The 144,179-nt window shown below is 44.5% G+C and overlaps 3 protein-coding genes across 8 annotated transcripts; 1 reads left to right on the forward strand and 2 right to left on the reverse strand.

Moving 5' to 3' along the window:
• Positions 1-7,804: 7,804 nt before the first annotated feature.
• On the reverse strand, positions 7,805-49,610 carry LOC141192380 (uncharacterized; the record flags this gene model as incomplete). The annotated part of the gene is made up of 9 exons (XM_073661899.1): positions 7,805-12,438; positions 25,444-25,466; positions 31,741-33,113; positions 36,165-36,255; positions 36,453-36,550; positions 36,633-36,756; positions 36,839-37,018; positions 37,148-37,294; positions 49,548-49,610. Coding segments are annotated over 9 exons (3,048 nt in total), but the record flags the coding sequence as incomplete, so codon positions are not given.
• Positions 49,611-63,669: 14,059 nt separating this feature from the next.
• LOC141192326 (uncharacterized) lies at positions 63,670-100,163 on the reverse strand. 6 transcript variants are annotated; one of them, XM_073661820.1, is made up of 8 exons: positions 100,034-100,163; positions 77,203-77,400; positions 75,622-75,767; positions 75,313-75,492; positions 75,106-75,229; positions 74,924-75,021; positions 74,635-74,725; positions 63,670-68,150 (listed from the first exon to the last, which is right to left on the reverse strand). In XM_073661820.1, the coding sequence occupies exons 3-8, from the start codon at positions 75,697-75,699 to the stop codon at positions 66,790-66,792; spliced, it is 1,932 nt and encodes a 643-aa protein (XP_073517921.1). In that variant the 5' UTR covers positions 75,700-75,767; positions 77,203-77,400; positions 100,034-100,163; the 3' UTR covers positions 63,670-66,789. The 6 variants fall into 6 exon arrangements, with proteins under 6 accessions (XP_073517921.1, XP_073517925.1, XP_073517919.1 ...); XM_073661824.1 differs by lacking the exon at positions 100,034-100,163 and adding an exon at positions 97,922-98,001 and having other exon boundaries at positions 63,670-68,147; XM_073661818.1 differs by lacking the exon at positions 100,034-100,163 and adding an exon at positions 97,922-98,001.
• A 38,527-nt stretch (positions 100,164-138,690) lies between these two features.
• Positions 138,691-140,526, forward strand: LOC141192381 (general transcription factor II-I repeat domain-containing protein 2-like). The gene has a single exon (XM_073661900.1). It carries the CDS (start codon positions 138,691-138,693, stop codon positions 140,524-140,526), a length of 1,836 nt encoding a protein of 611 aa, XP_073518001.1.
• The last annotated feature ends 3,653 nt before the right edge of the window (positions 140,527-144,179 follow it).

Here is a 144,179-nt window from a genome sequence, read left to right on the forward strand (position 1 = left end):
CAGACCGTGTGCTCTGCGAGTGCCGACCCCCCAGACAGTGAACCCCAACTGTGCCAGGTACTGGTTAATGGGTACCCAACAGAGGCCCTCTTAGACTCGGGTAGCCTAGTGACTTTGATACATGAGTCACTGGTGGCAGGAGACAACCCCAGTGGACGGACATTCGGGGTTGAGTGTATCCATGGGGACCTCCGAGAATACCCAACCACGGAGGCAGTGTTGTCCACGCCATGTGGTGACAGGAAACATGTGGTGGGGGTGGAAAAAATTCTTCCCTATGGGATTGGGTTGGGAAGAGACTTGCCCCTGTTCTGGACTCTGTGGGAAAACAAAAATCACTCTTCCCCGCTAAAATTTATTACGGGCGCTGTACCCAAAGAACCTGAGTCAGGGGTACCTGCCGTAGGGGTGTTCAACCTAGGGACAGAGTGTAACCCCGATAGGTTTCCCCTAGAGGTGCTGGCAGGAGAGGTCGAGGAGACCCCATTGATCCCCGAGCTGGAGGTGTCCCAGGGCACACTTGGGACAGCTCAGCTACAGGATCCCACCCTGACTCGGGCGCGGAAAAGGGTTTTAGAGGTAAATGGTGTAGCTCAACAACCCGGTGCAGATACTGTGGTTCCACACATGGTGATCAACGGTGAGTTGCTCTATTGGGTAGACAAAATCAGGGACGAGGTCATGGAACAGTTAGTGGTACCTCAGTCGTACCTCCGGGTGGTTCTGGAGATGGCACACACACAGCTGCTGGGTGGACACTTAGGGGTTAAAAAGACGCAAGAGCGTATCTTGCAGAGGTTCTTTTGGCCAGGGATTTACGCGGAGGTTCAATAGTACTGAGAATCCTGCCCCGAGTGTCAGCTGGCCACACCCACCGCAAGCTTCCATAGCCCATTGGTACCTCCGCCAGTGATAGAGGTACCTTTTGAACGGATTGCAATAGACTTGGTAGGGCCCATTGTAAAATCTGCTCTTGGCCACCAACATATACTTGTGGTCATCGACTGTGCCACCCGGTACCCGGAGGCTATACCACTACGCCACACCTCGGCGAAACTGATTGCATGTAAGCTGTTTGCCATGTTCTGTCGCCTTGGGCTACCTAAGGAGATCCTGATGAATCAAGGGACCCCTTTTATGTCACAGGTGACGAGAGAACTGTGCAAACTGCTAAAAATAAAACAATTGCGCACCTCAGCGTACCACCCTCAAATCGACGGGACAGTAGAACAGTTCAATAAAACCCTCAAGTCCATGTTAAAAAAGGTGGTTTCTAAGGACGGAAGGGATTGGGACATGTTACTAGCCTATTTGATGTTCGCCGTCCGTGAGGAACCCCAGGCTTCCACAGGGTTCTCTCCCTTTGAGTTATTGTACGGCAGACACCCTAGGAGTCTGTTGGACGTAGCCAAAGAGACGTGGGGACAAGAGCTGACTCCACACTGGAGTATAATTGAACACGTGGCTAGTATGCAGGACCGGATCGCGGCGGTCATGCCCATCGTGAAAGAACATCTGTTAGATGCCCAGACAGCACGGAGGCGCACATATAATAAAAGAGCCACGGTCAGGTCTTTTAACAAGGGCGATTGGGTGGTAGTATGTGCACCCTCAGCCAGGGGTGCGTCCGGGGGAGAGGTCAGGATAAGTGATGCTCTCACTAAACAGCAGCGACGGGAGGCTCGCTCGCTGGTACAGTGGAATACCGACGTGTTCTCAAAGCTACCGGTAGGACTGTGGTTCTCCAGCATGACATTGTCACCGAACCTAGGGTAAGGGTACGAATAAGACCGTACCGGGTACCCGAAGCCCGTTGGCAAGCCGGCACGGCTGAGGTAAAACAAATGCTCCAGTTAGGAGTCATCGAGGAATGTGCGAGTCACCAGGCGGTTTCTGTCACTGCAAAATTTCAGTCTCTCTGTAGAAGTCGCAGGCAAACACAGATGCCCTGTCCCGGGCACCCTGTATGGTGACAAATGTTCAACCCCACAAGTTTGAACATAGGGAGGGGATATCTGAGGCAGTGACTGGGATTGTATAAGAGGGACGTTCTATATCCCCAGAATGTGTACAGAGTCTTATTAAATCCATTGGAGTGCATTGCAGTCACAGACACACCTACGGCTGCAATGCAGGAATGAAGGTGAGCATTGACCTGGTCAGGCTATCTGGCTAAGGCAGATTAGAAAAACCCGGAAGGGCCTTCATTTCTTGGAGGAGGCTACAGGAAGGCAGTGGGGCAGCCTCCTCCCTCCAACCCGGGTTTTCCAGTGGCTCTTGCCACAGGTCCTTTAAAAACCCTGCATTAAGGATTAATGTTGTTCAGTATTGGGTCCTGCAAGGAGCATAGCAGGAAAGCTCTGCGGACCTGAGAGTAGCTGAAGCCACGCCCGGGAAGGCTCTGCACCCATCAGGCTCTGAGCGGCCCGGTGTGGCCATTGCCCACGGCAACCGCTGTTTATGGACTCATGTTAACCCGGCTGCAAACCGGAGGAATTTCTGTTTACCCTTGAGTTGCTGAATAAAAGCTGTTTATGTTGGACTTGCTTGGATCACTGCCTCAGTTACTGCATGGTGTGAACACTGCAACCTTACAACTGGTACAGAGGGAAGAGGACCCTGCCCTTGCGGGCTTACATTCTACAGGAATGGGGAAGGAGACAGTAGGTTGGGGGGTTGCGGTAGCTCCGGTGTTATTGAGGTGGCAGCAGGCAAGGTCATGACAGGCTGTAAGCTTGTTTGAAGAGATGGGTTTTCAGGTTCCATCTGAAGGATCCAAATGTGCAAGCTAATCGGACGTGTTGAGGCACAGAATTCCATAGGATGGGGGATATTCGGGAGAAATCTTGGAGGCGATTGGGCAAGGAACGAATAAGTGTGGAGGAGAGAAGGAGGTCTTGGGAGGATCGGAGATTACGTAAGGGAATGTATCGGGAGGATTAGTTCAGAGGTGAACAGAGGAGAGAGGTTATGAATGGCTTTGTAGGTCAGTGTTAGTAGTTTGAACTGGATACGCTGGGAAATTGAGAGCCAGTGAAGGGATTTGCAAAGGGGGATAACAGAGGAGTAGCGAGGTGAGAGATGAACTAGTCACGCAGCAGAGTTAAGGATGGACTGTAGGGGTGCAAGAGTGTTAGCAGGACGGCCACAGAGGAAGATGTTGCAGTAGTTGAGGCGGGAGATGATGAGGGAATGCACAAGCAGTTTAGTAGATTGAGGGTTGAGGAAAGCACGGATTCTGGAAATATTTTTGAGCTGGAGGCGACAGGAGGTGGCGAGAGCTTGGATGGGGGGTTTGAAGGACAGGGCAGAGTCAAGGGTTACGCCGAGGCAGCGGATTGCTGGTACAGGGGAAAGTGTGATGCCATTTATTGTGATAGAAAGGTCAGGTGGGGAAGACATGCGAGATGGGGAAAGATGATGAGTTCAGTTTTGTCCACATTGACCTTGAGGAAGTGGGAGGAGAAGAAGGAGAATATGGCTGCTAGACATGCTGAGATTTTGGCCAGCAGAGAGGTGACATCTGGGCCAGAGAGGTAGATCTGGGTGTCATCAGCGTACAGATAGTACTGGAAGCCATGGGATTTTATGAGCTGTGCCAGGCCAAGGGTATAGATTGAGAAGAGTAGGGGTCCTAGGACAGAGCCTTGAGGGACTCCAACAGAGAGGGGGCGAGGTGAGGAGGTAGTGTAGGAGTGGGAGACGCTAAATGTGCAGTTAGAAAGGTATGAGGAGATTCAGGATAGGGCAACGTTTTTGACACCAAAAGAAGAGAGGATCTCTAGTAGGAGGCAGTGGTTAACTGTGTCGAAAGCAGAGGACAGGTCAAGAAGGAGTACAGAGAATTGTCTGTTAGCTTTGGCTGTAAGTAAGTCATTGGTGATTTTGGTAAGGGCAGTTTCAGTGGAATGGTGGGGACACAAGCCGGATTGTCGGTTGTCAAAGAGAGAGTTAGACGAGAAGTGAGAGGAAAGTTCAGCGTGAACGTGTTGCTCAAGGAGTTTGAAGGCAAATGGGAGCAGCAATATGGGGCAATAGCTCGATAAGGCGGCTGGGTAAAGGGATGGCTTTTTGAGGATGGGCGTGATTGTGGCATGTGTGAAGGCAGCAGGGAAGGTACCAGAAGTTAGTGATAGGTTGAAGAGATGGGTTAGGGATGGGATGAGTGTGGGGTGAGGTTGGGGAGGAGGTGGGATGTGATGTGGTCGAGTGCACAAGTGGTGAGGTGTGATTTGGAGAGGAGACGAGTGAGGTCTTCTGTGATGTTGGGAAGGGAGGTTATGTGGGAAGGGCAATGGTCTGGAAAACAAAGGGGTTGTGGTGGTTGGGCAGTAAAAACTTGCCTTGTTTGGTCAATCTTGTTTTTGAAGTGTGTGGCAAACTCCTCAGCAGAGATGACGGAGGTCGAAGGGGGCAGTGGAGGGCGGAGGATAGATTTAAAAGTGTTAAATAGCTGTTTGGGGTTGTAGGATAAGGAAGATATGAAGGTTGTGAAGTAGGTCTGTTTAGCAGAGGTGAGGGCTGATTTGAATGCGAGTGTTGCTTGTTTGAATGTAGTGAAGTCCTCTTGAGAATGTGTTTTCTTCCAACGACGCTCCGCAACCCTGGACGCTTGTTGAAGCTGTTAATGAGGTTGTTGTGCCAGGGTTGCCTATTGACTCGTCGCGCTCTGCCAAGCATAAGAGGGGCGACCGAGTCAATAGATGCAAGAGTGGCATTGTAGAAAGCAGTGGCGCTGTCTGTGTCGTGGAGTGAAGATATGGATGTCAGTGGTAGAATAGAGTCAGAGAGTGTGCGAGTGTCTATATTTGCAAGGTTTCTGCGGGAGTGTGCTAGTTGCTAGACATGGGTGACAGGTGAGGAGGACAGGGATGAGAACGTGAGTAGATGATGGTCAGATAGGGGTAGGGGGGAGTTTGTAAGGTTAGATTGGGAGCAGAGTTTGGTTAAGATGAGGTCTAGTGTGTGTCCGTCTGTGTGGGTGGCTGAGGAGGACCACTAAGTAAGTCCAAAGGATGAAGTAAGCGACAGAAGTTTGGATGCTGCTGGCTGGCGAGTGTCAGTGGGGATGTTGAAATCGCCCATGAAGATTGTGGGAATGTCAGGTGAGAGAAAGTAAAGAAGCCAGGTTCTGAATTGGTCAATAAAGGCAGTGACCGGACCTGGAGGTCGGTATATGACAGCCACTTGGAGGTTGGGGGGAAAGTAGATGCGGACAGAGTGGACCTTTTGTGGCTTCCCCTCCATATGGAGTGTGTCAATGACTGCCTTCTGGACATCTGTCAAGTCAGCAGTCTTCCCCATGATTGAGGAGCCTACTGAAACACACTAAGGAACCTTTTTAAATGCTTAGTGTTATGCACACGCCCGGGCAGACTGGCATGAGCGTGATTAGTGATCCCACTGTACCATGAACCGAGGAGTGCCTGGAGGGGCGTAACTAAGTATCAACCCAATCCGACCAAGGTCGCACGGCGGCTCAGTCGACTCCGTGAACAAGGGTGAAACCGAGCAGAGGGACCAGGTGCTACTCCAGGTCAGACCCCGGTCACAGCTGTTGACCCACACCGGGGAATGCAGGAACAGTCAGGTTAGACTGGCATATTGGCAGGTGGATACTGGCAGGCACGGCTGGTATGCAGACAGGTGGATATTGACAGGCACAGCTGGTATGCAGACAGGTGGGCACTGGCAGGCACGGCTGGCATGCAGACAGGTGGGCACAGGCAGGCACGGCTGACATGCAGACAGGCGGCTACTGGCAGGTAGAAACGTAGGCAGGATAGGGACCAGTACAGACTGGGATACAGGAACAGAGACGCAGGTGCGGTAGACAAGCAGAGCGGGGCAAAACCCGCAGATGCGGTGAACAAGCAAAGCAGAGCAAAACCGTAGATGCGGTGAACAAGCAAAGCAGAGCAAAACCCGCAGATGGGGTGAACAAGCAAAGCAGAGCAAAACCCGCAGATGCGGTGAACAAGCAAAGCAGAGCAAAACCCGCAGATGCGGTGAACAAGCAAAGCAGAGCAAAACCGCAGATGCAATGAACAAGCAAAGCAGAGCAAAACCTGCAGATGCGGTGAACAAGCAAAGCAGAGCAAAACCGCAGATGCGGTAAACAAGCAAAGCAGAGCAAAACCGCAGATGCGGTGAACAAGCAAAGCAGAGCAAAAACCGCAGATGCGGTGAACAAGCAAAGCAGAGCAAAACCCGCAGATGCGGTGAACAAGCAAAGCAGAGCAAAACCCGCAAATGCGGTGAACAAGCAAAGCAGAGCAAAACCGCAGATGCAATGAACAAGCAAAGCAGAGCAAAACCAGCAGATGCGGTGAACAAGCAAAGCAGAGCAAAACCGCAGATGTGGTAAACAAGCAAAGCAGAGCAAAACCGGAGATGCGGTGAACAAGTAAAGCAGAGCAAAACCCGCAGATGCGGTGAACAAGCAAAGCAGAGCAAAACCCGCAGATGTGGTGAACAAGCAAAGCAGAGCAAAACCGGAGATGTGAACAAGCAAAGCAGAGCAAAACCCGCAAATGCGGTGAACAAGCAAAGCAGAACAAAACAGCAGATGCGGTAAACAAGCAAAGCAGAGCAAAACCCGCAGATGCGGTGAACAAGCAAAGCAGAGCAAAACCACAGGTGCGGTGAACAAGCAGAGCAAAGCAAAACCCGCAGATGCGGTAGACAGGACAGGGCTCTGTTCACATGGAACAGACTAGAAAACACAAGAAGATAGCTGGAACACAGGAGTTAGATACAGAGGCAGGCAAACAGAATAAGCAGAACCAGATACACACAAGCTACTTGCAATGAAGTAGCGAGTGGACACAAAACTCACAAACAGAAGTACAGAGACAACGAGTTGGAGTTAGGTGCAGGTTCAGATACTGCTGGAAAAAGGGAAGATATAGACATAGAGAAAAACAAGTAACGGACTAGGACACTGTTCAGACAGGGTCTGAACCAGGAACAAGATACAGGAACGAGCCTGGGAACTCAGCCCCCAGGGTGGCAGAAACAGACTAGAAGTCAGAGATACCCTGGGTACTCAGCCCCCAAGGTGGCAGAACAGACTAGATACAGGACAGGACCTGGCAACTCAGTTGCAAAAGACAAACTGAGTGAAAGTGTTGCTCAGGCACCTCCTACTGGGTGGAGGGGGTTTAAGTATCCAGTGACTCACAGCAATAGGCTGGGGACGCATTAGGACTGTGCACACAGTAGCTATAAGAAACAAACAGAAAGCCACGCCGACGCTCTAAGCAATCAGACAAGAGACATGGACACAGCAGGTACTGGAGCAAAGAGTGCAGAATGGACTGACAGATAAGATTGCGGTCTTGCATGGTGGGAGGTGGTGCACCATGCAAGCACGCCGCCAGGGATGTTACACTTAGGAAGCCTTTGCATGTGTTTTTTGTAAATTATTCTAATTTAGTGAGATAATGACTTTTGTGTTTTCGTTGGCAGTAAGCCATAATCATCAACATTAACAGAAATAAACACTTGAAATAGATCACTCTGCTTGTAATGACTCTATATCATATGAGTTTCACTCTTTATATTGAAGAACTGAAATAAATTAACTTTTTGATGATATTCTAATTTAGTGAGAAGCACTTGAACTGTCTGTAAATCTTGCAAGATAGGGTCATCAAGCAATACAGTTTGATAATATGCTGATTACGTATTACACCAGCCCAGGGAGTTGCTGATTTGCTGAGAAATGGAGGACAAACTATGGAAGTTGATTAAATGCTCAAACAATGAGTCATGAGCTCCTTCCACCTTGATCTCTGACCTTTGAATGGTGGCTGAAAGGACAACTGTGATCTATAAAAAGGGGTCTCTGCCTCTATTCAGTGTCACTCTACAGCTGGCCAGCTTAGGGGACTTTGGCCCCAGCTGGAGGAATACAGATCTGCTCCATTGACCATTGCTGAACCCTCAGAGACATCTTGAAGAATCCAGGTCACCTGGCCCCTGACTTCACTGCTCTCGGATAGTTTTCTAAGCTTTTCGTTACCTTCTCTCGTTGGGGGCCTTACAAAAGTGGTGTGCCAGTGGTGGGTGTAGTCGACCCTGGAAGCCCCGAAATCACAGCTTCTCTATTCCCGGCAGGCCAGCGAAATGGTGAGGACTTTGTCATTTGCACCATATAGGGTACTTGCTGGGACTATTCTATCTGTTTATTGTCCGCTTTGTGGTTCAATAAAGTATTACCACACTGTTTTACCCTCACCCTGTGTTGTCTGAGTAGTGTTACACCCACGGAAGACCTAGGGTCTTCACAATAGTGTCTGCCATTACTACATCTCGTGGTAGGCGTTCCACAGTCTGACTGCTCTAACTGTAAAGAACTCTTGCCTGTTTGCTTGATTGGCCATTCTTCCACCTGTAATAAGTGCCCTCTATTCCTCAGTATGGTCTTTGGACGGAATAAGTCAGCTGGAGATAGTCGACATCATGCTCTCCAGAGACCCCCCCTAGCCTTCCCTAGGAAGAAGAGCAAATCATCGGCATACAAGCCACCTTCTCTATCTTGGTCCCATAATTAAAGATTAATTTCTTACATCACCTTCGTCCACCAAACTGCGGAGCAGTGAGCGACAAGCAAGCTGAGAGACTTCACCAAGATATTGCAGCTATGGAAAAAAGACATCAAAGAAAATGGAATCCATCAATGCTTGCAGATTATTGAAGGACAATTGTAAGAGAAGAGCTGATGGAATACAAGAGACAAGCAAAAAAGAGTTGTCACTGAATGAGTACCGAATTTTGTAATGCAATTTCTTTAACTGTTGATGATTCACAATAGTGTTTAGACAGATTTTAGGTTTTTGAATTCTTGCCAAGTTTCCTCTAAGTAAATATCAGAAAATTGGAATAACAAAATATTCTGAATCTTTATATTTTCAAAAATAATAATGTTTCAAAGTGTTGAAACTTTTATGCATTAATTATATGTAGCAGTAAAAGGAAAACTCTTTGATATCATAGAAATAAGAGACAACTAAAAATTTTCATTGTCATATTTGAATGCAGAAGGTCAAAATCATAAGAAATGGCTCATTTCATAACTAAACCTGAGAAAGTTTGAAAATATGTAAAACAGTGTTACATGATCTGAAACATCTATGAGCTAATTGGGTGGAAGGTTCTTAAGCTGCTCACTCAGGACGTACAGCCTCTGAGCAGGTCCCGGTACCGTCCCCTTATGCTCTAAAACCAATCAATTAGATAAGTATGGGCTGGAGGAGAGAGAGCAGCTATCTCAGTGATCAGGAAGGAAACTGTCTCATTGTTCTCCTCTGTCACAGGAAGCAGCCTCCAGTCTATAAGACACACTCACTTATTAGCAATATTTTTTTATTGTTAAAAAGTGTCTTATAGGTCAAAAAATATGGTAAGTTCTAAAGTAATTTCCCTTTCTCATTTAATTATACAACTGTGTGTTATATGTTTTTGTATAATTTGTCAATAACATATATAGTTTCTCCCCATAGGAGTCTTTTTGATGGTCAACAAAATACAACTTTCCAGTAATTCATTTTTTTTATGTATAAAAAAGTTGTCCACTACTTGGACAAGCCTTTTTCATTCCTCATGTTTGGTCCTGTTAAAATAAAACAAAAAATACAAACTTTCCATGCCGGCGCCATTCCAGCGGTGTCAGCACTTGCACTTCCGGGACTCATGTGAGATTGGTATGTCACGTGAGCCCTGTGCCCAATCAGTACTGATGTCAATGTCCCCACTGTAGTGCGGCGGTGTTCACACTATGCGGTAATGAGGCAGTGACCCAAGGAAAGTTCAACTTAAATGTCTTTATTTGCCAAAACTCCCAACTCAAATGCAAAAGCTGTCCTCCAGATCGCAGCTGTGATATCCAAACAGTCCGTGTAAATTTGATGCCGTGGGGGACGGCCGCGCCATTCCAGTCTGGGGTGCACCTTCTGGGCTTCCTTCACAAGCCTGTGTTATGCCTTCACTCAGGCTTGCAGTGCACAGAGCTTCCTGCTCTGCAACTTGCAAATAAAACATTGACACAACCAAACCTTTGCTAAAGGTTTAAATGGAATAGGAGTGACCCGTCCCACTGCCACCTGTAGATCACTTCAAAAATAAAATCCCATGCCGGGTTTTATTAAATCCGACTTGGTCAAATAGTTTGACCAAGTCCAAACTTTACTTTTATTTTGCACTGCAACCACAGGTGTTTTTGTGACTGCAGTGAACTTCAGCGGGTTCAATATGCCTCTATGTGCATCCTAGCGAATATATACCGTCCCTCGAATATGATCCCACTCACTGCCTCACACCACTTTCAGACATCATGAGGAAGTCAGAGAGCAACCGCAGCCCTGGCTTCCTGTTGATATTCAATACATTCAAAGTCAGGGACAGTGAAGCCGGCACTGATTGGGTGCAGGGCTTGTGAGATGTAACAACCTCACATGAACACCGAAAAGGCGAGCCCAGAAACGCCTGGAATGGCGCCAGCACAGGAGCTGAGAATGAGTGTTTTTACTTTAACGAGGCCAAACATGAGGAATGACAAGGGGTTGTCCTAGTATTGCACAACCCCTTAAAGATTATACAATTTTCGGTTAAGACATTTCCAACATTCTGAACATGAAAAAGGCTTCTTTCCTGTGTGACTTCTCAGATACTTATTAATCAGAACCTGTCACAACCAAAAACATTATTAATCTGCAGATATGGGCTTAATCTGCAGGTTAGTAACGTTACTATCGTGCCCGGCACCTGCACATAGCCAAACGCTGCTGGGAGAAAATTAACTTTATTCTCCTCAGCAGCATTCGGTTTCAGTCACAGGGGCGGTGCTGTCGCTGGTTCAGTCACCGCTCTGAGTATAAGGAGCGGTGACTGTAACAGCACCGCAGCACTGACTGACAGCCAGCCCCCATGCAGAGTCAGTGGTAGTCAGAGTTGGGGGTTTGTTTACAACAGCCGTTCTGTATTCTCCGAGCGGTAACAAAATCCGCACAGGCACTGCCCTCGTGACTGAAATTGAATGCTGCCGAGGAGAATAAAGTTAATTTTCTCCCAGCAGTGTTTGGCTATGTGCAGGTGCCGGGCAAGTTAGTAACGCTATTAACCTGCAGATTAAGCCCATTTTTGCAGGTTAATAGCGTTTTTTCTGGTGGCAGGTTCCCTTTAAAAGATGATTTCAGTGTAAAACATATCCCACATTAAAAACATGAAAAAGGCTTCTCCCCTGTGTGACTGCTCTGGTGACTAAGAAGATGTGATTTCTTCACAAAACATTCCCCACATTCTGAACATGAAAAAGGCTTCTAGCCTGTGTGGGTTCTCTGGTGTTTATCAAGATGCGCTTTCCGGTTAAAACATTTCCCACATTCTGAACATGAAAAAGGATTCACCCATGTGTGGGGTCTCTGGTGGCTATCAAGAAGCACTTTCCGTTTAAAACATTTCCTACATTCTTAAAATGAAATAGGCTTCTACCCTGTGTGGGTTCTTTGGTGTCTATCAAGATGTGCTTTCCGGTTAAAACATTTCCCACATTCTGAACACGAAAAAGGCTTCTCCCCTGTGTGGGTTCTCTGGTGGCTATCAAGATGCGCTTTCCGATTAAAACATTTCCCACATTCTGAACATGAAAAAGTCTTCTCCCCTGTGTGGGTTTTATGGTGGCCATCAAGATACGCTTTCCGATTAAAACATTTTCCACATTCTGAACATGAAAATGGCTTCTCCCCTTTGTGGGTTTTCTGGTGGCTATCAAGAAGCGATTTCCAGCTAAAACATTTCCCACATTCTGAACATGAAAAAGGCTTCTCCCCTTTGTGGGTTTTCTGGTGGCTATCAAGAAGCACTTTCCGTTTAAAACATTTCCTACATTCTAAACATGAAAAAGGCTTCTCCCCTGTGTGGGTTCTTTGATGTATAATAACATCTGATTTCCAGTTAAAACATTTCCCACATTCTGAACATGAAAAAGGTTTCTCCCCTCTGTGGATCCTCTGGTGGCTATTAAGATTAGCTTTCCGGTTAAAACATTTTCCACATTCTGAACATGAAAAAGGCTTCTCTCCTGTGTGAGTTAGTTGGTGTATAACAAGATTACATTTCTGTCTAAAATATTTCCCACATTCTAAACAGGAAAAGGGCTTCTCCCCTGTGTGACAGTGCTGGTGACTAAGAAGAGATGATTTCTTCACAAAACATTTTCCACATTCTGAACATGAAAATGGTTTCTCCCCAGTGTGAGTTCTCTGGTGACTAACAAGAGTTGATTTATCTACAAAACATTTCCCACATTCTGAACATGAAAAAGGCTTTTCCCCTGTGTGATATCTTTGATGTCTGATAAGACTTGATTTCTTTGTAAAACATTTCTCACATTCGGAACATGAAAATGGCTTCTCCCCTGTGTGACGTCTCTGGTGACTAACAAGCTGTGATTTGTAGTTAAAACATTTCCCACACTTGGAACAAGAAAATCTGCTCTCTGCTGTGTGATTTTTTTGATGTTTCAGAAAACACTTTTTGAGAGGAAACCTATTTCCAGATTCTGAACATGAAAATGACTTATTTGCTTTAGGAGCAGTTAGTTTTTTAATGCGACTTGGATTTTCCATAGTAGTCGGTAATGGATCAGAAGACAGGACGTGTTTCAAAGGATCAGATGACAGATCTTTGCTGTGAAGGGATGATGGTATATCTGGAGTAATGGCATTCACTTCAATTGTATCCTGTGGGATCTCAAGATCATCTGATTTAAAAATTGAAGATGTCAGTTGTCCCTCTGATTTCCTGGTACAGTCATCTGGCAACAAAAAGAAACCATTATTATTTTTGAATAATATATGCTTGATTTTTATATTTTTGAACATTTGTACTTAAATTGTCTATAAAAAGTTATGTTAAAAAATTGAATTATTCACAAATTAATGACAGTTCACAGTCTAATGCAAATCCTCATAGGATGAACCAGTGGAGCGTGGCGTTCAACTATTTGTTCATTCTGCCTCACAAATATGGAATAAAAAGCCACCAAACAATGTTCTGCAGTCAAAAATAATACCAATAAAAACTTCTACTCATCAAGCAAAAAACATGCCCACACTCAGGTCCATCATCTGTCAATGGATAGACAGGTTTCCATATTATTAGTGACTCAAATGCTTTTGAAAAGCAACATGGCTTCCATAAACTAATCCAGCAATATTCGCTCTCTTAAAGTCAAATCTCCCCCTCGCTCCTGAGCCTCGCAGTGCGCCCAAACCACATTTAGCATCCATGTATTTGATATTACTATAGTGAGAAGAACCCACTTAATTTACGGTGTATGTCTCCTGGAGCACAATCTGGGAACCAGTAAAATGGCAAATGTGCAATTTTTACTCTCCAACATCCACTGTGTGCTAATTTCTGGAAAGTGCCTGTGGAGTCAAAATAGTCACTACTCCTATAGATTAATTCACCGAGGGTTATAATTTCCAAAATGGAGTCACTTTATGAGGATTTCTACTGCTCTGGTTTTCTGCCATTTTGTCAAATTAGGGCTTCTGTAAATGGTGTGTCCCATCTCCTCTGGGATCTGCTCCTGCGAAGTCTGCTTCTGTCATTAGGCACGGTGTCAAAGATACATAGCCAGAGGGGTCACGCAGATCCACCCACTGTTAGCGAAGGGAAGCACTTTGATTTGGAATTGGACAGAACCTCCACAGCGAACTACTGTATGTCTTCCTAGGTGCTGACAATGATCCAGACCCAGGATTTGCTTTTTATTAGCTCCTAAGTTACGCCCACACACTTCCCCTTTATGAACTCATGTGTGGCTGTTTGTGAGATGTTCTCAGCCTTTAAGGATTTTAGGAGAGCAACAACTTAAGATATCTTCACCTCTGAAGATCACAGGCACTAGATATTGATGTCATATTTTTTTATCATGATTTTACCTGTACATAAAGATCAAATATGACCTTGTTCGCACCATCTATCAGACCGTTATTCAATTGGAGTGATTCTAGTGCACCCCCCCGCTGATGTGAGTTAATGCGTCACATCCGCCCTTCGTTATAATGCTGAAAATCTATATCTCATACATATCGGATCGATACCAACCCCAATATTCCGGTCTGAACCCCGGAGCCGGGTTGACTACAATCTGTGCTGCATGAATAAAAGTTCTGTGCCTGGGAAAGCACACTTCTCCTGCAGTAAACCCCTCTCCTTTTGGCATGTTTTCTCCTAAAATAACTTTCTTGTTTAATTACCTGTACACTACAGGGTTCCTATGCTTCAAAAGAAGTTAAACCATTATCTCTCACTTCCCCATATGTTCTATTGCAAGGTCTTCCGAAAGGAGTTTAATTGTCAGCTCTTCCTAGATCTTAAACCGTACCTGTCAGCGGGATTGTGCTCAGTAAACTACATACACTGTCTGGTGGGCACCATTACACTGATTAATATGATACCTTGGTTGATGAAATCCGTCCTGTGGTTGCTGTGTTATCTTTACTTTCAGTTTGGAGATAATGATATACATTTGCTCCGGGGCGGCCTGTGGGGGGTGCGCTATCTGGTGCTCTGCTTACATATTCATCTGTATGCTCTTATGACAGCTCACTGATCGCTCACTGACCTGCCTCCTATTTTACCTAACCCTGCACTACTAAATGCATTATGTAAAATAAGAGGCAAGTCAGTGAAGGCTTAGAGATTGTCACAGTTCCACCCCTCAGTGTGACTGGGATGCAGTTGCTGCCAACTCAACCGTTAAATCTGGTAAAGGGGCGTGCTGAAGCTGTCAGTACTTTGATTGACAGCTCAGCCGTCCAATCTGAGACTGGGAGGCGCTGGCTATCTCGAAGTGTTCATTATCCCAGGTGATTGCCAGTATACTTAACTGGGCTGTTTCTCCTAGACCTCTGCCAGACGTACATTCAGCTTGGGTGAGGTTTGTCTCTGCCCCTTGTGTTCTGTGAATTTATCTTCTGTTGCCTGACCTTGGACCTAGTTGTGCTCTGATCCGCTATACTCCTGGCATTCTGACCAGCGGAACGTTACCTGACCACGCCATTGTCTCTTCCTTCTGTTTAGGATGCATCCTCCTGGCTTCTGACTTCAGACTCCCTCACTATCCTGCTTCACGACTTGGCCATGAAAGGTGACACAGCGTCACATTATGTCTGGCCAAGGTCTAAGAATGTGAAAGCTGACACATTATCTTGTAGTCTCGATTCAGTTTCTCCTCCAGAACCTGCATCCTCCATTATTCCTCACGGTATTGTGGATTCTATGGTAACCTTGAAATTGGAGGAGTAGATCCATAAAGTCCAGTCGTTGGCTCCTTCCGCTACTCCAGGATCTAAATTATTTGTGCCTGTGTACCTAAGATTGTGTGTGTTACAAGAATTTCAGGATTCCATCTTGAGTGGTCATCCTGGGGTTATTGCTGCACAGAAAGCAATTGCTAGATTTTTTGGTGGCCGTGCATGCATAATAATATCAAAGATTTTTGTATCTGTTTGTGAAATTTGCGCCCATGATAAAGTCAGTCATAGCCGGCCGGCTGGGGAATTGAATCCATTGACAATTCCAGAAAGCCAGTGGACTCATCTGTCTATGGATTTCATCACGGATTTTCCTCTGTCTCGTGGGAAAACTGCTATCAGAGCGGTAGTTGACCAATTCAGCAAGCAAGCTAATTTTGTTCCTTTGTCAGGATTACCTAATGCAGAGACACTCTCCAGGTTGTTTTTCTCATATTGTAAGGTTACATGGGATCACTCTTAACATTGTGTCTGATAGGGGAGTACAATTTGTCTCTAAATTCTGGAGAGCTTTTTGTAGTAAACTCAGGATTGACTTATCATTTTCATCTGTTTACCACCCTCAAACCAATGGTCAGACTGACAGGACAAATCAATCTTTGGAATAAGTTTTAAGATGCTTTGTGGCGGCTCAGCAGGAGGTCTTCGTTTTTACACTTGCCGAGTTTCCATTTAACAGCTGAGTGAATCAGTTTACTGGAACCTCACCATTGTTCTGTAATTACGGTTTTCATCCCTATTTTGGTGAATTTCCTAGGATTATTTCTGAATGGCTTGGGGTGGAGGTCACAATACTAAGATTTGGGAATGTCTGAAAGGATGTTCAAAAGAATATTGGGACTGCTCAGATTCGCCAAAAAACAGAAGGCCAATAGAAGACGTTCAGTGAGTCCTGTTTTTAAGATCGGGGATAAGGTTTGGTTGTCATAGGAACATTAAACTTAAAGTGCTGTCGACAAAGTTGGGTCCAAATTTTATTGGTCAATATGAGATCCTAGAGGTGGTCAATCCAGTGGCATTCAGATTAAAGCTTCCTCCATCTCTTCGCATCACTAAAGTCTTTCATAAATCCCTATTAAAGGAGTTTGTCCCTTCGGCATTGTCTCCCTCTTCCCCGCCTCCTCTGGTTTCAGTCGACGGTGGCTTGGAGTATGAGTTTCAGTGGGTTATGGATTCTCATAGGGTCCGAAATTCCCTCCAATACCTCATCCATTGGAAGGAATATGGACCAGAGGAGAGAACGTGGGTCATAGCTTGAGATGTGAAGGCAGATTGGTTAGTCAGGACCTTCCATCTAAAATTTCTTGGGAAGCTTGGGGGTCCGGTGGCCTCCATTAGAAGAGCGGGTACTGTCACGGTTCTACCACTCAGTGTGTCTGGGATGCAGTTACTGACAACTCGGTCATCCAGTCTGGTGCAGGGTTGTGCTGAGCTGTCAGTGTGTTGATTGACAGCTCAGCCGTACAATCTGAGACTAAAAGGAACTGGCTATCTCGAAGTGTTCATTATCCTAGGTGATTGCCAGGCTACTTAACTGGGCTGTTTCTGCCAGATGTACATTCAGCTTGTGTGAGGTTTGTCTCTGTGCCTTATGTTCTGTGAATTGATCTTCTGTTGCCTGACCTTGTTCTGACCATCCGTATGTTTAACCCCTTATGCTCTGATTCGCTATCCTCCTGGTATTCTGACGAACGGAATGTTACCTGTCTACTTCTTTCTTTCTTTTGTTTATGATGTACCCTCCTGGCTTTTGACTTCGGACTTGTTAGGCTCACGCCCGGACTGACTGGCGTGAGCGTGATTAGTGATCCCACTGGATCATGAACCGAGGAGTGCCTGGAGGGGCGTGACTAAGTATCAACCCGGTTCGACCAAGGTCGCACGGCGGCTCAATCGACTCTGTAAACCAGGGAGGAACCGAGCAGAGGGACCAGTTGCTACTCCAGGTCAAACCCCGGTCACAGCTGTTGACCCACACCGGGGAATGCAGGAACAGGCAGGTTAGGCTGGCATACAGACAGGTGGGTACTGGCAGGCACAGCTGATATGCAGACAGGTGGGTACTGGCAGGCACAGCTGATATGCAGACAGGTGGGTACTGGCAGGTAGGAATGCAGGCAAAATAGGAACCAGTACAGACTATGATACAGGAACAGAGCCGCAGATGCGATAGACAAGCAGAGCAGAGCAAAACCCGCAGGTGCGGTAGACAAGCAGAGCAGAGCAAAATCCGCAGATGCGGTAGACAAGCAGAGCAGAGCAAAACCCGCAGGTGCGGTAGACAAGCAGAGCAAAGCAAAACCGCAGGTGCGGTGGACAAGCAGAGCAGAGCAAAGCCGCAGGTGCAGTGGACAAGCAGAGCAGAGCAAAACCGCAGGTGCGGTGGACAAGCAGAGCAGAGCAAAACTACAGGTGCGATGGACAAGCAGAGCAGAGCAAAACCCAAAGATGCGGTAGACAAGCAGAGCAGAACAAAACCCGCAGATGCGGTAGACAGGACAGGGCTCTGTTCACATGGAACAGACTGGAAAACACAAGAAGATAGCTGGAACACAGGAGTAGATAAGGAGACAGGGAAACAGAACGAGCAGAACCAGATACACACAAGGTACTTACAATGAAGTAGCGAGTGGACACAAAACTCACAAACAGAAGTACAGAGACAACGAGTTGGAGTTAGGTGCAGGTTCAGACACTGCAGGAAAAGGGAAGGTACAGACATAGAGACAAATAGGTAAAGGGCTAGGACACTGTTCAGACAGGATCTGAACCAGGAACAAGATACAGGAACGAGCCTGGGAACTCAGCCCCCAGGATGGCGGAAACTGACTAGAAGTCACAGGTAACAGGCCTGGGTATACAGCCCCCAGGGTGGCAGAAACAGGCAAGATACAGGACAAGACCTGGCAACTCAGTTGCACAGAACACACTGAATGAAAGAGTTGCTCAGGCACCTCCTACTGGGTGGAGGGGGTGTAAGTATCCAGTGACTCACAGCAATAGGTTGGGGACGCATTAGGAGTGCACACACTGCAACTATAAGAATCAGAAAGCAACAGCGCCGCCGCCCTAAGCAATCAGACAAGAGACATGCAAACAGAAGGCACTGGAGCAAAGTGTGCAGCCTGGACTGATAGGTAAGATTGCGGTCTTGCATGGTGGGAGGTGGTAAACCATGTAAGCATGCCGCCAGGGATGTTACAGGACTCCTTGACTATCCTGTCTCACGGCTTGGCCATGAAAAGTGACTCAGCATCACAGAGATATATCATGGCACAGGGGTAATGCTTTTTTATGTAGTTTATCATAATCCTCCTTGAAGTTAGTCAGTTTTAAAAGAAATTGAAAAGTCAGGATAAAGGGAAACTCTGTTGTTATTGTACAGAAATTCACACTTGGTCCTCACTGCACATTTAATGTTGTCGATCATAAAAATGAAACTTTTCCAGAAACACTGGACCTGGTCTTGTAGGGACCATATGAGCACATTCAGCAGCACAGAAGGGAGGGAAGGTAGATTCATCCAATAAGATATCAGGGTTCTAGGAAGCCAACAGCATCATTACCCTCCGCTTTCTCTTACAGGCCCGTCATAATATTATTATTCATGTGATTTTCTAACTTGTCAGCAAATTCTATGTACGCTGTCATTTGGCTTTGTAGTTTAAAGATCTGGGCAGGTAAGAGTCAGCATCTCCTAATCTCAAAGGGTAGGTGGATCCTTCCGGTTGGAAGTTCTATAGATTAGGGCTTTCAATGCCCAAAGTCATTTAAACAGTTTTGGATGGAGGAGAATGTTGTGGTCTAGAAGTAAAATGGTGATCACATGATTGTGGTACGGCCGGACTACACCACCGATAAAGCAGCCACAGCCGGTGACTGAGATGAATTGGTAACTTCTCTACATTTAGTGGTTACTACTCACCTGGGTAGTCATATGTAGGAATCTCCTCTTTACACCGCTCATCACCGCTCACATATGTCTCTGTAGTATTAACATGGGTCAGATATTCACCCTGAAACAAATATTGTAAAAGTCACAGACTGATGGAGAAGTCACATCTATGATCAGCTCTAATCCTGTCATCTCCACTGTTCTCATTACACAAGTATAAAACATATAATACTGGTGGATAAAACAAGATGGAACACAAGACCTTCACAGCCGTCTACACATCATAGGGGAGATCTCATGACACCTTATCTCCATCTACCTGATGATCCTGAGGAATATTGAGATCTTCTTGTTTACAGTCATGTGGAAGAAGAGGACGGGGAGATCTCTCTGGTGTTGTCCTCTTACTGGATAGATCTGGAGGAAACACATACAGGGACTGAATTCATTCTTTACATACAGATAATTATAGGCCGTGTGTATTTAGTCCTGTCTATTACCTGGTGATGTGAGGGGCTGGGGAACCTCCATCATGACGTCCTTGTACAGATCTTTGTGTTCTTCTAAATACTCCCACTCCTCCATGGAGAAATAGACAGCGACATCCTGACATCTTATAGGAACCTGACACATACAATGATGCAGTCATCCCCCCGATCCTTTCATAGCATTACTGTATAAAGTCCCAGCATTCCCAGCAGTGTCACCTCTCCAGTCAGCAGCTCAATCATCTTGTAGGTGAGTTCTAGGATCTTCTGGTCATTGATGTCCTCATATATCAGAGGATGAGGTGCAGGCCACGTGATTGGGCTCAGGGGTCTTCCCCATCCCTCAGACACAGGGTCTTCACAGCGCTCTCTAGAGGTCTTCTTCACTACTGTGTAATCCTGGTTATGGAGAGAGACATTAACCCCTTAACCCCCAAGGGTGGTTTGCACGTTAATGACCAGGCCAATTTTTACAATTCTGACCACTGTCACTTTATGAGGTAATTACTCTGGAACGCTTCAACGGATCCCCCTGATTCTGAGATTGTTTTTTCGTGACATATTGTACTTCATGATTGTGGTAAAATTTCTTCGATATCACTTGCGTTTATTTGTGAAAAAAACGGAAATTTGGCAAAAATTTAGAAAATTTTGCAATTTTCAAAATTTTAATTTTTATGCCCTTAAATCAGAGAGATATGTCACACAAAAGAGTTAATAAATAACATTTCCCACATGTCTACTTTACATCAGCACAATTCTGGAACCAAAATTTTTTTGTTAGGCAGCTATAAGGGTTAAAAGTTGACCAGCGATTTCTCATTTTTCCAACAAAATTTACAAAACCATTTTTTTAGGGACCACATCACATTTGAAGTCACTTTGAGAGGTCTTTATGACAGAAAATACCCAAAAGTGACACCATTCTTAAAACTGCACCCCTCAAGGTGCTCAAAAGAACTTTATTAACCCTTCAGGTGCTTCACAGGAATTTTTGGAATGTGGAAGAAAAAAATTAACATTTAACTTTTTTCACAAAAATGTTAATTTAGACCCAATTTTTTTAATTTTCACAGGGGTAACAAGAAAAAATGGACCCCAAGATTTGTTGTGCAATTTCCCCTGGGCACGCAGATACCCCATATGTGGGGAAAAAACACTGTTTGGGCGCACGGCAGGACTCGGAAGGGAAGGATCGCAATTTGACTTTTTGATTGTAAAATTTGCTTGAATAATTAGCGGACGCCATGTTGTCTTTGGAGAGCCCCTGTGTGCCCAAACATTGGAGCTCCCCCACAAGTGACCCCATTTTGGAAACTAGACCCCCCAAGGCACCTATCTAGATGCATAGTGAGCTCTCCAAACGCAACATGGCGTCCGCTATTTGAGCCGATTTTCAATTCAATTTGTTAGCGGACACCATGTCGCGTTTGGAGAGCCCCTGATGTGCCTAAACAGTGGAGCTCCCCCACAAGTGACCCCATTTTGGAAACTAGACCCCTCAAGGATTTTATTAAGGTGTATAGTGAACATTTTGAACCCAGAGGTACGACACAGAATTTGATAACATTAGGTCATCATATTGAATAAGTTGTCATTACTCTTGAGCGCAAGTGCTCGCTACTTGAGTTTGCATCGGGTACTCACGTATGCACCATGTACAGCGTGTGCTCGAGTGACATGCTCGAGTCCCTGCTCCGCATGTTTCACGGTTATTAGACACCCAAAAAAAAACATGCGGGGATCGCTCGTGCATGGCAGGCAATCCCCGCAAAGTTTTTCTGGCCGCGAAGCATATGGGGAGGAGACTCGAGCATGTCACTCAAATACCCACGATACTCAATGCATACCAGAGCACCCGATGCAAACTCAAGTAGCGAGCACTTGCGCTCAACACTAGTCGCCATATCGTCATCTTTTTTTCTTACTTTTGAAAAAAATCCCAACCCCATCACAACCCTAACCCCAAACCCAGCCCTAACCCTAGCCCTAACCCTAGCCCTAACCCTAGCCCTAACCCTAACCCGAGAGTTTATTTTTTACGCCGTTCCTAGTGCGGTATAAGTGATTACACGACTTTATTCTTCGGGTCGGTGTGATTACAGCAATACCAGAATCATATGGGGGTTTTATGACTGACAGCTGTCACACACTAAAAGACGCATTTTTCGTAAAATCTAGTTTTTGCATCGCCATATTTTGAGAGCTATAATTTTTCCAGATTTTGGCAGACAGTCATGTGATGGCTCGTTTTTTGCGGGATGAGTTGACGTTGTTATTGGTGCCATTTTCAGGCACGTGACATTTTTTGATCGCTTTCTATTCCGATTTTTGGGAGGCAGAATAAACAAAAACCAACAATTCAGGAATTGTTTTTTTTGTTTTTTTTAATTCTGTTCCGCGTGTGGTAAAATTGATAAGGCAGCTTTATTCTTCGGGTCAGTACGTTTACAGCGGTACCACATTTATATAGTTTTTCTATGTTTTGCACTTTTACATAATAAAAGCAATTTTATAGAAAAAATTATTTTTTAGCATAGCTTTATTCTGAGAGCTATAACTTTTTTATTTTTCGGCTGATGGAGCAGTATGGCGGCTTGTTTTTTGCGGGACGAGATGACGTTTTCAGTGGTACCATTTTTATTTCTATTTGTCTTTTTTATCGCGTGTTATTACATTTTTTGTTTGGCGGTATGGTGATAAAGCATTGTTTTTTGCTTCGTTTTTTTTTTTTTTTTTTTTTACCATGTTCACTGAAAGGGTTAACTAGTGGGACAGTTTTATAGGTCAGGTTGTTCCGGACACGGCGATAGCAAATATGTGTACTTTTATTGTTTGTTTGTTTTTTGTTTTTTATTATAATATTTATTGATGGGTACATTATATTTTTATTTTTGGTGGATTATTTTTTTTATTTTATTTTTTTATATTTTTGCAATTTTTTTTTCATTTTTTTTTTCACTTTCTGATAGTTTTTATACTTTATTACTTTGTCCCACTATGGGACTTTCACTTTTTTTTTCTCTGATCGCCTGCATGGCACAGGAATGCAGCACCATCCCTGTGCCATGCAGGCTGTCAGCGCTGGACAGGGAGAAGATTGTTTGGAGATGCACTGCGCTGGAAGCCAGAAGAGGAGGTGAGTATCTGCGATCACCTCCCCTTGCCACCGCAATGCTGCGATCGACTTCGATCGCAGCATCGCGGGGGTTAATGTGCTGGAGCGGTGCGTAACCGCTCCCTGCATATAGTACCGGGTGTCAGCTGTGACAATCAGCTGACACCCGGCGGCGATCGCGCCCGCACAGCCTGTGTGCGCGCACGATCGCCATCACGTACTAATACGGGTCTGGCTCTTAAGTCCCAGGGCACAGACGCGCATTAGTACGTCAAATGTTGTTAAGGGGTTAATAAATCTCACTACAGACATTTCCAGAGTCCTCACCTCTCCAGTTCTGTCCATCTGTTATTCCCATAGATAAGAATGATGTAATGTGACGTCATCAGAATCTCTCACCTCTCCAGTAAGCCGGAAGAGGATCTCTAGGGTGAGGTGTAATATCCTCTCCGCCATCTTGTCTCTGTCCATATCCATCCTTGATGGGTAAAATCAAGAAAATTCTCTTATATAGAAGATCTTCACTGACAGGATCCGATATTGTAGAAACCTGAATGAGAAGATGATGAGCCTATGTAACATCATAAAAATCCTGTGTAATAATACAATTACTGGAGATAATAAGGGGAAACATATGAGGAGATTTATTATTTTACAGTGTTTAGTTTTCTTCTATACATCTAGTAATAAAACCTATATATTTTAGGCCACAGACAACAAGCAGTTTCTTCCTTGGAGTCTGCAGCTGAATCCGTTTCTCACAAGATGGTTATCTGATGGTTTTATGAGATGGTTGTTTGTTCTCGGCCCCGACCCTTTCACAACTCCTGTCTCCTAAATTAATCGTTAGAGAAACACATAACGAGAACCTGGCTTACACCTCTGGGGTTTCACAGATGCGGCATTGATAAATGTCCACCATGTAAATATGCCAAACACAAGAAATAGATTTAATCACATTAAATAAAACATTTCATTACACAATGTATCATCTGCAGCAGTGAATTTGTGGTATATTGTATTCAGTGTCTGGGATGTAATGTCAGATATGTCGGCTGCTCCTCCCGTAAATAAGGCAGAGAATTAATGAGCACATAGGAGACCCCACTAATCCCGCGGCCATTAACCCCTCCAACGTTTCCACACATTTCCTAAGAGAACACACTGGTGACTGAAAGAACTTTCGGTTTTGTGGCATTGAAAGGGTAAATCGTTCAGGTGGAGGGAAGATGGCGGAGGGGCATTGCTGAACCGTGAAGCTTCCTGGACACTGAGGCCAAATCCATCGCACCGGAGGGTATAAAGAGAATATGTGGACGGTTATCACTACTATCTACATTACTGTGATAGTACTAGGAGATGAATAATGGCGTTGTGTGAGGACTTCTCTGGGCTTCTGTCCTTCATCCTGCAGTCGTCTGAATGGATCTAATGTGGACGGGAACCAGCTAAACCGCATTCTGTCCACAGCTGTTACCTCACTGTTCACACCACACAGAGACCCCAAGAGTCTCCGTGCTGAAGGGGTTAATGCCCCCTGCGCCCAGTAATGGGGAATCTCCACATACCTCCACCTGCAGATCCGCCACCACATATATGGCTGCTCTGTGCGTACAGGACCTGTGATGAGGTCACAGGAGGGGAGGAGTCAGGGGTCACAGGATCAGGGGCCTCAGTGGATGCACAGTGTGAACTGTGCGGCTCCTGTACAGTGATATCCGGAGTGAAGACGCTACATGGAGATGTCTCCGCAGTCAGTGACATTTCTGGCATTATGTATGTTTTTTGCCTATCCTTCTCTGAAATTTGACTACCCAATTCCTTCTCCCAACCCCAGTAAAGGGTAGAGGGTCATCGCTGGTGTCCATTTGTGTTGCTTTGTGTATGCAAGATAGAAGTTTAGTACAAGGACCTACTTGCGTGATTAAGGGTTCAAACAGAGTGAGTTCATCTTTTATACTAGTAACATGTGAGAATTTATAAATGACCTGAGCTGGAAATAAGCCAGGCAGGATAGACTCCTAATTGGAAAGGAGCCACGAAGTTCTATAAAGGAAAGAAAAGAGCCTGATCCCATGAGAACGTGTCTCAATCTAAGGTCATCAGATCAGTCCCAGAATAGAAATGAGTTCGTACCTGAAGCAGAGGGAAAATCTGGGTTGCCAAACAAGGGCGTTAATGGACCCAACCTACGTGGTATAGATGAAGAGATTAAGACTTGATCCCATGTTTTCAAAAAGTGGTGAATGGGTATTGGTAATTGTTTAGTTTGTACATGTATTTAGTCAATCCAAGGTAGAGATGTGAGTATCCAGGGATAGAGGTCCCCTTCCAGTTTCACCCATTGCTTATGTACCACAGACGTGAACCAGTCGACTGCTCTCATAAGAATCAAAGATTGATGGTAATTTTTTTAGATCAGGCATACTAGTACCCCCCTTTATTTTTGGAACATCACAATATTTTAAAACGTATCCTAGACCTTGACGTTCCCCATACTACCTAATAGCGTTGTCGAGATAGGAGAAAAAGGTCTGAGGAATGCAGACAGGAACGGTCTGGAATATATAAAGAAGTTTTGGCAAAAAGTCCATTTTATCACATAAATACAACCAAACCAGGACAAGGGATTGAAGCTATAATTCATTAAATTTTGAAGAGTTTGTTCAAGGACAGGGATATAATTTAAACTATACAGATCATCCATGTTCCCTGGAATTTGTATACCGAGGTACTTAGATGTGTCTTTCTGTCATTTAAAGGGAAAGTTAAAAATTAGCTGTTGTCTTATGTTATTGCTTCTGATTTAGAGTAGTTGGCTTTAAAATCGCTTACTTGGCCAAATTCTTTGAATTCCTTTAGTATAGAAGGAAATGAGATCATTGGGTTTGAAACAGAGCAACAAGTCATCTGCGTATAGAGCTAGTTTATAGTGATGTGAGTCTATAGTAGCTCCACTAATATCTGGATTTTTTGTAATGCTACCGCGAAATGTTCCATCACCAATGTGTATAGGAGAGGTGATAAGGGACACTCTTGCTTTGTCTCCTTTTTAATAGAAAATGTGTCATATAGAAGGCCGTTTACCCTATCGCTATAGGGTCAGTGTAGAAGGATAGAATTTTAGATAACAAGAAAGAGCCTAACCCAATTTTTCGTAAGGAGCTCTTCAAGAAAGTCCAATGCACTGTGTCAAACACTTTTTCAGCGTCCACAGAAACAAGACACATTGGCATCCATTGTTTTTTTTGCATGTGAAACTAACAACGTTTTATTTGTATTATCACGCACTTCTCTACCCTTAACGAAGCCAACCTGATCGTTGCTAACAATTGAGGGTAGGTAGTGGGAGAGCCATGATGCAATTATTTTAGAGAATATTTTGACATCTACATTAATTATTGAAATTGGATGAACATTAGGGCAGGCATTTAGTTCTTTTCCAAGCTTTGATAAAACTGTTATGTGAGCCTCAAGTGATTGGGGGGCAAAAGGGGGAGTCTTCTGAGATATTATTGAACACTAATGGTAATAACAGAGGTGCAAACATGTTATAAAATCTATTATTGAATCCATCTGGCCCAGGGCTCTTCCCGATAGGGAATGATTTATTGGCCTCTCCTACCTGTTGTTTAGTGAAAGCTTTGTCTAGTACCTCCTGCTCAGGGGTCTGTAAGGAAGGAACGGCAGTGTCCTTAATATATTTGTCAATTTTTGTTTCAAGAAAATTAGGTGGCATGTCGTGGTATTTTCCATGAATATTATGAAGTGAGCTATAACAGCAATGAAATGCGTCAGCTATGTCAGTGGGGTTATGAATTTATATCAGTGGGGCTCCTTTTGTTTTAGATACATACAGCTCTGGCAAAAATTAAGAGACCACTGTAAAATTTTCAGTTTCTCTGATTTTTCTGTTTATAGGTATATTATAGAGTAAAATGTACATTGTTGTTTTAATCTATAAACTACTGACAACATATCTCCGAAATTCAAAGCTAAAAATTTTGAATTTATTTGCAGCAAATGATAAAGTGTCAAAATACTAAAAAAGAAACAGAGAAACAGTGCTTTCAGACCTCAAATTACTCATGTTTTAAATGTGAAATCAATATTTGGTGGACTAACCATGATTTTTAATCACAGCTTTCATTCCTCTTGCCATGCTTTCCACCAGTCTTTCCATGCTTTCCAATAGAAAACTGTTCAGTGGTCTCTTAATTTTTGCCGGAGCCGTATGTCCTTTACACGTCTGGATGTAACTTCCTTGCCAATGAGTGACCACATTTATCTGTGAATTCATACGAGTACCTTCACATGCGATCTTGATATTTTCTATACGTTTGATCTATTAAAGATCTTCGTTCCTTTCTTTTTTTCAATCAGATCATTTTTATTTAACAAAAGAAAACCCAACATTTTGTTTTTGTCATATAAACTTTGTGACAAAAACAATAAAAAGAAAGAAAAACCAGTAAACAAATACAACAACCGGTTTACAATGATATAAATCCCAATATCGCTCTATAGTACAAGGTTTTGGAATAGTAATTTTACATTTGTACATAAATATCTGAATACTTCCTGACGGCTTTTTTTTCCCTATTGGGACATCAATAGAAAAAGAATATATCTAAGAATGGGCAATTGTGTGGACTGAAACAATTATTATTTGCTGACACCTTGGGTATAAGGATATAAATTCCTGGTTTACTGCAGGGATATGTACAAATGGTCCAGTATAGTATTTCTGAAGCAATACCTGTAGTAATTAACCATTGTTCCCATAGGTGTATGGATTTCTTGACAGCGTTCCTTTAATATAAGATCCACTTTCCAAGCATAGAGTGTTATTTATCCTGGATTTTAGTTCTGTTATCGTTGGGGGAGAATTGTCTATCCAATGTAGTGCCAACAACTTTCTGGCTTGGAATAATATTCTTGAGCTAGCTATTGCCATATGGGAGTCTGGATCTACATCTTCTCCCAGAAGTCCTAGGACACATATTTTAGGTTCCAACTGAAGTTGTATCCCAGATACAGATAGTACAAGAGCGATCACCACGTTCCATTAGTCGCCAATATTTACACATTCCCACGTCATATGCATCAAGTGGGCATCATTTTAACCACATCTAGTGCCTGTGTCATCCATTTGTATTTCAATTTTAAATAAAATACTTGGGGATCTATATACCCTATGAATCAGAAGAATTCGGGACAATCTTTGTGACTCCGACAATGAAAGTTTCGGTGTCAAATCCAGTATTTCCCCAAATGCTCCTCAGATAAGGGACCCACATCCTCCTCCCATTTTGTCTTAACTATCAAAGGATATTTATCCAAATGTAGGGCCAGTAACTGCCTATAAATAAGGGATATTAGACCTTTTGTATCCAACGATGTAGTAATGGTATCTATTGGGTGATGTCTATCAATCAGTATGGCGTTTATTCTAGTTGTGTAGTATATGCAATATGTATTTGCAGATATTGATAAAACACCCTATGCGGAAGGTTAAAATCTGCCTTTATTTGTTCAAACATCTTGAATAATCCATCCCTCAAGAGTTGTGACACCAAACATATACCCCTATCCTTCCACTCACTAACATTTTTTAGTTTCTGTAGCTCTGGTAAGTTATAGTTGTGCCATAAAGGAGTATAATTTGTGTACTTTCCAATTCCCAGAATATTTTTACCCCTATCCCACGCCTTATATATTAACTTTAGTGTACGACATTTTAAGTCATTTTCTCGAGGAGGCCCCATATCTAGTACCGAGAATGGAAGCTTCCACTTGGTTCCTTCCATAAGTAGGTGCCCTGAAATTACACAATATTTGCAAGTACCCCATCCATGAAACTACTTTAGCTCCCTTCTAGCGTTAAGCAGGTCTGCGTATACCTGGAGGGAAGCAGATCGTTTATGTTGTTTATCAAGGAGAACAATCTGCTCAAGCAAATGGGAGACTTTAGCTGTTCTCTCCTTTTTTTAACCTTTATCTATGTTTTATTATTATCCCTCTGAGGACACATGTGAGTGCTTCCCATTTAAATGGTAAGGCAGTTTCATCATGCTCATATATTTGAAGGAGTCTATAGTCTCAAGAAGGTCTGAGTGAGTGAGTCCTTCAGCAGATTATCATTTAGGTTCCAACATGTGAAGCCTTGGTGGAGTGCGTCATAGTCAGATTACAATATACAGGAGCATGATCTGACCATACAGCAGTTCCTACCTGAGATGTAGGTTGCCATGTAGGCAAGTGACGGCTAATTAAGAAAAAGACTATATGGCTATGCATATTGTGTAAAGGAGAATAATAGGTATAATCCTTTACGTCTGGATGTAGTATCCTCCATACATCGCCCGGTTGAGACAGGAGCACGTTTAGCAAAGCTTTTGTGTTTTAGATTGGTGACTCCAGCCCAGGGACGCGTCTAAAGAAGGATCCAAGACAAAATTAAAGTCACCTCCAATGATGATAAGGTCCCCCACAAAATATTTTAGTTTAAGTAATGACGGCATGTCTTAATTTGGTCACAATTAGAGAGATAGAAGTTTTCCAAAGTCAAAATGTTGGAGTAGACGGAGATCTTAACCTCCTCTCCGTGTCAGACAGTGTTTCTACAATAGTACGTGGCAGTGATCTCTGGCGGCCTATACTCAGCACCTTAGACTTCAAAATATTAATCATCTTGGCATCCCAGAAAAATGTTATTAGTAAACAGAGGTACAGTATATGATCGCCTCTAAAGTGTGACTCCTGAAGAAAAAGAAAATGTACGTGCTGTTTATGCCTACGATAAAACACTTGAGCTCCTTTCTCTGGAACATTAAGTCCTCTGACACTTAATGAACAAGTTTTGAGTTGTGCCATATTATATGAAAAAAAGGGGGAATGGAAGAGAGAAAGATTAAGAGAAAAGAGGAAGAATAGACGGTAGATAGTGACGTCTACCTCTCAGTGTCTAAGAAGTATAGATTATGAATATATAAAAACAGTAGGAAATTGCGAAACAAGCAGATCCCAATGCAAGTCCCTAACTGGAGGTTGTCTTTACAGGCGTAAGTCAAACTTTCAGTTCTAGGATTCCTATTAGGTGGAACCATGGAATATAAAGCAAGTAATGCAATACAGCCTGATATTACAGTAGTATCATGTGAACTCAACTTATATGTCGGTCTAAGATCTTATATGAACTTAGACATTCTATATAGTGGAAGAGTGGCACCTAATGCTCTATTTAGATATATCTAATTATATGCTTAAAGAAATAAGTATCTGCAAACTGTCTCTCATCAGGGAAGACAAGATTCATTTCAGGAGCTCATATGATTGGCAGGTTCCTTTCCCATCTGGCAGCATCACCATCAAGTTCCTGATCCATTGAACACCTTCTGTGATGTGCTGGAACTCTCTGTGGCAATGGTGGAGCAGGTGGCCAGTCAGATATATGGAATGTCCAGGGCATCACAGAAAGGTCTCATGTTGCTTGGATCTTTGAAAATATACAGCTGGAATGGGTACCCCCAGGAGTACATCAGGCCATTTTCCCGGATGGCATCAAGTAGTGGTTTCAATACCCTTCTTTTAGCAAGTGTCATTCAGGATAGATATGTGAGCAATTATATGCGTTTTCCATTGAAATCACCAGGACTCAACTCCTCTGCTTTCCTCACAATGGCCTCTTTTACATTGAAAAAATGTATGCGACAGATAATGTCCCTAGGACGCTCAGGATCTGGGCCATGATTGCCTATTGTACGGTGCGCCTTTTAAATCTCCACCTCCTTATCAATAGGATCACCAAGGATATTATTGAATAATGATCGCAGTGTTGGCATAATCACTTGTGCATTGATGCTTTCAGGTATACCCCTTATCCAGATATTATTGCGATTTTCTTGATCATCAACCATATTAAACAGGTGGTTTATTTACTGGCTGTGAAGATCCAGTGTCAGTTTCTGAGCATTATGATGGCCTCTAACTTGGACGACATTATCCTCTAATATCTGTACCTTGTCAGTAAGCTGTGACAGGATAGAAGTGAGGGGACGTATTTCAGTATTGTATGTGGTCTCCAGCCTCTGAATATATTGCTCCATATCTTCTTTAGTAGGGATAGACGCAATCTGATATACAAATAAGTTATGTTGTTCCCCATATCAGAATCCCCTGTGGCTGGGGGGTAAATGTCCCTGTGAAGCAAGCACTGCTCAGTATGTGGGCTTTGGTGAGAATACAGGGAGATTTGTGGAGCTGTTTTCTTGTGAGGCCAACATTAATAGAGAAGTTGGTGCAGGACTGACAGGCTGGAGCTGTCTGGCATCATGAGGGTTAAGACTGCTTCTTTTTCCACACTGAGGTGAGGCAGTAATGGCTCCGGACCTTCCATAGGAAACGCTGCATACCAGACATGCTGACGGAGGTGGAGGACCTCAGATTAACCTCTGATCTCTTCTTTCTTTCCCATATCGAAAGTCATGTTTGAGGCTGTAAATTGCTTATAATTCAGCCAAGAACACGGTCTGAAGAGAGTGCTTTCAGTGTGTGCATTCTCTTGGTGCTATGTCCAGGCCATGTCCTTGCTGTTGAATGTACAATACGTCTGAAGGTGGCGTTGATTGGCAGCAGGATTGTGTGATGTAACAATCTTGTGTGATGTAACATCCTTACAGAAACGCGAGTTGTGACACCAATGGAACGGCGCCAGAACAGGAAGTGCGTATGAGTGTTTTTATTTGAACAAAGCCAAAGATGAGGAATGAGAAGGAGTTGTCCTAGTAGTGGACAACCCCTTTATGAAGATACAATTTTCGGTTAAAAACATTTCCCACATTAAGAACATGAAAATGGCTTCTCGTCTGTGTGAGTTCTCTGGTGACTAAAAAGTGATGATTTCTTCACAAAACATTTGCCACATTCTGAACAGGAAAAAGGCTTCTCCCCTGTGTGAGTTCTCTGGTGCTTAACCAAAATTGATTTCCAGCTAAAACATTTTCCACATTCTGAACAGAAAAAAGGCTTCTCCCCTGTGTGAGTCCTCTGGTGTATAACCAAATCTGTTTTCCGGCTAAAACATTTTCCACATTCTGAACAGGAAAAAGGCATCTCCCCTGTGTGAATTGTCTGGTGCTTAACCAAACCTGATTTCCAGCTAAAACATTTTTCACATTCTGAACAGGAAAAAGGCTTCTCCCCTGTGTGAATTCTTTGGTGCTTAACCAAATCTGATTTCCAGCTAAAACATTTTCCACATTCTGAACAGAAAAAAGGCTTCTCCCCTGTGTGAGTCCTCTGGTGTATAACCAAATCTGTTTTCCGGCTAAAACATTTTCCACATTCTGAACAGGAAAAAGGCATCTCCCCTGTGTGAATTGTCTGGTGCTTAACCAAACCTGATTTCCAGCTAAAACATTTTTCACATTCTGAACAGGAAAAAGGCTTCTCCCCTGTGTGAATTCTTTGGTGCTTAACCAAATCTGATTTCCAGCTAAAACATTTTCCACATTCTGAACAGGAAAAAGGCTTCTCCCCTGTGTGAGTTCTCTGGTGATTAACCAAATCTGATTTCTGGTTAAAACATTTCCCACATTCTGAACAGGAAAAAGGCTTCTCCCCTGTGTGATTTCTCTTGTGCCCAACCAAATCTGATTTCCGTCTAAAACATTTTCCACATTCTGAACAGGAAAAAGGCTTCTCCCCTGTGTGAGTTCTCTCATGTCTGATAAAATTTGATTTCGCTGTAAAACATTTACCACATTCTGAGCATGAAAAAGGCTTCTCCACTGTGTGAGTTCTCTGATATTTGATTAAACTTGATTTCTCTGTAAAACATTTTCCACTTTCTGAACAAGAAAATGGCTTCTCCTCTTTGTGACTTCTCTGGTGATTAACAAGATCTGATTTCTGGTTAAAAAATTTCCCACACTTGAAACAAAAAAATCTATTCTCTGATGTGTTAATGCTTTGATGTTTAAGAAAAGACTTTTCGAGGGAAAAACTATTTCCATATTCTGAACAGGAAAATGGCTTCTTTGCTTTAGGAGCAGTTCGTTTTTTAATGCTTATTTCGTGACTTTGATTTTCCTTAGTGTTCGGTAATGAATCAGAAGACAGGACCTGTTTCAAATGATCAGATGACAGATCTTTGCTGTGAAGGGATGATGGTATATCTGGAGTAATGGCATTCACTTCAATTGTATCTTGTTTGATCTCAAGATCATCTGATTTAAAAATTGAAGATGTCAGCTGTCCCTCTGATCTCCTGGTGCAGTCATCTGCAAAGAATAAAACCAATAATTAGTTATGAATAACATATCCTTAAAATTTATATTGTTGAATATTTCTACTTAAACTCTCCGTAAAAATGTACTTTATGTAAAAGTATCATTATCTACCAAGAAAACATCACAGGAAAAAATCAGCCTTACCAACACCAAATCAGATAACAAATGCTTTAGCATTTTAGTGTTGGTTGGGTGTACTGGGTTGTCTGTCCATGTGGGGTGCACTTATATAGTGCTGGGCAGCCCTCCTGATGTAATAGTATGGGCATCATTAGGCTAAGCCAGACACTGTGCATCACACCTACCTGTGTGACTGGCGTCCTATGCAAGCTTCATCTGTGTGCATCTTTAATACTAGGCAACCACCCCCTCCATGAATTGGTAGGTTTGTGAGTGGTAGCTTCATCAGTATTTTGCACCTGCACTGCCCCCACCTTTATCATGGGGGTCTGCGGCATCCTGCTAGTGCATTTGTTATATGATTTGGTGTTGGTAAGGCTGTATCTTTTTCTGTGATTTTTTTTAAATTTTGCCCTATGTTAGCCATCATTATTCACCAAGACAATAACAGTTCACAGTCTAATAGAAAACCTCATAGGATGAACCAGTGGATCGTAGTGTCCAACTGTTTGTTCATTCTGCTTCCCAAATATGGAATAAAAAGCCACCAAACAATGTTATGTAAGTGAAATAATATCAATAAAAACTTCTACTCATCTCACAAAAAACAAGTCCCCACTCAGGTCCATCATCTGTCAATGGAAAACCAGAGGTTTCCACATTATTAGTGGCTTAAAGGCTTTTGAAAAGCAACATGGCTTCCACAAACCAATCCAGCAATATCCACTCTCCCAAAATCAAATCTCCCCCTCACTTCTGAGCCTTGCAGTGCGCCCAAACCACATTCAGCATCCATGTATTTGACATTACTATAGTGAGAAGAACCCACTTAATTGATGGTGTGTGTCTCCTGGAGCACAATCTGGGCACTATGTGTTGGGGAATGAAATTATATATTTGTAATTTTCACTCTCCAACATCCACTGCGTGCTAATATCCGGAAAGTGCTGTGGAGTCAAAATAGTCACTACTCCTATAGATTATTTCACTGAGCGTTATAATTTCCAAAATGGAGTCACTTTATGGGGATTTCTACTGCTCTGGTTTTCTACCATTTTGTAATAACAGGGCTTCTGTAAATGGTGGGTCCCATCTCCCCTGGGATCTGCTCCTGCAACGTCTGCTTCTCTCACCAGGAGCCGCCTTATTCATCCTGCAGGCGGCGCTGGTGATGGAGGAGACGTCAGAACCAGAAGTTCTGGGCGGCGCAGGCCCTGTCCAGCCACTAAGATTAGGGTGCCTGGGACCAGTAGTACTATCCAGTCTGATAGTATGGGGGTGTATGCTGTCCAGCTGGAGTAATCTGCTCCCTGCTTCAGCCAATTGGAAAGCACCGCACCCTACTAAAGCTGGAAGCATATTGCCGGAAGCTGCCAGATACAGCCTTGTTCTCCTCTGGTTCAGTCCTCTGTGCTCAGCTCCCGGCTTGTGGATTTGTTTCCTGTTGTGACCTCGGCCCGTTTACTAACTACTTTTGTGTGATTTTGTATTTTCTCTGACCTCCATGTTCTGACCCGGCTATCTGACTATTGTTCTTGCCATCTCACACCACAGAACATTAGGTAACACTGTGGCCCAAGCTTAGGGGGTCTCTGTCTAAGTCCAAATACATGTAGAGGGGTTAAAGGATGATGAGCAAGGCAAACCCTGGGATCTGGAAAATGGAGTAGATAGCGCCAAGCCTGTTTGTGGTGGCCATCTTTGGAGCTGCCAGGTGACAAAGAACAGTGTCCCCAATACATTGTGTCTGCACACTATCCCAGCAAAATCTGCATTCAAATAGCTAAATGGCGCTCCTTCCCTTCTTAACCTGCCATGTGCCCAGACAGTAGTGTACAATTGCATACAAGGTATTGTCGGATTCAAGAGAAGATGGAATATTATTTGTAAGGTCCATTTGTTTCCTATTATCCTTTGTGAAGAATTCCAAAGTTATCACCATATAAAGTGACACACGTCAGATTTGAAGAATGGGCCCAGATAGGAACACAAAACTGGCTGCAGGAAGAGGTTAAATCAGAGTATTTTGGGCACTAACTACTATAGTAAAAACTGTGGGTATAGACAATAACACATCTACTGAAATGATCAAACTCAGCAGTCTTCATCAGTAAGTAGTGAGTAACTAGTGGTGAAACCTCTCTGGGGTAATTGGAGTATGGGGCTCGGTGGCTCTTGGGAATCTAAACTATCGTAAGGGACAATATTTTCTGTCAGATGAGTTTCAAGAAGAAATATTAGACATTCAAAGAGAACTTTTTATAATAGTGCAGAGCTGAGGCGTCTTAAATTTAGCTTAGAGATGTATCATGGCACAGGTGTAATGTTTTTTTGTTTAGTTTATCTCAATTCTGTTTGAAGTTAGTTGGTTTTAAAAGAAATTGAAAAGTCAGGATAAAGGGAAACTCTGTTGTTATTGGACAGAAATTCACACTTGGCCCTCACTGCACATTTAATGTTGTAGATCATAAAAGTGAAGTTTGGCCAGAAACACTGGACCTGGTCTTGGAGAGACCATATGAGCACATTCAGAAGCACAGAAGGGAGAGAAGGTGGATTCATCCAATAAGATATCGGGGTTCTAGGAAGCCAACACCATCATTACCCTCCGCTTTCTCTTACAGTCTCATCATAATATTTTTCTTCAAGTAATTTTCTGGCTTTGTGGTTTACAGATCTGGGCAGGTAACGTCTCCTAATCACAGGGAGTAGGTGGATCCTCCAGGTTGTAAGTTCTATGGAAAAGGGTTTCAATGCCCAAAATCATTTGAACAGTTTTGGGTGGAGGAGAATGTTGTGGTCTAGAGGCAAAATGGTGATCACACGATTGTGATACGGCCGGACTACACAACCGATAAAGCAGCCACAGACGGTGACTGAGAAGAATCTGTGACTTCTGTGCATTTAGTGGTTACTACTCACCTGGGTAGTCATATGTGGGAATCTCCTCTTTACACCGCTCATCACCCCTTACATATGCCTCTATAGTATTAATATGGGTCAGATCTTCATCCTGAAACAAATATTGTAAAAGTCACAAACAGATGAGAAGTCCCATCTATGATCAGCTCTAATCCTGCCATCTCCACCGTTCTCATTACACAAGAATAAAACATATAATACTGGTGGATAAAACAAGACTGAGCACAAGACCTTCACAGCCGTCTACACATCATAGGGGAGATCTCATGACACCTTCTCTCCATCTACCTGATGATCCTGAGGAATATTGGGGTCTTCTTGTTCACAGTCCTGTGGAAGAAGAGGACGGGGACATCTCTCTGGTGTTGTCCTCTTACTGGATATATCTGGGGGAAATACATAAGGGACTGAATTCATTCTTTACACACAGATAATTATGGGCCGTGTGTATTTAGTCCTGTCTATTACCTGGTGATGTGAGGGGCTGAGGAACCTCCATCATGACGTCTTTGTACAAATCTTTGTGTCCTTCTAAATACTCCCACTCCTCCATGGAGAAATAGACAGCGACATCCTGACACTTTATAGGAACCTGACACATACAATGATACCGTCATCCCCTGATCCCTCCATAGCGTTACTGTATAATATCCCAGCATTCCCAGCAGTGTCACCTCTCCAGTCAGCAGCTCAATCATCTTGTAGGTGAGTTCTAGGATCTTCTGGTCATTGATGTCCTCATGTATCAGGGGGTGAGGTGGAGGTCCTGTGATTGGGGTCAGGGGTCTCCCCCATCCCTCAGACACAGGGTCCTGACAGCGCTCACTAGAAGTCTTCTTCACTACTGTGTAATCCTGGTTATAGAGAGACACATTAATAAATCTCACTACAGACATTTCCAGAGTCCTCACCTCTCCAATTCTGTCCATCTGTTATTCCCATAGATAAGAATGATGTAATGTGACGTCATCAGAATCTCTCACCTCTCCAGTAAGCCGGAAGAGGATCTCTAGGGTGAGGTGGAATATCCTCTCCGCCATCTTGTCTCTGTCCAAATCCATCTTTGATGATTCCATAAAGAAAATTCTCTTTAATAGATCTTCACTGAGAGGATCTGATATTGTAGAGACCTGAATGAGAAGATGATGAGCCGATGTAACATCATAAAAATCCTGTGTAATAATACAATTACTGGAGATAATAAGGGAAACATATGAGGAGATATATTATTTTACAGTATTTAGTTTTCTGCTTTACATCATGTAATAAAACCTATATATTTTAGGCCACAGACAACAAGCAGTTTATTCCTTGGAGTCAGCAGCTGAATACGTTTCTCATAGACTCATCTTCCATAAAGCTAATTCTCGTCTCATTTATCGACACTGCAATCGGCATTAGCAATACTGCAGGAGATATTCATTACACATAACATGAGAAATAAATAGTTCATGATGAGGACGACATCTTCATCTTCTACTACGGCTCTAGAAACATATTTAGCCACAGTGCTTCACTGACTACATCTCCACCTGCCGTCTATATGAATGTTTTCCATCTTCCCTGGACTGTAATCTTCTATCACATTAGATCTCATGTTTGATTCACACACAGAAGTTTGAGGCTTTGACACATGGTAAGGTTTTTAATATTATACAGAGTAGGACTATCCCGAATGGGTTCACCTTGCCATGGTGGGATAGCTTTCATGCTATTTTAGATCAAAAACAGACCGCCGGGGGGAGCCGCCTGAAAAATGTGAGTTTCCCATAGACTTACATTGGGCTCGTTGCTCGGGTCGAGCACCCGAGTATTCCAATGTGCTCAACCCGAGCATCGAGCACCCGAGCATTTTAGTGCTCGCCCATCACTAGTTCTGAGTTTAAATCCCTGGTGCAGAAAAAATAAACTTTAGTTTTTTAAATGATGTTGGCTAGCACACAAACTTCACTGATGCTTGGCTTTGATATCTGACTTTTCTCACACATCAGAATAAGAATCACAATTACTTTTAGACCCCCTGAGTATTATCATGGTTAATCTCATAAGCCAAGAAAAACCTGTAGGGACACTGAACTTTTTATTATTAATTATTATTATTATTATTACTATTACTATTATCCTTTCAAACCAAAACTATGTGACACAGATGCCTTACCATTAAACTGTAGGTTCATTATTTGATTATTTAGGTAGTGATATATAATTATAATAATTACATAGCAAAAGTAAATTGGGAGTTTGCAGCCAGTTCTTGGGTGGATGGAAAGAAAAATTGACAAAAAAGAAATGTTATCATTAGACCCCTATAAGAAATTATGCAAATGAACAGTCACTTGGAAATAGATATGTAGTAAATTAGTACCTCCCAATTTACTTTGGCTATGTAATTTACCATGCAAATACACAGCGTGTCTGAAACTCTTAACACGTCAGGATGACAATCAAAATGTCAGATATTAAAAGTAAAACACCCCTGTAGTTTGTGTGCTAAATAGGGATAGTTAAAAAAAAAAATAATATTTCTATTGGGATTTGAACTGTGACACTTTAGTTTCAGAGGCTGATGCCTTACCATTGAGCTATCCAGGCAAGTGATAGTAACTGGCAGCTTTTCTTGTCTTATGAGATCAACCATGAAAATACTCAGGGTGACTAAAAGTCATTGTGATTCTGATTCTGATGTTTGAAGAAAGTCACACATCAGACTCACACATCAAAATCAAACATCATTTGAATTTGTCTTGCTTGCAGTCTGTGCATAAGTCCCAATGAGTTTCAATCAGATTTGCACTGAAAAGCATATAACCAGATAGAACTCCTAGGTTTCTTCAACTGAGTTAATCGCTCAGTGGTTAGTGCACTGGTGTCTTGATACAGAATTTTAGGTTCAAGTCCCATCAGCGAACAGTGACTTTTTTTTTATTATTATTATTATTACTACAGTTGTAAAAGTCACTTATCAAAATCACTTTTCAGAAACACTTGTCAGACAGGGTATTTAGCCTCAAACTGACATCATTATGATGTTTGATATCTGATCATGTCCTAAAATGGACACTGTACTCCTGTGACTGTGTTAACCCCTCTAGTTGCTGGATGCTTCTGGAGCACAACACTTCCTGTCTCATGTGCTTGTGTTACGGCTAATAGTTGCTGAATGCTTTTAAAGCAACAGCACTACTTCTGCATGTCACACTCTGCAACAGCACTACTTCTGCATGTTCACAACGGTAATTGCAGAAAATGACCTTGGTGGATGACGTTCAGGCCTTACTAACGGTGTTTGAAAGGGTCGCTGAGGGAGAAACTTGCGCCAGAGCAGTGGGCTGAGGTATTGGTGCCATACTTGACGGGAGAGCCCCAGAAGGTGTACTATGATTTAGCTTTGCAGGACGCCAAAGGGTATGGCAAGCTAAAAACTGAGATTCTCGCCCACTTGGGGGTGACAATGACTATCAGGGCGCAGTGGGTTCACCGCTGGGGTAATCACCGGTACAAACCACCTCGCTTCCAAATGTTTGACCTGTTGCACCTGGTCCAGAAGTTGCTGGTACCGGATTCCCATACACCTGCGCAGATGGTAGAGCGGGTGGTGATGGACCGGTTTGTGCACTCCCTGCCAAGATCCATACAGGCTTGGGTTGCCCAGGGTGATCCCTGGAATGCGGATGACCTGGTTGGACTTGTCAAGAGATACCAGGGGGTTGAAGGTTCCTTGGGAAGGCAGCCCACTCCATACTGGGTTTCCCAACAGGGGGCGGAGACTCAAAAGGGGTTGGGCCATCCAAGGTCCAAAGGGGCGGGGGAGGTGGTGCCTAAGGTCCCTACAGGTGATGTTGTTTACTGGAGGTGCCACGGCCCAGGCCATATATCCGCCCATTGTCCGCTGAGCCGATGGACTGCAGCATAGGACGCCAGTGTTCATATTAAGCTTATCCGACCTGCAGTGTGAAATGTCAACCCAGCGAGGGGCCACAAGCATGTTCTGTGAAGGTGAACAGACAGGAGGTAACGGCACTGCTAGAATCCGGGAGTCTGGTGACCCTTATGATGGCCACCCTTCCTCTTCAAATGATCCCGGGGAAAAAAAAGTTGGCATTCGGTGCATTCATGGTAATGCTAAGGACTAGCCCATGGCCAGAGTAGACATTGAAATGGCTCACGGTACTGAGTCCCACGAGGTCGGCGTCGTTCAGGACTTGTTGCACCCTATTACTATAGGCTGGGACTTTTGTTTGTTTTGGGATGTGTGGGGGAAGAGTTCTGGGTTCGCTGGCTCAGATAAGAAACCAGTTAACCCTGAGGAGGTATCACCACACCCAGAGTCAGACAGGTTTCCCTTTTGTGTCCTTATTGGGGATAAGGAGGTAGTACCCCCGAGTCTGCCATTCCGGAGTTAGGGGTGACCAGTGAGAATTTTGGGTTTGCCCAACATAGGGACCTAACTCTGAAGGAAGCCTTTAATAATGTCACTGTTATAAATGGGGTTACACAGGAGCGGGGGTTGACACAAGGTTTCCCCATTTTATGATGAGTGGGGAGTCGTACCGGGTCAAGAAAGTGAGGGAGGAGCGAGTGGAGCAGTTAATAGTGCCGGGCCCCTATAGACAGAAGGTGTTGGACATGGCCCATTGACATGTCTTGGGGAGATATCTGGGAGTGGAAAAAACGCAGGAATAGATTGTGCAGAGGTTCTATTGGCCTGGATGTAAGTATTGCAAGTCTTGCCCTACAAGCCAGTTAACCGCCCCCACCTCTCATTTTCGAAGTCCCCTTGTGCCTTTGCCCATTATTGTAGAGCATTCAAGAGAATTGCTATGGAAATTGGTTGGTCCCCTGATTGAATCTGCTCGTGGGCAACATCAAAATACACTGCTCAAAAAAATAAAGAGAAAACTCAAATAACACATCCTAGATCTGAATGAATGAAATATTCTCATTGAATACTTTGTTCTGTACAAAGTTGAATGTGCTGACAACAAAATCACACAAAAATCATCAATGAAATCAAATTTATTAACCAATGGAGGCCTGGATTTGGAGCCACCCCCAAAATTAAAGTGGAAAAACACACTACAGGCTGATCCAACTTTGATGTAATGTCGTTAAAACAAGTCAAAATGAGGCTCAGTATTGTGTGTGGCCTCCACGTGCCTGTTTGACCTCCCTACAACGTCTGGGCATGCTCCTGATGAGGTTGTGGATGGTCTGCTGTGGGATCTCTTCCCAGACCTGGACTAAAGCATCCGCCAACTCCTGGACAGTCTGTGGTGCAATGTGACGTTGGTGGAAATTTGCTCACTGAGTTCCTTTGGAGCTTGTGAATCCAGTCTGGAAATCCACTTACTTTCCATTTTGAGGATACATCTAATGAGATCACATCCTCTCACATTGGGTTTAACCACCTCAATGATGCAAAAGGAGATGTCTCTGGTTTCACCTCAATGTACACTGTTCATGTGTCTCACTAATGAGGTGTCCCGGCCATGGCGTATTTCACCCAAATGCCCCCCCCCACAATCCTCTTGGTCGTGCATACATAATCTAGGGGGCAGTTGCATGTGGCCACATATACAAGTCCTGAGGTTTTACAGTTGGAATAATCCCTCTGGAAAAAGGCTTCAACCGTAGATGAACTCGAGAAAGATTTATATGGTCTCATCCAATTACATGTACAACTTTCTCCACAACTAAAGAAACCACAGATTCTTCTACCTAGCCAAGTTTTTATAGAAACTATGCACTAAACGGTCCATAATTGACCAACCCTTTATGAAAGTTATTGTGGGAGTAGATCCCACAGCACCCTCAGGTCAGGGTCGACCACAAGTACATACTAGTATTTTCTGAGGATATTAAAGATAAGGTCACTCTGATTGTGACAAGTTCCTACTACTTGTGTTATCCCATATTTTTCTTGGTCTCTTGGTTAGGCATGGAGGAGTGTCCGTCTATGCTGTTTTTCTGCAAACAATTGTGCGTAATCCAAAATGTACTGTGGGTACCTTTTTCCTTGAATCTGGTGTTCATGTCTATTGCCTGTATATTAATATCCGTGACATTAGAGAAGTTTCTACTCAACTGTAAAAATTGGCCCTTGGATATTGCTTGTTTTTTTTTAGTAATTTAATAGTTAATTAGTGCTCATAGGTTAATGGTAGATGAGTGTCCCTAGGGTCCCATCCCGTTCTTTCTTGAGTAAGGCAACTGGTAATAATTAAACTCTGATATAAATCTAAGGCCCACTCTATGGATATTGAGTTCCCTGACAAATTCAAGAAATTGTTCACTCGTCTCTGACTAGATGATAAAAATGTTGTCAATATATCTATATCATACCCCAATATATGGATGCCACCACTTATGATCATCCCTGAATATTGTGGTTTCTTCCTATGAGCCCAGGAATAGGTTAGCATACGAGGGGGCACAGGGGCTCCCCATCGCAGTACCCCTGAACTGGTGGAAGTACTTCCTGTCAAAAAGAAATATGTTATGAGTAAGAGTGAGTTTTAGAAGATCCTCCATGAAGTCATTATGTCTGCTACACTCTATTGATCTCGATTTCAAGAAACGTCTTACTCCTCTGATATCATCCTCATGCGGTATATTACTGTACAAAGCCTCGATATCTAGTAAGGCCTGATCCCCTAAATGCATGTATACATGCTCGAGGGTCTACATGTAGGGGAGCAGGCAAAGGGAAAACCATTTCCCAGAGGGATTATTCCAACTGCAGGACCTCAGGCGGTACTGTGGAAATATTATACTGTGTGTGGGGGGATGGTGGTAGTGTAGGAATATAATATACACCTGTTTAAATGGAATGTGTTCATTCCCTTGTAATCTTGATATATTTCATGTTCATCCCAAGTGCAAGATACACAAGAAATCCATAATATCTCTCCATATGTTTGGACCTGTATGTTTTTATGTTCAATCTTTTTATTTATTCCTGATCTTCATTCTTTTTAGTACGTCCCGGAACATTAAACTGTGTGGGGGGCATCATACATCCTGCATAAGGGGCATAATGGGGGCATTACACTGTGTGGGGGGCATCACACATCCTGCATAAGGGGCATAATGGGGGCATTACACTGTGTGGGGGCATCAAACATCCTGCATAAGCGGCATAATGGGGGAATTACACTGTGTGGGGGCATCATACATACTGCATAAGGGGCATAATGGGGGCATTACACTGTGTGGGGGCATCAAACATCCTGCATAAGGAGCATAATGGGGGCATTACACTGTGTGGGGGCATCAAACATCCTGCATAAGGGGCATAATGGGGGCATTACACTGTGTGGGGGCATCATACATACTGCATAAGGGCCATAATGGGGGCATCATACATACTGCATAAGGGGCATAATGGGGGCATTACACTGTGGGGGCATCATACATACTGCATAAGGGGCATAATGGGGGCATTACACTGTGTGGGGGCATCATACATACTGCATAAGGGGCATAATGGGGCATTACACTGTGGGGGCATCATACATCCTGCATAAGGGGCATAATGGGGGCATTACACTGTGTGGGGGCATCATACATACTGCATAAGGGGCATAATGGGGGCATTAAACTGTGTGGGGGCATAATACATCCTGCATAAGGGGCATAATGGGGGCATTACACTGTGTGGGGGCATCATACATCCTGCATAAGGGGCATAATGGGGGCATTACACTGTGTTGGGGCATCATACATCCTGCATAAGGGTCATTCCACATCAAGTGGACCAGTTTTAAAAATCGTCCCCACTCGACCTTCTCCGATTTTGTTGAAAATTTATAAGGATGTACATGTATGTTTGAAAAGAGGTTCTGTAAATTTTTAGGGCCAGATCTCAAATACATTGGGCACTGTTGACCTTTCACTGGAGGTTCCACCAAGCCTGCGGCTTCAGCTAAGAGGATTTGGCAAACTTTGGCACATAGCCATTAGAGTTCTATACTGGCTATGATGCTGAAATTTGGCATACTAGCTCAACTTTTGCTGCTAAACACGATAAAATTATTACCGGCTATGACAAAACAATATTTCGGCCGCAATTTTGTGTCAAAGTAGCTTGTAAAAAGCGTCGTATAAAATTTATGCCAAACTTTGCCCATATATAACTCAAGACCAAAAACCAATAGTAACTGGTGCTTTGCCCTGTACACCAAACATCTACATGACTTTGCATTGCTGCAATATCACGGTCAAACCATATGTATTTGTGGAAATATTCACACCCACATATGATGAAAAACTTAAAAAAAAAACGAATTTTACCTATTTTTAGGTCAAATTTCTCAAAAAGGGTACCCCTAAAATATATTAATTCTGATATCATTAGAAAGAGCACATTTTTCTCTACAAGGATCATTGTTTTTCTTTTTTTGGAGTCTCTCAGTTTAAGAAAAGAAAAATGCCACGGAACATAGTGTTATTTATGCGCGTAATGCATTGATTTTGTGTTTGATTTTCAGATTCTTATCACGTTACAGAGTTGTATTGTTGCTAGCAATGTCTATTATAATCAAAAACCTATAAACCTTTTTGTTTATGAAGTTATTGACTATTGTTACATTTTAATGCATATATTATTTATTTTTTAGCGATGGAGAATGAAATTGATGAAGAATCGGCCCAGTGCTCTATCGGCCTTGCGAACAATTCGAAGTGCCACCTTAAGACATTCACCCATAGCAAGGATGAGTTGAAATTGTTTACAAGCTTTGGATTGGATGAACAGAAATTGCTGCGTCGACGAGTGGGACTAAATTTTGACGAACATTCACAAATCTGTTTACACCATGAAGCTTCATTCTTGACCAAATATGAGCATTTGCAAAAATCGTGTTGCAATCCTTTTGGGAAGAAAGGTCATAACACCAAAAAGAATTTGCGAGAATATCAATTTGTTAGCAGCTGACCAGTTGAACGAATTTACAAAGAATGATGTGAAGCCTGGCCAGAAGATTTGTGCATCATGTTGAAAAGAATTTGCTAACAGGAAAAAATCAGCTGATCCAGTTTCCTCTGAATCAGATCCAGATGGAATGGAATGTTCTCCTGAAAGTCTAAATTCAAGCTTAACATCCATTGGCATCTCTCCTCTGAAATATCCACGGGTAAGCCAGCGGGATTCACTTGGATATGCAAGGAGAAAGATAAGCCAGGTACAAAATGCATTTTCTAGCAAGATTGCTTCAATTGGAGGGCTTGAGCCGAAAGACATTGAGCAAACAAAAACAGCACAGTGCAAAATGTGTCTGGATTACAATCACCTTTTGGCAGATTTGAAGCAAAAGCTGCAGGTGTCCAGTCAGGCAGAAAAGGTCCAAATCTTGACATTGGCACTTAAAAGTTGGTCCATTAAGGCTATATCAGACGAATTCGGTGTCTCTGAACGAATGGTCAAACAAGCTTGAAAGCTTAAATGTGAACATGGGATCTTAGCCTGTGTGGCAAGTGTGGCAAGAAAGTTTCTGAGGAAGTGAAGAAAAAGGTGCAGGCATTTTTATAAGGATGATGAATTCAGTCGAATGTGCCCTGGTAAAAAATACTATGTATCAGTGCGAATAGCAGGAGAAAAAAAGCAGATGCAAAAGCGACTATTACTGAGCAATATGAGGGAAATGTTTGTTGCCTATCGGGATCGGAATGGCCCTGAAATTGGATTTTCCAAGTTTTGTGAGCTTCGGCCAAAGTGGTGCGTAACCGTTGGATCTGCTGGAACACATTCCGTTTGTGTGTGTACCATTCACCAAAATGTCAAACTAATGCTTGCAGCATGCCCAATCAATGATGACTACAAAGAGCTCATATGCAAAATGGTCTGTGGATTTGAATCCAAGGACTGTATGCTTGGCCGTTGTGATAAATGCCTGGGTCCTGAAGTTTTAAAAGAATTTCTAGTCAATGTGTTTGTCAACAGTGACCCTGAAGATATTATTGAGTTCAAACAATGGATTCACACTGATCGAGACACGCTTGATACCAAATAAACTGACTATAGAAGATTTAATTGAAGAATTGTTTTGAAAATTTCTAAACTTTGTAGCCATCACTACATCGCCAAGCATCAAAGTAGCTATTTGAAATCGTTGAAGGAAAATCTGAGACCTGGAGAGCTTGTGATCCTTATGGACTTTGCTGAAAATTACTCATTTATTGTTCAAGATGCCATTCACGGTTTCCACTGGGAAAATAGTCAAGCTACAGTACACCCATTTGTAATTTACTTCAAGGAGTTAAATGGTGAAGCTGCGCAGAACATCAGCTTGTGCATAATCAGTGATTGCTCACGACATGACACAGTTGCAGTCCACACTTTCTTAACAGTAATTGTGGAGTATCTCAAGACTCTCATCTATGGGATTCGTCATATCCACTACTTCAGCGATGGATCTGCAGCCCAGTACAAAAATTTTCTCAACTTGTGCCACCACAATGCTGATTTCAATATCAGCGCTGAATGGAATTTTTTTGGTACCAGTCATGGAAAGTCGCCCTGTGATGGGATTGGAGGGACAGCAAAGAGGTTGGCAGCTCGTGCCAGTCTTCAATGCCCAACTGAAAACCAAATACTGACCCCGGTGGATTTATTCAACTTTTGCAACGAGCAACTGCATGGAATCAAATTTTTTTTTGTTCCAAAAGAAAAAATTGACGAAATACGGGTAGTTCAAGAGGAAAGGTTCAAAGATGGACATACAATTGCTGGAACAAGAGAAAATCACCAGTTTGTGCCAATTGATGACAAAAAGATTCGCATTTCAAGGGTGTCAAATGACCCATCATCTTTCATTGCCCATGTAGATAGATCTGTCAGATCAGAAATGCCTTTTGTGCCAATTGCAAACCTCCAGCCAGGGCAATACATTGCCTGCATTTACGATAGGAACTGGTGGATTGGAAATATTTCTGAAATTTCAGTCGACGACCATGATGCATTAATACATTTTATGCATCCTCATGGACCAGCTAGCTTCTTTCACTGGCCTGTGAGAAATGATACATGCTGGATTCCCGAGCAGTCAATCATTGCAATAATTCCAGCACCAGCTGCAACAGCAATGGGCCGACAATACAGCTTCTCTGAACCGATTATGTTGCAAATTCAGCAACAATTCCAGACCACTTTGACTGAACATTATGGCTTGGGAACCAACAAAAGATACCCAATATTAGGCTTGGGATCCTAGGCAAAGACACCCACCCTCAGGCTTCGGAACTTGCGATAAAGAGACCGCCCGCGGCTGGCCTTGCACGGCTATCGGCCATGGCTCCTAGGCGATGGGGCTGCCAATTCTCGAAAGACAGCATTATTACAAATCTTAATAGGATTATAATACCAATTCTTAGGGAATTTGTTGTGGTATAACCACCATGGACCAACGCAAGGGTTTGAATAGTGCAGTTACCATTCATTCCTTATTAATAAATAACACCATTTTCAGTGGCATTTTTCTTTTCTTAAACTGAGAGACTCCAAAAAAAAAAGAAACAATGATCCTTGTAGAGAAAAATGTGCTCTTTCTAATGATATCAGAATTAATATATTTTAGGGGTACCCTTTTTGAGAAATTTGACCTAAAAATAGGTAAAATTCGTTTTTTTTAAGTTTTTCACCATATGTGGGTGTGAAGATTTCCACAAATACATATGATTTGACCGTGATATTGCAGCAATGCAAAGTCATGTAGATGTTTGGTGTACAGGGCAAAGCACAAGTTACTATTGGTTTTTGGTCTTGAGTTATATATGGGCAAAGTTTGGCATAAATTTTATGCGATGCGTTTTACAAGCTACTTTGACACAAAATTGCGGCCGAAATTTTGTTTTGTCATAGCCGGTAAAAATTTTATCGTGTTTAGCAGCAAAAGGTGAGCTAGTATGGCAAATTTCAGCATCATAGCCAGTATAGAACTCTAATGGCTATGTGCCAAAGTTTGCAAAATCCTCTTAGCTGAAGAAGCAGGCTTGGTGGAACCTCCAGTGAAAGGTCAACAGTGCCCAATGTATTTGAGAACTGGCCCTAAAAATTTACAGAACCTCTTTTCAAACATACATGTACATCCTTATAAATTTTCAGCAAAATCGGAGAAGGTCGAGTGTGGACCACTGGTCCACTTGACATGGAATGACTCATAAGGGGCATAATGGGGGCATTACACTGTGTGGGGGCATCATACATCCTGCATAAGGGGCATAATGGGGGCATTACACTGTGTGCGGCATCATACATACTGCATAAGGGGCATAATCGGGGCATTACACTGTGTGGGGGCATCATACATCCTGCATAAGGGGCATAATGGGGGCATTACACTGTGTGGGGACATCATACATCCTGCATAAGGGGCATAATGGGGGCATCATACATCCTGCATAAGGGGCATAATGGGGGCATTACACTGTGTGGGGGGCATAATACATACTGCATAAGAGCCATAATGGGGGCATTACACTGTGTGGGGCATCTTACATACTGCATAAGGGGCATTACACTATGTGGGGGCATCATACATCCTGCATAAGGGGCATAATGTGGGCATTACACTGTGTTGGGGCATCATACATCCCGCATAAGGGGCATAATGGGGGCATTACACTGTGTGGGGGGCATAATACATACTGCATAAGAGCCATAATGGGGGCATTACACTGTGTGGGGGCATCTTACATACTGCATAAGGGGCATTACACTATGTGGGGGCATCATACATCCTGCATAAGGGGCATAATGTGGGCATTACACTGTGTTGGGGCATCATACACCCCGCATAAGGGGCATAATGGGGGCATTACACTGTGTGGGGCATCATACATACTGCATAAATTGCATAATGGGGGCATTACACTTTGTGGGGGCATCATACATCCCGCATAAGGGGCATAATGGGGGCATTACACTGTGTGGGGCATCATACATACTGCATAAGGGGCATAATGGGGGCATTACACTGTGTGGGGGCATCATACATCCTGCATAAGGGGCATAATGGGGGCATTACACTGTGTGGGGGCATCATACATCCCGCATAAGGGGCATAATGGGGGCATTACACTGTGTGGGGGGCATCATACATACTGCATAAGGGGCATAATGGGGGCATTACACTGTGGGGGGCATCATACATCCTGCATAAGGGGCATAATGGGGGCATTACACTGTGGGGCCAGTAAAGGGGTCCTGTACTATGAGAACAATACGTTTCCTCCCTTCCTGTCTCCATAGTTGGGTCGTATGTATCTATTACAGGAAACAGAACAAAACCTTATGATTCTTATAAAGGGGCAACGCAAGACCCCAAAAGAGTCTCCGTGCTGAAGGGGTTAATGCCCCCTGCGCCCAGTAATGGGGTCTCCACATACCTCCACCTGCAGAGCCGCCACCACATATATGGCCGCTCTGTGCGCACAGGAGCTGTGATGAGGTCACAGGAGGGGAGGAGTCAGGGGTCACATGATCAGGAGCCTCAGTGGATGCAGGACTCTGCTGTGCTGGTTGTCATGGTGCTGGATGAGCTGAAGTTTATGTGTGGGGTCAGGAGGGGTTTACAGTGTGGATGTAGCAGAGCCGCGTGTGTACGAGGTGTACGGAGCAGAGCCGCGTGTGTACGAGGTGTACGGAGCGGAGCCGCGTGTGTACGAGGTGTACGGAGCAGAGCCGCGTGTGTACGAGGTGTACGGAGCGGAGCCGCGTGTGTACGAGGTGTACGGAGCAGAGCCGTGTGTGTACGAGGTGTACGGAGCAGAGCCGCGTGTGTACGAGGTGTACGGAGCAGAGCCGCGTGTGTACGAGGTGTACGGAGCAGAGCCGCGTGTGTACGAGGTGTACGGAGCAGAGCCGCGTGTGTACGAGGTGTACGGAGCGGAGCCGCGTGTGTATGAGGTGTACGGAGCAGAGCCGAGCGTGTACGAGGTGTTCGGAGCGGAGCCGCGTGTGTACGAGGTGTACGGAGCGGAGCCGCGTGTGTACGAGGTGTACGGAGCAGAGCCGCGTGTGTACGAGGTGTACGGAGCAGAGCCGTGTGTGTACGAGGTGTACGGAGCAGAGCCGCGTGTGTACGAGGTGTACGGAGCAGAGCCGCGTGTGTACGAGGTGTACGGAGCAGAGCCGCGTGTGTACGAGGTGTACGGAGCAGAGCCGCGTGTACGAGGTGTACGGAGCGGAGCCGTGTGTGTACGAGGTGTACGGAGCGGAGCCGCGTGTGTACGAGGTGTACGGAGCGGAGCCGCGTGTGTACGAGGTGTACGGAGCGGAGCCGCGTGTGTACGAGGTGTACGGAGCGGAGCCGCGTGTGTACAAGGCGTACGGAGCGGAGCCGCATGTGTACGAGGCGTACGGAGCGGAGCCGCGTGTGTGCGTGGCGTACGGAGCGGAGCCGCGTGTGTACGAGGCGTACGGAGCGGAGCCGCGTGTGTACGAGGCGTACGGAGCGGAGCCGCGTGTGTGCGTGGCGTACGGAGCGGAGCCGCGTGTGTACGAGGCGTACGGAGCGGAGCCGCGTGTGTACGAGGCGTACGGAGCGGAGCCGCGTGTGTACGAGGCGTACGGAGCGGAGCCGCGTGTGTACGAGGCGTACGGAGCGGAGCCGCGTGTGTACGAGGCGTACGGAGCGGAGCCGCGTGTGTACGAGGCGTACGGAGCGGAGCCGCGCGTGTACGAGGCGTACGGAGCGAAGCCGCGCGTGTACGAGGCGTACGGAGCGGAGCCGCGCGTGTACGAGGCGTACGGAGCGGAGCCGCGCGTGTACGAGGCGTACGGAGCGGAGCCGCTTGTGTACGAGGCGCACGGAGCGGAGCCGCGTGTACGAGGCGTACGGAGCGGAGCCGCGTGTGTACAAGGCGTACGGAGCGGAGCCGCGTGTGTACGAGGCGTACGGAGCGGAGCCGCGTGTGTACGAGGCATACGGAGCGGAGCCGCGTGTGTGCGTGGCGTACGGAGCGGAGCCGCGTGTGTACGAGGCGTACGGAGCGGAGCCGCGTGTGTACGAGGCGTACGGAGCGGAGCCGCGTGTGTACGAGGCGTACGGAGCGGAGCCGCGTGTGTACGAGGCGTACGGAGCGGAGTCGCGTGTGTACGAGGCGTACGGAGCGGAGCCGCGTGTGTGCGTGGCGTACGGAGCGGAGCCGCGTGTGTACGAGGCGTACGGAGCGGAGCCGCGTGTGTACGAGGCGTGCGGAGCGGAGCCACGTGTGTACGAGGCGTGCGGAGCGGAGCCGAGCGTGCACGAGGCGTGCGGAGCCGCGCGTGCACGAGGCGTACGGAGCGGAGCCGCGCGTGTACGAGGTGTACGGAGTAGAGAACTGCGGAGCAGAGACGCACGTGTACGAGTTGTAGGGAGCAGAGCCGCGTGTTTACGAGGTGTACAGAGCGGAGCCGTGTGTACGAGGTGTACGGAGCGGAGCTGTGTGTACGGAGCGGAGTCAGGTGTGTACGAGGTGTACGGAGCGGCCAAAAGCAAAGCCCTCGAGGTGTAAAGAACATACGACCCCCTAAAATGACCCCATTTCGGACACTGTACCCACCAGGGAAGTCCTGTGAGGGTGTAATGGTTCTTATCCCACAGGTGTCTCACTGATTTCTTTACCACTCGTTTGTGTGTAAATAATATTACATTTGCTCAGAGCCGTAGCGAGGGGTTCAGCCAGGGGTGGACACACCACCGATGCACCTGGGCCCAGAGGTGAAGGGGGGCCCATGCAGGAAGGAGCGCAGTGCTCAGGCAGTAGACCACGCAGCTGCTATGGGGCCCTTGACTCAGGGCTGATGCTGCTTAACCCCGTCCACTCCCACCCGTAATGATTTTTGATACTCAGGGCAGAGTGCGGGCATTGAAAAATGGGGCATGTCATGCAGGAGAGAGGCCGCTGGCCAATGGACGATTCCCCATCAGACTGATGAGAGCGCTCATTGACTGCTGTCTGTCCTCCTACAGGGTCTCACAGTGGGTCTTCTGCCTCCTGCGGTTCCTTTCCCAGCAGCATTTCCTCAAAGAGTAGAGGGTGAGGGAGGAGAGTCCACAGCATCGGACAGCACGCAGGGGCAGTAAGCTGAAATCAGTCCTGTCTGCTGTGTCCTCTCCTCCACAGTGCGTTCTGCAGCCCTCTCCAGAAGACCGTGATATCATGAAAGATTAGTATATGAGTGTATGTATATGTGCGGGGCTGCCGCCAGGAATTTCAGGCCCCATACTGGCAAAAAAATTTCGGGCCCCTTGAGACTCCGCCCAGGCTCCACCCCAGCTCCACCTCCACTCCTCAAACCTTCCACAGTCACACCGCCCACTCTTGGAAAAACTCCACTTCTGCACCACATCCTTATCAATCACACATTAAGGGTATGTGCCCACGCTCAGGAGGCGCCTGCAGCACCGAAGCTGCGGGATAGTCGTGCAGCTTCTGCCCTCAATTTATGCTATTGAGTGACACGATTTTTTTTTGCACATGTGGAGTTTTCTCATAGATGTTAGTCTGTGGAGAAAGTCCACATGTGGACCCGCAAGAGAAATTGACATGCTGCAGGTCTGAAAGACGTACTGCATGTCAGTTTCCGTGGGTGATCCATAGGTGCACAGAGTCGCATAGTGGACATGGGATTTCTAGAAATCCTATCCACTATGCTGTAACACCAGACTGCTGCAGGTTTGATGCTGCATAAGCATGCAGTGTCAAACACACAGCGGCTCCTGACCATGTGCACATACCCTAACAGTTCCCATAGAACACCATATCACATACATAGCAGCAGCTTTTGTTTTGGCCAAAAGATTTTGTAAGCCGCCGCCACGACAAGGTAGACTCTTCTGGCAGGGCCCTACTCTACTCTAACCTATTAAACATTTCTTAAAATATCCAGTACTCTATTTAGGTATATTTTTCTTTAAGGGAATATGTCACATACATTTTTTCAAATAATATCACATACAAAGGGACAAAAACCGTCACACCATGGCCGGACTGCATATTACCACCACATAGTGACCAAATAATACCACATACAAAGAATACCGACACACGATGACTAGACCACATATCACCACATAGTGACCAAATAGTACTACATACAAGGAGCAAATACCACCACACCATGGCCGGACCACATTTTACCACCACATAGTGACCGAACAACACCACATGCAAGGAACAAGTACCACCACACCATGACAAGACCACATATTACCGCCAGATAATGACCAAATAATACTACATACAAGGAACATAGAATTAAACCTCATACTCTTGTTCATGCATATTTGTATCCCACCCTGTATATAAACTGTTTATTGCAGGAAATTTGTGTGAAAACCACCGATGTTAGGAAATACACCCGCATCTGATCTGGTGCAAAGCATAATATCCTGGCAAAGGATCATAGAGCCGCAGATATACCAAGCATTATCAATCATATGAACGGGAGGCAAATAGATGCATCATTGTAAAACAGACGAGAACAAGTACAGAACACTGGTGAGATTACTGTGGAATATTGCAATGGTGAAACAGATTAGATGGAGCGTACAAATCCATACTATCCAGGAGTTGGATGTACAGTACAGACCAAAAGTTTGGACACACCTTCTCATTTAAAGATTTTTCTGTATTTTCATGACTATGAAAATTGTACATTCACACTGAAGGCATCAAAACGATGAATTAACACGTGGAATTATATAGTTAACAAAAAAGTGTGAAACAACTGAAAATATGTCTTATATTCTAGGTTCTTCAAAGTAGCCACCTTTTGCTTTGATGACTGCTTTTCACACTCTTGGCATTCTCTTGATGAGCTTCAAGAGGTAGTCACCGGAAATGGTCTTCCAACAATCTTGAAGGAGTTCCCAGAGATGCTTAGCACTTGTTGGCCCTTTTGCCTTCACTCTGCAGTCCAGCTCACCCCAAACCATCTCAATTGGGTTCAGGTCTGGTGACTGTGGAGGCCAGGTCATCTGGCGTAGCACCCCATCACTCTCCTTGGTCAAATAGCCCTTACACAGCCTGGAGGTGTGTTTGGGGTCATTGTCCTGTTGAAAAATAAATGATGGACCAACTAAACGCAAACCGGATGGAATAGCATGCCGCTGCAAGATGCTGTGGTTGCCATGCTGGTTCAGTATGCCTTCAATTTTTAATAAATCCCCAACAGTGTCACCAGCAAAGCACCCCCACACCATCACACCTCCTCCTCCATGCTTCACGGTGGGAACCAGGCATGTAGAGTCCATCCGTTCACCTTTTCTGCGTCGCACAAAGACACGGTGGTTGGAACCAAAGATCTCAAATTTGGACTCATCAGCCCAAAGCACAGATTTCCACTGGTCTAATGTCCATTCCTTGTGTTCTTTAGCCCAAACAAGTCTCTTCTGCTTGTTGCCTGTCCTTAGCAGTGGTTTCCTAGCATCTATTTTACCATAAAGGCCTGCTGCACAATAACAGTTGTTGAAGTGATGTGTCTGCTGCTAGAACTCTGTGTGGCATTGACCTGATCTCTAATCTCAGCTGCTGTTAACCTGCGATTTCTGAGGCTGGTGACTCGGATAAACTTATCCACAGAAGCAGAGGTGACTCTTGGTCTTCCTTTACTGGGGCGGTCCTCATGTGAGCCAGTTTCTTTGTAGAGCTTGATGGTTTTTGGAACTGCACTTGGGGACACTTTCAAAGTTTTCCCAATTTTTCGTACTGACTGACCTTCATTTTTTAAAGTTTATACAGTAGGACTATCAGCTGTGTATCCACCAGACTTCTGCACAACACAACTGATGGTCCCAACCCTATTTATAAGGCAAGAAATCCAACTTATTAAACCTAACAGGGCACACCTGTGAAGTGAAAACCATTTCCGGTGACTACCTCTTGAAGCTCATCAAGAGAATGTCAAGAGTGTGCAAAGCAGTCATCAAAGCAAAAGGTGGCTACTTTGAAGAACCTAGAATATAAGACATATTTTCAGTTGTTTCACACTTTTTTTGTTAATTATATAATTCCACATGTGATAATTCATAGTTTTGATGCCTTCATAGTCATGAATATACAGAAAAATCTTTAAATGAGAAGGTGTGTCCAAACTTTTGGTCTGTACTGTATAACATATCAATTGCAATGGGATACGTCTTCATAGTGTCTGATGCAAAACCTGATCGTGAGGCTATAGGTATAGCAAGCATTTTTATCTGTATCAATGAAAAACAGATTGTAATGGAAATATTGAAAATCTTTTCTTCTCCCGTGTCATAGATATTAAGAAGTCTCTCTCAGACTCCTCTTCCCTCCTCCCCTACAGTAATTGTCCATGGAAGAAGAGCTGACACTTTGGCCAGTGGCCTCTATGCAAATCAACACACATATGAGAAGGGCCTTGCAAGCAAATGCTAGCCCAAAAGCTGCTTCCAAACCCAATTAACACAGGCTTGTGATAGATTTGCAGCTAACTGAGAAGGTTTTATTCCCAGTGCTTCAAAAGGAATGTAACAAAGACCTGCAGACGGCCCGAAGCCAATATGGAATATGGAATAACTAAAGTTCCATATGTCCGATAATAATGGGGCCTATATTTTGGGTGGCTGGGTCAGCTAAGGAACAATATGGATATTTAACAGTCACTGTAAGCCCCTCTGGGGAGCTGTGGCGCAAAAGTAACAAAATAGCAGACGGCAGCTATACCGTGTGTGGTCTTTGGAGAAAGGTAAAATCATAACGGAAAATATGGTATCACTTTTGGGGCTCTACGATCAACCCACGATAAGTTATTGCAAAAAACAGATATCTAATAAAAATATGAAGGCTGGAGACTAGCCCCCGTGAAGTCATCACAGGAGGTATGTGGGCAGGTCTCCCCTTAGGCATAAAAGAATCCACGGAGGATGGATCAGCACTTATGTTGGAAGTTACATATTTTGTGTAGCACGGGTTACATTCGCTGAACGGCATCGGAGTGCTTCTCTCCAACTATACTGAGTGGTCCCTGCGAACAGTATAGAGTAAGTTGAGAATTGGAAGACAACAGTAATGTGTTGCCTGACAATGGTTTTCTATAGAGTGTGGTGTCCACTTTATAAGATGTTACTATCCCTGTCAGGAAAATATCCAGAAATGGAGTGGAAAAATCAAAGGTTCACTGACAGTTAATTTGTATTTGAATTCCTATTCCTTAAATTTCAAAACAAATTGTGACACTAACTGGGGGTCACCTCTCTATACTAAAAGTACATCATCAACATATCTACCAAGCCAAAAAATGTGCTCATAAATGGATTATCATCAGAAAATATGTAAATTTCTTCCCACCACGACATGTACAGCATAGCCAAAGATGATGAGAATTTGGAGCACATGGGGGCTCCAAGTACTTGTAAATAATATTTAGAATCAAACATAAAATTGTTGTGGGACAACAAATATTTTATGTTCTAATGAACCTTTTTAAATTCACAGAATATCCACTATATTTATTTAAATGGTGTTGAACGGCAATGATGGCCAATGCATGAGAGATGAAGGAATACAGGTTGACAACATTGCTGGTGACAAACCTATATTCTTCTTGCCACACGAACCTGTCAAAAACCCTCAGGACAGACGTAGTATCTTTCACATGGCCTGGTGTTTGAATAACCAGAGGATACAAATGTTCACCAGCCATTGTCTTAAATTCTCATTCAATGAACCCATACCCGAGATAATAGGGCGAAGGGTGGGGGGGAGATACCCTTTTGTGTTTTGGGGAGCCCATGAAAAATGGGATAATCAGGTAACAGCCTGCGCTGAATTTTGTTATTAAACACCGACAAATAAATGCCTTCCTCCAGAATAGTGGACAACATTGTTTTATACAAATTGGTAGGATTCATAGAGAGCACCGGAGCAGATTTCATATATCAACAGTTCTAATAGCACATACTCCGGGGGAACAAAACATTGTGTCCATACAGAATAATGATCTCACACATTTTTCTTTCTTTGGTCTTGTAAAAGTTAATTATCCTGTAATGGGTGGAAACAGACAGAAACACCTTAATATGCGTGAAGCCTTCTGGATCTGACGTGTAAATACTAAATAACCTTCGGGTAATGAATTTCCGCAATGACCTGTTTTACATCTATTGATGAAATTCATACTGGTTTATTCCCAGCAGACATCTATATGGTGACATTCCAGGTTTTCTGAATTTATTTTGTGTTTTTCTGGTTATTATTTGCCGGCGTACTTATTTGCCTTTCTGTATATTGCGCTATCATTGCTGATTCATCTTAGCAGAACGCACATAAATGATGCAAATATCTTAAAGATTTTTCAGCAATGACTGAGTATTTCCATTGCAATGTTCTGCAGCTTATTTATCTTCCATTTCTCATATATTTATTTTTGTCCGTTTTTTCGCAATATAATTCAATGATTTGTTTTTCGTTGATACAGATAGAAATTCCCGCTACATCCACAGCTTCACGATTAAGTTCTGCATCAGATATTTGTTTTTGTCAGTTTTATTATAATGTAATTACCTGTTTTTCGTTGATACAGATAGAAATGCTTGCTACATCTATAGCCTCACGATCAGGTTCTCCATCAGACTCTATGCAGACGTCTCCCATTGCCATTGATCTGTTATACATCCAGCTCTTGGATATCATGGATTTGTACGCTCCATCTAATCTGATTCGCCATTACAATGCTCCATCTAATCTGATTCGCCATTACAATGCTCCACAGTAATCTGATTCGCCATTACAATGCTCCACAGTAATCTGATTCGCCATTACAATGCTCCACAGTAATCTGATTCGCCATTACAATGCTCCACAGTAATCTAATTCGCCATTACAATGCTCCACAGTAATCTCACCAGTGTTCTGTACTTGTTCTCGTCTGTTTTACAATGATGCATCTATTTGCCTCCCGTTAATATGACAGATAATGCTCGGTATATCTGCTTCTCTATGATCCTTTGCCAGGATATTATACTTTGCACCAGATCAGATGCGGGTGGATTTCCTTGTAAATTTTCTACTATCTATTCAATTTTGATTTGCATATTTTTTTCCCCCTTTATATGTTCATTGTTATAGGTTTATAGTTTCTCCATATTGGTTATTGTGCATATTATTTTATATTATATTTTTACGTGTGTCAGATCGATAAGAACAATATTTCTATTCACAATTTAGACATTGATATGCGTTTTATCTGTTTATTGGACATTGTTATTGCGATGCTCTATACTGAATCTATCCTCCATCTCATGCATACATGTTCCTGTCCCTCTATAATCAGTATATCCTCCCACCTTCCGTTGCTATAGTTGATAGCATTTGTGATGTTCGGACCCTGTGATCTCACACCTGTACACTTAATCCCGGTGTTGTGTTCCTATATGGGATAATCCCCTGGCAACTAACAATGGTGGTCTTCACACAAATGTCCTGCAATAAACAGTTTATATACAGAGGGGGATACGGATATACATGAATAAGAGTATGAGGTCTAATTCTGTCTTATTTTTCACCATCATGGTGTTTTGCATTTCTGGCTTGTTGTGTGACGCTTGTAATGATCATCTTGTCTGTATTTGATCTCGTTGCCTTCAATGTGAACTGTGGCCGGGATTTTCTTCACACCTTTTGCATGTCTAATTGATTTCTCATTTCGTGTCATGTGTCTCCATTGTGCCTGTATATATATATATATGACTTCATTGTCCTTTTCTCATCTGCTATAACTATGGGCGCAACCCTAGCGCCAGAAACGCATAAGAATTTTACATTTTTTTTTTTTTTTTAAATGATCCAATACATTTTTTTCATATTTTACCTGTTGGAGTGCTGATTTTCTCCTTTTCGTTTTCTTCATATGTCTGTGCTCATCAGCCGGACCGGCACCCTTCAGTGGACTATCTTCACCCTGTTTGGATTCTGCGTTGCAGCTCCCTAACCTTCCCTCCTGTTTCTTCACAATATTGTAACACGTATCCTAGGCCTCGATGTTCCCCACACAAACTTGCTGTTAGAATTGTTGAGACGGGAGAAAAAGGTCTGAGGAACGCAGACTGTAACGGTCTGAAATATATAAAGAAGATCTGGTAAAATGTCCATTTTGATCACACTAATACGACCAAACCAGAACAAGGGTTTCAAGTTATAATTAATTCAATTTTTAACCATTTGTTCAAGGATGGGGGATATAATTTAAAAGATACAGATCATCCAAGCTCCCCAGAATTTGTAGACCCAGGTACTTAATTGTGTCTTTCTGCCACTTAAAGTGGAAGTTAGAAATTAGTTATTGTGGCAGTTCAGGGTTAAAAGTTATGTTCATGGCTTCTGTTTTAGAGTAGTTGACTTTAAAATTGCTTACATGGCCGAGTTATTCGAATTCCTTTATTATAGAGAGAAATAAGATCATTGGGTTTGAAGCATAGAGCAACAAGTCGTCTGCATGTAGAGCTAGTTTATAGTGATGTGAGTTTATAGTAACTAATATCTGGATTTGTATTTAATGCTACCGCTAAATGTTCCTTCACCAATGTGTATAGGAGAGGTGATAAGGGACACCCTTGTCTCGTCCCCTTTTTAATAGAAAATGTGTCATATAGAAGGCCGTTTACCCTATCGCTTTAGGGTCAGTGTATAATGATAGAATTTTAGATAACAAGAAAGTCCAACCTAATTTGTGGTAGGGTGCTCTTCAAGAAAGTCCAATGCACTGTGTCAAACGCTTTTTTAGCGTAGACAGAAACAAGGCACATTGGGAGCCCCTGTTTTTTGCATGTGAAATTAACAACGTTTTATTTTTATTATCACGAGCTTCTCTGCCCTTAATGAAGCCAACCTGAGCATTGCTAACAATTGGGAGTAGATAGTGGGAGAGCCGTGATGTAATTACTTTAGAGAATATTTTGACGTCTACATTATTTAATGATATTGGATGAATATTAGGGCAGGTATTTGATTATTTTCCAGGCTTTGATGAAACCATTATATGAGCCTTAAGTGATTGGGGGGCAAAAGGGGGAGTCTTCTGAGATATTATTGAACACTTTGGCTAAAAATGGTAATAACAGAGGTGCAAACATGTTATAAAATCTACTATTGAATCCATCTGGCCCAGGGCTCTTCCCGATAGGGAATTATTTATTGGCCTCTCCTATCTCTTGTTAAGTGAAAGTTTTGTCTAGTATCTCCTGCTCAGGGGTCTGTAAGGAAGGAACGGCAGTGTCCATAATATATTTATAAATTTTTGTTTCAAGAATATTAGGCGGCATGTCGTGGTATTGTTCATGAATATTATATAGCGAGCTACAATGGCAACAAAATGCTTCAGCTATGTCAGTGGGGCTATGAATTTATAGTCTTGGTGCTCCTTTTATTTTGGATACATACAGTACAGACCAAAAGTTTGGACACACCTTCTCATTTAAAGATTTTTCTGTATTTTCATGACTATGAAAATTGTACATTCACACTGAAGGCGTCAAAACTATGAATTAACACATGTGGAATTATATACTTAACAAAAAAGTGTGAAACAACTGAAAATAGGTCTTATATTGTAGGTTCTTCTAAGTAGCCACCTTTTGCTTTCATGACTGCTTTGCACACTCTTGGCATTCTCTTGATGAGTTTCAAGAAGTAGTCACCGGAAATGGTCTTCCAACAATCTTGAAGGAGTTCCCAGAGATGCTTAGCACTTGTTGGCCCTTTTGCCTTCACTCTGCGGTCCAGCTCACCCCAAACCATCTCGATTGGGTTCAGGTCTGGTGACTGTGGAGGCCAGGTCATCTGGCGTAGCACCCCATCACTCTCCTTCTTGGTCAAATAGCCCTTACACAGCCTGTTGTCCTGTTGAAAAATAAATGATGGTCCAACTAAACGCAAACCGGATGGAATAGCATGCCGCTGCAAGATGCTGTGGTAGCCATGCTGGTTCAGTATGCCTTCAATTTTGAATAAATCCCCAACAGTGTCACCAGCAAAGCACCCCCACACCATCCAACCTCCTCTTCCATGCTTCACGTTGGGAACCAGGCATGTAGAGTCCATCCGTTCACCTTTTCTGGTTCGCACAAAGACACGGTGGTTGGAACCAAAGATCTCAAATTTGGACTCATCAGACCAAAGCACAGATTTCCACTGGTCTAATGTCCATTCCTTGTGTTCTTTAGCCCAAACAAGTCTCTTCTGCTTGTTGCCTGTCCTTAGCAGTGGTTTCCTAGCAGCTATTTTACCATGAAGGCCTGCTGCACAAAGTCTCCTCTTAACAGTTGTTGAAGAGATGTGTCTGCTGCTAGAACTCTGTGTGGCATTGACCTGGTCTCTAATCTCAGCTGCTGTTAACCTGTAATTCCTGAGGCTGGTGACTCGGATAAACTTATCCTCAGACGCAGAGGTGACTCTTGGTCTTCCTTTCCTGTGGCGGTCCTCATGTGAGCCAGTTTCTTTGTAGCGCTTGATGGTTTTTGCAACTGCACTTGGGGACATTTTCAAAGTTTGCCCAATTTTTCAGACTGACTGACCTTCATTTGTTAAAGTAATGATTGCCACTCGTTTTTCTTTACTTAGAATTTGTATTATGGCAAGAAAAAAGCAGCTAACAGTCTATTCAGTAGGACTATCAGCTGTGTATCCACCAGACTTCTGCACAACACAACTGATGGTCCCAACCCCATTTATAAGGCAAGAAATACCACTTATTAAACCTGACAGGGCACACCTGTGAAGTGAAAACCATTTCCAGTGACTACCTCTTGAAGCTCATCAAGAGAATGCCAAGAGTGTGCAAAGCAGTCATCAAAGCAAAAGGTGGCTACTTTGAAGAACCTAGAATATGACATATTTTTAGTTGTTTCACACTTTTTTGTAAAGTATATAATTCCACATGTGTTAATTCATAGTTTTGATGCCTTCAGTGTGAATGTACAATTTTCATAGTCATGAAAATATAGAAAAATCTTTAAATTAGAAGGTGTGTCCAAACTTTTCATCTATACTGTATGTCCTTTGCATCTGAGGATGTAACCTTCTTGCCAATGAGAGACCACATTTATTTGCGAATTCGTACAAGTACCTTCACATGTGATCTTGATATTTTGTATATGTGTTAGAACCCTCCTGTTAGTTTTTGCTATCTTGTGTTTTGCGGTCACGTGACCAGCTGCCTATATATTCCAGCTCCGCCCTTCTGGCTTTGCTGGACTTCAGTGTTGTTTAGACTGTCTCTCTAGCCAGGTGCTTCGGTGCCTATCTCTGTCAGTTCTTGGTCCTCTGAGACCTTTAGTACTTTTTGTCAGTTTGTCCTTTTTGCTCTGCAACAACTTCTGTTTAGGAGGTGTCCCATTTTTGTCCCAGTCCTTAGTTCATTTAGGGACCCCTCCCTTGTTTCTATAGGTCTCCATTCAGACTAGCCGAGGACGAAGGCGGGTCTGTTCACAAGGAACAGGCAGCCCGCTACATCATAGGGATTCAGCTTAGTCTTACTGTAGGGACAGCTTTCCCCTATCTTTCCTTAGTTTATGTTGCAGATCATAACAATATGTTTGATCTAGTAAAGACCTTCGCTCCTTTCTTTTTTTCAATCAGATCATTTTTATTTAACAAAACAAAGAAAGACCAACATTTTGTTTTTTTTTTAAATAAACTTTATGACAAAAAAAAATAAAAAGAAAGAAAAACCAGTAAACAATACAAGAACCGGTTTACAATGATATAAATTCCAATATCGCTCTATAGTACAATGTTTTGGAACAGTAATTTTACATTTGCACATAAATATCTGAATACTTCCTGACTGTTTATTTTTTTCCCTATTGCGACATCAAAAGAAAAAGAATATATCTAAGAAGAGGCAATTGTGTGGACTGAGACAATTATTATTTGCTGACACCTTGGATATAAATTCCTGGTTTACTATAAGGAAATAGACAAACGGTCTAGTATAGTATTTCTGAGCTTTTCTGAAGCAATACCTGGGGTAATTAACCATTGTTCCTATATGTGTATGGATTTCTTGAGAGCGTTCCTTTAATATAAGATCCCCTTTCCAACCATAGAGTGTTATTTATCCTGGATTTTACTTCTGTTATTGTTGGGGGAGAATTGTCTATCCAATGTAGTGCCAACAAGTTTCTGGCTTGGAATAATACTCCTGAGCTAGCTATTGCCATATGGAGTCTGGGTCTACGTCCTCTCCCAGGAGTCCTAGGATACAGATTTTAGGTTCCAACTGAAGTTGTATCCCAAATACAGATAGTACAAGAGCGATCACACCCTTCCAGTAGTCGCCAATATTTACACATTCCCACGTCATATGCATCAGGTGGGCGTCATTTTGATCACATCTAAGACATGCGTCATCCGTTTGTATTTCAATTTTAAATAAAATACTTGGGGATCTATATACCCTATGAATAAGAAGAATTCAGGACAATCTTTGTGACTCTGACAATGAAAGTTTCGGTGTCAAATCCAGTATTTCCCCCATTGCTCCTCAGATAAGGGGCCCACATCCTCCTCCCATTTTGTCTTAACTATCAAAGGATATTTATCCAAATATAGGGCCAGTAACTGCCTATAAATATGGGATATTAGACCTTTTGTATCCACAGCTGTAGCAATGGTACAGTTCTGCTCAAAAGTTTACATACCCCAGCAGAATTAACATCCTCACCTGTGACCTGTTTGCTGGTAATCAGTGTGTGTGCACGGACGTTTCTGGATTGTGTGTCATAGGGAAAGCAAAAGAATTTTCAACGGATCTATGGAAAAAGGTAGTTGAACTGTATAGCACAGCAAAGGTAGACGAACAAAGATTTCAGCCACAACGGCCAGGAATATTGTTCGGGATGCAAAGAAAAACCCACAAATAACATCATCTGAAATTCAGGACTCTCTGAAAACTAGCGGTGTGGCTGTTTCAAGATGCACAATCAGGAGGCACTTGAGGAAAAATGGGCTGCATGGTCGAGTCGCCAGAAGAAAGCCATTACTGCGCAAATGCCACAAAGTATCTCACCTACAATACGCCAAACAGCACAGAGACAAGCCTCAAAACTTCTGGAACAAGGTAATTTGGAGTGATGAGACCAAAATTTAACTTTTTGGCCACAACCATAAACGTTACATTTGGAGAGAGGTCAACAAGGCCTATGATGAAAGGAACACCTTTCCTACTGTAAAGCACAGAGGTGGATCGCTGATGTTTTGGGGATGTGTGAACTACAAAGGCACAGGAAACTCGGTAAAAGTTGAAGGAAAGATGAATGCAGCATGTTATCAGCAAATACTGAAGATAAATTTTCACTCATCAGCCCGGAAGATGCACATGGGATGTACTTGGACGTTTCAACATGACAACCATCCAAAATACAAGGCCAAGTCGACCTGTCATTGGCTACAGCAGAACAAAGTGAAGGTTCTGGAGTGGCCATCTCAGTCTCCTGACCTCAATATCATTGAGTCACTCTGGGGAGATCTCAAGCGCACAATTCATTTTAGACAGCCCAAGAATTTACAGGAACTGCAGGCTTTTTGCCAAGAAGAATGGGCAGCTTTACCATCAGAGAAAATAAAAAACCTCATCCACAACTACCACAAAAGACTTCAAGCTGTCATTGATGTTAAAGGGGGCAATACACGGTATTAAGAACTGGGGTATGTGAACTTTTGATCAGGGTCATTTGGATGTTTTTGGTTGTCATTAAGATTTAAAAAAGAGAAAACACATTAATGGCTTCACCCAACCAATAACCATGAGTGGAGAAAAAGTTTTTTTGTTATCATTCATATTCTCTGAAACAAGGCCAAGAAAGCAAAAATTCTGCCAGGGTATGTAAACTTTTGTGCACAACTGTATCTAATTATATGCTTAAAGAAATAAGTAATCATCTGAAAACTGTCTCTCTCATCAAGGAAGACTAGATTCATTTCAGGAGCTCATATGATTGGCAGGTTCCTTTCCCATCTGGTTGCATCACCATCAAGTTCCTGATCCATTGAACGCCTTCTGTGATGTGCTGGAACTCTCTGTGGCAATGGTGGAGCAGGTGGCCAGTCAGATATATGGAATGTCCAGGGCATCACAAACAGGTCTCATGTTGCTTGGATCTTTGAAAATTTACAGCTAGAATGGGTACCCCCAGGAGTACATCAGGCCATTTTCCCAGAGGGCATCAAGTAGTGGTTTCAATACCCTTCTTTTAGCAAGTGTCATTCAGGATAGATATGTGAGCAATTATATGCGTTTTCCATTGAAATCACCAGGACTCAACTCCTCTGCTTTCCTCACAATGGCCTCTTTTACATTGAAAAAATGTATGCGACAGGTAATGTCCCTTGGACGCTCAGGATCTGGGCCATGATTGCCTATTGTACGGTGTGCCTTTAAAATCTCCAGCTCCTTATCAATAGGATCACCAAGAATATTATTGAATAATGATCGCAGTGTTGGCATAATCACTTGTGCATTGATGCTTTCAGGTATACCCCTTATCCAGATATTATTGTGATTTTCTTGATCATCAACCATATTAAACAGATGGTTTATTTACTGGCTGTGAAGATCCAGTGTTAGTTTCTGAACATTATGATGGCCTCTAACTTGGACGACATTATCCTCTAATCTCTGTACCTCGTCAGTAAGCTGTGACAGGATAGAAGTGAGGGGACGTATTTCAGTATTGGATGTGGTCTCCAGCCTCTGAATATATTGCTCCATATCTTCTTTAGTAGGGATAGATACAATCTGATATACAAATAAGTTATGTTGTTCCCCACATCAGAATAACCTGTGGCTGGGGGGGTAAATGTCCCTGTGAAGCAAGCACTGCACAGTATGGGGGCTTTGGTGAGCATACAGGGATATTTGTGGAGCTGTTTTCTTGTGAGGCCTACATTAAGAGAGAAATTGCTGCAGGACTTACAGGCTGGAGCTGTCTGGCATCATGAGGGTTTAGACTGCTTTTTTCCATGCTGAGGTGAGGCAGTAATAGCTCTGGAGCAGGAAGATAAGACCTTCCATAAGAAACGCTGCACACCAGGCATGCTGACAGAGGTGGAGGACCTCAGACTAACCTCTGATCTCTTCTTTCTTTCCCATATCGAAAGTCATGTTGGAGGCTGTAAATTGCTTATAATTCCCCCAGGAACACGGTCTGACGAGAGTGCTTTCAGTGTGTGCATTCTCTTGGTGCTATGTCCCTCCTGTTGATGTTCAATACATCCAAAGGCGAGGACAGTGAAGGCGGCGTTGATTGGGCACAGAGCTTGTGTGATGTAACAACTTTATGTGAGCCCCGGGAAAGCAAGTTGTGACACCAATGGAACAGTGCCAGAACGGGAGGTGCGTATGAGTGTTTTTATTTTAACAAGGCCAAACATGAGGAATGAGAAGGAGTTGTCCTAGTAGTGAACAACCCCTTTATGAAGATACAATTTTCGGTTAAAACATTTCCAACATTCTGAACATGAAAAAGATTTCTCCCCAGTATGAGTTTTCTGGTGACCAAGAAGAGATTATTTATTCACAAAACATTTCCCACATTTTGAACATGGAAAAGGCTTCTCAGCTATGTGGGTTCTCTGGTGTTTAACCAAATCGGATTTCTGGTCAAACATTTTCCACATTCTAAGCTGGAAAAAGGGGCTTCTTCTCTGTGTGAGTTCCCTGATGTTTGATAAGACTTGATTTCTCTGTAAAACATTTCCCACATTCTGAACAGGAAAAGGGCTTCTTCCCTGTGTGGGTTCTTAGGTGTATAACAACATTTGATTTCTGGTTGAAACATTTCCCACATTCTGAGCAGGAAAAAGGCTTCTTCCCTGTGTGAGTTCTCTGGTGGATAACAAGATGAGCTTTCTGTTTAAAATATTTCCCACATTCTGAACATGAAAAAGGCTTCTCCCCTGTGTGTATTCTCTGGTGCTTAACAAAATCTGATTTCTGATTAAAACATTTCCCACATTCTGAACAGGAAAAAGGCTTCTCCCCTGTGTGAATTCTCTGGTGGTTAATAAGATGTGCTTTCCGGTTAAAACATTTCCCACATTCTAAACATGAAAAAGGCTTCTCCCCTGTGTGAATTCTCAGGTGAGTAACAAGATCTGATTTCTGATTAAAACACTTCCCACAGTCTGAACAGGAAAATGGCTTCTCCCCTGTGTGAGTATTCTGATGTTTCATAAGACTTGATTTCTCTGTAAAACATTTCCCACATTCTGAACATGAAAAAGGCTTCTCCCCTGTGTGAATTCTCTGGTGGTTATTAAGATGCGCTTTCCGGTTAAAACATTTCCCACATTCTGAACATGAAAAAGGCTTCTCCCCTGTGTGAGTTCTCTGGTGAGTAACAAAATCTAATTTCTGATTAAAACATTTCCCACAATCTGAACAGGAAAATGGCTTCTCCCCTGTGTGAGTATTCTGATGTTTCATAAAATTTGATTTCTGGTTAAAACATTTCCCACATTCTGAACAGGAAAAAGGTTTCTCCCCTGTGTGAGTTCTCTGGTGGCAATCAAGATGCGCTTTCCGGTTAAAACATTTCCCACATTCTAAACATGAAAAAGGCTTCTCACCTGTGTGAATTTTCTGGTGAGAAACAAGATCTGATATCTGGTTAAAACATTTCCCACACTTGGAACAAGAAAATCTATTCTCCGCTGTGTGAATTTTTTGATGTTTAAGGAAAGATTTTTCGAGGGGAAAACTTTTGCTAGGTTCTGAAAGTGAAAATGGCTTCTTTGCTTTAGAAGCAGTTTGTTTTTTAATGCTTATTTTGTGACTTTGATTTTCCTTAGTAGTCGGTAATGAATCAGAAGACAGGACCTGTTTCAAAGGATCAGATGATAGATCTTTGTTGTGAAGGGATGATGTTATATCTGGAGTAATGGCATTCACTTCAGTTGTATCCTGTGGGATCTCGAGATCATCCGATTTAAAAATTGAAGTTGTCAGCTGTCCCTCTGATCTCCTGGTATAATCATCTGCTAAGAAAAAACACAATTATTAATTTTAAATAAAATATCTTTCAAATTTATATTTTTGAACATTTCTACAAACACTCCTTAAAATGCATGTTCTTTAAAAAATTACATTATTCACCAAGACAATGACAGTTCATAGTCTAATAAAGGCTCTTGAAAAGCAACATGGCTTCCATAAACCCATCCAGCAATATCCACTCTCCCAAAGTCAAATCTCCCCCTCGCTTCTGAGCCTTGCAGTGTGACCAAACCATACTTAGCATCCATGTATTTGGAATTACTATTGTGAGAAGAACCCACTTAATTTACGGTGTGTGTCTCCTGGAGCACAATCTGGGCACTATGTGTTGGGTAATAAAATGACACATTTGCAATTTTCACTCTCCAACATGCACTTCTTGATAATTTCCAGAAAGTGGCTGTGGAATCAAAATAGTCACTTTTGCTATAGACTGAAAAGCTCTGGAGAGGGACAGAAGCGCATACAAAATAGGGCAATTCCGCCTGGTTAGGGATAGGTTATAATCGATGATAGCACTAACCTAAGGCTCTTGTGTGTAGGCACAACACCTATAAGAACATAAAAAGCCGCTGCAGCTGCCCCGTGGCTGGAGGAAAGGTTCTTCCAGAGGTATAATGGTAAAAATGGAAGCTGACACGTTTAGGCGGGCTGGGCTCCAGAAATGAAAAGCCTTGGGATTCCAATACGGTTTGTATTAATACCAACACATTTTCTGTCATAAAAACCAAGCCTCTTGGTTTTATACAGGTGCATCTCACTAAATTAGAATATCATCAAAAAGTTAATTTATTTCAGTTCTTCAATACAAAAAGTGAAACTCATATTATATAGAGTCATTACAGAGAGAGAGATCTATTTCAAGTGTTTATTTCTGTCAATGTTGAGGACTATGGCTTACAGCCAATGAAAACACAAAAGTCATTATCTCAGTAAATTAGAATACTTTATAACAACAGCTTGAAAAATGATTTTAAAATCCGAAATGTTGACCTAATGAAATGTATGTTCAGTAAATGCACTCAATACTTTGTTGGGGCTCCTTTTGCATCAATTACTGTATCAATGTGGCGTGGCATGGCGGCAATCAGCCTGTGGCACTGCTGAGGTGTTATGGAAGGCCAGGTGGCTTTGATAACAGCCTTCAGCTCGTCTGCATTGTTGGGTCTGGTGTCTCTCGTCTTCCTCTTGACAATACCCCATTGATTCTTTATGGGGTTAAGGTCAGGCGAGTTTGCTGGCCAATCAAGCACCGTTCTACTGTTGTTTTTAAACCAGGTATTGGTACTTTTGGCAGTGTGGACAGGTGCCAAGTCCTGCTGGAGAATGAAATTTCCATCTCCAAAAAGCTTGTCGGCAGAGGGAAGCATGAAGTGCTCTGAAATTTCCTGGTAGACGGCTGCGCTGACTTTGGTCTTGATAAAACACATTGGACCTACACCAGCAGAAGAGATGGCTCCCCAACCATCACTGACTTCACACTAGACCTCAAGCAGCTTGGATAGTGGCCTGTCCACTCTTCCTCCAGACTCTAGGATCTTGATTTCCAATAGAAATGCAAAATTGAGGACTTCTGGTTCCAGCGCTGGTCATGTAGGGAGGATGACTCCTGAGCTCCCGTCACCTCCACAGACCTTACTAAAATACCGGCTACAAATAGCGGCGATAGGCTCCGTAACCAGGCAAGTCAGGAAGACTGAACGGTGGGGCACGCGTCCCACCTACATGGAAAAATATCTACTGCGCAGCAATGCCAAAAACAAGACAGCCCGCGCTTTCAGGGAGGTGTCATGGTGCTGGTACATGCAGACGCTCGCGCCACTGCAGAGGAAAGCAGGCTGGAGACGCACATGAACACTGGCACTGATGGTAACAGAGACACCCAGGTACTGGGATTGGACTATAAGAGACTGGCCTCGGAGGTGGCCGATAAACTATTACCTGAGATATTACATACCTTGAAAGAATCAGTGACACAGGCACTGCAGGCAATGCAGGAACAGCTACATGAGGCCACTGAGTAAATAAACAGAATAGAAACAAGGATATCTGCAATAGTGGACGATGCGCACACTGATCAAGAGAGTCTGGCTAGACTTACAAGAGAAAATGTTGTATTGAGAGACTGAATAGACAACCTGAAGAACAGATCCAGAAGGAGTAATCTCGGAATAGTGGGACTGCCAGAGACATTCCCCTATGAAGAGCTGAAAAAACTCTGTGAAATAGACATACCCAAAGCACCGGACATCACAACAGGACGCAAATCTGAAAGGGTGCACCGCATTGGTCCACCAGGAAATATGGAGAAAGGGGACAATAAAAGACCAAGACAAGTAATAGTAAAGTATCTTGATTTTTCTGATAAAAATGACATTATACAGAAATATCGCCGCCTCAGACAGCCCCTGTTGGTCCGAGGGGTAAAACTTCCACTATTTGAAGACTTTTCAGCTGAAGTAACCAGACAACGCAGATCCTTTGCTTTAATCTTCTCAGTCTTATTTAGCAAAAATATACGTTTTCAATTAAGATATCCAGCAATTCTTCATATAAGACTGTGGGATGGATACTCCAGACCCTTCACAGATCCGAAAGCAGCGGAAGCGTTCATGGATAACATCTTGAATCTACAACAACAGTACAGCCCCTATGCACGAAGAACAGATCCTAGAGAGTCTCAAGGAACACCTGAAGAAGACATCGGGTGATCACCCCCCTCCTCATCAAATTCACCGAGAAAGCAAAGGCAAGACAGGAGATCAAAAACCCCATGAAAAGAAAGAACTGTTGGGACAATGAGTAAAAGCACTCTTGGGGAAAGATATGGGAGTCTACTCAGGACGTTGATTATATAAGACTCTGTGATATTCCTCACATATACCCTCCAAGTGTCTCACCACTTTGCCTCATCCAGATCTTGGTCACTCCCCAGTAATATCCGTTAAGGGCTAACTGGTAGGAGGGTACTGAATGTTTTGTATTTTCATGTAATATGTTGGACGAGTCTGGGGGAGGGGGGGGGGGGGACAATAATAAGGGTATAATTTGAAAAGAGGGGCTATAGGAACAATCGGAAAGGAAAATGTGGCAAAAAAAACGGGGTGATAGATAAATAAATAAAATGATACAGGAGGTGCCGTGGTGAGGGAGATTTGACCAGGAAGAAGTGAAGTCAAAGAAGCTTAAAATACTGTATATAAGCTTAGGGTCATTTATTAACATGGTCATCAAGTTTGGTTCATGTTTACAGTTTAAAAAAGCCAAGTTTTGTTTGTAGGGATCTATAATAAAATACAATCCTGGAGCGGTTCATCTACACACGTTATCTCACTTGAACAGTTGCAGCTGAAAGCAGGGAAAGGGGGAGAAAAGGGAAAAAATGGGGGAGAAAAACCAGACAGTTGGGGGAAAAGGTAACCCAAAAAAATGTTGGAAAAAATTATGAGAATAATTTCATGGAATGTTAAAAGGATACGTTCTCCGCAAGAGCATATGATGATTCTTTGTCACCTGAAACGCCTGAAGCCAGATGTAGCTCTACTCCAAGAAACCCATTTTGAAAAAAAAGATTTCCGGAGAATGAAAAAAATGTGGGTGGGTAAAGTTTTCGGGGCATCATCAGTTGATAAGAAAGCAGGGGTGCTCACATTAATGAATAAAAATATAAATGGGCAGATGAGTGAAACTTATGTGGGAGAAGACGGTAGACTTCATATTCTGTCATTACCTGTAGGGGAGAAACGTATAGCTTATACAATGTCTATGCACCAAATAAAAATAATAAAATCTTCTTTCATCAACTGGAGAAAAAGGTAATAGCAGACCTGGGCACAAATAGGATAGTGGGAGGTGCTCTAAGTTAGGTGGTCAATGTTGAGGAGGACAGGAAGAACTATCAAAAGGCGACCAAAACCGCCAAAAGACAGGATAGAGTTTTACCCATTTTGTTTGTCTATGGGGTTAGGTGATGCATGGAGACTACTACACCCTCAGAATAGGGAGTCCACTCTCTATTCGCATGCGTGTGGCTCGCTATCCAGAACAGATTATTTTCTCATATCGGCAAACATACTAAGAAGGGTAGAGGATACCCAGATGCAAAACATAGTAATATCTGATCATGCATGGATACTGTTAGATATAGCTGATACACGCCAAAAGGTTCAGATTTGTTATGGAGATACTCCTCCTTATTGAAAGATGATGAAGGCTTCACCCTAAGAGTAAAGGATTAGTGGTCAGATTTTCTAATAGATAACGAAGAGAATAGGGAAAATAATAAATGACTATGGGAAATGGTAAAAGCGGTAACAAGAGGCAGAATAATGTCATATGTCTGTGGCAAAAAAAGAAACACTCAAAAAAAATTCGAGGAGGCCTCTGAGAAACTTAGAGATGCCTACACCAAATTTCAAACCAGTATGAATAAACATAACAGGGAAAAGTGGTTGAAGGAACAAAGATCGTGTGGGTGGAAAAAAGGGAACAATTATACCAGCGGGATCTCGAAATTAACTTATCCAAATATGGAAATAAATCAGAGAAAATGATGGCGAATCTGGTGAGAAATAAGTTAACAGTACAAGGCCCCCAATGTTTGAAGGACTCGAAGGGTAACATCCCAGGGAAATAACAGAAAGACTAGGATCCTTTTACAGAGATCTGTATAGCAACACCTCTACTGAAAAGTTTGGAAATAGCACTTTACTAGAAAGGGTTAAACTACCAAAACTGACAGATGAGTTTAAACAACACCTAAACGCCAAAATCACACTAGAAGAGAAAATAACCACCATCAAAAAACTCCACAACCACAAAGCACCAGGCTCAGATGAATACACAAGTGAATTCTACAAAACGATAATAGAAGACATAGTCCCTCTTTTAACAGATCTATTTAATGACATACTGGAGGGAAAAGGAATGATTAATTCAAGCGTCATGGCCTATATCAAATTATTACATAAACCAGGAAAAGACCCAATGGCCCTGGGCTTATACAGACCGATTTCTCTCAGAAATGTTGACAAAATACTCTCCAAGATAATGGCAGATAGATTGGCCACCATCATGCCAAAGCTAATATCACGCGCACAGTCAGGTTTCATCAAGGGTAGACCGGCCACGAGAAACATTAGAAAAGTACTATTGACACTTAAGATAAATCTTAACCCAAGGACAAGAGAAACACCAGCTTTACCTGCAATAGATGCTGAAAAAGCTTTTGACAATGTAAGATGGGATTGGATGTATATAGTGTTGAGAGGAATGTCTTTTGTAGGCCCCTTCTATGAATATATACGCACCATATACTCATCTCCGAAGGCACGGGTATACAGTACAGACCAAAAGTTTGGACACACCTTCTCTAAATTTAAACATTTTTCTGTATTTTTATGACTATGAAAATTGCACATTCACACTGAAGGCATCAAAACTATGAATTAACACATGTGGAATTATATACTTAACAAAAAAGTGTGAAACAACTGAAAATATGTCTTATATTCTAGGTTCTTAAAAGTAGCCACCTTTTGCTTTGATGACTGCTTTGCACACTCTTGGCATTCTCTTGATGAGCTTCAAGAGGTAGTCACCGGAAATGGTTTTCACTTCACAGGTGTGCTCTGTCAGGTTTAATAAGTGAAATTTCTTGCCTTATAAATGTGCTTGGGACCATCAGATGTGTTGTGCAGAAGTCTGGTAGATACACAGCTGATAGTCCTACTGAATTGACTGTTAGAATTTGTATTATGGCAAGAAAAAAGCAGCTAAGTAAAGAAAAATGAGTGGCCATCATTACTTTAAAAAACAAAGGTCAGTCAGTCTGAAAAATTTGGAAAACTTTGAAAGTGTCCCCAAGTGCAGTTGCAAAAACCATCAAGCGCTACAAAGAGACTGGCTCACATGAGGACCGCCCCAGGAAAGGACGACCAAGAGTCACCTCTGCTTCTGAGGATAAGTTTATCCAAGTCACCAGCCTTGGAAATCGCAGGTTAACCCAGCAGCTCAGATTAGAGACCAGGTCAATGCCACACAGAGTTCTAGCAGCCGACACATCTCTTCAACAACTGTTAAGAGGAGACTTTGTGCAGCAGGCCTTCATGGTAAAATAGCTGCTAGGAAACCACTGCTAAGGACAGGCAACAAGCAGAAGAGACTTGTTTGGGCTAAAGAACACAAGGAATGGACATTAGACCAGTGGAAATCTGTGCTTTGGTCTAATGAGTCCAAATTTGAGATCCCAGGGGGAGGTGGATCTTCCTGGTTGCAAGTTCTATAGAAAAGGGTTTTCAATACCCAAAGTCATTTCAACAGTTTTGGGTGGAGGAGAATGTTGTGATCTAGAGGCAAAATGGAGATCACACGATTGTGATAAGGTCGGACTACACTACTGATAAAGCAACCACAACCGGTGACTGAGAAGAATCAATGACTTCTCTGTATTTAGTGGTCACTACTCACCTGGCCAGCCATATGTAGGAATCTCCTCTTTACACCACTCAACACCCCTCACATATGTCTCTGTAGTATTAATATGGGTCAGATCTTCACCCTGAAACAAATATCGTAAAAGTCACAGACAGATGGAGAAGTCCCATCTATGATCAGCTCTAATCCTGCCATCTCCACCGTTCTCATTACACAAGTATAAAACATATAATACTGGTGGATAAAACAAGACTGAGCACAAGACCTTCACAGCCGTCTACACATCATAGGGGAAATCTCATGACACCTTCTCTCCATCTACCTGATGATCCTGAGGAACATTGGGATCTTCTTGTTTACAGTCCTGTCGAAGAAGAGGACGGGGACATCTCTCTGGTGTTGTCCTCTTACTGGATAGAACTGGAGGAAAGAAAATTCATGGACTGAATTTGTTCTTTACATACAGATAATTATAGGCCGTGTGTATTTAGTCCTGTCTATTACCTGGTGATGTGAGGGGCTGGGGAACCTCCATCATGACGTCCTTGTACAGATCTTTGTGTCCTTCTAAATACTCCCACTCCTCCATGGAGAAATAGACAGCGACATCCTGACACCTTATAAGAACCTGACACATACAATGATACCATCATCCCCCCGATCCCTTCATAGCGTTACTGTATAATGTCCCAGCATTCCCAGCAGTGTCACCTCTCCAGTCAGCAGCTCAATCATCTTGTAGGCGAGTTCTAGGATCTTCTGGTCACTGATGTCCTCATGTATCAGGGGGTGAGGTGGAGGCCCTGTGATTGGGCTCAGGGGTGTTCCCCATCCCTCAGACACAGGGGCCTGACAGCGCTCACTAGAGGTCTTCTTCACTACTGTGTAATCCTGGTTATGGAGAGACACATTAATACATCTCACTCTAGACATTTCCAGAGTCCTCACCTCTCCAGTTCTGTCCATCTGTTATTCCCATAGATAAGAATGATGTCATGTAACGTCATCAGAATCTCTCACCTCTCCAGTAAGCCGGAAGAGGATCTCTAGGGTGAGGTGTAACATCCTCTCCACCATCTTGTCTCTGTCCATATCCATCCTTGATGGATAAAATCAGGAAAATTCTCTTATATAGAAGATCTTCACTGATCTGATATTGTAGAGACCTGAATGAGAAGAAGATGAGCCGATGTAACATCATAAAAATCCTGTGTAATTGTAACATCCCTGGTGGCGTGCTTGCATAGTGCACCACCTCCCACTATGCAAGACCGCAATCTTACCCATCAGTCCAGCCTGCAAACCTTGCTCCAGTTCATGCTGTGTGCTTGTCCCTTGTCTGACTGCTTAGGGCGGCGGCCCGGTTGCTTCCTGATTCTTATAGCTGCTGTGGGCGCGCTCCTAATGCATCCCCAGCCTATTGCTGTGAGTCACTGGATATTTAAACCCCCTCCACCCTGAAGGTGGTGCCTGAGCAACACTAACAATCAGTGTGCTCCTTCGCCTCTGAGTTGCCAGGTCCTGTTCTCATCTTGTCTGTTTCCGCCATCCTGGGGGCTGTATTCCCAGGCCTGTTACCTGTGACTTCGTTCCAGTGTCAGTTCCTGTCTGAACTATCTCCTAGCCTGTTGTCTGTTTATTTCTATATCCGTACCTTCCCTTTTTCTGCAGTGTCTGAACCTGCACCTAGCTCCAACTCGTTGTCTCTCTACTTCTGTTTGTGACTTTAGAGTTCACTCGCTACTTCGTTGTAAGTACCTTGTGTGTATCTGGTTCTGCTTGTCTCTTTTCCCTTCCTCCATATCTACCTCCTGTGTTCTAACCGTCTTCCTGTATTTTCCTGTCTGTTCCATGTGAACAGAGCCCAGTCCTCTCTGCCTGCACCTTCAGCCCTGTCCTGCTCTGCTTGTCCACCGCTCCTGCGGTTTCGCTCTGCTCCCCCTTGTCCACCGCTCCGGTGGTTCTTCTCTGCTCTGCTTGTCCACCGCTCCGGCGGTTTCGCTCTGCTCTACCTTGTCCAGCGCACCTGCGGTTTCGCTCTGTCTGCTTGCTCACCGCACCAGCAGTTTCTCTCTGCTCTGCCTTGTACACCGCTCCGGCGGTTTTGCTCTGCTCTACCTTGTCCACCGCACCTGCGGTTTCGCTCTGTCAGCTTGCTCACCGCACTAGTGGTTTCTTTCAGCTCTGCCTGGTCCACCACTCCGGCGGTTTCGCTCTGCTCTGCTTGCTCACCGAACCAGCGGTTCCTCTCTGCTCTGCTTTGTCCACCGCTCCGGCGGTTTCGCTCTGCTCTGCCTTGTCCTCCGCTCCGGCGGTTTCGCTTTACTCTGCTTGTCTACCGCATCTGCGGCTCTGTTCCTGTATCCCAGTCTGTACTGGACCCTATCCAGCCTGCGCTCCAACCTGCTAGTGCCTCCCTATCTGCACGCCAGCCGTGCCTGCCAGTACCTCCCTGTCGGCATACCAGCCGTGCTTACCAGTACCCACCTGTCTGCATACCAACTGTGCCTGCCAATACCCACCTGTCTGTATGCCAGCCTAACCTGCCTGTTCCTGCATTCCCCAGTTCCTGCATTCCAACAGCGATGTCCGGGGTCTGACCTGGAGTAGCACCTGGTCCTTCTGCTCGGTTCCTCCCTGGTGCACGGAGTCGACTGAGCTGCCATGCGACCTTGGTCGGATCGGGTTGATACTTAGTTACGCCCCTCCAGGCACTCCTCGGTTCATGGTACAGTGGGATCACTAATCAAGCACACCCCAGTCAGTCCGGGCGTGTGCATAACAGTAATAATACAATTACTGGAGATAATAAGGGGAAACATATGAGGAGATTTATTATTTTACAGTATTTAGTTTTCTTCTTTACATCTAGTAATAAAACCTATATACACTGCTCAAAAAAATAAAGGAACACTCAAATAACACATCCTAGATCTGAATGAATGAAATATTCTCATTGAATACTTTGTTCTGTACAAAGTTGAATGTGCTGACAACAAAATCACACATAAATCATTAATGGAAATCAAATGTATTAACCAATGGAGGCCTGGATTTTGAGTCACCCCCAAAATTAAAGTGGAAAAACACACTACAGGCTGATCCAAGGTTGATGTAATGTCCTTAAAACAAGTCAAAATGAGGCTCAGTATTGTGTGTGGCCTCCACGTGCCTGTATGACCTCCCTACAATGCCTGGGCATGCTCCTGATGAGGTTGCGGATGGTCTCCTGTGGGATCTCCTCCCAGACCTGGACTAAAGCATCCGCCAACTCCTGGACAGTCTGTGCTGCAACGTGACGTTGGTGGATGGAGCGAGACATGATGTCCCAGATGTGCTCAATCGGATTCAGGTCTAGGGAAAGGGCGGGCCAGTCCATAGCTTCAATGCCTTCATCTTGCAGGAACTGCTGACACACTCCAGCCACATGAGATCTGCCATTGTCCTGCATTAGGAGGAACTCAGGGCCAAGCGCACCAGCATATGGTCTCACAAGGGGTGTGAGGATCTCATCTCTGTACCTAATGGCAGTCAGGCTACCTCTGGCGAGCACATGGAGGGCTGTGCGGCCCTCCAAAGAAATGCCACCCCACACCATTACTGACCCACTGCCAAACCGTTCATGCTGAAGGATGTTGCAGGCTGCAGATCGCTCTCAACGGCGTCTCCAGACTCTGTCACATGTGCTCAGTGTGAACCTGCTTTCATGTGTGAAAAGCACAGGGCGCCAGTTGCCAATCCTGGTGATCTGTGGCAAATGCCAAGCGTCCTGCATTGTGTTGGGCTGTGAGCACAACCCCCATATATGGACGACGGGCCCTCATACCACCCTCATGGAGTTGGTTTCTAACCGTTTGTGCAGACACATGCACATTTGTGGCCTGCTGGAGGTCATTTTGCAGGGCTCTGGCAGTGCTCCTCCTGTTCCTCCTTGCACAAAGGAGGAGGTAACAGTTCTGCTGCTGGGTTGTTGCCCTCCTATGGCTCCCTCCACGTCTCCTGGTGTACTGGCCTGTCTCCTGGTAGCGCCTCCAGCCTCTGGACACTACGTTAACAGACACAGCAAACCTTCTATATAATTCTATGTAAATATATATTTATTTTTTATTTTAAATTCTTTTTTTTACAGGTACCATGGTACCTGGGTCTGGAGGTGAGAGTCTCCTCTTCTCCAGCCCCGGGTACCATCCACACATTGAACCGCATTAACATCCGCATGTATACATGTATACAGTCATGGCCAAAAGTTTTGAGAATGACACCAAAATTATATTTTCACATGATCTGCTGGCCTCTGGTTTTTATTAGTGTTTGTCTGATGTTTATATCACATACAGAAATATAATTGTAATCATATTATGAGTACCAATAGGTTATATTGACAGTTAGAATGAGTTAATGCAGCAAGTCAATATTTGCAGTGTTGCCCCTTCTTCTTCAAGACCTTTGTAATTCTCCCTGACATGCTCTCAATCAACTTTTGGACCAAATCCTGACTGATAGCTGTCCATTCTTGCATAATCAATGCTTGCATTTTGCCAGAATTTGTTGGTTTTTGTTTGTCCACCCGTCTCTTGATGATTGACCACAAGTTCTCAATGGGATTAAGATCTGGGGAGTTTCCAGGCCATGGACCCAAAATCTCTATGTTTTGTTCCATGAGCCATTTAGTTATCACCTTAGCTTTATGGCAAGGTGCTCAATCATGCTGGAAAAGGCATTGTTGGGCGCCAAACTGCTCTTGGACAGTTGGGAGAAGTTGCTCTTGGAGGACATTCTGGTACCATTCTTTATTCATGGCTGTGTTTTTAGGCAAGACTGTGAGTGAGCCGATTCCCTTGGCTGAGAAGCAACCCCACACATGAATGGTTTCAGGATGCTTTACTGTTGGCATGAGACAAGACTGGTGGTAGCGCTCACCTCTTCTTCTCCGAATAAGCTGTTTTCCAGATGTCCCAAACAATCGAAAAGGGGATTCATCAGAGAAAATGACTTTGCCCCAGTCCTCAGCAGTCCACTCCCTGTACCTTTTGCAGAATATCAGTCGGTCCCTGATGTTTTTTCTGGAGAGAAGTGGCTTCTTTGCTGCCCTCCTTGAAACCAGCCCTTGCTCAAAGAGTCTCCGCCTCATAGTGCGTGCAGAAGCACTCACACCAGCCTGCTGCCATTCCTGAGCAAGCTCGGCACTGCTGGTAGTCCGATCCCGCAGCTGAAACAGTTTTAAGATACGGTCCTGGCGCTTGCTGGTCTTTTTGGGCGCCCTGGAGCCTTTTTGACAACAATGGAAGCTCTCTCCTTGAAGTTCTTGATGATGCGATAGATTGTTGACTGAGGTGCAATCTTTGTAGCTGCGATACTCTTCCCTGTTAGGCCATTTTTGTGCAGTGCAATGATGGCTGCACGTGTTTCTTTAGAGATAACCATGGTTAACTGAAGAGAAACAATGATACCAAGAACCAGCCTCCTTTTAAAGTGTCCAGTGATGTCATTCTTACTTAATCATGACTGATTGATCGCCAGCCCTGTCCTCATCAACACCCACACCTGTGTTAATGGATCAATCACTAAAACGATGCTAGCTGCTCCTTTTAAGGCAGGACTGCAATGATGTTGAAATGTGTTTTGGGGGTTAAAGTTCATTTTCTGGGCAAATATTGACTTTGGAAGTACAGTAATTGCTGTTAAGCTGATCACTCTTTGACATTCAGGAGTATATGCAAATTGCCATTACAAAAAATGATGCAGTAAACTTTGGAAAAATTACTATTTGTCTCATTCTCAATACTTTTGGCCATGACTGTACATACGGATGTTATGCATTTCAATGCAAGTCAATGGCGGCAATTACGCTGCGTGTCCGCAAAATTAATGGACATGCTGCGTATTTTTCCGCAATGATACCCGCATCGGAAATTTCCGCAGCATGTGCACAGCACATGCGGATTCTCATTGGGGACCATGGGGCACGTATTATCAAGCGTTTTCGCTGCGGAAATTCCGCGGCAAAAACGCTTGAAAAACGCATAGTGGGCACGCAGCCTTACAGCTGCTGGCAATGATTGAAGGAGGTTCCCCCTGCCAGCCTAACAGTGAGTAAATACAAATGGGGGGGCCTTTAGTCAGGGATGATAGAGGGGAAGGGGTTAAGTTACTTAAGGATGAATGGGGGCCATATTCCCTCATCGCCCCTTTCACAACTGACTGACTGCACGGTGCACCCCATTCCCTTATCCCCTCTGACTGAGGCTTTTCCCTCCATATCACCCCTGGCTGCACCCCCTCCCTGTATCACACCTGACTGCACCCCCTAACTGATCCTCATCCCCCGTATTACCCCTGACCTGAGCCCCCTCTCCCCTTATCACCCCTGACCTGAGCCCCCTCTCCTCGTATCACCCTGACTGCACCTTCTCTCCCTGTATCACCCCTGACCTGAGCCCCCTCTCCCTGTATCACCCCTGACTGCACCTCCTCTCCCTGTATCATCCCTGACCTGAGCCCCCTCTCCCTGTATCACCTCTGACTGCGACCCCTTTCCTGTATCAACCCATGTGACCTCTCTCCCTTTATCACCTCAGACAGACTTAGCCCCCTCTCCCTGTATCACCCCTGACTGACTTAGCCCCTTCTCCCTGTATCACCCATGACTGACTTAGTCCCCTCTCCCTGTATCACCCCTGACTTACTAAAAGTCTTACTAAAAGTTACTAGCAAAGTGAGGCCCTTGATAAGAAGTTATGGCCTTAAATGTGGCAGAGAGATTTAAGTAAGGGAAAGCTCTTTTTTTATATCACTAATAACGCCATACATAAGTGATTTAGGGCCCCCACCACTATTAGTGGATACATTCACATTATGCATTTGCTGCAGAATTTCTACAATGGAAAACCCATAGCAAATTAACAGCGGTAATATCCACACAGATATAGTGCAGATATTGTTGTCTTTACTGCTGGTTCACCTTTACCACTGAGGCTATGTTCCCACGTTCAGGATTCTCTGCGGTTTTGAAACTGTGTGTTTATGCAGTGTCAAAACTGCAGTGGCCAGATGTTAAAGCATAGTGGATGGGATTTCTAGAAATCCCATGTCCACTATGTGTGCATCTCAGGCTGCGGATCACCCGCGGATTCTGACAAGTGGCACGTCTTTCAGATCCGCAGCATGTCAATTTCTCTTGTGGGTCCACATGTGGACTTTCCCAATAGACTAACATCTATTAGGAAAGTCCACAGGAGAAAAAAAAAATGGCGCTGCTCATTAGCATAATGAGGGCGGAAGTGCTGCGACTCTACTGCAGTGTCGGGGCCGCAGCGGCTTCACTCTGTGGGAATGTAGCCTGACTTGATCCTTTTGTATTGCAAAGGATGAAGTCGGTGGTGAATATCCGCAGCATCGGTTAATTCACGCTCTGGATTTTCTCAGCGTATGGATGAGATGTCATAAAATCCCATCCACTACGCTGGTGCTATAAAACATTGGTTTAGCTGTTATTACACATCAGGGGACATTTATCATTGAGTTTGCACCAAAATGTGGGCGCCATCTCTTTCTATAACAATAAGAAGTGTACTATCTTATATTATACCCTGATATTAGCGTGTTACCACACAATTGGAGGTCTTATATTTATTTCTATGTAGCTACGTAGTGGGCCCCAAGAATGATTTTCTCTGGTGGGCCCAATGTACTCCAGTCCGACGCTGTGTGAGCCTATAGTAACTCCACTAATATCAGGAATTTTATGTAATTCTACAGCTAAATGTTCCATCATCAATGTGTATAGCAGAGGTGATAAGGGACACGCTTGTCTCGTCCCCTTTTTAATAGAAAATGTGTCAGATAGAAGGCCGGTTACCCTATCACTTTAGGGTCAGTGAAGGATAGAATTTTAGATAACAAGAAAGAGCTCAACTCAATCTGTGGCAATGTGCTCTTCAAGAAAGTCCAGTGCATTCTGTTGAACGCCTTTTCAGTGTTGACAAAAACAAGGCACATTGGGATCCCCTGGTTTTTTTTTGTATGTGAAATTAACAATGTTTTATCCGTATTATCACGAGCCTCTCTACCTTTAATGCAGCCAACCTGATCGCTGCTAACAATTGAGGGTAGGTAGTGGGAGAGCCATGGTGCAATTATTTTAGAGAATATTTTGACATCTACATTAATGAATGATATTGGATGAATATTAGGGCAGGCATTTGGTTCTTTTCCAGGCTTTGAGAAAAACCATTATATGACTCTTAACTGATTGGGGGCAAAGGAGGGGAGTCTTCTGAGATATTATTGAGCTCTTCGGCTAAAATGGTAATAACATGGGTACAAATATCTTATAAAATCTATTATTGAATCCATCTGGCCCAGGGCTCTTCCCGATAGGGAATGATTTATTGGCCTCTCCTATCTCTTGTTCAGTGAAAGCTTTGTCTAGTAAATCCTGCTCAGGGGTCTGTCTGGAAGGAAAAGCAGTGTCCATATTTTGTTTCAAGAATATTAGGTGGCATGTCGTGGTATTGTCCATGAATATTATACAGCGAGCTGTAACAGCAACAAAATGCTTCAGCTATGTCAATGGGGTTATGAATTTCTGGCACAGGTGTCCTTTTATTTTGTATACATATGTCCTTTACATGCATGGATGTAACCTCCTTCCCAGTCGGAGACCACATTTATTTATGAATTTGTCCATACGTGTTGCTTGTGCTCTGAGAGCAGACAAGAATTATACACTCAGACACTGGCTGTGTGTTATTTCTCCAATGCATCGTATTTATTTCATTTGAACAAAAATGGCAGATTTAGAGATAATATATCTTAATCCAAATTAGCTCTTCTTGAAAGGGCTACCACGGCAACACACACACCAACATACATACAGAGTGGAAATTAAGTATTTGATACTCTGCGGATTTTGCAAGCTTTCCCACCTACAAAGAATGGAGAGGTCTGTAATTTTTATCGCAGGTAGACTTCAACTGTGAGAGGCAGAATCTTGAAAAAAAATCCAGAAAATCACATTGTATGGTTATTACATAATTAATTTGCATTTTATTGCATGAAATAAGAATTTGATAGAAAAGAAAAACCGAAATTAATATTTGGTACAGAAACCTTTGTTGGCAATTAGAGTGGTTAGACGTTTCCTGTAGTTCTTGGCCAGCTTTGCACACACTGCAGCAGGGATTTTGGCCCACTCCTCCATACAGATCTGCTCCAGATCTTTCTGGTTTCGGGGCTGTCGATGCACAACATTTTCAGTTGCCTCCAAAGATTTTCTATTGGGTTCAGGTCTCGAGACTGGCTAGGCCAGTCCAGGACTTTGAAATGCTTCTTACGGAGCCACTCCTTAGTTGCCCTGTCTGTGTGTTTAAGGTCATTGTCATGCTGGAAGACCCAGCTACGACCCATCTTCAATACTCTTACTGAGGGAATTAGGTTGTTGGGCAAAATCTCGAGATACATGACCCCATCCTCCCTTTAATAAGGTGCAGTCTTCCTATCCTCTTTGCAGAAAAGCACCCGCAAAGTATGATGTTTCCCCCCACCATGCTTCACAGTTGCGACGGTATTCTTGGGGTTGTACTCATCCTTCTTCTTCCAAACACGGCGAGGGGAGTTGATTCCAAAAAGTTCTATTTTGGTCTCATCTGATACACATGACCTTCTCCCATGCCTCCTCTGGATCATCCAGATGGTCACTGCCGAACTTCAAACAGGCCTGGACATGTGCTGGTGTGAGCAGGGGAACCTTGGGTGCCCTGCAGGATTTTAATCCATGACATCATGGTGTGTTACTAACGGTAATGTTTGTTACTGTGTTCCCAGCTCTCTTCAGATGATTGACCAGGTCCTACCATGTAGTTCTGGACGAATTCCAGACCTTTCTCAGAATCATCCTTACCGCACGAGGCGAAATGTAGCATGGAGCCTCAGGCTGAGGAAGATTGACAGTCATCTTGTATTTGTTCCATTTTCTGATAATAAATAATCTACATGCTAAAAAAATATGTTTGTTTCGCCGTGGCTGCATGTCTCATGGCTGTTAGACACCTACAACACATACAGGGATTGCCTAACAAACAGGCAATCCCTGCATATGTTTTGGATGTCTAACAGCCACGAGACATGAAGTCATGGTAATGCGAACATGTTTTTAGAGTACGCCAAAGATACTCAGTTAGCACCAAAGCATGCTTGGATAACCCCTTATCCGAGCACGTTCGCGCATCACTAATAATTGTGCCAACAATTGTTGCCCTCTCACCAAGCTGCTCGCAAATTGTCCTGTAGCCCATCTCAGCCTTGTGTAGGTCTACAATTTTGTCCCTGGTGTCCTTACACAGCTCTTTGGTCTTGGCCATGGGGGAGAGGTTGGAGTCTGATTGATTGAGTGTGTGGACAGGTGTCTTTTATACATGTAACAAAGGAGCAATTAATATAGGTAAGAAGAGAAGAGTAGGAGGGCTTCTTAAGGAAAAATTAACAGGTCTGTGAGAGCCAGAATTCTTGCAGGTTGGTAGATGATCAATTACTTATTTCATGCAATAAAATGTAATTTAATTATTTAAAAATCATACAATGTGATATTCTGTTTTTTATTTTTAGATTCTTCCACAGTTGATGTGTACCTACAATAAATATTAGAGACCTCTCCATTCTTTGTAGGTGGGAAAACTGGCAAAATAGTCAGTATGTCAAATACTTATTTTCCACACTGTATATACAGTATATGTACACTTTGGGTCACTTCCATCTACAATAGCCCATAGTATATTCCTAAATGGTCAAATTTGACCACTAATACATAATTAGAGACACAAAAGGATCACCACACTTGTTAATTACTAAATAGTATATGTGGGAAATAACTGATAACACAATTCTGATATAGAAGCTCAGATTAGTGATGAGCGAGCATACTCGCAAGTACTCGCCCGAGCATCTCAGTACTCGAGATGCTTGGAGCTCGCTGAGTACTTGCGAGATGCTCGGGCGGATGCTCGGGTCCCCTCCCTGCATGTTTGGCTCTCTTTACAGAGCCAATGAACATGCAGGGATAGCTTATCACTCACTGTAATGCCGCAGCCATGTTGGTTGTGGCATTACAGTGATTGGCTGGCCGCACAGCGTCATCAGGTCTATATCAGACCTGGCGCCGCTGTACTCGTCAGTCTACTCCGCAATCAGGCAGAGTAGGGAGAGGTACTGCTGAGCTAGGGAGAGATTCGCTTGTTTATTAGGTAGTGTAGGTAGAACAGATCCAAACATATGCATCTCAACAAACAGTCGTGAGGACTAATCCATCTTCAGAGATATCAGGCAGGCAGTGTACATAGGCAGGCAGGCAGTGTATATAGCAGACTGCAGTGCATATAGCACAAGAGGCTCCATTCCAATTCTGCCTTCTGCTGCTGTTAGATATTTCTATACAAAGGCCCAGGTCTCAGGGGCCAGGAATACTTTTTTTTTGGATCTTAATCCTCATTATTTGCTTAAAAAACAATCCAGAGAACACAGTTTTTCTGCGACATTTGCTTGTTGGCACTGCAGAATACAGCCAGGTCCTTTCAATAATACAGTGCTAAAAATCCAGCTATTTAAAACTGTATTTTCTCCGTCACACGGATCATATATACGTTTTCAGAAAATACTACCATTTCTGGCCTCCATTAAAAATTTGTTTCAGTGTGTCAGCGAAGTGTTTGACACCGGTTTGCTGTTTAAAATAGTTACCTACAGGCCAGGTATTTAAAACTGTGGTTTCTCCGTCACATAGATCACATATAACTTCGCTCCAAATTCAGCCATTTGTAGTGAGTGTGGAAGATATTGGCCTCCATTTAAAATGGGCAAGGCCCGTGGCAAGGGACGGGGAACTGGGCGTAATGGTGATGGTGCATGCAGAGGCCGAGGCCGTGGGCAAGCTGAAATTGTGCCACAACAAACACCCATATCTTCTCGCCTGTCCTTCCTGTACCAATGCCTAGGGGACCGCAGCACACCACTATTGAACCCAGAGCAGTGTCAAAAGGTTGTTGGTTGAATAGCAGATAATGCCGAGTGCCTGGAGACAACAGATCCCACACTTGGACACTCCGAAGAGCTGTTCACTTTTCCATTTATAGATTCGGGTCTCTTGCCCAGTCCACTTGAGAGGGGCAAGAGGAGATCACATGTAGCGATGCCCAAATATTTGAGCAGCCACGGTCACACGAAGGCGACAAGTGTCACAAGAGGTGGACGATGAGGAGACACAATTGCCAGAAATTCAAAAGGAGGACCAGGGTGCGGAAGTGGAAGAGCGAGGACAGCAGGACACAGGGGGAGGGAGGCAGAGCATGCCAACAGGCAGGAAGAAGTAGTGTGGTGGCCGCAGACAGAAGGCAGGCAAACGTTCACCGTAACACCAACACGAAGGAAGTTGCCAGTACAACTGTTAGGTCTTCCCGAGTCTGGTTGTTTTTTAAAGACTCTGCCGATAACCACACAAAGGCCATTTGCACCACCTACCAGGCCAGCATCAGCATCAGGGATGGCAAAACTACCAGCCTGACCACCACCACCATGATCAGGCACATGGCAGCAAAGCACCCGACTTTGTGGGCCGAACTCCAGGGTCCAGGAAGAGTGTCTGCGGGTGGCACCACCGCTTCTTCCACTGTTGTGCATGCAAGCCAATCACCTGTCCATGGTGCATGCGAAGATGCCTCCTGCCCTGCACCTGTAATTGCACACTCTCAAGTAGCAGGGTCAGGAAGCATGTCCACATCCTTGTACCAGTGCAGCGTTCAGTTGTGCATACCCCAGTCCTTAAAACGCAAGAGCAAATACGCAGCCAACGCCCCACAGGCCACTCTACTAAATTCCCACATTTCGTGACTGTTTGCGTTCGAAATGTTGCCTTTTAGGCTCATGGAGACAGAAGCATTCAGCAATCTGATGGCGGTGGCCGTCCCTAGGTCCCCAGCCGCCACTATTTCTCCCGGCGTGCTGTCCCCGCATTACACAAGCACGTGTCCCAAAACATTAGCCGTGCCCTCAATAATGCAGTTACCGTGAAAGTCCTCCTAACCAGGGACACATGGACAAGTGCTCGTGGGCAGGGAACGGTACATCTTGCTGACGGCACACTGGGTTAACATAGTGGAAGCCGGGACCCAGTCGGACCTTGGGATGGAACACGTCCTCCCGACGCCTAAGATTGCGGCCTTTAGGTCAATCAGGGTTGCCCCCACAGTCTACAGCTCCTGCATCTCAGCCTCCATTTCCGAAATGACCACATCAGTCACAAGCTGGAAGCACTGCCTCGGCCAAGCGGCAACAGGCTGTGCTGAAGCTAATATGCTTAGGTGACAAACAATGCTGAGTTGTGGACCGCTCTGAAAGAGCAGGCAGATCTTTGGCTCACACCGCTGAACCTACAGCCAGGCATAGTCGTGTGTGACAATGGCCGGAACCTAGTGGCGGCTCTGAGGCAAGGCAAACTCACACACGTACCATGCCTGGCCCATGTGCTTAACCTCGTGGTTCAGCGGTTTCTCAAATCCTACCCGGAGCTTCCGGATCAGCTTTTTAAAATACGCTGCCGGTGTGCCCATTTTAGAAAGTCACCTACAGCTTCCGCAGCCCTTGCCGTGTTTCAGCAGCGTTTGCAGCTTCCGGCTCACAGACTGGTGTGTGATGTCCCCACAGTGCAGATGCTGGGAAGGATTTGTGAGCAGAAGAGGGCAGTTGTTGAGAACCAGCATCAACAAGGCCGTCTATATTTAGTTCAGACTCCACACATAAGACCTCAGGAGTGGACATGGATGTCAGACATATGTACCATCCTCCAAAACTTTGATGACTCCAACAAGATGGTGAGCGGTGATGAAGCCATAATTAGCATCACCATCCTGCTTCTCTGTCTTCTGAAACGCTCTCTGCTCACAATCAAAGAGGATGCATTGCAAGTGGAGAACAATGAGATGGAGCAAGGAACCATACATGGTGATTACACACAGCCCAGCCTCATCTCATCCCAACGTGGATTGGGTGACAATGAGGAAGAGGAGTAGGAGGAGGAAGAACAGGCGCTAGTTTCCTGCGCTATAGACGGTACTACCTGCACAACTGTAATACCATCTGTTCAGCGTGGATGGCCTGAGGACAGAGAGGAGGAGGAGGTGGAGAGCATGGTCAGTCGTCCTCTTGGTGAGGACACGGAAGTCTTGCCTGTTAGCAGTCTGGCACGCATGGCTGAGTTTATTTTACGTTGCCTTTCCCATGACCCTCGCGTTCTCAAAATTTTGTGTGACAGTCATTACTGGTTGGTGACACTTCCAGACCCACGCTACAAGGAGAACTTTATATCTCTTATTCCTGAGGCGGACAGGTCTACAAAAATGTGGCAGTACCAGAAGGCCCTTGTTGCGGAACTATTAAAAAAATTCCCATCTGAAAACGATGACGGCAGAGGTCACAGTTCGTTGGACAACCAAGGACTACAGGTGAGAGAGACACAAGTCCAATCCAGCAGAGGCAGGGGAACACTGTAAAAGTTCTGGGAAAATTTTCTCAGCCCATCCCATCGCACAGGCCCTGAGGCGTGGGGTACTTTCACAAGGGGTGCAAAGTTTGGGAAGATGCTGAGGGAGTACCTTGCCGACCGTACCAACGTCCTCTGTGATTCCTCTGTGCCTTATTATTATTGGGCATCCAAGCTGCTTATGTGAAATGAAACGGCTCTCTTCGTCTTGGAGCTACAGTGGTGGCCAAAAGTATTGGCACCCCTTCAATTCTGTCAGATAATACTCAGTTTCTTCCTGAAAATGATTGCAATCACAAATTCTTTGGTCTTATTATCTTCATTTAATTTGCTTGCAAGGAAAAAACACAAAAGAGAATGAAGCAAAAATCAAATCATTGATCATTTCACACAAAACTCCAAAAATGGGCCAGACAAAAGTATTGGCACCCTCAGCCTAATACTTGGTTGCACAACCTTTAGCCTAAATAACTGCGAACAACCGCTTCCGGTAACCATCAATGAGTTTCTTACAATGCTCTGCTGGAATTGTAGACCATTCTTCTTTGGCAAACTGCTCCAGGTCCCTGATATTTGAAGGGTGCCTTCTCCAAACTGCCATTTTGAGATCTCTCCACAGGTGTTCTATGGGATTCAGGTCTGGACTCATTGCTGGCCACCGTAGAAGTCTCCAGTGCTTTCTCTCAAACCATTTTATAGTGCTTTTGGAAGTGTGTTTTGGGTCATTGTCCTGCTGGAAGACCCATGACCTCTGAGGGAGACCCAGCTTTCTCACACTGGGCCCTACATGCTGCAAAATATGTTGGTAGTCTTCAGAATTCATAATGCCATGCACACGGTCAAGCAGTCCAGTGCCAGAGGCAGCTAAGCAACCACAAAACATCAGGGAACCTCCGCCATTTTTGACTGTTAGGGACCGTGTTCTTTTCTTTGAATGCCTCTTATTTTTTCCTGTACACTCTATGTTGATTCTTTTTGCCAAAAAGCTCTACTTTTGTCTCATCTGACCAGAGAAAATTCTTCCAAAACATTTTAGGCTTTCTCAGGTAAGTTTTGGCAAACTCCAGCCTGGCTTTTTTTATGTCTCGGGGTAAGAAGTGGGGTCTTCCTGGGTATCCTACCATACAGTCCCTTTTCATTCAGATGCCGACGGATAGTACGGGTTGACACTGTTGTACCCTCGGACTGCAGGGCAGCTTGAACTTGTTTGGATGTTAGTCGAGGTTCTTTATCCACCATCCGCACAATCTTGCGTTGAAATTTCTCGTCAATTTTTCTTTTCCGTCCACATCTAGGGAGGTTAGCCACAGTGCCATGGGCTTTAAACTTCTTGATGACACTGCGCACGGAAGACACAGGAACATTCAGGTCTTTGGAGATGGACTTGTAGACTTGAGATTGCTCATGCTTCCTCACAATTTGGTTTCTCAAGTCCTCAGACAGTTCTTTGGTCTTCTTTCTTTTCTCCATGCTCAATGTGGTACACACAAGGACACAGGACAGAGGTTGAGTCAACTTTAATCCATGTTAACTGGCTGCAAGTGTGATTTAGTTATTGCCAACACCTGTTAGGTGCCACAGGTAAGTTACAGGTGCTGTTAATTACATGAATTAGAGAAGCATCACATGATTTTTCAAACAGTGCCAATACTTTTGTCCACCCCTTTTTTAGGTTTGGTGTGGAATTGTATCCAATTTGGCTTTAGGACAATTCTTTTTGTGTTTTTTCATAGAAGACAAATTAAATGAAGATAATAATACCAAAGAATGTGATTGCAATCATTTTCAGGAAGAAGCTGAGTATTATCTGACAGAATTGCAGGGGTGCCAATACTTTTGGCCACCACTGTAGCATTTTATCTGAGAGGGTTTTTAGTGCCTCTGGTGGAATTATAACTGATAAGCGCATCCGCCTGACAACTGAAAATGCTGACAGGCTGACTCTTATAAAAATGAACAAGGGCTGGATTGGGCCAGACTTCTCAACACCACCGAATGATAGCAGCGTAACATAAACTCAAATCCAGTGTCTTTTTTGGGAGATGCATTCCTATGCACCTCTTCACACCCACACATGGGTATACGCTTCCTGATTTGGGCTATTTGCTCTTGTCCTCCTCCTTATCCTCATCCTCCACCAACATATTACCAGGGTGAGCGTGGTCCGTGATGCAACACCCACATAATTTTCTTTGAAGGGTGTTTATGATGCCCGTAAAAAAATTTTTTTATACAGTATGTTCATGTAAACCCCCCAGGGATAAATGTTTGTCAGCCCATACACTTAGTACATGGGCATTACAAGTATAGGAGACCTGCTCCTTTCTAATGGTAACATTTTTTTATGAGGCCCTCCTCCACATCTCTTCCAAAGGGCATTGGAGTGCCTCCAAATTTTTGGCAACCCTTGCATTCACTGCATAGGCAAACGCAATGGAAGACCCACTTCCTAATAATGGGATCATTGTTTTCAGGAGGCCCTCTGACCTCCACATCTCTTCCAAGGGGCATTGGAGTGCCTCCAAATTTTTGGCAACCCTTGCATTCACTGCATGGGCAAACACAAGGGAAGACTCACTTTCTAATAATGGGAGCATTGTTTTCAGGAGGTCCTCTGACCTCCATGTCTCTTCCAAGGGGCATTGAAGTGCCTCCAAATTTTTGTCAACCCTTGCATTCACTGCATAGGCAAACACAATGGAAGACCCACTTCCTAATAATGGGAACATTGTTTTCAGGAGGCCCTCTGACCTCCACGTTTCTTCCAAGGGGCATTGGAGTGCCTCCAAATTTTTGGAAACCCTTGCATTCACTACATAGGCAAACACAATGGGAGACCAACTTTCTAATAATGGGAGCATTGTTTTCAGGAGGCCCTCCTCTAAGTCTCTTCAAAGGGGTATTGGGGTGCGTCCAAATTTTCAAAGGGATATTGGGGTGCGTCCAAATTTTGGGCAGCCCTGCCACTCACTGCATATGCAATAACAGTATAGGAGACCCACTCTTTAGTAATGGGAACAACAAAGCATAGCCGGCTAATGGTTCTCTAAGAATAGTGAGGGCCGATTGCTGGCCCTTTAAGAATAGTAAAGGTCGCCTGATGGCCCTATAAAAATAGGCTTTGTGACTTTCAGAGTCCCTCCTTCATAAATGAAACAGGATGTGTCTGATCATGTCTCACACACCACATGGCCAGATAAGGTTGTAAAATGTTAAAATGACATTTCCTGGTGAAAGCATTTGTCACGATTCAAAAGCACTACGTGTGAAAGATAGCCTATAAGGTGGAGGAGTATTTTTGTTTTTGGTTATTTATTTTGCCTTATATACAAGTCATTACCCTGGAAAGGATGTTCATTAACATAAATCCCAGGAAAATCCATTTTGTTTTTGTATGTTTTATTGTGAGTCCGTAAAAGTGGCGTAATAACTCTGACAACATTGTTGACAGCAGTGACCTGGGTGTCAGAAATGCTTCCAGGGGTCTTCCCATGCCATTTGAGCACTGTTCCCATCGATTTTGGCAATTTTTAGTCCCTCTTGGGGAGACACTGGAAAAAAGCTCGAGTTTCCCATAGACTTACACTGCGTGCAGAATTATTAGGCAAATGAGTATTTTGATCACATGATACTTTTTATACATGTTGTCCTACTCTAAGCTGCATAGGCTTGAGAGCCAACTACCAATTAAGTAAATCTGGTGATGAGCATCTCTGTAATAAGGAGGGGTGTTGACTAATGACATCAACACTCTATATAAGGTGTGCTTAATTATTAGTTAACTTCCTTTCCGTTGGCAAAATGGGTCAGAAGAGAGATTTGACGGGCTCTGAAAGGTCCAAAATTGTGAGATGTCTTGCAGAGGGATGCAGTAGTCTTGAAATTTCCAAACTTTTGAAGCGTGATCAGACAACAATCAAGCGTTTCATGGCAAATAGCCAACAGGGTCGCAAGAAGCGTGTTGCCAAAAAAGGCGCAAAATAACTGTCCATGAATTGAGGAAAATCAAGCGTGAAGCTGCCAAGATGCCATTCGCCACCAGTTTTGCCATATTTCAGAGCTGCAACGTTACTGGAGTATCAAAAAGCACAAGGTGTGCGATACTCAGGGACATGGCCAAGGTAAGGAAGGCTGAAAAACGACCACCTTTGAACAAGAAACATAAGATAAAACGTCAAGAATGGGTCAAGAAATATCTTAAGACTGATTTTTCAAAGGTTTTATGGACTGATGAAATGAGAGTGACTCTTGATGGGCCAGAGCCTGGATCAATAAAGGGCAGAGAGCTCCACTCCGACTCAGACGCCAGCAAGGTGGAGGTGGGGTACTGGTATGGGCTGGTATCATCAAAGATGAACTTGTGGGACCTTTTAGGGTTGAGGATGGAGTGAAGCTCAACTCCCAGACCTACTGCCAGTTTCTGGAAGACAACTTCTTCAAGCAGTGGTAAGTAAGAAGTCGGTATCGTTCAGGAAAAACATGATTTTCATGCAGGACAATGCTCCATCACATGCATCCAACTACTCCACAGCGTGGCTGGCCAGTAAAGGTCTAAAAGAAGAAAAAATAATGACATGGCTGCCTTGTTCACCTGATCTGAACGCCATAGAGAACCTGTGGTCCATCATAAAATGTGAGACCTACAGGAAGGGAAAACAGTACACCTCTCGGAACAGTGTCTGGGAGGCTGTGGTGACTGCTGCACGCAATGTTGATCGAAAACAGATCAAGCAACTGACAGAATCTATGAAAGGAAGGCTGTTGAGTGTCATCATAAAGAAAGGTTGCTATATTGATCACTAATTTTTTTGGCTTTTGTTTTTGCATGTCAGAAATGTTTATTTCTAAATTTTGTGCACTGATATTGGTTTACCTGGTGAAAATAAACAAGTGAGATGGGATTATATTTGGTTTTTATTAAGTTGCCTAATAATTCTGCACAGTAAGGCTGGGTGCCCACATAGCGTTTTTCAAGCGTTTATGCTGCGGAATTTCCGCAGCATAAATGCTTGTGAAACGCTAGGTAATCCGCACCCCATGGTCCCCAAGGGGATTCCGCATGTTCTATGCACATGCTGCGGATTTTTCCGCAGCGTTTATGCTGCGTACAAAAATCCGCAGCATGTCATTTAATTTTGTGGAAGCGCAGCGGAACTCCCGCCATTGACTTGCATTGAGACACATAGAAAACGCGACTGTACATTTGTACAAGCGGCTTCTATGCGTCTCTATGTGCGGATGGTACCCAGTTCTGGAGGAGAGACGACTCTCATCCAGACCTGGGTACCATTGTACCTGTGAAAAAGGAATAAAATAACAAATAAAGTTTATACTCACCTTTCCGAAGGCTTCTCTCTGAATGCCGGCATCGCTGAAGGACCTGCGGTGACGTCACAGTCATGTGACCGCAGGTCCTTCACCGCTCTGTCTCGCGATATGCCGGCATCCAGGAAGCAGACAGGAACGAGCGCTGCAGCCACGCCGGGGCCTCGGGGGTGAGTATAGTTTTATTTGTTTTAATTTTTACGGTTCACACTGTATAAATCCATGCTATTTGCATGGATTTATACAGTGTGACCTAGTTGTCAAGCACTTTCCAAGTGATGCTATCGCCTGGAAAGCGCTCGTCAATCTGCATGCGTTTTTTCTGCCAGGGAGATGCAGAAATGCTGCAGAAATTTTCTGCTTCATTTCTACATCGTGGGCACATAGCCTAATAGTTACCTGCATAAACAGATAGCCTCCTAAAATAGCTAAATCTAAAAAAAAAAACACTCCAACTTCCAAAAATATTAAGCTTGGATATTTATGAGTCTTTTCGGTTGATTGAGAACATAGTTGTTGATCAATAATAAAAATAATCCTCTAAAATACAACTTGCCTAATAATTCTGCACAGTGTACATTGGGCTCGTTGCTCAGGTCGGGCACCTGAGCATTCCAATGTGCTTGACCCGATCATCGGGCACCCGAGCATTTTAGGGCTAGCCCATCACTAGCTCAGATATCTCGATGAAGTACAACTATATGTGAACCCCATTCACAGGGAACTGAGTAGCAATGGGTAGAGTATAAAATCCAAAAATGTAATCCAGAATGGAACTGTATTCATACAAAACAGGCATAGGAAATTTTGCTTATTGAGTCCCTTAGGGGCTATTGGATTCAGTATGGAAATCCACTCATTTTCCTTTTTTGAGGATACATCTGTTGTGATCACTACCTCTCAAATTGGGCTTAAACACCTCAATGATACAAAAGAAGGTCTCCGGTTTCACCTCGATGTATACTGTTCAGGTGTCTCGCTAATGAGGTGTCCCAACCATTGCATATATATTGACCAAATGCTCCCCCACTCTCCTTCCAGACTCCCTCTAAGTCGTGCCTACATAATCTAGGGGGCAGGTGCATGTGGCCATATATATAAGTCCTGAAGTTTTACAGTTGCAATAATCCCTTAAAAAAGGTATTACCCATGGAGAAATTCAAGAAAGATTTACATGGTCTCATGCAATTACATGTGCAACATTCTCCACATCTAAAGAAACCGCAGACTCTTCTATCCAGCCAAGTCCACTTGAGTGCAGGTTTTTAGTAGAAACTATTCACTAAACAGCCCCTAATTGTACTGACCCTTTCTGGAAGTTATTGTGGGAGTAGATCACACAGCACCCTCAGGTCTGGGTCGGCCACAAGTATATCCCAGTGTTTTCTGAGGATATTAAAGAAGTGGTCACTCTTATTGTCATAACTTCCTATTACTCGTGTTATGCCATCTTTTTCTTGGTGTCTTGGTTAGGTATGGAGGAGTGTCTGTCTCTCCCGCTTTTCTGCAAACTATCATGAGGAATCCAAAATGTACCAGGAGTACCCTTTTCCCTGAATCTGGTGTTCATGTCTATTGCCTGTATATTAAAATCTGTGACATTAGAACAGTTCCTTCTCAACAATAAAAATTGGCTCTTGGGAATTCCTTTTTTTAGGAGGAGGGAGTGGTGGCTATCCCACTTTCATAGACCATAAATAGACCATTAATGCTTGAAGGTTTATGGTAGATGAGTGTCCCTAGGGTCCCATCCAGTTTTTTCTTCATTAGTACATCCAGGAAAGGCAAAGGGTTATAATTAACCTCCAATGTAAATCTCAGGCCGACTCTATTGATGAGTTCTCTGACAAATTCAATAAATTGTTCACTCGTCCCTGACCAGATGATAAAAATGTTGTCAATATATCTATACCATACCCCAATATATGGCTGCCATCACTTATGATCATCCCTGAATATTGTGGATTCCTCCCACCAGTCCAGGAATAATTTAGCATACGACGGGGCACAAGGGCTCCCCATCGCAGTACCCCTGAGCTGGTGGAAGTATTTCCTGTCAAAAAGAAAGAAGTTATGAGTAAGAGTCAATTTTAGAAGATCCTCCATGAAGTCATTAAGTCTGCTACACTCTATTGATCACAATTTCAAGAAATGTCTTACTCCTCTGATACCATCCTCATGCGGTATATTACTGTACAAAGCCTCGATATCTAGTAAGGCCTGCTCCCCTACATGCATGTATACATGCTCGAGAGTATAGATGTAGGGGAGCAGCCAAAGGGAAAACCAATTCCAGAAGGATTATTCCAACTGTAAAACCTCAGGTGGTACTGGGGGAACATTACACTGTGTGGGGGCATCATATATACTGCATAAGGGGCATAATGGGGGCATTACACTGTGGGGGGCATCATACATCCTGCATAAGGGGCATAATGGGGGCATTACACTGTGTGGGGGCATCATACATACTGTATAAGGGGCATAACACTGTGTGGGGGCATCATACATCCTGCATAAGGGGCATTACACTGTGTGGGGGCATCATACATTCTGCATAAGGGGCATAATGGGGGCATTACACCGTGTGGGGGCATCATACATCCTGCATAAGGGGCATAATGGGGGCATTACACTGTGTGGGGGCATCATACATCCTGCATAAGGGACATAATGGGGGCATTACACTGTGGAGGGCATCATACATACATCCTGCATAAGGGGCATAATGGGGGCATTACACTGTGTGGGGGCATCATACATCCTGCATAAGGGGCATAATGGGGGCATTACACTGTGTGGGGGCATCATAAATCATGCATAAGGGGCATAATGGGGGCATTACACTGTGTGGGGGCATCATACATCCTGCATAAGGGGCATAATGGGGGCATTACACTGTGTGGGGGCATCATAAATCATGCATAAGGGGCATAATGGGGGCATTACACTGTGGGGGGCATCATACATACATCCTGCATAAGGGGCATAATGGGGGCATTACACTGTGTGGGGGCATCTTACATACTGCATAAGGGGCATAATGGGGGCATTACACTGTGGGGGGCATCATACATACATCCTGCATAAGGGGCATAATGGGGGCATTACACTGTGGGGGCATCATACATCCTGCATAAGGGGCATAATGGGGGCATTACACTGTGTGGGGGCATCATACATCCTGCATAAGGGGCATAATGGGGGCATTACACTGTGTGGGTGCATCATACATCCTGCATAAGAGGCATAATGGGGGCATTACACTGTGGGGCCAGTAAAGGGGTCCTGTACTATGAGAACAATACGTTTCCTCCCTTCCTGTCTCCATAGTTGGGTCGTATGTATCTATTACAGGAAACAGAAAAACCTTATGATTCTTAAAAAGGGGCAACACAAGACCCCAAAAGAGTCTCCGTGCTGAAGGGGTTAATGCCTCCTGCGCCCAGTAATGGGGTCTCCACATACCTCCACCTGCAGAGCCGCCACCACATATATGGCTGCTCTGTGCGCACAGGAGCTGTGATGAGGTCACAGGAGGGGAGGAGTCAGTGGTCACATGATCAGGGGCCTCAGTGGATGCAGGACTCTGCTGTGCTGGTTGTCATGGTGCTGGATGAGCTGAAGTTTATGTGTGGGGTCAGGAGGGGTTTACAGTGTGGATGTAGCAGAGCCACGTGTGTACGAGGTGTACGGAGCGGAGCCGTGTGTGTACGAGGTGTACGGAGCAGAGCCGCGTGTGTACGAGGTGTACGGAGCAGAGCCGCGTGTGTACGAGGTGTACGGAGCGGAGTCGCGTGTGTACGAGGTGTACGGAGCGGAGCCGTGTGTGTACAAGGTGTACAGAGCAGAGCAGCGTGTGTACAAGGTGTACGGAGCGGAGCCACATGTGTACGAGGCTTACGGAGCAGAGCCGTGTGTACGAGGAGCACAGAGTGTGTACGCATAGCTCCCAACTGTCCCGTATTCTGCAGGACTGTCCTGTCACTACGGTTCTATTTATACTCACCTCTCTGGTGTTGGGGTGTAGCTCTTCCTCCTTGGGGGCAGGCCACTCACTGGTCAGTGAATAAATTACATTATATTACACTCCCCTCTTCCTTTGCCTGCTGTGGCCTCTGCTGGGACTCAGACCTACATCTCAGTAGTCAGAGGCTTTATCTCTAACCACTGAGCTACAGCTCTCAATGGTGAACAGAGGAGGATTTCGTTAACTCTAGATTGCAGGCAATGCATTGTAGAGTCAAAAAAGCACAGACAGTACAGAAGCTGAGTATGCATCTCCATAGAAATACATTGTATATAGCAATGTATTTTTATGGTGCCTGTATACTGAGGTGAAGAAAATGATTTTTTGACCCTCTAAACAAAAGTAGAAAATTTGTGAACAATTACAAAAATATATATTTTTCTGGGAGTCCCTGGGTCTTGAATCCACAACCTTAATACATTATAGCCACAGCGGCCCCTGCTGAGCCACCAGCTCTAATGAAATCATTGCGACTCCACTTGTGAATGAGGGAACAAAAACTAATCCTCAGGTCCCAACGAGAGATGAGCAGGACGCACAGATGACGTTGCGCTGCCCTGAAAGATAAGAGACTCACGGTCTCCCGTCCACAGGTAGCACTGACCTGGACACTGGACCAGAGACTCAGGAATCCATCCGCTCATCTCTAGTCCCAACTGTCCGGAATACAGTGGACAGTCCTGGATTTGGGTCTACACACTGCAGTCTCGGCCATCTGGCTGAATTTCCCTCGCTATTAGCGCCCCTCTGACAACTGCTCCTGCCAGCGGAAAAAGATACTAGTAAATGGGTGTCGATTGGGTTGTGGCCAGAGGCGTGGCCAAAATTTTCCTGTTTCTGATCTTTACGAGTTGGGAGGTATGCCTGTACGAGGTGTTCGGAGCGGAGCCGCGCATGTACGAGGTGTACGGAGCAGAGCCGCGTGTGTACGAGGTGTTCGGAGCGGAGCCGCTCGTGTACGAGGTGTACGGAGCGGAGCCGTGTATGTACGAGGTGTACGGAGCGGAGCCGCGCGTGTATGAGGTGAACGGAGCAGAGCCGCGTGTGTACGAGGTGTTCAGAGCGGAACCGCGCGTGTACGAGGGGTACGGAGCGGAGCCGCGTGTGTACGAGGTGTACGAAGCAGGGCCGTGTATGTACGAGGTGTACGGAGCGGAGCCGCGCGTGTACGAGGTGTACAGAGCGGAGCCGTGTGTGTACGAGGTATACGGAGCGGAGCCGCGTGTGTACGAGGTGTACAGAGCAGAGCCGCGTGTGTACGAGGTGTACAGAGCAGAGCCGCGTGTGTACGAGGTGTACGGAGCAGAGCAGTGTGTGTACGAGGTGTACGGAGCAGAGCAGGAGGTGTACGGAGTGGAGCCGCGCGTGTACGAGGTGTACGGAGTCGTGTGTGTATGAGGTGTAGGGAGCGGAGCCAGGAAAAAGCCATTACTCCAAAAGAAACATAAAAAAGGCCAGATTAATGTTTGCAAATACACACAGGAACAAAGACCTAAAAGAAGTTGGCAAGTACTTTTTACTATGGCTCAAATGCCCCCCAATATAATTACCCTGTTCAGATAAGGGTTTTTGTAAATATCCTTTGTTGTCCTTCATAGGCCTTGTTGACCTCTCCACTGTTGACCGCTGATGTCACGTCAAGTTCCGGGCTTGACTCAGTTCTGCGCTCCACAGTGAGTGATGGGCTGTGGGCAGGGTTACCCAGTGTGTCACACCCAGCATCTACCGCATGATTTCCCTCTCCTCATTCATTGGGAAAGCGCGCGGTGGATGCTGGGTGTGACGTGTGGTGTAACCCTGCCCACAGCCCAGCATCCACTGCGGGGACCACGTCACTGATATCGCGCCTCACTTGATGTGACATCAGTGGAAGGAAGAGCCGGATGCAACCGGGGGTCACATGATGCCTGTGAGCAAAACCCTTACAAAAACCCTTATCTGAACAGGGTAAATACATTGCGGGATATTTGGGCCACAGTGAAAAGTGCTGGACAACTTTATTTTTTGGAGACATGTTCTGTGGTCTGATCAAACTAAAATAGTATTTTTGGGCATAACGACCTTCGTTACATTTGGAGGAAAAAGGGAGAAGCTTGGAAGCCTAAGAACACCATCCCAACTGTGAAACACGGAGGTGGCAGCATCATGCTGTGGGGTTATTTTGCTGCAGGAGGGACTGGTGCACTTCACAAAATAGATGATAGAATGAGAAAAGAAGAGTATGTGGCAATACTGAAGCAACATCTCAAGACATCAGCCAGGAAGTTAAAGCTTGAGCGTGAATGGGTCTTCCAAATAGACAATGACCCAAAGCCCTGATCTCAATCCTATTGAAAATTTATGGGCAAAGCTGAAAAGGCAGGTGCTAGTAAGGCGACCTACAAACCTGGATCAGTTACACCAGTTTTGTCAGGAGGAATGGGCCCAAATTCCAACCAGCTATTGTGAGAAGCTTGTGGAAGGATATCCCAAACGTTTGACCCAAGTCATTTAGTTTAAGGGCAATGGTACCAAATGCTAATTAGATGTGACTCGCCCCCTGGGCCGTGGGGTACTCGGAACCGGCCTTCTAGTGTACGGTGCTGATGGGGGTAGTAGTGGCAACCCAGTCCCGTGGCTCAGGGTGGTCAGACCAGTGGCAGTCTTCTATATATTTTGTAATGTCCGACTATGCCACCCGTGGATTGCGGTCAGAGTGAACCGCCGCTGCAGAGCAGACCGCTGAGGCTGGTGTTGTGGGTGCAGCAGGGAATAGTTCAACTCCCCACGGGAGGAGTGTAGCCTCAGGGCAGTGAGCGTAGATGGTGGGGGTTGTGGTGGTGCAGGGCGTCCCTGTACCGTTAGTGCTGGCGAGGTAAGAAACACAAAGACAATGTGTTGCAGTCCAGGGTCTTTTACTCACAGTTCGTATACTCCAAGCCACTTCTGTACAGGTAGTGACCGCCCAAGCCGTGCTGCGTCCACCAGGTGAGGGGCTCGGTCAACCCCCAGGCAATTCAGGAGCATGGCACAGAACACCCTTCTATCCTTTCTCTGGCCGTGCCCCACCAGTGACCAAACTTCTGTCCAGCTGCCTCCGGCCTTCTCTGGGAGAACTTGGCGCCAGCTTCCCTGGCCCTATGTGGTGCCTTCCTAGTAGGTTTAGCGAGGGGTCGCACCATTAAATGATCACGACCTCCGATTCTTGGCTGAGGATTATTTGCCTCCACCAACTTGGGATCCGGTACCCTTTCCTTGCCTGACCCGTCACCCGTAATCTCCTGGGTCCTTAGCGTTCCTTCTACCTTCGTATTTCTGGGCCTTTCTGTTCTGTTCCTTTTCTTTCTCTCCCTCTCGTGCCCTGCCCGTGTCCCTGGGCCTGGCTCTGGAGCAGAGCTCCTGCAGAGCCTCTGCTCCCTGTCTTCTCCTCACAGACTGAACTGAATTCCAAAATGGTGCCCACCTTTTATACCTCCTCCGTATCTGAACTCAGGTGACCTGCATCCAATGAGCTCCTTCCTATGCCCAGAAACCAGCCCCTATCTGCTCCCACATCACTAGGGTTCCCCCCCTCCCCACTCCAGCCAGGGACATAGTCAGTCGTGCCTGCATACTAATGGGAGCACCGTAGAGCTGTCCCCCGGACATGAAGAGTGTATATGTGTGCAGCTAAATGAGCCCTGGTCCATACTCCATCCTTACCCAGGAGTGGAATACCACACCTCTGGTTGAGGTGCAATACCCCTGTAGCGGCCGAACCCTCGGGGCGCTACAGATGCACAGGAGAAATCTTGCATGCAATTGTTGGGAAGAGGAGATAAGAGGGGAGTAGGGAAGGAGATCTTGTGAGGATCGGAGGTTGCGTGCAGGTAAGTACCAGGAGGCTAAGTCACAGAGTTTAGGATAGATTGGAGGGGCGCGAGAATGTTGGAAGGGAGGCTACAGAGCAGGAGGTTGCAGTAGTCAAGGCGGGAGATGATGAGGGCATGCACTAGTGTTTTTGCAGAGTGTTTGCTGAGGAATGCGCGGATGCGGGAGATAGTATTATTGGCATGTAGAAAAAATAAAAATATTGTGATACAAATACAGAATAAATATAAAAACGAACGATATACCATGTCGAAGCTGTAAACATAACTGTTATTAATATTGTAGTATTAGATCCTACCTGAGATTCAATCCAAAGGGTACTCGGGTTTCTAACATAAAAATTCAATATGATTCCCTATTTAGCAGTATGTGTCTATGGTCTCTACCCTCTAGCCATTGACTTTGATGGATAGGTCAGATGGGGGGTTGAGCGAGATGGTTGAAAGATGATGAATTTAGTTTTATCCATATTGAGTTTTAGGTATCTAGCAGAGAAGAAAGTTGAAATAGCAGACATCATATACCCTGGTGATTTTGGCCTGATAACATACACAGAATTTGACACAAATGGATTTGAATGGCTACTAAAGGTAACATCCTCACCTGTGACCTTTTTGCTTGTAATCAATGTGTGTGCATAAAAGCTGAGTGGGTATCTGGGATCCAGACAGATTCTTGCATCTTTCATCCAGCCACTGACGTTTCTGGATTGTGAGTCATGGGGAAGGCAAAAGAATTGTGAACAGATCTACGGGAAAAGGTAGTTAAACTGTATTACACAGGAAAGGGATACAAAAAGGTATCCAAGGAATTGATAATGCCAGTCAGCAGCGTTCAAAATGTGATTAACAAATGGAAAATCAGGGGCTCTGTAAAAACCAAATCACGGTCAGGTAGACCAACGAAAATTTCGGTCACAACTGCCGGGAAAATTGTTCTGGATGCAAAGAAAAACCCAGAAATAACATCAGCTGAAATTCAGGAGTCTCTGAAAACTAGCGCTGTGGCTGTTCCAAGATGCACAATAAGGAGGCACTTGAAGAAAAATGGGCTGCATGGTCGAGTTGCCAGGAGAAAGCCATTACTGCGCAAATGCAACAAAGTATCTCGCATACAATATGCCAAACCGCACAGAGACAAGCCTCAAAACTTCTGGAACAAGGTAATTTGGAGTGATGAGACCAAAATTGAACTTTTTGGCCACAACCATAAACGTTACATTTGGAGAGAGGTCAACAAGGCCTATGATGAAAGGAACACCATTCCTACAGTAAAGCACGGAGGTGGATCACATGTTTTGGGGATGTATGAGCTACAAAGGCACAGGAACCTTGGTAAAAGTTGAAGGAAAGATGAATGCAGCACGTTATCAGCAAATACTGGAGGCAAATTTGCACTCATCAGCCCGGAAGCTGCGCATGGAATGTACTTGGACGTTCCAACATGACAACGACCCAAAACACAAGGCCAAGTCGACCTGTCATTGGCTACAGCAGAACAAATAGAAGGTTCTGGAGTGGCCATCTCAGTCTACTGACCTCAATATCATTGAGGGTTTCTGGGGAGATCTCAAGAGCGCAGTTCGTGCTAGACAGCCCAGGAATTTACAGGAACTGGAGGCTTTTAGCCAAGAAGAATGGGCAGCTTTACCATCTGAGAGAATAAAGAACCTCATCCACAACTACCACAAAAGACTTCATGATGTCATTAATGTTAGAGGGGACAATGCACTGTATTAAGAACTGGGGTATGTGAACTTTTTATCAGAGTCATTTGGATGTTTTTGGTTGTCTTTAAGATTTAAAAAGAGAAAACACAGTAGTTTGACAATAAATGGCTTCACCCAACCAATAACCATGAGTGGAGAAATTTTTTTTTGTTATTCATATTCTCTGAAACAAGGCCAAGAAAGCAAAAATTCTACAGGGTATGTAAACTTTTGAGCACAACTGTATCTGTGTGAGTAAAGTCCTCCTTATCTGTGTGAATAAAGTCCTCTGTATCTGTGTGAATAAAGTCCTCTGCACCTGTGTGAATAAAGTCCTCTGTATCTGTGTGAATAAAGTCATCTATATGTGTGTGAATAAAGTCTTCTGTATCTGTGTGAATACAGTCAGACATTGTCGGCAACTTTCCCTGGAGAGATGCTCCCATTACTTGTTCTCTTTATCAGTGTTTAGCTGGTTGCCTGTACAAGTCCTTCATCCACAACTACAGGATTCTGCTGCTCTTCCTCCTTCCATGTCACATCCTTCTAGAAGCAGATATGTCAGGTAAGGCCGGAGTCACACTACCGTATAACACATAAAACATCGCACAGCACTCGGCCCAGTGTTATTCTATGGGGCAGCTCAGATCACCGTTTTGTTTCTCAGGCGTATTCGGAGTGCGTGCTGTGATTGCAGGCGTATATCGCGCAAGACTCGCTAATACAAGCAGGGGTGGATTAAGAGTAGTAAGGGCCCCGGGCAGTTTAGAAGGCGCGGCCCCCCCCCCAGACACCCCCCCCACCAACACACACACACACCTGATTTATCACGTGACATGTCACATGATTCCCTGTGATAGTTCACGTGAAATTAATTTGGCAGAATATTAATTATAATATTTTTTTTTTAGGCTGTGTGCCCACTATGCGTTTCTTAAGCGTTTCTGCAGCGGCAATTCCGCTGCGGAAATGCTTAAAAAACGCTTGGTAAAAGGTCTGCCATGTTCCCCAATGATAATCCCCATGTGCTGTGTACATGCTGCGGAAATTTCCGCTGTGGATTATCATTGCGGAAAAATCCGCAGCATTACCAATTATTTTGCGGAAGCGCTGCGTTCTCGCCGCCATTGACTTGCATTAGAACGCATGGAATCCGCATCACTGCATCTGTAGATGCGTAATCCATGCGTTTCAATGTGCGGATGGTACCCGGGTGCGGAGGACAGGAGACTCTCCTCCGCACCCAGGTACCATAGAACCTGTAAAAAAAGAATAAAATAAAAAAAAAATATTCTACTTACCTTCTGATGGCCCCCGGTGTCTTTATCCCATGTGTCCTGGCTTGCCGGCAGCTCGCGATGGTCTGAAAAGGACCTGCTGTGACGTCATTTAGTCATGTGACGGGTCATGCGACCGCTGACGTCGGCAGGCCATCAGAAGGTAAGTATATATTTTTTATTTTTTACCATTCTTTTACGGTCACACTATATAAATCCATGCTGATTGCCAGTTGTCAAGCACTTTCCAAGTGATGCTAAAATCGCTTGTCAACCCGCATGCGGAAATGCATGTGAAGAACGCTTCACTTCCGCTTGTCCCTGGCAGGAAAAACGAATGTACAATCCGCATGTAAAATCCGCATGTACAATCCGCATGTACAATCCGCATGCGTTTTTTCTGCCAGGGAGATGCAGAAACGCTAAAAAAAATCCGGAACATTTCTGTATCGTGGGCACATAGCCTTACATTAATTGTATGACTCAATATTGAGCACATGTAGCCATCTATACACAGTGGGAGGCCGCACAGTGCCATCTATACACAGCGGGAGGCCGCACGGCGCCCCCCCCAGAGACAGCAGGAGACCGCACGGCGCCATCTATACTCAGCAGGAGGCCACACGGCGCCCCCCCAGAGACAGCAGGAGACCGCACGGTGCCACCTATACTCAGCAGGGAGCAGTACGGTGCCATCTATACACAGCGGGAGGCCGCACGGCGCCCCCCCCAGAGACAGCAGGAGACCGCACGGCACCATCTATACTCAGCAGGAGGCCGCACGGTGCCCCCCCAGAGACAGCAGGAGACCGCACGGCGCCATCTATACTCAGCAGGAGGCCGCACGTAGCCATCTATACACAGCAGGGGGCCGCACGGCACCATCTATACACAGCAGGGGTCCGCACGGCGCCATCTATACACAGCAGGGGGCCGCACGGCGCCATCTATACACAGCGGGGGTCCGCACGGCGCCATCTATACACAGCAGGGGGCCGCGCGGCGCCATCTATACACAGCGGGAGGCCGCACGGTGCCATCTATACACAGTGGGAGGCCGCACGGCGCCCCCCCCCACCCCACCCCAGAAACAGCAGGAGGCCGCACGGCGCCATCTATACTCAGCAGGAGGCCGCATGCAGTCGCACACACACACAAACATATACAGATATACATACACGAATAAACACATTTGAAACACAAAAATACATATAAACAAACATCACACAATGATATCTGCCTGCACACACACACACACACACACATACATACATACATATACACACACATACATACATACATATACACACACACACATACATACATATACACACTGTAATGCAGCAGCTTGCTAGCATTACTGTAAATGGTCCAGGATGTGTTTTACCTAACCATGTACCTTCCCCTTTAACTGACTGGTCACATGACTGTGACATAGCACAGGTCCTGCGTGCACAGAATGTCTGTCTGATCACATGACTGTGACATCAGCAAGGTCCTATCAGTGTGTGTGTGTGTGTGCACAGGATGCATATATAAACCCTGCTTAATTTGAGACAGGTGTTCGGTGTGAGGCGTGAGGCCTGTGCTCCGTGTGAGTGGGACACCGTTTGTGAGAGGCCTAGTGAGGCCGAGTGAAGCCTGGCAGCCTGAAAGGCAAAGACTGGATCCTGTGCGGATGCTAGTGGCCTTGGAAGGCAGCGGCTTTGGAGTGAAGCCTGGTACCTGGAAGGTCGAGCCTGGATCCTGTGTGGATGTCAGTGGCCTTTGAGGGAGAGCCGGCTTGAGTAAGAGTCCTGAAAGGCAGAGCCTGGATCCTGTGTGGATGTCAGTGGCCTTTGAGGGGACGACGGCTAGAGACCCCTACCTGGGAAGCCACAGTGGTGGCAAGCGTAATGGACTGAGACAGCTAAACCCGGCAAAGGCAATACCCCGTGCTATATGGACATTGTGATATGAACATTGCTATTTTTACCTTGCCGTAAGCTGTAACCTGGAGCAAGTGGGCCTGTGTGCCACTTGGCTCATGAACATTGTGTTAATGTGTGTCGGCGTGCCACGGAGTTGGACCCGGCGAACTGTGGCTTATGAAGTAATAAACTGCAGCATTGTGAGAAAATACGTAAAGACATTGCACGTGTGCATTGATTGACGCAGCGAAGCGAGTAACCCCAGTATGATGACTAGCGCTGCCTTACATATGGTTCGAGGATGCGGGCAACTGCAACCCGGTTGCTAGGGGCAACTGCAGCCCGGTTGCTAGGGGCAACGGCTCAGGACGAGTGTGGATTAAAGCATCTTGAGGCAACTCGGCGGGGTTGCGAAGATTGGCGTCGCACTCAAATCCGGTTTGCTGTAGCTCGGCGGGGCCACGAAGATTTTTTACGGGGAGAGCGGTGTGTGAATAGTGTCCTGAGGAAATGCAGGAGCAGATAAAAATGGCTGTGAAAGGAGCAGCAACTGGGTCTGAAGCTATTGAGCGATTAGAGCGATTAAAGTGCCTGTTAAAACCGGAGCAGGTATTTGAGAAACGTCTACTGGACATGAAACTGGACATGGTGCAGCAACCACAGGAGCTGTGGGCACCATATGGAATGGCGGCAGTGGACCATTCTATGAACTCTCCAGGGGCGCCATCGTTGTCGCAGAGTGCCCGGGGAGGTGGTAAGAGATGTTGTGAACTGAGTCCTAAGATTACTGCTGATTTTTTGTGTAAAAATTACCCTGCCGGTGTGGTTGTTAAAAAGGGGGCGGAGTCTAAAAAAGGGACGGATTTTCACAAGAGTGTGGAGTGTAGAAAACTGAAAATTGTTACTGGTTGTGGGTTGGTACCTCCTAAAAATGACAATGTGACCGTTGATAACGGGGTAACTCCAGTAGAAGGAGGTGACGTCAAAGTGGGAGGTGACCTGTTAGTCCACAACACCATGGGGAGTGACACAGGCCCCGTAGCTGACTGTGACACTATGAAAGTAAAAAGTGAGTTCAGTCAGGAGGGGCTAGACGAGGGGAGAGAGTCCCCCTCTCGTCGTCGACGGCGCAAGGTCCACAAAAAGGTTGCTTCGGTAGTCCTCGCTGAAAATGAAAATAAAGAGAATGTAGTACTGTGTGCCTTTGCTTCAAGTGTGGGTCCTCCTATAGAGGTAGAAGAGGAGATGACGTTGCCAGTAGCAACCTCCGGTACGGTACTGAGACTGACGGATCAGGATCTGACCGCCCTGAAAGAGAAGGTGGCCAGTCATGACCAAGAGCTGGAGCCTATCAGGCAACAGTGTCAGAGTGACGTTCAGCAGTTATGTGAAAACCTGGGGAACGTGTCCGCAGACCAGCTGAACCTGGAGTCTGAACAGCAGAAAATATACCAGGTTATGAGGAACTGGCAGCGAGACGTGGAGGGAAGCAACGCGGAAATTAACCATTGGAAGGAAATGTTCTACGCAATTAAGGAGGACCACCACAAAATCAAGGAAGAGGTTTTGCAGTTGAAGCTTGAGAAGGAGGCGCAGCAGGATGGTGTTTCTGGACGTGAACAAATCCTAGAACGACTGCACAAACAGCTCAACCAGGAGCTGTGTGACTCCAAGAAGGAGTGTGGTGAACGCAGTAGTGAACTGCAACAGAGTAAGAGAGATTATGAGGATCTCCTCAAGGTGAAGAAAAAACTAGAGGAGGATAAGGCGGGTGCAGAGCAAGTGCGCCAAGTGGCTGAGACCACTCTGCAAGACACCCGTGAGGAGAATGTTGGTCTCCGGGGAGAGACCCTAGATCTGGAAGCTCAGGTGAAGGAGCTACAGAAGTCCTGTGATACTCTCCAGAAGGCGGAGACGTACCTTAAGGAAACAGTCAGCAAGATGGAAGCTGAGCGAGAGAGGATGGAGGAGTCCATCGGAAAAGCCACAGACCAGGGCCAGGAGTTGACCGCTGGTGATGGGAGGTATGAAGCAGATACCCCCTCGAGTGATGTGGGCTCGGAGGGTTCGGTGGATGTCGGAGCCGAGATCAAGCAGCTCAAGGAGTTGCTACAAACCCAGTGGACGCAAGAGAAGCGTGAGAGACTAGCTATTGAGAGCCGAGTGGGCGCATTGGAGACGGTGAGGTCTGAGAGAACTCTGCAGCTGGAAGAGCAGTTGAAGCAGGAAGAGCTTCAGAGACGGGCCGCTGAGAGGCGAGTGGCGGAGCTAGAGGAAGAAGTTTCCGGGCTCAAAAGTCGCCTGACAAAGTATCACTCCGTGAACAAGGCCTTCTTGGAGAAGGAAAAGGGCGAACACGTTGCACCCACTCCCTTATACCATGAGAAGGTGGACCTGAGGAGAGCTAAGAGAGTGTTAACCACAGATAAATATGAGATGGAAGTGGTCAAGACGAAAATTCGTGAATTTGTAGCTGTGAGTCAGCTCAGGAGAAGCATACAGGGTGAAGAAGCTGGAGGTCAGTTGTCCCTGAAACCTGAGCTGGTTGGTCATCTGGAAACCACTGGTGAGACCGAAACGTCTCGGTAAAAGTGCCTCGTAGATGTACCTGAGGATTTGAGGGAAGAATGCACCCGTGAGTCCGTGCATGAGGAGTTTAAGAAGGCCGTGGGAGCCTGTAAGGTGTACTTGACCTCAGAAGCTAAACAGCTGGTGGTCTTGTCCACGACCGAAGTCACAGTGAAGAGGGTGGCTATCCTAAGTGACATGCACTGGCGATGTATTCGCACGAAACGGTTTCTCCGGTTGAAGACGGAACAAGCCGTTAGACAACTGGAGTTGATGAGGAAAGCTCACAGTATGCGTGAAGAGGTCGTCCGGGTGCCGCATGTTTTGGTGAGGAAGCTCATTGGGAGAAATGGTCAAGCCATGCAGATGATGGTCAAGAAGTCTGGTGTGGTGAAAGTAAGCAGTCCACGTGATCGTCAGGACTGGAAACCAGACGAAGACGGCATGGTATCATTCTCCGCTGTAGGTACAGAAGAAAGCCTGGGATATATGCGCATGCTGTTGGAGTACTGAGTGACCTACCTGTGAGAGGTAGAACAGTTGAATCTCGCTAGACTGCGAGTGGATAGACAGCATCATCTGAGTAACAGAAGATGGCAGCCGTCTAGAAATTACGAGACCAGACAGAGAAAGGGCCCCCTAAATAACAGAACAGCTATAGCTGGAGTTAGGGACCTTTCAAGATGTCCTGAGAGTAGTGGGCGTGGGTTTAGAGGTAGTGAGACCTCCAGTAACTCAGGTTTGAAAGGCCCATACAAACGACCCAATAGAGGACGGGACATTACGGACTCGAACCGGACCTTAGATACCAGGGCATGTGAGTCACACCGCTGTATGACTGACCGCTGGGAACGGGGGAGGTCTGACAAGATTATGACTGACCGCTGGGAGCGGGGAAGACCTGACAAGGTTACGACTGACCGCTGGGAGCGGGGGAGGTCTGACAAGATTATGACTGACCGCTGGGAGCGGGGAAGACCTGACAAGGTTACGACCCGGAAAGGTGACCTGACGAAGTCAGTGACAGTGACAAATGGTAGGTCCCTAAGGAATGGGCTAATGTCATTGACTAAGGTTCCAGGGGCTGAGTAGCACAATTGTAAAGTACATGGTCTCTATGTGAGCTGGGGGTTATAATGTTATTGTGTATATTATGTGTTCAACCCCACAAGTTTGAACAGAGGGGGGGATATGTAATGCAGCAGCTTGCTAGCATTACTGTAAATGGTCCAGGATGTGTTTTACCTAACCATGTACCTTCCCCTTTAACTGACTGGTCACATGACTGTGACATAGCACAGGTCCTGCGTGCACAGAATGTCTGTCTGATCACATGACTGTGACATCAGCAAGGTCCTATCAGTGAGTGTGTGTGTGCACAGGATGCATATATAAACCCTGCTTAATTTGAGACAGGTGTTCGGTGTAAGGCGTGAGGCCTGTGCTCCTTGTGAGTGGGACACCGTTTGTGAGAGGCCTAGTGAGGCCGAGTGAAGCCTGGCAGCCTGAAAGGCAAAGACTGGATCCTGTGCGGATGCTAGTGGCCTTGGAAGGCAGCGGCTTTGGAGTGAAGCCTGGCACCTGGAAGGTCGAGCCTGGATCCTGTGTGGATGTCAGTGGCCGTTGAGGGAGAGCCGGCTTGAGTAAGAGTCATGAAAGGCAGAGCCTGGATCCTGTGTGGATGTCAGTGGCCTTTGAGGGGACGACGGCTAGAGACCCCTACCTGGGAAGCCACAAAGCCACAGTGGTGGCAAGCGTAATGGACTGAGACAGCTAAACCCGGCAAAGGTAATACCCCGTGCTATATGGACATTGTGATATGAACATTGCTATTTTTACCTTGCTGTAAGCTGTAACCTGGAGCAAGTGGGCCTGTGTGCCACTTGGCTCATGAACATTGTGTTAATGTGTGTCGGCGTGCCACGGAGTTGGACCCGGCGAACTGTGGCTTATGAAGTAATAAACTGCAGCATTGTGAGAAAATACGTAAAGACATTGCACGTGTGCATTGATTGACGCAGCGAAGCGAGTAACCCCAGTATGATAACTAGCGCTGCCTTACAACACACACACTTACATACATACATAAACACACACACATACATACATACATACATACATATATACACACACACACACACACACACACCATCCCCAGGCTCGGATCCAGTTCTCCTGGCTCCAGTCCTCCTGGCTCCTGCTCCTCTCCGGTGGTAAGTAGCAGTGCAGGCCGGGCGCGCACCGTGTGACGTCACAGCTAGGAGACATAGCCGCGCACAGGGCCGTGTCTCCTAGCAGTGACGCGGCCGGGCCAGCACAGGGAAGTTAACTGCTGCAGTGCTGGCCCGGCCGATGAAGAAGTAGCGGCCGTGCGCCGCTGCTGGGGGAGTGGTCTGGCCCGGACCCCCCCTCCCGCCACTGCTGCCGGTATGTGCCGCGGCGGTGGCCCGCACATATAATGAGGGCAATGTGGACATAGACACCCCGCCCGGAGCCGCGGGCCCTCTGGAGGCTCGGGGCCCCGGGCGGTCGCCCGGATTGCCCTCATTATAATCCGCCTATGAATACAAGCCTATGGGTGCGAGAAACAATCGGACACCACACAGACCATCCATGTGGCATCCGATTTTTATGGACACATTATCATCATTCTGTAGCACAGAACACTGTAAATGGTCCTGTAAATGATTGGAGAATTAGTTGCAGAGAAAAAAAAGCGTTGCATACTGATGATGGGTGACAATCTATCACATTATTGCATTGCAATCGCATTACACATGGATTACCATACGAAGAACACTCGTGCGACTCTCATCAGTGAGGATTGGGACAATTTTGTCTCCGTGTAGTGTGACTCCGGCCTGAAGCTTCTGTTCTCAAGTGGGGTACCACAGGGCTCCGTCCTGGGACCTGTATTGTTCAACATCTTTATCAATGATTTAGATGAAGGAATTGAGGGTAAACTGATTAAATTTGCTGATGACACAAAGCTAGGAGGGATAGCTAATACTAGAGAAGAGAGAGAGAGGATTCAAAAAGACCTAAATAAACTGGAGCAGTGGGCAGCAACCAACAGAATGGTTTTTAACAGGGAAAAATGCAAAGTACTACATCTGGGCAATAAAAATGAAAAAAGCATATACAGAATGAGAGGAATAGAGCTAAGCAACAGTACATGTGAAAAAGACTTAGGTATACTAATAGATCATAGACTGAACATGAGTCAACAGTGTGATGCAGCAGCAAAAAAGGCAAATACAATTCTGGGATGTATTAACAGAAGCATACAGTCTAGATCACGTGAAGTCATTATCGGTCTTTACCCCTCTTTGGTCAGACCTCATCTGGAATACTGTGTACAGTTTTGGGCACCACATTTTAAAAAAGACATAGACAAACTGGAGCAAGTTCAGAGAAGAGCGACCAGAATGGTGACTGGTCTGCAAACCATGTCCTATGAGGAACGGTTTCAGGATTTGGGAATGTTTAGCTTGCAAAAAAGAAGACTGAGAGGAGACTTAATAGCTGTCTACAAATATGTCAAGGGCTGTCACATTGTAGAAGGATCATCTTTATTCTCATTTGCACAAGGAAAGACTAGAAGCAATGGGATGAAACTAAATGGGAGGAGACACAGATTAGATATTAGAAAAAACTTTTTGACAGTTAGGGTGATTAATGAGTGGAACAGGCTGCCACGAGAGGTGGTGAGTTCCCCTTCAATGGACGTCTTCAAACAGAGGCTGGACAGACATCTGTCTGAGATGATCTAGTGAATCCTGCTTTGAGCAGGGGGTTGGACCAGATGACCCAGGAGGTCCCTTCCAACTCTACCATTCTATGATTCTATGATTCTGCTCCAATAGTCTCAGAGATTCAGAGATTAACATGGACACATCCTTCACAATAAGACTTTATGCACACAACACTTGTTTTATTGTGGAAATTTATACCTCAAACTGTGTTTTCCTTTGAACTTTATGTCTATATCTATAGATGTACACTACCGTTCAAAAGTTTGGGGTCACCCAGTCAATTTTGTGTTTTCCATGAAAACTCATACTTTTATTTACCAAATGAGTTGAAAAATGATTAGAAAATATAGTCCAGACATTGAGAAGGTTAGAAATAATGATTTTTATTTGAAAGAATAATTTTCTCCTTCAAACTTTGCTTTCGTCACAGAATCCTCCCTTTGCAGCAATTCCAGCATTGCAGACCTTTGTCATTCTAGCTGTTAATTTGCTGAGACAATCTTGAGAAATTTCCCCCCATGCTTCCTGAAGCCCCTCCCACAAGTTGGATTGGCTTGATGGACACTTTTTGCGTACCATACGGTCAAGCTGCTCCCACAACAGCTCAATGGGGTTGAGATCTGGTGACTGCGCTGGCCACTCCATTACAGATAGAATACCAGCTGCCTGCTTCTTCCCTAAATAGTCCATGTATAATTTGGAGGTGTGCTTTGGGTCATTGTCCTGTTGTAGGATGAAATTGGCTCCAATCAAGCGCTGTCCACAGGGTATGGCATGGCGTTGCAAAATGGAGTGATAGCCTATTTACCTTGTACAAATCTCTCACAGCACCAAAGCAACCTCAGACCATCATATTACCTCCACCATGCTCGACAGATGACTTTAGGCACTCTTCCAGCATCTTTTCAGTTGTTCTACATCTCACAAATGTTCTTCTGTGTGATCCAAACACCTCAAACTTTGATTCGTCTGCCCGTAAAACTTTTTTCCAATCTTCCTCTGTCCAATGTCTGTGTTCTTTTGCCCATAATCTTTTCCTTTCATTAGCCAGTGTCAGATATGGCTTTTTCTTTGCCACTTTGCCCTGAAGGCCAGCATCCCGGAGTCACCTCTTCACTGTAGACGTTGACACTGGCATTTTGTGTGTACTATTTAATGAAGCTGCCAGTTGAGGAGTTGTGAGGCATCGATTTCTCAAACTAGAGACTCTAATGTACTTGTCTTGTTGCTCAGTTGTACAGAGGGGCTTCCCACTTCTCTTTCTACTCTGGTTAGAGCCTGTTTGTGCTCTCCTCTGAGAGAGTAGTACACACTGTTGTAGGAAATCTTCAGTTTCTTGGCAACTTCTCGCATGGAATAGCCTTTATTTGTAAGAACAAGAATAGACTGTCGAGTTTCTGGCCATTTTGACAGTTTCATAGAACAAACAAATGTAATGCTCCAGATTCTCAACTAGCTCAAAGGAAAGTCAATTTTATAGCTTCTCAAATCAGCCAAACTGTTTTCAGCTGGGCTAACATACTTGTGCAAGGGTTTTCTAGGGTTTTCTAAACATCCATAAGCCTTCTTACACAGTTAGCAAACACAATGTACCATTAAAACACTGGAGTGGTCGTTGTTGGAAATGGGCCACTATACACCTATGTAGATATTGTAATAAAAACAAGACGTTTGCAGCTAGAATATTCATTTACCACATTAACAATGTATAGAGTGTATTTCTGATTCATTTAATGCATTATCATGCATGAAATGATCTCAATGGTCCAGATGGATGGAGTGGAGGATGGCTGTGGACACCCCATGTAAACACGGCTACGGCGCTAACAAGGAGGAGGTGGAGTAATGTTTTGGGCTGGAATCATGGGGAGAGAGATTGTCGGCCCCTTTAGGATCCCTGAAGGAGTAAAGATGAACTCCATAATGTATGTGGAGTTTCTCAAACAGCACTTCCTTCCATGGTTCAAGAAGAAGAACCGTGCATTCCGCAGCAAGATCATTTTCATGCATGATAATGCCCTGTCTCATGCTGCACATAACACATCTGCATCTCTGGCTGCTATGGGCATAAAAGGGGACAAACTTATGGTGTGGCACCCATGCTCCCCTGACCGCAACCCCATTGAGAATCTCTGGAGCATCATCAGAAGGAGTGTCTATGATGGCGGGAGGCAGTTCACATCTAAGCAACAGCTCTGGGAGGGTATTCTGTCCTCATGCAAAACAATTAAAGCAGAAACCATCCAAAACCTGACAAATTCAATGGACGAGAGAGTTCAGAAGCTCCTTTCGAACAAGGGGTCCTATGTGCAAATGTAACATCACCTAGAATAAAGTTTTGAGTTGAAAACTGTTTGATTTCAGTTTGTAATAACCTGCTAATGCTTATAATTTAAAAAATGACCATTTTTTTATTCTTTATTAAAATGAAAAGGTTGAAAACTCGGCTGTGCATAATAATTTGGAACATGCATTTTGAGTGCAGTTTGAGTGTTTTATTTTTTTTTAAATATACTGTTATCATAGGCAGTTTGTACAAAAACCTTTCAATTGTACTCTAATAGTTATTTGACTGGAAAATTACAATGACTGCAATTCATATAGGTAATTTGGGAAAATCAGAGAAAATATTATTTGCATAATAATTTGGAACACAGTGTAGATGGCTATTTCAGGGGAGGGGCTTACTCTTAAGCCTATGGTAACCTGAGGCCAAGTAATGGCTTTAGGTTAGCCATCTTTGGGGCCTGGAATATGCAGGATCCTACATGTGAACTGTCAATATAAGACAGACAGACAGACCTAATATTCTGCAGTACAGAAGTATTGCAGGATATTAGATCAGTTACTATAAAGTAATAGTTAAAAGCTACATAAAAAGAATCTAAATAAAATATGAAATAAAAGTATTTTGCTACTAAACTTGAAAGTGAAAAAAAAAAAAAGTACACATTTGTGGTATAAATCTGTACCATATCCCTGGCTTACTGTGCTTTCACATTACACTCAATGTCCCCATCGGAGCATACGTCCGGACCCCCCCACAAAACGGGATTCAGACATATGTGCCTATGGGGCCATATACTGTAATGGTGCCGACAGAGCGAACGTGCATTCTGCTGGCATCATTTTCGGAAGTGTACACATACTGGAAGCGGACATTCAGATGCAGTCTATTATGTCTGACTGTCCGCCTCCTGTAGGCGTGCACTCCAGAAAATCAGGCAGAGCGCACGTTTGCTCTGCCGGCATCATTACAGTCTATGGCCCTGTAGGCACAAATATCCGTATACCGTTTTCTTGTAGGGTTCGAACGTATGCCCCAACGGGGACATTGAACAAAAGCATTTTTGCAGCGTTTTTCACCCATAGCAATAAGAAAGTGGGAAAACACTGATTTTGCAGTTTTTTTGGTGAATAAAACTGACTTTATTAAAAGTACTGTAGATTCCTATAATCTCCACCAAAAAACGCCACAAAACCTGTTTTTTAGGCCGGTTTCACATATATTTCCGTTACCGGAGATATCCGTTTTACATGTTGCATCCGTGTGCGGCCCATGTGCTGCATCAGGATCACACATACCGGCACCAGGGAATCAGCGTACAGCTAGCCCTCATCATGATTCCTTGCCTGCGCTGCAATCAGCACCAGCAGGGACAAGGATGAGGGTAGTGGTAGTGTCTGCTCCCACTGTGTCCCTGTGTAAAACTAAGAATAAAACAATAAAATCCATATACTCACCTCTCCTAGGTGTCCCCCGCTGTAATCCTTTGATACCGAGGAGTCGGGGAGAATGAGTGGCTCCAGAGCTGAGCTCAGAAGCCGTGTCCTGTTACTCACTGAGCGCAGCTCCGGAGCCGCTCATTCTCCCCTGCTCCTTGGCAGCATTGGTCGGAGGATTACAGCGGGGGACACCTAGGAGAGGTGAGTATATGGATTTTATTATTTTTATAGTTGGAAACTGAGAGATCAGACACTACTACCGTCATCATTGTCCCTGCTGGTGCTGATCGCAGCGCCGGCAGGGAACCATGATGAGGGCAGCATTCAGCACCCAGCGCTTGGGAACAGCGTTAACTGTAGCGCTGATTCCCAGGCACCGGTCCGTGTCACACGGATGACACATGGATGTCATCCGTGTGGTACATTTTGCGGACCGTGCATCTGCAAAAAAACAGACATGTCAGTATGTGGAGCACATGGACACACGGTCTGTGGAAACACACTGAGATGTGCACAGACCAATTCATTTGAATGGGTCTACCTGTATCAATGTCTCCAGCATTGGAGATACTGACATGTGAAAGAGCACTTATAAGCAAGAGCAAATTTTGGTTGCAGAAAAAAACACTGCAAAAACGTAATGTGTGATCATAGCCTTATGATGAATAAAAAATAATAAATGCACCAAAAATGTAGCTTTTCCATCATACTGACAGAAAGTAGAATAAAAAATTATCAAAAAGCCATATACCAAAAATGGTATAGCTGAAAACGTCAGATACAGGAATAATCTGCAGGTAAATAGTGTTACGACGTTTCCTGGCAGCTTTACTAAAAGTTCAGCTACTGGGAAACTGAACTATATTTCTTTCAAGAGCCATCGGCTTTCAGTCATGCAAGGAGTTCCTTAAGCCTGTTTACTACACTATGAGTAGTTGCTGTAAGCACGCTCCAGCACTTGGGTTGCCAGCTCAGTGTGCAGCGCATCTGTGCGGAGAAAATCAAAAGTTCTGGGGCGTGCTTACAGTATAGTGAGCAGTGCTGTGAGCGATGAATGTAACTTCTATGACTGAAAGCCCATAGCTCCCGGGAGGAAATAAGTTAATTCTTTCCTGGTAGCTGCACTTACAGTAAGACGGCCATGTAGCATTGTGAAGATATTTACCTGCAGATTGACTCTATATCTCCAGGTAAATAGCGTTTTCTGACATTACAGGTTCTCTTTAATATTGACATGTATGGCATTGCTATGGTGAGAAACTACATAAAGAGATTCTGCAGGACTTAAAGGGATTGTCCATTGCTTTTATATTGATGGCCTATCCTTTATAATGGCTGCAACTGGGTAATGCAAATCTACGCCTCAATAAGAGTGGATATGAAGTGCCCAGCCGTGCCCACTATGCAGTTGATGGAGCTGTGAAGTTCAGCTCCGCAAGTGAGCACATACCACAGGCACCGGGAACTGCTGATCAGTGGGGGGAGCTGGATGTTGCATCCCACTGATCAGATATCCATCACCTGTCCTAATGATAGGCCATCAAAATAAAATTGTCTGACAACCCCTTTAATGATTAAATGGCCACTTCATTGAATAAATCAGTGATATGAAATCAGTGGGGTGCGGGCGCCCGGCACACCCCTTTATCAGTTGAAAACTGCTCTGGCAGTGAACTAAGCAATGTATGGGCAGAACACAGCAGCCTCATATATTGCTGACGCCCCTTTCACATTGTGTTCTTGCCCATGTGTGTTGGTCCCGTCGGGGCTTATGTCCGAACCAATATAAAATGGGATTTGGACATATGTGCCAACGAGGATCATAGAATATATAATGGTGCTGACAGAGTCAACGTGTGCTCTGTCCTGCATCATTTTCGGGAGTATACACCTACTGGACGAAGTCTACTATGTCCGAGTGTCTGCCTCAAGTAGGCGATGCACGACAGAGCGCATGTTCACTCGGCCAGCACCATTATAGTCCATACTCTGCATACGCCCGCAGACTATGATGCATTTCTATGGGAGCAGGACGGAGTTGCTAACAGACATATTTTTCAATACACAGAGCACCTGTTTAACATCATAAATGGCATCGTCATCAAAAAAGCGCAAGATTGCTGATGAAAAACGAATATTTCAGGAAAAGTGGGAAAACTTATATTTTGTCACAGAGGTCGGAGAGAGCCCGGAGTCTGATTTGTCTTCATTTGTCGCAGCTTAAGGACTACAATGTGCGTCGTCATTACATGACGCAGCATGGAGGACAGTATGGAGCAATGTCTGACAAACAGAGAGGAAAAGCTTCAGCAGATGAAAGCGTCTCTTCAAAAAGAGCGAAACTTCTTCCCAAGTATTAACAGGTCAAGTGAAGCTTCTGGAAAAGCGAGTTACTCAGTAACATGAGAGCAAATCATTCACGACCATTTACTGAGGGTAACAGATACTCCATACTGTGCTGTGTTCATTCGTGGGGTTGATGAAAACCTAAACATAACCGAGGAATTATTGGATTTATTACCAATGAAAGGCACAACGACCGGTCGGGACATTTTTAAAGAGCTTGAAGGTTGTATTAACCCAGCAGGACTGCCATGGGATAAACTGGTGTCTGTGGTAGCGGATGGGGCACCAGCAATGTGTCCTGAAAACATTGGTGTTGTGGGATTATTGAAAGCAAAACGAAGCCAGCGTTCATTGTCAGGTCCTTTCAGTGCTATACACTGCATTCTGCATCAGGGGGCGCTGTGTGGAAAAAGTGTACAAATGAAAGAAGTTATGGACTTTGTGCTTAAGACTGGTAACTTTATACGGGCAAGAGGTCTTAACCATAGGCCGTTCACTTCATTCCTGTCTGATATGGACAGTGAATATGGAGACTTGCTGTAGCATACCGAGGTCAGATGGTTGAGTCGGTGAAGAGGGTTGGAAAGATTTTTTGCTTTGAGACAGGAGATAGATTTTTATGGCGCTGAAAGATAAAGACGCTTTCCAACTTTCCTTCCCAGCTTTTCTATCTGACTTAGTGTTTCTAACAGATGTCACAGAACACCTCAACGCACTCAACTTGAAGCTCCAGGGCCCAAAGCAGATGATTACAATGATGATTGCTGGTATAAAAGCAATCAGATGTAGCTGTCTATGTGGCCCAGCAGCTGCAGTCTGGCAATTTGGCTCATTTCTCAGCTGTGCAGTCGCTGGTACGAGCGGAACCCGAACGCTTGAACTACTCTTCCAATATAATTTCTCAGTTACTACAAGAGTTTGATAGACGTTTTCATGGGTTTCAGGATCTTGAAGCTGAATTTACACTCTTTGCCACTCCGTTTGCGGTAGACATTGCTTGTGTTTCAGAAGATCTGCAGATGGAGATTGTGGACTTGCAATGCGACGCTGTTCTTAAACAGAAGTATATGGACATTGCTGTTCCAGATCTCTATAGGTTTGTCGCACGAGAAAAATTTCCAAATCTTCTTAAAGCCGCTGCCAGGATCATGGCCATGTTCGGAAGTACATACGTACAGTACAGACGAAAAGTTTGGACACACCTTCTCATTTAAAGATTTTTCTGTATTTTCATGACTTTGAAAATTGTACATTCACTCTGAAGGCATCAAAACTATGAATTAACACATGTGGAATTATATACTTAACAAAAAAGTGTGAAACAACTGAAAATATGTCTTATATTCTAGGTTCTTCAAAGTAGCCACCTTTTGCTTTGATGACTGCTTTGCACACTCTTGGCATTCTCTTGATGAGCTTCAAGAGGTAGTCACCGGAAATGGTCTTCCAACAATCTTGAAGGAGTTACCAGAGATGCTTAGCACTTGTTGGCCCTTTTGCCTTCACTCTGTGGTCCAGCTCACCCCAAACCATCTCAATTGGGTTCAGGTCTGGTGACTGTGGAGGCCAGGTGATCTGACGTAGCACCCCATCACTCTCCTTCTTGGTCAAATAGCCCTTACACAGCCTGGAGGTGTGTTTGGGGTCATTGTCCTGTTGAAAAATAAATGATGGTCCAACTAAACGCAAACTGCATGGAATAGCATGCCGCTGCAAGATGCTGTCGTAGCCATGCTGGTTCAGTATGCCTTCAATTTTGAATAAATCCCCAACAGTCTCACCAGCAAAGCACCCCCACACCATCACACCTCCTCCTCCATGCTTCACGGTGGGAACCAAGCATGTAGAGTCCATCCGTTCACCTTTTCTGAGTCGCACAAAGACACGGTGGTTGGAACCAAAGATCTCAAATTTGGACTCATCAGACCAAAGCACAGATTTCTACTGGTCTAATGTCCATTCCTTGTGTACTTTAGCCCAAACAAGTCTCTTCTGCTTGTTGCCTGTCCTTAGCAGTGGGTTCCTAGCAGCTATTTTACCATGAAGGCCTACTGCACAAAGTCTGCTCTTAACAATTGTTGTAGAGATGTGTCTGCTGCTAGAACTCTGTGTGGCATTGACATGGTCTCTAATCTGAGCTGCTGTTAACCTGCAATTTCTGAGGCTGGTGACTCGGATAAACTTATCCTCAGAAGCAGAGGTAACTCTTGGTCTTACTTTCCTGGGGCGGTCCTCATGTGAGCCAGTTTCTTTGTAGCGCTTGATGGTTTTAGCAACTGCACTCGGGGACACTTTCAAAGTTTTCCCAATTTTTCGGACTGTCTGATCTTCATTTCTTAAAGTAATGATGGCCACTCGTTTTTCTTTACTTAGCTGCTTTTTTCTTGCCATAATACAAATTCTAACAGTTTATTCAGTAGGACTATCAGCTGTGTATCCACCAGACTTCTGCACAACACAACTGATGGTCCCAACCCCATTTATAAGGCAAGAAATCCCACTTATTAAACCTGACAGGGCACACCTGTGAAGTGAAAACCATTTCCGGTGACTACCTCTTGAAGCTCATCAAGAGAATGCAAAGAGTGTGCAAAGCAGTCATCAAAGCAAAAGGTGGCTACTTAGAAGAACCTAGAATATAAGACATATTTTCAGTTGTTTCACACTTTTTTGTTAAGTATATAATTCCACATGTGTTAATTCATAGTTTAGATGCCTAAGTGTGAATGTACAATTTTCATAGTCATGAAAATATAGAAAAATCTTTAAATGAGAAGGTGTGTCCAAACTTTTGGTCTGTACTGTATAAGAACAGTTTTTCTCTTCAATGAAGCTTAACAAATCAGCATTATGGTCAAGACTTACAGATGAACATCTTCGTGCAACATTGCGATTGGCCGACACTCATGATTTCAAGCCCAATCTTGACATTCTCGTATCTGGCAAATGCTGCCAACTGAGCAGCCAGACTGAATTCTGCGACACTTGAAGTGGAAAACTGGATTGTTAAAATAAGCATGTGGAGTAAGCCGGCAAATTTCCGTTAAGTTTAAACCTAGCAGTATTATAGTAACGTAATGGAGAATTGTTATAGTAGTTCAAATAGATAATTGTTTAACAATAATTTTGTACTGTATTATATTTGAAAGGAATGCGGCCCGCCAGCTTACAATTTTTTTTAAGTGCGGCCCATTTACTCTATCGAGTTTGAGACCCATGTACTAGTGGAAGTCACGAGTGCAAGGGTTCATGGGCGCCAGTAGTGGAAGACATAGTGCGCGAAACCGAAGAACAAGTAAGCAGACCTGCTGATCAGCACTGCAGTGCTGAGGCCGAGTTATGGCGAAATAGGGAGCGACAGTGCGCCTCACCAGTCCTGGAGTATATTACACAGGAAGGATACTGTGTGGAAAATGCTTTATACTGTAAAGGAAACGTCCAGAACACTTTGTGCCCCCCGATATCCCTTGTATGCCGGGACGTTGCTAGGGTCCTAAAAGATCAGGGGCCAAAGCCCCAAAGTAGGTGTTTCCCCATACAACCTCCCCGCCACTTAAAAGACGACCTATACATATATAATTACAGTACACCATTGTTGCTAACTTAAAATACACAACTGAAAGACCAATATTCCCAAAATTACTTCTACACAATGCAATAATAATCCCGCTACACAATGCCCTCTACCATCAACACTACACAGTGAGTACATAGTATTATGATATGACCATTGCCTCTACATAAAAAACACCCTGTACAAAGACCATCTGACTTCTCACATCTCCAGCACCGTCCCCATCTATTCCCACCCTGCACAACCTCCCCATGCTGCCTGCTCTTCCGACGTGGAATAGGAACCTCAATACTTCAAAAATTATGTCATTACTATGATTACCCTCCACCAATTAATGCTACAAAGACTGTGTGCCAGATAGAGGGGACCTATAAAAATAATAGCGTCCCATAGAAAGTAGTAAAGACCCCACTGTGCTACTTAGCAAGTAATAATGCCAGATATGCTCTTATGAAAGTTTCAATATCTGAAGTGTTCCCTCCAAGCAACAAATACCGTTGAGTATCCCCTTTAAGTAATAATGCCCCCTTAAAGCCACAATCAAACTACACCCAACTACAAAGTTCTTCTTCAAGTCTATGGACGATGATTTCTGGGAGGTGAAAGAAGAAATTTCTGATGATGCACCCATTTAAAATAAATAATGTCCTTAGTGCCCCCATAGCACCCTGTAAATTGTATGATAGTCCAACAGCTCACTACACACTGTATGATGGTCCCCACAGCTCCCTATGCACTGTATGATGGTCCCCACAGCTCCCTACGCACTGTATGATGGTCCCCACAGCTCCGTATGCACTGCATAATGGTCCCCACAGCTCCGTATGCACTGCATAATGGTCCCCACAGCTCCCTATGCCCTGTATGATGGTACCCACAGTTCCATATGCACTGTATCATGGTCCCCACAGCTCCCTATACCCTGTATGATGGTCCCCACAGCTCCGTATGCACTGCATAATGGTCCCCACAGCTCCCTATGCCCTGTATGATGGTACCCACAGTTCCATATGCACTGTATCATGGTCCCCACAGCTCCCTACGCTCTGTATGATGGTCCCCACAGCTCCCTATGCACTGTATGATGGTCCCCACAGCTCCCTATGCACTGTATGATGGTACCCACAGCTCCATATGCACTGGTATCATGGTCCCCACAGCTCCCTACGCTCTGTATGATGGTCCCCACAGCTCCCTATACACTGTATGATGGTCCCCACAGCTCCCTAGACACTGTATGATGGTCCCCACAGCTCCTTAGACACTGTACGATGGTCCCCACAGCTCCCTAGACACTGTATGATGATCCCCACAGCTCCCCCATGCACTGTATGATGGTCCCCACAGCTCCCTATGCATTGCATAATGGTCCCCACAGCTCTCTATGCTCTGTATGAGGGTCCCCACAGCTCCCTATGCTCTGTATGATGGAACCCACAGCTCCCTATGCACTGTATGATGGTCCCCACAGCTATCTAAGCTCTGTATTATGGAACCCACAGCTCCCTATGCACTGTATGATGGTCCCCACAGCTATCTACGCTCTGTATGAGGGTCCCCACAGCTCACTATGCACTGTATGATGGTCCCCACAGCTCGTTGCTCCTTAGATACTGTATGATGGTCCTCATACTTCCCTATACATTGTATGATGGTCCCCACAGCTCCCTACACACTGTATGATGGTCCCCACAGCTCCTTAGATACTGTATGAGTGTCCCCACAGCTCCCTAGACACTGTATGATGGTCCCCACAGCTCCCTATGCTCTGTATGATGGTCCCCACAGCTCCCTATGCTCTGTATGATGGTCCCCACAGTGGCCTATGCACTGTATGATGGTCTTCACAGCTCCCTATGCATTGTATGATGGTCTCCACAGCTCCCTATGCATTGTATGATTGTCCTCATAGCTCTCTACGCACTGTATGATGGTCCCCGCAGCTCCTCATGCACTGAATGATGGTCCCCATGGCCCCTTATACACTGTATGATGGTCCCCATGGCTCCTTATGTACTGTATGATGGTCCCCGCAGCTCCCTACGCTCGGTATGATGGTCCCCACATCTCCCTATGCACTGTATGATGGTCCCCACAGCTCCTCAGGCACTGTATGATGGTTTCCACAGCTCCCTATGCATTTTCTGATGGTCCCCACAGCTCTCTACGCATTGTATGATGGTCCCTGCAGCTCCTTATGCACTGTATGATGGTCCTCACGGCTCCTTATACACTGTATGATGGTCCCCACGGCTCCTTATACACTATATGATGGTCCCCACGGCTCCTTATACACTGTATGATGGTCCCCACGGCTCCTTAAGTACTGTATGATACTCCCCACAGCTCCCTACGCTCTGTATGATGGTCCCTACAACTCCCTATGCACTGCATAATGGTCCCCACAGCTCCATATGCACTGCATAATGGTCCCCACAGCTCCCTATGCACTGCATAATGGTCCCCACAACTCCCTTTGCCCTGTATAAAGGTCCCCACATCTCCCTATGCACTGCATAATGGTCCCCACGCTCCCTATGCACTGCATAATGGTCCCCAAAGCTCCCTATGCACTGTATGATGGTCTCCACAGCTCCCTATGCATTGTCTGATGGTCCCCACAGCTCCCTATGCACTGTATGATGGTCTCTATAACTCCTTATAACTGGCATGATTGTCCCTACAACTACCTATATCCTGTATAATGGCCCTCACAGCCCCATATATACAGTACTGTATGATGGCCCCCGCAGCCCAATATATACTGTATGATGGCCCCCACACCCACTTGTACACTATATTATGTCCCTTACAGCTCCCTTTATACTGTATGATGGCCCCACAGCCCCTTATAAACTGTATTCTGGCACCCACTCCCCATTTTATATAATATGATGGCCCCACTGCCCCTTATATATAGCATGATGACTCTCATAGCCCCTTATAGTATGATGACACTCACACCCCTTATATATACAGGTGCATCTCACTAAATTAGAATATCATTAAAAAGTTTATTTATTTTAGTTCTTCAATGGTGAAAATGAAACTCATATATTCTATAAAGTCATTACAATCAAAGTGATCTATTTCAAGTGTTTATTTCTGTTAATGTTGATGATTATGGCCAGGGGTGCACATAGAAATCATGGGGCCCCATAGCAGAAGCTCTAATTGGACCCCCCCCCCACCAAAAAAATAAAGAAATATTTGTCTGTGTCACAGAAGAGCCGATCTCACAACTTTCCAGCCTTTACTTCGTTTTTCTAATTTTCCTCCTACTGAAGTCCTAGATCCCTCTTTCATTGCCCCCATGAAGTATGATGCCAATAAAAGTGCCCCCCAAACACAGTATGATACCCCATGGTGCATTCCTCCACATTAGCCTCTACATGAACAGTATAATGACCTTATTGTACCCCACTTCAACTCCCAAGGCAAAGTATGGTGACCCTAACACAGTATGATTCCCCCAACTGTGACTCCCACACAGCCCTCCATACAGTATAATGGGCCTACATACAGTATAATGGCCCACACTAGCCCTCCAAACAGTATGATGGACCCCACACAAACCTTCACACCGTATAATTGCTTTCATACAGTATAACGGCCCCCCACATAGCCCTCAAAATATCATAATGACCCCACATAGACTTCCATATAGTATAATATGCCACCCATAATCCTCCATATAGTATAATGCACCCTCCAAAATCCTCCATATAGTATAATGCACCCCCCATAATCCTCCATATAGTATAATGCACTCCCCATAGTCCTCCATACAGTATATTTCACACCCCAAAGGGTAAAATGAAGCCCTCATATAGTATAATGCACCACACAGTCCTGCAGTATTATGGGCACCACATACTCACTGATTTTAAAATACCATATGTTTTAAATAAGACGACCCGAGTATAAGCTGAGGCCCCTAATTTTACCACAAAAAAACTGGGAAAACGTATTGAGTTGAGTATAAGCCTAGGGTAGGAAATGCAGCAGCTACTGTAAAATGTCACCATCCTGGTATGTATGGCTCCATCATCACCAATCCTGGTATGTATGGCACCCCTCATCCCTCAATCCTGGTACATATGGTACCCCTCATCCCCCAATCCTGTTATGTGTGGCCCCCTCATCCCCCAATCCTGGTATGTATGGCTCCCTCATCACCAATCCTGGTGTGTATGGCACCCCTCATCCCCCAATCCTGGTACATATGGCACCCCTCATTCCTGAAAACCCCTTTAATCTGACTTTATAGAAAAAGTCTATATCCGGCTACTGTCCTCCCCTCATGAATCACAAAATATGCCAAGTGTGAACAACTTCTGTCCCCAAATGAGGACTTGCAGGCGATCAGTTGATAGTCGGGGATCTGGCAGTGAACACCCTCAGGCCACACCACTGCTATGTAGCACGTGAGCCTCGGGGGAGCGAGGAGGATAGGTGAGTATTGGGGGGTGGGAGGTTGCGGCGACGGAGGAGCGGGCACACGCAGTAGCGGCTGCTGTAGCTACCACGTGTGCCTGCTGCTAAAGGGACATGAATATTCCCTCTTCTCCACTTCCATGGGCGTGGAGAAGAGGGAATATTCATTCTCTTTAGTAGCGGGCACGGAGGAGTGCTGAGCCGTGGCTCCTGCTTACAGTGCCTGCTACTAAAGAGAATGCATATTCACGCTTGTCAATGCTCATAGTCCCGGCGTGGAGAGGAGTGAATATGCCAACAGGTGAACGGCTCAGCGCTCCTCCGTGCCCGCTACTAAAGAGAATGAATATTCCCTCTTCTCCACGCCCATGGAAGTGGAGAAGAGGTAATATTCATGTCCCTTTAGCAGCGGGCACACGTGGTAGCTACAGCAGCCGCTACTGAGTGTGCCTGCTCCTCCACCGCCGGAACCTCCCACCCCCCAATACTCACCTATCCTCCTCGCTCCCCCGAGGCTCACGGGCCCCATAGCAGTGGTGTGGCCTGCCATCATTGGCGGTACGCCACTCATTATGGCTTATAGCCAATGAAATCACAAAAGTCATTATCTCAGTAAATTAAAATACTTTATAACATCAGCTTGAAAAATGTTTTTAAAATCCGAAATGTTGGCCTACTGAAATGTATGTTCAGTAAATGCACTCAATACTTGGTCAGGCTCCTTTTGCATCAATTACTGCATCAATGCGGCGTGGCATGGAGGGATCAGCCTGTGGCACTGCTGAGGTGTTATGGAAGCCCAGGTTGTTTTGATGGCAGCCTTCAGCTTGTCTGCTTTGTTGGTTTGGTGTCTCTTATCTTCCTCTTGACAATACCCCATAGATTCTCTATAATAGATTCTCTATGGGGTTAAGGTCATGTGAGTTTGCTGACCAATCAAGCACAGTGATACTGTTGTGTAAACCAGGTATTGGTACTTTTGGCAGTGTGGACAGGTGCCAAGTCCTGCTGGAGAATGAAATTTCCATCTACATAAAGCTTGTCGGCAGAGGGAAGCATGAAGTGCTGTAAAATGTCCTGGTAGACGGCTGCGCTGACTTTGGTCTTGATAAAACACAGTGGACCTACACCAGCAGATGACATGGCTCCCCAAACCATCAGTGATTGTGGAAACTTCACCCTAGACCTCAAGCAGCTTGGATTGTGGCCTCTCCACTCTTCCTCCAGACTCTGGGACCTTGATTTCCAAAGGAAAATTGGAACTCTGGGACCTTGTGGATGGTGTCAATGACTGCCTTCTTGGCATTTGTCAAGTCAGCAGTTTTCCCCATGATTGTGGAGCCTACTGAAACAGACTATGGGACATTTTTAAACACTTAGGAAGCCGTTGCAGGTGTTTTATGTTAATTATTCTAATTTACTGAGATAATGACTTTAGTGTTTTCATTGGCTGTAAGCCATAATCGTCAACATTAAAAGAAATAAACACTTGAAATAGATCTCTCTGTCTGTAATGACTCTATATAATATAGGAGTTTCACTTTTTGTATTGAAGAACTCAAATAAATTAACTTTTTGATGATATTCTAATTTAGTGAGATGCACCTGCATATGATGACTGTTGCCCCCAGTGGAATATGTGCGGTGTCTATTTTGGGATATTTTAGTATACCCATGATGATACTATAGACAGCCATTATACCTGGAATGGCCCCTTCCTTGCGTGCCTGGCTTTTTTTCGCTTACATGTCTAACAATCACATATGTGTTGTGTCTCTTCCTCCATCATCTTATTGTTCTATTGCTGAATAAATATGATAGATTTTATACTCCCTGGACTCCTTTGATGGTCTTTTACCCTGCGGGGTTTTCTTTCATATATGGACTCACTGTGTGGTGGTGATGGTAGAGGACATTGTGTAGCAGGATCATTTTGGCCTTGTATAGTAGTAATTTTGGTAATATTGGTCTTTGTATAGTGTATTTTAGATTAGTAACAGTGGTATACTGTAATTATATATGTATAAATCCTCTTTTAAGTGGCAGGGAGGTTATATGGGGAAACATGTACTTTGGGGCTGGGGTCCCTGATCTCTTAGGACCCCAGCAACGCTCCTGCACTGGGGAAAAGCAGGGTCTGGAGGCCACTTTAATATCATCATTTTATGGATATGACGCCAAAGAAACTAATGAAGTGCTTTGCAAAGTGCCATAATTAAAAAAATAAAATGGCGCAATTTTACAAGACCCGTAGCGTCTCCATTTTTCGGGATCTGGGACCGGGTTTATTTTTTGCACACCGAGCTGAAGTTTTTATTGATACCATTTTGGGGTAGATCCGATGTTTTGATCACCCGTTATTGCTTTTTATTGCAATGTTGCGGCGACCAAAAAACATAATTCTGGCGTTTAGAATTTTTTTCTCGTTACGCCGTTTACCGATCGGATTAATTCTTTTTTATATTGATAGATCGGGCGATTCTGAACACGGCGATACCAAATATGTGTATGTGGGTGGTATTTTTAGAATTTTATTTTGAATGGGACGAAAGGGGGGTGATTTAAACTTTTATATATTTTTTATTTTTTTTTAATATTTTCAAAAACATTTTTTTTGTACACTTTTTGCTTGCTTCTATAGTCTCATTAGGAGACTAGAAGCAGCAACTGTCCAATCACCTCTGCTACATAGAGGTGATGAGCAGATCAGCTCTATGTAGCAGAAATGCTCCTGTGCTATGAGCGCCGACCACTAGGTGGCGCTCATAGTGAGAGGATGATAGGAGTTATACTTCACCCAAGACTACGATGTAAGACACAGATGAAGTTATTCTTCCCTTATCTGGACATTTGGACTGACGCCCAGAAATTAGATTGTAACTTGTTTTTAGCTGTCTCAGCAACCTTCTACTGCTATGAATTATCACTTTTCTGCTTATGAAACTTTCTTATCAACATTCCACTGTTATGAATCATCACTTCACTGCTTGTGAAACAAAGGCATTTTACTGCGCATGTGTGACAAAAAACTATGATTATTAGTATAAATAAAGGGACAGCACCTATAGAGGCAGACGCGCTCAGGGGCTTCCCAGTACTTGATTATACACTACGTGTCTGTGTATTTCTTGTTACGGGGATACCCCGACTCCAACAAGGACCCTCCATGGCTGAATGATCCTAACAATTCCTGGCGCCCGAACAGGGACCCGAGGTCTGCGTATTCCTTCAAGTTCATCGACCGGCACGAGTAACCGCTGAGATTGGGACATCGGAACAGCAGATGACAAACCTGGCCAGGTAAGAGACACTGTTAGTTCTCTTACATCTGCTCTGCGATAGTCCGTAAATTTCATGCATATCTTGTGTTGGGATTGAGGAACTAGTAGAGAAGGATACCTATAGCTCGGGTCATTCATGTATATACTGTAGGATCTGCCGAAGGAGAGGTCAGAGAAGGTTATGAAACGGATGGTATGAAAGAGATGTGGATGTCGGGAATAGCCTCATAAGCCGCACTAAGGTAGATGACATAAGTATTACGGAGATTGCCTAACTGAGTCATAAGGTTGTGTCCTTTCGGGGAAACCTTCGCTCACGCTTAACTCCCGAACCTTTGTCCTCCTTTTTGACGGATAAGAGATTGACAGAATGAGCCCATGGAAGTAATGATAATACTCCAGGGACACGATATATAATGGAGACTGTATGGTTCATTTTATGTATTGTTGGTCTTGCCCTTGTTGCCATATATATATGTGTTAGAATTACTCTACACTTCAGACAAAACGGTCCAGAGAAACCGTTTCAGATACTGGCTCCTTAGGACAGAATAGGTAACGAGGAAAGGTAAAATATAGAATATATTTTATCTAACCCAAAAAGCCTCCTAAGGTAGGAATAGTCAGGAAAAATGGGCAACAAACAGACTAAGACCACAAATGATGAACAAGATGTCTATACAATCGTGAAAGAAAGGTGTGGTGTAGAAGCAACTAAGAATTTAGGGAAAGTTTGCAAAACTTTTCAGGTAGCAAGGCATGACAGGTTTAACAGGAAACTATGGGAGGACATTCGGGTTAGAAAAGCAGGAGTGATAAGAGACAAAGGATGGCAGGAACAAGTAGAGGCCATGGTCGAACTATCAAAAACAGCAGAGACAGACCATTGGACTTTTAATAAAGACAATGGATTATGGAGAACTCCAGTCAGACAGGGTCCCATTGTACAAACAGAAAACAGTAAACAAATGAACCCATTGGCACCACCATATCAGCCCAGGTCAGAACCCACACTGTATCCTGATTTTCGGGGTCCGGGTGGATGGACATGTACAAACTGTGGACTCCAGAATCCAGACTGGAGAGACACATGTGCAGGATGTGGAGCACCACGACCACATGATATGTTGGCACCAGTGCGTATCCTCAGTCGACCATACAGAGAAGAAGATGGTGGCAATCCACCGCGTAGAGTAACTAGATACCATCAGACTAGACAATATTTTCCATGGACCCCCGCTGAGGGAATGTCCCTACTTCAGAATGCACCAGATCCAATACAATGCCCACTAAGATTTGCTACGTACATACAGCAGATAATACACACCCATAATGGAACATGGTCAGATGGGACAGAATTATGTAGAATGAAAATGACACCAGGGTTGTATCAGGAATTGATGACAGTTATAGAACCTCATAGACCTCAACCAGTAGATGGTGAGGATCCAAATACCGCACTGTCAGGACAGAATTTTATGATCAGACTTATGGAGTTTATGAGAACTAAACAACGAATGAGAGGGACTTCAGGAACTGTCTCCCAGAAGTCAGGACAGCCTGTAGATGAATACTACTTAGCGGTAGAAAACAGTTACAGAGACGAGGGAATGGACCTTACCAATGAAGGAGTCATTCGACTGATGACAAAAACTTTTATAGAGAATCTTAACCCAAAACTTAGGGAAAAGTTCAAGGCTGCAACTCCTGATTGGAGAACCTTAGATGATCCCCAGATAGTCAGACAAAAACTATTAGGGATAGAAATGGATATGCGTGAGGCAGCATCCAAACCCGTCAGAGTAGCAGCAAATAATAGTCTAGTCAATAAAAACAACAGATCAAATCAGACCTATGACAAAGGGAACTTGGATAAGAAAACTAATCCATGTCACTACTGTAAGAAACCAGGACATTGGATTAGAGAATGCAGGAAAAAAGCCAGGGATATAGAAGATGGTACCTATGTCCCAAGAGAATCACAAGAAAAGACAGTACAGGCTTCTGCTCCTGCAGCAAGCGAGTGACTAGACGTGATGCAAACCACTTTGACTGGAAGGCGCCCAATAATTCAGGTAAAAGTAGCAGGAAAACAATGCCCTTTTCTAATAGATACCGGAGCAACTTCCTCCGTCCTCAATGAAGACGCCTTACCAAATGCTGATTGTTTATCAGATGATGTAACCTATACCGAAGGGTATGATGGAGGAATCAGGCCACTCCCATATAGTATTCCCCTTGAAACAAAGATAGGATCTAAAATATTTTTATCTAAATTTCTTTTTGTCAAAGGGGCACCTACTTGTCTTCTAGGTACAGACCTATTAAAGCAGACAGAAATGAATATCCAATTTTTGGAGGATGGTAGAGTCCAAATTTTGGTGCCTGATGACCAAGAGTCTCTAGAAAACATTGTAAAAGTCCAAGCCTTAGAGGATGAGAAAGACCCTGCCCCTACCCAAATTATTTTAGATCTTTCTGAGGTACCAGAAAAATTATGGGCACAACATGACACCGATGTAGGACTAATGCCAATAGCTCCAGTAAAAGTCACTCCTGTTCCAGGTGTGACACTACCCCAATTGAGACAGTATCCTATTAGTGCCCAACAAGAACACGCCATGGGAGAACAGATAAAAGATTATCTAAAAACTGGAGTACTGATAGAAGTAAAGTCACCAGCCAATACACCGTTGTACCCCGTAAAAAAGAAATCTACTGAGGGGTCAGCTGCTAGATACCGGATGGTACATGATTTAAGAGAGATAAATAAAATTTTGGAACCTATTACTCCTGTTGTGCCAAATCCACACACGTTGCTATCACAGATCCCAGCAACAGCACGAGTATTTTCTGTCATAGACTTATCAAATGCATTTTTTTCAGTACCATTACACCCAGACTGTTACAAACTGTTTGCATTTACATTTAAGAATAGACAATTAGCATGGACAAGATTACCACAGGGTATGATACATTCACCTACCTTGTACTCAGAAGCTATGAGATCAGTTCTTCAAAATTTCAAACCTACGGATGAGGTTGTAATTCTTCAATATGTTGATGACCTATTATTATGTGCCCCTGCTCAAGAGTCCGCAAACAGCAACACAATAAGATTGTTAATATTTCTAGCAGACATGGGCTGTAAAGTTAACAAGAAAAAAGTACAACTTTGTATGACTACGGTAGTATTTCTAGGACACTGCATTTCACAAGGTATTCGGCACCTCACCGCCGACAGACTAAAAATCATTAGAGATCTTGTTCCTCCCAAGAACTACAAAACATTAAGAGCATTTTTGGGAATAGTATCACACTGCAGACAATGGGTTATACATGCTAGTCAGCTTATGCAACCTCTATATGATTGTTTAAAAATCGAGCCTTTTCAGTTAACTGAATCAGCGCTCATAGCCTTTCAAGACCTCAAGAAAGGTCTCATGTCAGCCCCGGCCTTGGGAATCCCAGACTACGCCAAACCATTCCAATTAATGGCTGCGGAAATGTCTAATCATGCTACAGGAGTACTAACACAGAAACATGAAAATAAACAAAGACCTGTCGCATACTATTCTGCTCAATTAGATAATGTTACCAAAGCTGCACCATCATGTGTCAGAGTAGTAGCAGCTGTCTCTCTTTTGGTAGAAAAAGCCTCAGAAATAGTACTAGACCATGCCTTAATAGTACAAACTACACATGATGTACATGGCATACTGAATCAGGTATTGCCAAAACACATTTCAATGGCTAGACATCTTAGATTACAATGCTCCTTACTAATGCCACCAAACCTCACTTTTCGCCGCATATTGTCTCTAAATTTAGCCACTCTGTTACCACTAGAGACAAAGGGGGGAGTGGAAGGAGGTCAGGAAGACGAAGATGAAAATTTTTTACAATACCACGAACAAGACAATATAATACATGATTGCTTACAGTGTATAGAACAAGAAACACAAGGGCTACCTAATGTACAGGACACCCCTCTTGACAATCCAGACCTACATATGTATATAGATGGTAGTAGGTATGCAGATGAAACTGGTAACTTTCACACAGGTTATGCCATTGTATCAGATCATGATGTTATTGAAGCTGAGCCAATGCAGGCCAGCTGTTCAGCCCAGGAAGCTGAACTATTAGCTCTAATACGAGCATTACAGTTAGCAAAAGAAAAAACCGCTAATATTTTTACCGATTCTAGATATGCATATGGTATTGTACATGATTTTGGATGTATATGGAGAGCTAGAGGTTACATGACAGCTTCAGGTCAACCAGTAAAACATGGACAAATGATTAGACAAATCCTAGAATCAGCTGCCTCAACCAAACAAGTAGCAGTAATAAAAGTACCTGCACATGTAAGACTCGACACCGAGATAGCTAGGGGTAATGACCGAGCCGACAAGGCTGCTAAGCGAGCTGCAGTAAAACCTCTGACAACTGACCACACTATTAGTGCAGTATCAGAATTTGACTTAATTACACGGCTCAAAGAAGCCCACCAGCAGGTGAGTAGAGAAGAAAAAGAAGAGTGGCAGAAACAGGGGGCAGAAGAAAAAGAAGGACTATGGAGAAAAGGAGATGAGCTTTGTCTCCCCCGAGCGTGGTACCCTGTTGTGGTCAGTGAAGCCCACGGACCTACACATGTGTCTGCAAACGGTATGATACAGAGGGTCAGACAGAAGTGGTTAGCCCCAGGGTTCGGCCAGGTAGCTCGAGCAAAATGTGGTTCTTGTGAAATCTGTTTAGCCCACAATCCAGGACAGACTGTTAAGACCCCCCAGAAGCACCATGTAAGACCACTATATCCGTTCCAGAGACTTCAGATCGATTACATCCAGATGCCTAAGCATGGACACTATGAGTATGTACTGGTATGTGTGGACATGTTTTCGGGGTGGCCAGAGGCTTATCCAGTTCATACAGCCACGGCTAAAGTCACTGCAGTAAAAATAGCACATGAACTGGTACCCCGTTATGGTATCCCAGAAGTGATCGAGTCAGATAGAGGTACACATTTTACTGGAGAGATCTTTCAGAATGTAATGAAAATGTTGTGTATAAAAAGTGAACTACACACCCCTTACCACCCACAGAGTTCTGGTAAGGTTGAGAGAATGAATGGAACACTTAAGTTAAAAATACAGAAAGCCATGGCAGAAACACAGAAACCATGGACTGAGTGTCTCCCAATAGCATTGTATTCAGTCAGAAACACCCCCCAGGGAAAGAGCAAACTCACCCCCCATGAAATATTGTTTGGTAGAGTTGCCAATACAGGATTGTATTTCCCACAGACTTTAATGTTAGAAACTGAAAGCTTAACTGCTTATGTACAAAATTTATGTAAGCATGTGTCTAAAATACACTCTTTAGTGTTCTCTTCCATTCCAGATCCAGATTCCATTGAGGGAACGCACAAGCTGCAACCAGGAGACGAAGTTTACGTAAAAAGACATAACAGAAGAACGCTAGAACCCAGATTTGAGGGTCCATATCAGGTGTTATTGACAACTCCAACTGCAGTAAAATTGGAAGGAAAATCAGCATGGGTACATGCAAGCCATTGCAAAAAGAAATAGTGGTGATTGTACTTGTGTTAGCTATAACGATAGATCAGGGAGACCTGTGGGATAAACTAAGTTCCCCAAAACCTGCAGATAATAAATTTATAAAACATCATGAGACATTGGTAAACGGGCTGCTCGATGGCGGACAGAAAATAGCAGACTGTTGGATTTGTACGCATTCTCCAATATCAGCCACGAGCATACCCTTCCTGGCCGTACCCATGACCCCTGAGGAAGTGTTTACATGGACTAATTGCTCAGACAAATTAGCAAATAACCAAACCGTTAATTCTAGATTATGGAACACCACTGTTGCCATCCCAGTTGTGGGGTGGGTGGGATTTCCCTGGTGGCAAGGTAATATGACCGGAAAAATAAACAACTTACAATATTTAGCGTTTAAAGGAGGTGTATGGGTTCCTAGAAATAAGACGGGACTAACAGACTTAGGGTTAATTCCTACAGAAAATATACAACTCAGTTTTAGTAGCACAGTATCTTCTTCTCAACCTTTTAAACCTGATATAGTAGAAAAATACATACACAATAATGGTTGGAAATATTCACAATTATTCCCCGATGGAAACAATGATACATGTTCAAAGATACCAGGTAATATATTATGTAATGAGTCAAGTGCATATGACCCAGGTACACCGACTTGTGAAAATCCAGATGCAGGATACTGTAGTCCATTAGGTCAAAAACCCCCTTGGTGTATACTTCAGAATGTATCTAAATTTTTAGATTTGGTACATAGGTTGGTGCTCCAACACTCTGCAATATGGGATCTGCCTGAAGGAACCTTCTGGATTTGTGGAAATGGAGCATACAAATGGCTCCCAGTAGGAATAAAAGGTGCATGTACTCTAGGACGCTTAACAACGGCCACATTTATAGTTCAGAATCAGCAGGTAGATATGCAAGCAGTACCTAAACACACACTATACAAAAGAGCAGCCGACAACTCGCCTAGACCTTCAGGTAGGCCACATGTGGTCCAAATGGGAATTCCTAATAAAATATTCAGCACTTTCTTTGTGTATCCAATGTTGATGCAGATGTGGGATAAATTAGTTCAGGCCACCGACTATCTAGATCAGGGGTCTCAAACTCGCGGCCCGCGGGCCAACTGCGGCCCGCGGGACAATATTTTGCGGCCCCCCGCCTGGAAAAGCACTTAGCCACCTTAGTCCCCTTCCCTCCGGTACTTGAAGAAGATGAAGTCGCCGCTCTGAACGCACTTGGTGCAGGTCAGCCTCCGGCGGTGTTACACAGCGGGCAGCGCTCCACCGCCAAGTACAGTACCTCGGCGTCTCACCAGGGGGAGTAAGTGGCGGTGGAGCGCTGCCCGCTGTGTAACACCGCCGGAGGCTGACCTGCACCAAGTGCGTTCAGAGCGGCGACTTCATCTTCTTCGATGGGAGGGACACGGAGAGGCAAGTACCGGGGGGGGGGGGTAGGAGCTTGGGACCCCTCGGTGCACAGGGCGCGTTCATAGAGAAGACACGTCTCCCAGCTCGGGGCTTCCCTTGCGCTGGGAGACGCCATGACAGCAGCTTCTTCTTTTGTTTTCAATCTAGTGCAGGCTTGGAAGAAAAAAAAAGTGGGGCGTGGAGAGCGTGACTGACAGGCTCTCCAGCCTGTCAGTCACGCTCTCCACGCCCCACTTTTTTTTTTCTTCTTCCCAGTCAGGCGACAGGACCTTCTGCCATTGGAGGCCCTGCATGGGAGGAGGAGACGCAGGGGTTTCTCAATGGGCGTCTCCTTCTCCCTGGCTGTGTTGTGATCCAATCACATCAAAGAGTGTCACAGACAAGGAGTTTTTTTCTTCCTGGCTGTGACTCTCACTGTGATTGGATTGAGGCACATGGAGAAGGAGACGCCCATTGAGAAACCCCGGCGTCTCTTCCTCCTTGATGCTCAGTATTAGCATACAGGGCAAGAAATATACAGGGGGGCACAGCAGAGTGGAGGAGTGCTATTTTTATAAACCAGACCAGGTGCGTGCCCACCCTAAAGGTATTTGGCTACTCCTGTGAGTAAAAATCAGGTCCTCTTTAATGTTGCCGAAGGTCATGCTAGGCAGCTAGGGGGACTGGGAAACTCTATTTCCGCTCATCCAGAGCACCTTGTGCTGAAGTGGGTATCTCAAGGCACCATAGGCCTAAGTTTTTGCTACGCAGCCCCAAATATGTCTTGCTCAAAGCCTGCAGTGAAGAGAAAGGTTGATGATGAGCACAGACAATTTCAGGAAAAGTGGGAAAAGCAATATTTCTTTATTGAGCACAAGGGCATCCCAACTTGTCTTATTTGCACAGAGAAAGTTGCAGTGCCCAAAGAATACAATTTGAAGCGTCATTACACAACTAGACATGCTGAGGAGTATGCAAAGTACCAGGAAGATGAGAGAGCCAACCAGGTTGCTAAACTTAAGACATGTCTGCTGAGGCAACAAGATTTCTTTAAGAAAGCAACCAAAGAGAATGATGCAGCAGTCGAAGCCAGCTACGTAGTTAGTATGATGATTGCTAAAGCAGGAAAGTCATTTAAAGAAGGGGAATTTATAAAAAAGTGCATGTTACAGGCTGCAAGTATTATCTCTCCAGAAAAGAAAGGTCAGTTTAGCAACGTCAGCCTTTCTTCCAACACCGTGGCAGAGCGCATTTCTGACCTTTCAAGTGACATTTATGATCAACTGTGTGAGAAAATAAAATGTTTCAGTGTATACTCAGTCGCTCTTGATGAGACCACAGACATCACCGACACTGCCCAGCTTGCAATCTATGTCCGGGGTGTTGATGACAATTTTGAAGTCACAGAGGAGTTGCTCTCACTAGTTCCAATGCATGGCCAGACCACCGCCCAAGAGATATTTCACCAGCTGTGTGATGCTTTTCAGAATGCTGGTTTGCCTTGGAGGAAGTTTGTCGGAATAACAACTGATGGAGCGCCATCAATGATCGGGAGGAAAAAAGGACTGGTGGCACTTGTTAATAAAAAAAAGGAAGAGGAAGGTTTAGAGGAGGTCATTGCTCTGCACTGCATTATCCATCAGCAGGCCCTTTGCAGCAAATGCCTGAAGTTTGACAACGTGATGTCTTTCGTTGTGAAATGCATCAACCAAATCAGATCCAGGGGCTTAAAACACAGAATGTTTCGTGCTTTTTTAGAGGAAATAGAGTCAGAATATGGGGATGTGCTCTACTTTACCGAGGTGCGTTGGCTCAGCAGGGGAAACGTATTGAAGAGATTTTTTGAGTTGAGAGCGGAAGTGAAAGCTTTTATGGAGAAAGATGGGGCTTCTGTTCCTTTGCTAAGTGATCCAAAATGGCTCATGGACTTAGCTTTTTTGGTTGATATCGCACATGAGCTTAATGTACTGAATAAGAGGTTACAAGGCCAGGGGCAACTTGTCAGTGCTGCCTATGACAGCGTGAGAGCGTTGTCTACAAAACTTATATTGTGGAAAGACCAGCTTTCTCAAACAAACCTTTGCCATTTCCCAGCATGCAAGTCACTCATTGATTCAGGCACACTATTCAGTCATGAGGAGTATGTGGATGTCATTTTGAGGCTACAGGAGGAATTTGATCATAGATTTGCAGACTTCAAGAGACACAGAGCCACATTTCAAATTTTTGCAGACCCCTTCTCCTTTGATGTGCAAGATGCCCCTCCAGTGTTTCAAATAGAGCTCATTGACCTGCAGTGTAACTCTGAACTCAAAGCCAAGTTTAGGGATGTGAGTGGAAAAGCAGACAAACTTGGGCAATTTTTAAGAGAATTGCCCCCCAGCTTCCCTGAGCTTTCCCGAATGTTCAAGCAGACCATGTGTCTATTTGGGAGCACATACTTGTGCGAAAAGCTCTTCTCTACCTTGAACTTCAATAAGTCAAAGTACAGGTCTAGAATTACTGATGCTCATCTTCAAGCTGTGCTGAGGGTCTCAACTGCTTCCTCACTTACGCCAAATGTGGCTCGGCTATGCAAGAGTAAGCGCTGTCAGATCTCTAGCAGCAAGAAGTAGGCAGATAAAGCCATGTTCAAACAGTTTATGTCCATTCATGTTCTAAAAGTTAAATGTTAAAGAACTGTTAATAAAGACATTTGAATCTGAATAATGATATTTTGTAAGTGCATTTTTTGTGGAAAACTTGATGCGGCCCAGCCTTACCCAGAATCTACCTCCAGCGGCCCCCAGGTAAATTGAGTTTGAGACCCCTGATCTAGATGATCAGATATGGGATATTATGGATATACTTAATACTAGTATAGCTGTCCAAAATCAACTTATAATTGTTACTAATCAACATACTGTAGTGTTAGACTACCTAACTGCGGCCCAGGGAGGAATGTGTCAAATTATTGGTCCAACCTGTTGTCATTACATAGATCCAAACAGTACAATGAGTATGAGGTTCAAGCTGGCAGATATACAACGATTACGGGATGAATATGACAGACACAATGACCAAAATAAAGATAGCTGGTGGTCAGACACCTTCTCCTTTCTCAACCCAAAGAACTGGTTTAAGGGTATTGGAGGTTGGGTGGCTGGAATTCTGCAAGGTATATTACAGATTGTGCTAATTATAGTAGTCATATATGTAGTGTTTAAAATAGGATTAAAAATTATTTTAATATGCATAAATAAGCTTTGTAACACGGACTCAAGAATATGAAAGAAAAGAACTCCCGGACCAGGTCTTCTACCAAAAGTCCATAAGGAAGAATCAAAGGGGGGACTGAGAGGATGATAGGAGTTATACTTCACCCAAGACTACGATGTAAGACACAGATGAAGTTATTCTTCCCTTATCTGGACATTTGGACTGACGCCCAGAAATTAGATTGTAACTTGTTTTTAGCTGTCTCAGCAACCTTCTACTGCTATGAATTATCACTTTTCTGCTTATGAAACTTTCTTATCAACATTCCACTGTTATGAATCATCACTTCACTGCTTGTGAAACAAAGGCATTTTACTGCGCATGTGTGACAAAAAACTATGATTATTAGTATAAATAAAGGGACAGCACCTATAGAGGCAGACGCGCTCAGGGGCTTCCCAGTACTTGATTATACACTACGTGTCTGTGTATTTCTTGTTACGGGGATACCCCGACTCCAACAAGGACCCTCCATGGCTGAATGATCCTAACAATAGCGTCAGTACATGACAATCACTGGGGTCTGCTGCAGACCCAGAGTTGTCATGCCCACCCATCAGTGACCCGCGATTACGTGACGGGGTCACCGATGGGCGGGGTAAGTGATGCGCTTCCGGCGCAGCGCTGTTAAATGCCGCTGTCAGAGATTGACAGCGGCATTTAACATGTTAACAGCCGCGGGTGGATTGCGATTCCACCCGCGGCTGTTGGGGGCACATGTCAGCTGTATAAATCAGCCGACATGTGCCCGGTTCAGTGGGGGCTCAGCGCCGGAGCCCTCACTGAACCGGGGGTGATAGCCTAGTGCGTACTATTACGCCCCATGCTTTAAAGGGGTTAAATGGAGTATAATATTTGACAGTTCCCAAAAATTTCAGGATGTTTACGGCAGTAATATGGGATCACGTCTGATGACCACGGTTTTAGGCACTGGCCTTGTAGTGTGGTATTGGTCTGCGACCAAGTGTGAATAGGTTCAAGAAAACACAGCTGGCAGACTTTAAATGGAGAGTAGTATTTGGCACGCTCCACAAAATGTCACGGTTATTAGGTAAGGTGTGTATAGGAAAATGTTACTTAAGGAAATAAAATGTACATTTTATTGGGGATTCCACCACAGTCAGTGATTTTAGTCCAGTGTTTTCCTGTAACTCACATAGCAGTAGAAGACAAAGACAGAAACACAATACAGAAATCCCCTGCAGTAAAATAAACCGCAATAGTGCATGAAAATAACAAAGGGGACTTACTTAACAGAATTGTGATCAAAATAAAGTGAAAGCCATCGGTAAAGTTTTAAATATTAGAGTTAGGACTGTCCCATAAGGGTCGCCGTGACGAGGCGGAATGGCTTTCGCATTATTTCAATCAAAATTATGTTAACTAAGTACGCTTTATTATTTTCATGCACTATTGCGATTTATTTATTTATTGCAGGGTGTTTGTGTATTGTATTTCTGTCTTAGTTTTTTTTCTGGCTAGTGGCCATGTGTGAACATGCTCTTACATGCTGCATGCACGACAATTAAAATTCCAGTTCAGGTCTCGAGTGTTTTTCATATAGCAGTAGATTATATGGATTAAAATAAAGGTTCATTTAAATAGCTGTCATGAATTATAACATGGGGCTGTGGGATATTTGCAGTCTGTGACTTTTTTGTTTAGTAATTTATTTCCTGAAGTGTAAACTTGATACATAAAACAGCAGTGTCCGTTATGATGACATCACAAAGCACATGACAGCACCGAGAACATGACATCATAGACCTCACATGACATCATAACTGCTACAGAATGTACAAAGTTCTATTCCTGAGCCATCTTGTGTCACAGCTTGAAGAGGACCAGTCCAGGTAAGTAGCTCATCACTGAACGCTGGGGATCGGGTCACATCGGAAAGGGAGGAGGACTGGCTGCACAGCATTGTGTCACAGCACAAACAGCAGAGTAGGATCAGGAAGAGATCTGCAGTGTGTGCTGTATGGACTGTGTCCTCATCCCCATGATATTTCCAGATGATTATTAGCTGCATTGTTTTCTTTCTTCCTGACCTTCCTCAAGGCTGTTCTGAGATCTGTGGAGTAACTATCATACGTCTGGCAATTATCAAGTGAGTAGACTTTTTGGGATTCAGCAAGAAGGTAGGTGTGCGTGCATGTGACTGTGTGTGTAGGCACAGCATTGAAGGTTTGTGTGACCCCAGATCTAAAGGGAAGTGTGTCTGTGACCCCAGCACTAAAAGGATGTGTGTCTGTGACCCCACCAATAAAGGCATGTGTGTCTGTGACCCCAGCACTAAAAGGATGTGTGTCTGTGATCCCACAAATAAAGGGATGTGTGTCTCTGACCCCAGCAATAAAGGGATGTGTGCCTATGACCCCACCAATAAAGGGGTGGCTGTGTGATGGTTTGTGTGTCCCTGCACTAATGGGGTGTGTGTTTGTGTCCTCAACACTGCAGCACTGAAGGGGTGTGTGCACGTGTGTTTGGCACATGTGTACATGTCCCTGAAATGCAGCACTGAAGGGTTGTGTGTGTGGCCCCAGCACTGAAGGTGTGTGACTGTGTCTGTTTGTGTGACCTCAGCACCAAAGGGATGTGTGTCTGTGACCCCAGCAATAAAGATGTGTGTCTCTATGGCCCCATCAATAACGGGGAGGCTGTGTGATGGTTTGCGTGTCCCTGCACTAATGGGGTGTGTGCTTGTTTCCTCAACACTGCAGCACTGAAGGGGTGTGTGCACGTGTGTTTGGCACACGTGTACATCTCCCCTGAAATGCAGCACTGAAGGGCTGTGTGTGTGGCTCCAGCACTGAAGGTGTGTGTCTGTGTCTGTTTGTGTGACCTCAGCACCAAAGGGATGTGTGTCTGTGACCCCAGCAATGAAGGGCTGTGTCTCTATGGCCCCATTAATAAAGGGGTGGCTGTGTGATGGTTTGTGTGTCCCTGCACTAATGGGGTGTGTGTTTGTGTCCTCAACACTGCAGCACTGAAGGGGAGTGTGCACGTG

This window comes from Phyllobates terribilis, unplaced genomic scaffold (assembly GCF_046119375.1).
Source record: "Phyllobates terribilis strain yellow unplaced genomic scaffold, ASM4611937v1 Scaffold_60__1_contigs__length_8166268, whole genome shotgun sequence".
Classification (NCBI taxonomy): domain Eukaryota; kingdom Metazoa; phylum Chordata; class Amphibia; order Anura; family Dendrobatidae; genus Phyllobates; species Phyllobates terribilis.

What these genes read in the sequence shown, in the direction of transcription:
- LOC141192326 (XM_073661820.1), bottom strand. Translation starts at nt 75,699, where the DNA reads ATGGATATGGACAGAGACAAGATGGTGGAGAGGATGTTACACCTCACC. An exon ending in TTGAGCTGCTGACTGGAGAG is followed by an intron (nt 75,230 to 75,312) that starts GTGACACTGCTG and finishes TGTATGTGTCAG; the next exon opens with GTTCTTATAAGGTGTCAGGA. An exon ending in TCCTACATATGGCTGGCCAG is followed by an intron (nt 68,151 to 74,634) that starts GTGAGTAGTGAC and finishes GTTTTTTCTTAG; the next exon opens with CAGATGATTATACCAGGAGA.
- LOC141192381 (XM_073661900.1), top strand. Translation starts at nt 138,691, where the DNA reads ATGTCTTGCTCAAAGCCTGCAGTGAAGAGAAAGGTTGATGATGAGCAC.